We start from the raw sequence: 144,179 nt of genomic DNA on the forward strand, positions 1-144,179 counted from the left end.
AGATGATGCACTGAAGAACTGTCTCACTCAAGTTCCTCCTTGGGCATGTGTACATTATTCCTTATGCAACTAGAGCCAGGACACAGTCTTAAAGAATAGTTACAAGTGACTACACTGCGATAAAATATCATAGAATCATAGAACGGCTTGGGTTGAAAGGGATCTCAAGGATCATCAAGCTCCAACGCCCCTGACACATGCGGGGCAGCCCCCTCCACATTTAATACTAGACCAGGCTGCCCAGGATTCCATCCAACCTGGCAATGAGCACCTTCAGGGATGGGGCATCCACAACCCCTCTGGACTTAAATCACGCAGCTTAAATGTATTTGGTCACAGCAATTCTTCAGTAAGCATGAGAAAACTGCCTTCAAAATTAAATGCTTTGAAGATTTCCACTACTAGAAGCTCAACATTTGCCTATTCAAATGTACTTCAAGGTATTGTAAGACATTTTCCCCAGACTTTGTACATATATGTTATCACTGGCAACAGATGTTTTGTTGAAATTCTGTACAATACCCATTGAACAGCACAAATAAAAGAACAATTGGCCACAGGAGGCTAAACACTCAAGAAGAATACTCAAGGTTCCTCATTTAATTGAAACTTCGGAGCATAATTCAAAGCAGGCTTGAGTTATGTTAAAATGAAATGATCACCACACCATTTCCCCTAGAAAAACCAGCTGTCCCCCATTGCCCAGATCTGTGCAGTTGTGAGAGTACAGGCTAGTACAAGAGGGTTCAGCTCAACAAGGCTCCAAGGGAGATGGTGTGTCTGGATCTACAGCTCTGGGCAAGACACGTGGGTCCCTAAGCGTATGAGGAGAGCTAATATATACAAAAAAAGAGGTGCAGAAAATGAATAGAGATACTAAAAAGAACAAAACATTGGGTTAACTTACAAGAAAAAACACTGACAACAGCTTAAAATGTGTCCATCTCCAGGACAATACTAGTAGTATTCAACAAGGGTCTGGAAAGTTCCTCTGAAAGCAACTGTCTACAACTTCCTTCTCAACAAGCTGATTCCCCTCCCGTTGCACAGAACAGCATGAGCCTGACCATGTGTGTTACACTGGGGAAGGCAGTGTCTGCCATCTGGTTGTATGATGGCACAGCTCGTGGAGCCATGGCTGCTCAGGGGACAGATCTGCTCCACATCTGCAGTGTTCTCAGAGGTGTCAGCATTGATGGTAATGCCCCTGAGTTTGGAACTACACTGAGAAAGTGGCAGACGTTGGCTCTAATTCCCAGCTCTGTCTCCACAGGGTCAAATCATAGCATCATAGAAATGTTTTCATTGGAAAGGACCTTTAAAGGTCATCTAGTCCAACTCTCCTGCAATGAGAAGTGTTTTCTTCTACTTACTGCTCCCAGGGTGACGAATATACTTTACATTTGTATTATACTTAATGACTAATGAACAAAACATATACAATTCTGGGAGTGATGAGGTACATCAAGGCTCTTATCTACTTGGTTGTGTGGCTCAGATACAAATTAATTAAAATTCTTCTGGAAAGAGGAGAATAGCTGCACTTTTAGACCCCAGTAATGACCAAGCCTCAGACAGGCACCATTGTGCTGTCCATCATCAGTGGATGGCTGACAGTTCTTGAATAAAAGTTCAGCTGTGGGCATCTGAGGAACTTAAAAGTGAAAACTAAGATGTCATTAGAGAATAAAGAGGAGTTAGCAGCTGCCCGATGCCTTCAGGATTACAGCTATATTTGACAGCTACATTTCAGCTCAGGTAATTCAGAAGGGTCGGGGGGGAGGAAGGGAAGTGCTGAAATACTAAACTTAGACTGCTACTTTAAATAAAGTGGTTAGACTTGAACTGAAGCAGGAACTACTCGTCCACTGGATAACATGGGAGCCCAAGAACTGAATCCAGAGCACTCAGAAGCTCCTGCCCAAAGCTCCTATCAGAATTCTCAACAAATATGTATTTCTTCCTTCACTTCTTCCCAAACACAGGTTAATGGACTGTACTTTCCAGATCACGGCAGAGATGCACCACCAGCCTCAGTTCCTCTGAGTACAGCACAGCTCCATTCTTTGTCCAGTACTGCAAGTAACAGAGTGCATCACACAGAATAGAAGTGATTAGCAGCATAGCAGCTGCACACTCTTTCTGAAGACTTTCTTAAAACTATCAGTTGGCAGCTGTACCAACATACTGTGGAGACTGACATTCTCTGTATTAATGACAAGGTTATTTTTTCTCTTCCCTTTCTCACACCTATTAATATCACATTTGTACTACAAGCAACAGTTACTTCCTTAGCTTCCACTTAGAGAATAACGCTGAACAGAAGGATTTGGGCAAAGAGCAGAGGCAGCCAGCATTCCGAGCTCCCATCCCACCTCAACCCTCAGCTCCAGCACACGAATCCAACCCTCCTCCAACCTATCCCAAGTCACTCTCTGAATCACTTCGCTTTAAGAAAAAAAAAAAAAGAAAAAAAGAAAAAAACCCTAAAACTTGAAATCAAACGTTGCGAGCACTCCTCGCCTTTTCAGCACCACGAGGAGCGATAAAAGTTGGCAGAACTCGCACGAGGGGATGCGCTCAGCCGGAGGTACAGGGATCCCGGCGCTGCCTCCCGGCTGACCGCAGGAGCCCACCCGGTGCACGAGACCCCGCGCTACGACACGAGGGTTGCCCGGAGTCCGCTCCCCCTGCCGTTACCTCGATGTAAGGGACGATTTTGCAGGAGAAGTCCTCTAGGAGCCACTTCTTGGTAAGCTCCTGGAAGATGACCAGCGGCAGGCAGAAGAAGACGATGAGGAAGTCCCAGAAGGCCAGGTTGGCCAGCAGGGAGTTGGAGATGCTCCGCATGTAGTAGTTGTGGCAAACGATGCACATCACTGCCATGTTGCCCATGATGCCGATGCCGAAGATCACCACGGAGAGGCACATAACGGCGTAGGCACCGTACGACTCCTCGGTCAGCGGATAGAAGGGGTTCCGGAGCCGGGCTCGGCGCCCCGTACCGTTGCCGCGGCCCCCGGCGGCGCTCTCGCCGCGGGCAGAGCCGTTCAGCGGCAGCCACCGGGGGCCGCTCCCCGCCGCCGCCCCGACCCCACTCTCGCTGCTCCGCGCCCGCCGCCGCCCGGGCTCCGCCTCGGCCCCGCGTCCGGGCGCGGCGGCCGCGCGGCGGCCGGGGGGGGCGAGCGGCGTCGGGGTCGGCGCCGAGCGGGAGCGCTGCGGAGGCGCCGGCAGCGCGGAGCCGGCTGAGGCGAGCACGGAGCAGGCGGCCCAGGCGCCCAGCACCGGGCAAAGCAGGGCGAGGGGAGCGCGGAGCGGCCGCATGGCCGGGAGGCGGCGGGGCTCAGCCGCTGCCCTTGGGCTCGGCGGGACTAGCGGCGGGGGGCATGCCCGCACGCGGAGCCGAGCTTCTCACCGCCTCCCGGGGCAGAGCCCGAAAGTTGTGCCGCCGCCTCCGCCGCGCGGAGTTAATGTAGCTCGTGCGGAGCCGGGAGGACCCCCCCGGCGCTCCGCCCTTCCGCGGCAGCGCTGCCGCCCCGCCGCGTGCCGCCTATTTACATCCTCCCTCGGGCAGCGCGGCTGTCGGTGGGGAGAAGTCCCGCTTGAACCGCCGCCCCTACCCGGGTGACCGCGGCCACCGGCTCCTCCAGGAGAGAACAGGTTGCCGCGTGTTTGAGCGCTTTGCCAAACTCCGGCCGGCGGCGAGCACGGCGCTTGGGGTGGGCGCAGTCCCGGGACCGACCCCTGAGGGATGCTACCGACTCCGGCTGCAGCGAGAGGGCGGCGACCGCGGCGCCGCGCGGGAGTTGCGGGGCGCTGGGCGGCGGGGCTCTCCCGGCTCAACCCGCTGCCGCTCAGTCCGGCTCTGCCCAGCCCGGCTCGGCGCAGCGGCGGCCGGGGGCGCGCCGGGGAGGCGGGCGAGCAGCGCGGCGGCCTCGCAGTGCGCAAGCGCCGCCCGGCGGCGCGGTGGGAGCGCTCCGACTCCGGCCGTGGCCGCGGCGCCGCCCGGCGGGTCCGGCTCCGGTAGGTGAGGGAATCTGGCGAGATGGGGCCGAAAGCACCACCCTTGTGACTGGACACCGCCAGAGAGGCATCCCCGGATGGTGCTGAGGCCCACGAAGGCTGCTCTGTTTTTTTCTGGTGTTTTTTTTTTTTTTTTTTTTTTTTGTTTGTTTTCCCGTGTTGAGCGTTTTTTAACGTTTTTGTTTATTGGCTTTGTTCAGTCTGATAAACTTTACAGCTCTTCCTTCTTGCTTCCCTGATTTTTGTATTATCCAAGCGATTTTTTAGCTTAACAAAGTTGGATACACCACTTATTTCCCTGTAAGTAGCCTGAAGGACTCTGTCTCTCTTTTCCATCCTTAAGAGGCTCTACATAGCTCCTTCCCACCACCTTTAAAAGTTTTACATTCTTCTTATGAAGCACTTTGAGAAGTATTCTTGTTCCCCCTTGAGCTGAAGCTGTTATGTAAGCAGCTGGAGCTGTGCTTCATGGCTGTGCATCTGAGCTGTGGGCTCCTCTTGTAGGCAAGTATTGCGACCTTGTGCGCAAGGAGTGTGTTTGCAGGCTTTTTGTCTTAATGACCAACAAAGGAAAATGTCAGTCTGCAGTGACAGAAAATACATGCTGCACACACACAGAGCCAACCTGCCAGCTTAAATCAGGGACATATTGCTGCCGCTTTGTCACGGAGGGGCACAGGCAAGCTGTAGTGCCCAAAGGGTTCTTTGTATGGATTGTTTCTTATAGTTTATTTCACAGAATCGTTTGAGTTGGAAGGAATCCCTGAAGGTCATCTAGTCCAACCACTCTGCAATGAACAGGGACACTTACAGCTACATCAGATTGCTCGGAGTCCCCTCCAGCCTAACCTTGAATGTCTCAAAGGGCAGGGCACTCACCATCTCTCTGGGCAACTTGTTCCAGTGCCTCACCACCCTTATTTAAAAAAAAAAAAAAAAAAAACAAAAAACAAAAAAACAACACTTTCCTTATATCCAGTCTAAATCTCCCCTCTTTTAGTTTGAAATCATTTCCCTTTGTCCTGTCACAGCAGACCCAGTCTGTCCCCTCCTTTCTTACAGCCCCCCTATAGGTATCGAAAAGCCACTCTCAAATCCTCATGGAGCCTTCTGTTCTCCATGCTGAACATCCCCATCTCTTTCAGCCTGTCCTAGTAGGGGAGTGTTCCAGGTGACGTCGCACCAGCACAGAGCGGAGGGCAGGATCACTTCTCTCAACCTGCTGGCCAGTTTTCGACACAGCCGAGGATCCGGTTGCCTTTCTGGGCTGGACAAACACGAACCCACCCAAGTGGCAGAAGGGAAGCATTGCATCAAGGCATTCACTGGACTGACTTTGCCTTCAACAGAGTACCTGGGATCAGGTATTGCATGGAACATCTGACATATCTGATGCAAATAACTGTCTGAAGGTGTCCCTGAACACTGCCTACCCCAGAAGGACAAAAAAATTGACCTCAGAGTGGCTAAAAGGAGTGAATCCTGTCCCACTCTAACTGAGGAGCAGCGCCTTTCCATGGCTGTCACACAGAAAGCTCTCAGGACCCAGGCGCCGTCCTGCTCCTGACACCATTCTCACACATGGAGTTGGAATGTAACTGTGGGCAGCCTGAAATGTTTCTAAGCATGTGGAAACAGGTGTAGTAAGTTGGCACTACTGCACAGAATGCTCCTTAATATAAGTTATGCTATTATTCTTCCTTAGCAATGTGCCACTTCATGGACTTTAATAGCCAAGAAAATAAATAATATTTTTTATCTAACAAGAGTGTCTTTGAGTAGAAAAAGAGCAGGAAAATAAGGGAATGGTAAATATATTTTACCTTTTTATTCTTTTTTTTTTTTTTTTTTCTCCCGTTTGATTCTTTGGAGCTCAGCTGGTGTATAAAAGGAGTTAATGATGCTAATGAGCTTACATTTACTGTGCCTTTCTTCCTCAAGAGTCCCAAAGGGCATTACAAGCAGATATAATAAATTCACTGCTTGTTCTTAAAGGATACCGAGGAGTATTGCTCCTGGCTTTGTATGGAGAAGCAGACAGAAGTCAGCAGATGCACTGCCTTTCTGCGTATTCCTGGAAGAGCTATGCATCCTGAAGAAGAAGGTTAAGCAGCACTTGGTTTACATCAGTGGTCCTTTAATGGTGAGATAAGAACTGAGTCCTGCATCAGTATTCCAGTGTCAGCAGTCTGTCTGTTTATAACAGAGACAATTGATTTCTAAACACAAAAAAGGTCCCATAAATTATTGTTCTCTGCTTACAGTTTTGTCACATTTTTCTTACTAACTATTTGGATTGTTACAAAGAGCAGCAGTGGCCAAATATATATATATATATATATATATTCTGTTTTGTAGCTTGTGGCTATGCAGCCCTGCTTGGAACAGAGAAGCTTGTCTTATTTGTATGGAATGATGAAAGCCTTTCTGCACTTTTGCTTTGCTGAAACCTTTACATAAAAGGGTGTCAGAAGAATGATATTCCCCAGTGGTTTCCTATCTGATTGGGTCACAGTTCTGTGCAGATTTAGGACTGGCAGATGGCCTCTGCACCTCACTGCAATGACTTCATTCTGCTGTCTGCAGAGGTCTCCCTTCGTTGCCTCTGCACAGTTACCTTTGCTGTCAGAATGGCCCCCAGTTTACTACTGCTACCCTGTTCAGTGCTGAAAGTCAGCATCAGAAGCTTTAGCTTTCCCAATTTCTTTCATCTCAAACATTCAATTACAAATTTGCTGCAATCTGTATAATTTGTTTGTTTATCTGTGTTTTCATTTGTTTGTTTTGCATATGTCTTTATTCCTTCAGATCAGTTAGCTATTTCCTGCAGTGAGATCTTCCTTCAGGACAAAGCTCTGCTCTGGCATGTTGTGATGCCGCCTCCGGTTCCGTTAGCTTTCACAGCTCAGAGTGTGCGCCGCTGCTGAAGGAGCTGTGGAGCAGTGACAGCCCTCCCCACCAATTCATGCATCAGCCTGGAAACAGCCTTGAGAGCCACCAGCAGACAATTAGATTCATAGCACGTTGAAGGAAACAGCAACAGCTTTTTTTTTTTCTGTTAGATGGAGAAATGAAAACTAAAGTTTGAGATGTTTTTGCAGCCAAAGTTGGTTATAGGAAAACCAATAAACCAATAAATGTTCCTACATTAAAGAGAAAAAGAGCAGAATTTGAAAAGTTTCCAAGTCTACATTCTTCTTGTTGGTTTTCCATGACATTTTAACTATGATAAAGAAATCAATATGCTTTCAATGCTTCAGTGTGATTTTTTGTTTGACATCTCCTATAGCCATTAACAGAATACGTGATACTGCAGTACTCCCAGCCTGAGCACGTTGTGGTGCTGCACAGGAAGGGATGAGTGTTGCCTTTTCTTAGTCCTCCTCAGGGCTGCTATGCAACAGTTCATCAATGAAGAAGGAAAAGAGCAAATAATCCAAAATGATTTCTGTTCTTTTTTGGTTTTAAACTACAGTATGATTGGCTGCCTCACACTACACTCTCTTTCAATATTTAGGCAAATGCATTAGGACAAAATTTCTCCTTGCACTCATTAACTGATCTGTTGACACTGTCCTCTTACAGATCCCTGAGTTTTCATATGTTTCACCTGATTAGAAAAACATGAGTTCAGAGAGAACATCATTTCTGTGATCCAGTACTATTTCAGGCAGACCCAAATCCCCCAGTCATTGGAAAGCTTTTACTGTTGAACTTCGTTGCTTATATGGCTGAATCAGGCTCAGTAAATAAATGTTGGAAAGGTTGAAGATGAAATTCAAAAAGAAAATCAAAGTTTAATGATAAAAGTGGGAACTTTTTTGTAATTACTGTTGTGATTCTGCATTTATTGAGGTCCATTAGGAAAGCTTATGATGGCTCTTGAGTATAGATTGCTATTTCAGACTTGCTTCACATTTAAAATTATAATACTCTCCCTTTTAACCTTTCTCTCCCTCTGAAGCTTGAGTTCTGCTTTCAAAGGCAAGCGGTGGGTGCTCACATAGAACGAAGTGATTTGCTTTTAAGGTTATTCTTGTTTTGAAACATAATTTCCAGCAGCCCTTCTGTTACTATTAGCGATAGAAAGACAAGTGATCTATATCACATAGAAAACTAAAATGTGATTGATACTTGCATTACTGCTTTTCTGTTTTGTTTTATTCAAAAGGCAGAGCAATATATAGAATATCTAGCAACATTGATCGTTGGAGACAGAAGAAGTCAATATTTTTTTAAAGGTGAATTACTTGGAGAATAGATTACATTTATATAGCATGAACCTGGGAGAAAGGAGTAGCTATTAGTGAGAGACCATGGATAAAGCCATGGAGAAGGCAAAACCACGAGTCATGCCCATCCACATCAAATCATTCTATTTCAGGATCTCGTGTTTGGCATGAGATCCCTATTATCTGTGATCATCTTCACAAATTTCTATGTATAGTATAGTATTCAAACAGATAAAAGATCTCAGTAATCAGTGGTGCTAGAGGTAAGATATAAAGACTTCTTTTTTCATTGTCTGAAACTCTAATTTGGGAAAAGAATAAAACCTTTCCTATTTCACCTATTATACATGATTTTAATTACAGATGTTAAGAAACATAAAGGGGCAATGAAGGTCTTATGAATGCTTGTTAAACCTTTGCAGACTTTTCAAATGCTAGGTGGCATCAGCTTTCAACATCACTGATTTTCTACAATAGTCACCACAGTGATATTCTTTTGATCATTGCATTTCAGAAAATTCTTAGATGTTTTATATTTGTTTTGCAACATGATTTATACAAAATATTTTTTTCCTATTCTTTCTGATCTTTTTAGTTTTGTAGTATAGAAAAATAGCCATGGTGCTCCTCTTCTTTTTCATTTCCAAGTTTGAGTATTTCATCTGATTTGGATTGGCACATTGACACAAACTGGTGTTCAGGGCTTAAAGTCAATCCACATTTGTGACACAGATAATCGTCAGGAACATTGCTCCAGTCATTGCTTGCACTAGTTTATTATTTAATCAAAATCTGAAGTTCAAAGGAAATTAAAAATCATGAAGAGTGTGGGCTTGTAAGAACTGAATTAAGAATGAATTTGCTATGTGGGAAGCCATAGTAAATGTTTCAGAGCTGATATGGGAAACCCAATGGAAGACAGAAAACTCCATTATTCCCAGTGCTTGGAAACTCCAAGTAATGGCAATAGTTCATAGGTTCAAAAGGTTTTGGAAGCACTGTCATGCTTAGGATGGCCCTGAGTGCCTAATATACCTTCCCAACACCAGCCTAGATGGAGACGGCGGTGATCACCTCTTGCATTTCCCCATGAGGCAAAGAAGAGATGGCATGTTGTTATCAAGAGTTTGGTATCATTTTCTACATTTGATTACCATTTTTTCCTTGTCTCAGGTTGGCAGAGGCAATGAATGACATCTCAGAAGTTGGCTTTTAACAGCCAGTACAGCTCTAAAGCAAAATGAAGACAATGAGGGAAAGAGGGACAAGAGTCAAGAAGGCTTTCAGAAAAAAAGGAAAAAGAAAAGAAAAAAGAAAAAAAGTCATCAGTGAGGAAGTGGTAATTCTCTGGAGAGAATATAAGAAAAGAAGGACAGCCTAAAGAACAAAATGATGTGAGAGCCCCTAGGGGAGGTGTAGACACAGCTTCACGCCTTTTCAGCAGAGAGGAGAAAATCTGTTGCTAGACTTTTGTTATCTTTCAGTGTTGTAGTCTCCTTCACCTCACACCATGTGTGGCCCTTGGGCTTATTCTCTAGATTGAAATGCCAGAATGTATTTGCTTGTAAACACTTAAAGTCTTGTGTTGGCTCTGTGTGCTGAGGATTTTCTCCCTCCCTGTTCCTCATGAAATTACTGAACATGCTGCCTAAACATACATTCACTTTTGTGACTAATGAAGTGCACTCCAAACACTCATATGTATGCTGCTCTTCATTCCTATTGCTACGCCTGGGTCACTGTTTTGCCCATATGAGATATTTGTTTTTCTGTAGTGGGCTGTCCTTTCACTAATGAAGTAGACTTATGCTGTCTTCTCACTCTATTTTTTTTTCTTTTTTTTTTCTTTTTTTTTTTGAGTTAGACCCTGGTTTGTTTTCTGCCTGTTTTTCTGTTCAGTTTAGAGTTTCTCAACTGTAATTTCATCTACAGAACTCATTTACATGTTCTTTACCTTTCCTTCCAGCTTACTAATGAAGTTATTACAACAAGAAACAAGTTCATATCTTGCAGTAGACCAACTGCACACCTCCCAACAACACAGTGCAACCCACTGCCATTTCTCATCAGCCTGACTTTGTGATCCTTCAACCTGTTTTCAATTTACATGACAGTGCTTATGTCCAAAGCAATTTGAATTCATTTTGGGAGATTTAGTGAGACTGTATTAAATCCTTTATTAAAATCATGCTGTGTATCCTTCATCCAGGATTTCTGCAGTTCTATCAAAAAAGCAATCACGTTTCCTTGGCACGACATGTTCCTTATGAACCCATGCTGCTTATTGTTTATAGTTCCATTATCCTTTGAATGTTTAGTGAAGTGTTTTGTTGTTTTTTTTCTCTCCTTATTTTCTTTTTCCCCTCAGCACTTGTTCTGTTCTTTCTCAAAATAAAGTATGCTTGGAATTAGACTCCTTGTTTAGTAAACTACTCTACTTTTCTTTGTTGATGTTTGAGGCTATACTTACTATGCTATGTAACTTTTCAGAAATAATTTTTAAGGGCTTTGTATTTTCATGTGCACTCAGGGATGTCTTTAACTTGGGGTGTTTGGATGGATGCTGCTGTTTTCTTTATTTCTGCACTATGAATAGCAAATTTCTGCTGTTGACTTTCCATCAACCTTCTGCTTTCAATAAAGACAAATAATAAATAAACACATGTGGAAATTATGATTTTTGCTTGCCCTTCCCATATTAAAGTAGCTCTACTTTGAGACAACATTTACATTTATTTTATATGTTTTAACAATCCCCTTAGGTATCACAAACTTCTTCTTGGCTTTATTCTGAAAGCTGTTGAGCATTTTGACCTCGGTTTAACAAAATATACAAGAATATATTTACTTTTAATCACCAAAGTCATCAGCTTTTTTGGAAATCTTCATAGATTCAGGTTAAGCACAAGATTTTATGCTTTGCTCTTGCTCATACAAATCATCTTCTACAGTTCATCTTGTCTCTGAATACTAGCCCACTCTGTATATTTTGTTTGCTTTCTTCTTTACAAGTAAATACATTGCCTTGGGGAGAAGAGTAATTTAGAAATCTGTGATATCTCACACACATTCTCCCTTTTGTGTCCTCTTTGTTCTAAGTTAACCTCAGATCCAGTGTGTTACAGTTGGTGAGAATATTCCCAATCAGTGCAATTAATTTGGATCAGTCCCTTAGCTGTCAAATTTCATATCTTGTTTTAACTTCTGGGCCTCTTTTCTATTCCTTTCTCTTTCTCTCTCCCTCTCTTTTTCCTCCTCTCTCTCTTGTTTTATATCCTACAGCAAATTGATAGCTTCTGAAGGTTTGCAATTATTCGTACTAAAGAGCTACTAACTGCATCTCAGCAGCTCCAGTGTTACTTACAGTGCATTTTCATGTTATGCCCTTATGAGGGACAAATCTATTACCTCTTTTAGAGGTAATAGATTTGCTTGATTTTCTATATTTGCAAATTTTCTGTATGTGTTTCACTGGCGAAAATTCTCTCCTTCCTTAGCACTGACAGAATTCATCACCATCTCTTAAAAAGGACATGGTATTAAGTCTCTGGTAGCGTCAGAAGGTCACTGAGGAGAAGAGGCAGCCAGAGATGCCAGCTCTTTTGTCATTGGTCATATGATTCACAGATGTCCTGGGCCACACAAGGCTTCTGAGAGTGCTGGCAAGTACTGCTTGTTGTCATGATATCTTAGGCTATGCTTTTTTTCTACCTAAATTGCATCAGCATTATTTCTGCACCTCAGCCTGCAGCATGAGCTGGTATATTCTTCCCTTTAAATAGTCTGTGAATGCCCTACATGAAGCAAATGCCATCATTACTAGGATTTCTCTGTCAAATGGCGTATAATCAGAAGGTACTTGTTAGCTGTATCCACTAATAGATTGCAGATACTTTTTACAAGACACATATCTTGACACTGAGAGTGCTGTCGTTCCCTGCATCAGAAATGCCTTCCCTGGAGCAGTGGATAAATGACCAATACAATGTCCAGATCTTTGGCTGCAGCTGTTCTTTTCTAATAAGGCCAGAGGAGACACAGGGATGGAATAAAAGCAAACTATCTCTTATTTAGTTGATTCTAAAGCTTTTAAATACAGCTTTTTGGGTCAGGGCTGCTCACAGAGGCGTGCTGAGGAGTGGTGTCTGCAGCCCTTTCCTCCCCAGGGGCTCACAGACCCTTCCTCCATGGTGTTTGGCAAGCAACAATTTTCTTAATTCAGGAAAATCTCACTTGTTTTGTTTTATCTGCTTTTTAATGCATACTTCATAGCATAAAAGGATCGGGAGAAAAAGGCCAAGAATCTGGTTTGGTGGCTATAAAGAGCTTTAGAAATGCATTATTGAGCTCCTAAAGAACTTAATTCCATGGAACCATGAAGAATAGAGGAAGCGATACGTCTTGCAGAAGGAGTATATATTACTGGGGTGTTTAAAATTGCTTTAAAAATAATAAACCAAAATCCACTGGATAACCATGAATCCCTTCTTATATGACTACGAATGGAAAGAAAGCTGATGGCATTTATTTTTCTGTCTGATTTTACTTACAGGCTGTAAGTTAAGAATTATTTTAGTCTAGTTCATGAAAGAAATGTTATGTTTCAGTATGCTCATTTCTTGCTCTTAGCAGCCACTGTCAAACTGTGTTTCATGCGGATGTTGTCAATAAGGGTGAGGGAGAGCTGGCTGGCTGCAGAGTGAGACATATGAGTGTGCATACGTGCATCATTTAGCTTTACTGTGAGCAAAGATTTCTGCCATGCCCCCTCCAACACTGCAACAGCTACGGTTTCTGTGAAGAGTTTTAAGAACGTATTTAATGAATATTTTAGCCAGGCAAAGGCTGTGCTGTGATGTTTGCGAGGATCCTGATGCTATGCTTGCAGGGAAGGCACCAGCTTGTTAGTGATGGGGCTCCCGCCTTCGCTGAGGGCTTTGGATTAATGACTTCAGACAGACAGATGTGAGTCTCAGGCCGTGCGTGGGGGAAGGGCTTTCTCCTCAGAGAGCCATGCAGTGCTTCTGGTGATGGAACAGTGCAAAGGAAGGAAAGGAAGGCTGGCATGGCAAAACAAAGGACAGAATATAAATATTGCAGTTACTTTATGTGGGAAGTAATGCATGGCAGCTAGTTTGAGTCCATCCAAAACCCTGTGCTTTCTTTATGTTTGCTGTGTAAATCTTAAGCTAAAATAAGTTTCCAGCATATGCATGCAGCAATGTTACCAACGCATGGCTGTTAATGGAGCTGAGTTTCCCATGAGCAAATGCTATGGGAGAACTGATTTCTTTGGAGTAGAACTTTTTATTATAAAACACCAGATCTGTCATAGCAGATCCATCAAGATTATCCCCTGCACGGTAGCTTTCCTGCTATGTTATCAAAAATAAATAATATCAAGTAAAATCTAAACATCTTTATCAAGCACTTATAAATGAGGGATTCCCTTTGGGAGACAAGTTGCACTATGTACACTTTATCATAAAATATTCACATACTCTGTGACATCTGCATAGTACAAGATAGTATGATATTAAACAGCATTTGGAATGCAATTGCAAACATAGAAGAGCAAATAGAAATGTTACACAGTATTTCATACTGTGCTTATAAAATTATTAGGGGAACATAAAAGCTCATAACACTAACATCCTGAAATATAGTTATAGGCTTTTTTTGGGGTACAGACTGCATATTCCAATTCAATATCCATTACATTTGTATAATAATGCATATTGTAAATACACATATGCAAACATGCTGTTCCACACAAGCGCATGCTATGCCATAGATGATTTGGTAAGGTATATTCATCACATTTTCTATGTTGTTTTGTACATCAGTATTAAAACCAAGAAAGCAGAGATATATTTTCGCTCTAAATTCATAACTATTTGAATGGATAAACTGGAACAATGTGATGTAGAAGGAATTTTATTCTGGAAGACTGTTAGGATTAAGCTCTCTGGCTTTCTATTCAAAAGCGAAACTTTGAACAGTGGGTGGTGTTTGAGCACAGAGGCAAACAAGCATATTTCTCAGTGAGTAGTTCTTAAATATAGCCCAAGTAAAGCCTGGTGAAAGATTCAGAAATAGTAAGTAGCAGCTGAAGGAAAAAAAAAAAATTGCTGGATGGACATAATGTGTCACAATAGCCCGTCACATTGAGATAATGTACAGCTGCAATGACGTCAGCTGCCCTACCAAGAGTCCTGTGACAGGGCCTTAGAATAATGAAACTGAATACAAATAATAAAGGACTCCATTAGCACACACAGCATGGTGATAGACTAGAGACTTCTGAGCATCCTCTTGAGGCAGATAACCTTTGCTGAGAGCAAGGACCTTCTCAGGTTTTGGGGACTGATAACTGCTGATTCATTCAGATAGCAGTATCTTTCAAGATTTCCCTAAAAGCAAGCCCCTCATCTACAAGGCTGTAAAAGCACAGCTTTCTTCATCAGTGTAATGGTGGCATTCTGTGCTGTGTGTAGTAATGATCCCACTAAGAGACTTTGTATTTACAGCATGGGAAGTGGGAAAGGAAGAAAGCCCTGAAAGGTACCACATTTCAGATTCTTTTTCTCTGATTCTACACAATAACCCAGCAAAGCCAGTTATCTTCCCCCATTCTTAGACAGATAGAAATGGAAGGATATTTTGGGTAAGGCCTTGAGAGATACAGACTCCGAGAGACTTCTTTTAGTGTGCCCTCAAGGAAATGATTCAGCTGGCCACTCTTTAGTGCCCATTATTGACAAAAGAGGATCACTCTTACTGGTTTTATTGATTTGATATTTCTAGGCTTTTAGGGCTGTGACTGATTTGCAGCAAAGCACCTATAAAATGTTGAACGCACAATGTCCCCCTGGTGTTTGGGCCTGTGTGCACTGCCAAACTGCGAGTCGGACCACAGGAGAACAGCTTTAGAAACATCAGCAATTTCTTTTGGTTGATAAAATGAAATATTACTGGTTAGAAATACAGTTTATTTTGAAAAGACAATGAAAGCAAAACTAAACGTTTCTAGGGACAGCACAGGTAGAAGCATCTAAAATCAGTGCTGCCTTTAACTGTCATGGAGCTTTTCATTTTTCTAGAAATTGGCCAACTGGGATTAATTGCACCAGGCTGAATTTTTAGGCTGTTTCCTTAGAAAATGTCTGGGCAGAGTATTAAGCAATCAGTCTCTTGTTTTGACCATTACAAAGTGCTGACACCCATCTCCTTTGAAAGCTTTCTTGCTGAAGCTTGAAATACACTGAAGAAAAGCAAAGAAAGGTCCCTTTCTGTTGTTTCCCTGTGATGCTATTCCACCTGCTCTGTGTTTTACCTCTGCAGGATGCTTACTGCACATCCTGTTTTCACTACAACTACTCCAGCACTCTCACCAAGCCATACATAAGCCAGCACCACTGTTTGTGCTTTGAACCTGAGTGAATAGCACCAGAAAAGGAGAGAGTACAGGAGTTCAGCATGGAAACAGGAGTCAGGGGACTGAACAGAAGAGAACAGAAGAGAGGATGAAATTGAGGGAATGACAACTCATGAGTCAGGAGCAGAAGGACGTTGGATGGAAAACTGGAATTTAAAAAAAGAAAGAGGAGGTGGAGAAGACATGGATGGGTAGAAGAAGGCTGGGATGAGACTGGGCAAAAATCTCTAGAATCTGGAGAAGGGCTCAGGAATCCCAAATCTTGGCAGCCTTTTGCTGTCCAAAATCTTGCTCTTAAACATTCTGAAAGCAGTATAGAGGATAAAAGCCTTCTACTGCTGCTGTCCTTCAAAGCCAGAGAATTGTGCCAGGAGCACTGCTGTTTCCAGTCAAGGCTTTTTCAGGGGAATTCACCCTCTAAGCATTTTAGTCTCAGAAATACTGTTGATAATATTAAGAGAATTTATAAGTTGCATGCTCAGAAGATATTTGAATGAAGGCTACTTTCCCACTCTTAACCACCTCCAGCCTATGCATTATTGAGCTCCTTAATGGACTTACAGCAAAGCTAGCATTCCACATTTCTTGTGGAATTCCAACCTTGAGATTTGAAAAGACTCTTTTCAAACTGGTTGCACACTTAAATGTGTATTTCCAGAGTGAACTACTTCCCTAAATTATGACTGCCAATCCCTGGGTTTGCCCAGTTGTTTGTTCCACCAGTACATGTCTGATGATAGGTCGTTTCTGGAGGTCTGAGGAGGAATCTTGACCTTTCTAAAAGAAGTCCTACTTTGGACATGGGGTCAATTTACAGCGCTCACAGAGATTTGCTTTTGTGAAAATTCTGATCAGGAAATGCTGGGATCATATGTTTTCAGGATTGCTCAAATCAAACCTGTTCAAATGACTTTTCTTCTGCTTTCCAGACTTTCTCTGTGAGACAGAGCATGCAGAAGAGGAACCCCAAGGGAGCTGGAGAGTGAGTTCTGAGCCACCTGTCACAGTGAAGAAGAAAAATTGTCACAACATGCACGATATGGCACAGCACAAATGTGGAGTGCAGTACAGGGGTGCACACACCTATGCTGAACGGCCACGTGTTTAGGAGGAAGATGGGGTGGTGTAACTCATTACTTGTACATAAATACCAGTTGTAGCTCTGTACAGACACAGAATTATTGCAACAATGAATGTTGCCTTCTTTATCACAAAATCATAGAGTGGTTTGGGTTGGAAGGGACATTAAAGACCATCTAGTTTCAACCATGTCTATGGGAAGCCAGGTTTTTACTGCACAACAACAGGAAGGGTTCTTGTCTGAGCTATTATGGCCGTGAACACCTGCTGCAATCAACCCCCTAAAACAGCTGGCTGCTGCTGCAGAGCCCCACCTAAACCCAAAGGACCTCAGCAGTGCTGAGGGCCTAAACACGCTCTGAACAGGAGCAAGGGTGAGACTGGGGTTGGCTTCTTTTCCTACATAACTAGCAGTAGATCTAGAGGGAGTGGCTTCAAGTTGTGCCAGGGGAGATTCAGGTTAGCTGTTAGGAAAAATTTATTCTCTGAAAGAGTGGTCAGGCACTGGAATGGGCTGCCCAGGAAGGTGGTGGAGACACTGTCCCTGTAGGTGTTCAAGAAACTTTTAGATGGTGTACTGAGGAACATGATTTTTAGTGGGGAAATACTGGTGATACTTGTACAGTTGGACTAAATTGTCTTGGAAGTCTTTTCCAACCTTGGTGACTCTATGATTTGATGATTCTGTGATAAGGGCAGGACCTTGTGGCACAGTGGCAGGTCTGTGTTTGGAGTCCTCCCCTCACTCATGCACGCATTCAGACATAGACAAGGCTGCTTTGAGTATTCTGCCCTGATGTATCCTGTCAGGAAATTACACTGCGTATCTACTGGTAGCAACAGCAGAAATGCCCATTGCTGAATTTAGAACAGAACTGCAAATGCTCAGTTAGTAGCTTCCCCTCAAGGATTGGCAGTTCTGCTAACTCTGTGCCTGCCGGACAAAGGGAATACACACCAAGCCCTGCAAAATATAAAATCTTGTCCCTTCTTAATAAAATGCTTTTCCATCTTCTCCCTCTTTGCTGCTAAAGATCTTTTTGTTTTATCTCCATGATTGGTACTCATGGGAAGAGAGAGAAGAGTATTGACAGCAAGAAGAAGCAGGGGCCTGGCAGCAATGAGAGCTGTTTAAAAATCCTTATGCTGACATCCCCTGCAGCCCTTCCCTGGAACGATATGCAGGATAACATAATGAGGGCCTGCTGTTATTTTAGAGACTAGCCTGCTAAATGAGTGACCACCCTATCATTCTAATTCATTGTAGTGTCTGACTGCTCCTTTTTGATGTATTTCTATCCACATGTTCTAGAGTGCCCTTTATATCAGACTGACATAGACTAATAGCTTGGTAGACTATCAGAACAAGCAGACAACAACTGAGAAAATTATTGGGGCCTATTAATATGAGAATGCTAACTATTACACTAATTTTATATTCACAAAAGAGCCAGGGGGCAATAACACAGTACCTGCTTTTCACAAAGTGTTTCAGCTGATGTTATTACTGATTCAATTTGAATTCACACTTTTCAATGCACTTCTGATTTTTTACTTTTGTGATTGACAGCAAATTTCTGAAAATACATTTTATGATGCATCTTGGTGCCATCTGTGCAGAGTCTGCAGTAATTTGTTATCCTAGGGAGTAATTGTTGAGTTGGATGACCCGGCTCAGCCTGTCATTTAATTAACACATGTCCTAGTATTTCATATTTTAAAGGCAATGCTGACCACATACAAATATGAATGCTGCATTGCCCCTGTAGAAATATGTCTTTTATATTTCTGCAACTGGGACATTTTGTGTCACTCACAGGTGCTGGTACTTAGCTCAGTGTGACTGAGAGACTGAGACCCCAAGCTTTTAGTTTTTCTTGCTGGTTTCCTTTGCTGCATATAATCACAAGAAGTGTAGGAATGCCCGTTTTTATCCTGTTGCCCAAATATTTCTGAAATCTTCACATTCAGATCTTGTAAGGGGGAATTTCACAAAGCACTGTTGTCCTAAGCTGCTGTGGCCTGCTGAGTCCTGAAGAAAGACCTTCAGAAAACTATAATTTATTCTCCAATGAGGCAGGATAAAAGATGGCTATCTCCATTAGACATTTCTAAAATTGTCCAGCAAACATCTCCCAGTCTGTGTGGTAGCAACCTCAGAAAACACAGGGTTTTTACTTTACATTAAGTTGTCAAAGGAGCCTGTGCTGGATATCTTGAAGACAATGACTAAGCAAGGACACCAGTCCTGAAGCAATATAATATACCTGTAGAAAACTCTTTTCACCTCACACACATTTTAAAATGAGGCTACAGTAAGATGGAAGGAGATAACCTCTCTCTTAACAAGCAACCAAGGATGTTCAAAGGCTGCTGGAGTGTGCTCCCACTTGCTGATCTTGCAAACAAGTTTTTACTTGACAAGATTGAATAGAGAAGTAAATTTGAAGTCTGATGTAAATTAATATTGAAATGAGAAAGGGACATAACATGATCTTCTTTTTCCCTGGAATCACTGCAACAAATTCACAAGGGTTTTATAAATCGCACAACAGCTAAGTCAGGATAAAAGTGAGAGTTTTTAGCCATTTCTGCTGAGATGTCCTTTAAAAGACAAATTTTTTTTTCATGTGATACTTCTTCGTTTAAAAAAATACATTCACCTCATTGCAAGACTGATGAAATTTGAGTACCATTAGCATAGCAATCTCTGAACATCCTCTAAGGATGCTACTGTTATTACCACTGAAAACTCAGCAATCCTACTGTAGCAAGAATAAAAATTAAACTGATGAGCTGCAACTTAAGTATTTAACAATAAGATATCAACTGAAATAATCAAATATGCTGCTGTCTAGCGATTCATAGCTGTAACTAACAGAGAATGCAACAACAAGTATTAGAGAGATTAGCGAGAAGCATGCAGTGTGAATGCTGGGGAGGGCATAATGAGCAGCAGAAGAACTGAAGCAGCAAAGATAGATAATTACTGAAGGAGCAAGAGATTTTAGTGGCTCTGCAGATGACAGGCAGTAAAGCTTAGATGTCTGATCCAAACCCATTGAAGTTGATGACACTGTGGCAATAGCAGCCAAATTTTCTGTTATGTTCTAAAATATATTCTATATTTTAAGGTGCTTGCCCAGAAAGATGACTGTCCTCAGCCCAGTGCAGCTACTTCCTTCTTGTAGGCAAGGATGTAGAAGTTACAGGAACAAAGAAGAAAGAGGGGCTCCAGAATGGAGAGTGTAGGCACTCCCTTTGTGCATAACAGATTAGGGAAATAGGAAATTGAGGAAACCAAGAAAAAGCTGCCCACCTTCAGCTTCTAGCACAGAGTCACTCAGACATCTGTCCCCTGCTTACCTCTCCTCCTAGGGTGGTGGGTCATCTGGAAGTAAGAAGCAGCTGATAACCCAGGGAAGTTTTTCATGTTGTATTATCTAATCACTGAGAAGTAATCCTGAGCAGCCATGTGAAACCCTGACCTGTAGGAGCCTTCTGGGAACAAGCAGTGGTTGAGCAGATGCTGCCTGTCCCCTTAATAGCAGGAGGGAGTGCCTTTTGAGCTTTATTTGGAATAGAAATCTTACGGTGGGTCAGAATGGAAACTTGTTTGCGGTGGAACATATGAAGTGGTTTAGAAGCTGCGCCCCAAAATGGAGTGCTGCTCTTCTGGCAGTACAGGAACCCCTGGAACTACTAAGCTCTGCTGAACTCCTGGTGGAACCCATGGCCCTGAAGGCACCATTCTAAGAATAAAGTATTTGGTTTTGGTTTGAACTCAGTCCAGTACTTCTTCATTCTAAATAGGCCCTTCAGAGAGACAGAAAAATGAACAGAAACAAGAAAAGTATCTGGCTGATCAAACACTTGATCTGACACTTGATATAATTCTTCATTGCCTCCAGGCTATGTTCCTTATTTTCACCCAGGCAAATAACTGTGAGTTCAAGCTGGTGAAATTTAGCCAACATGATGGTTGCTTTTTGGTTTTGTTTTTGTTTTGCCATGATATTTAATTATTTTTCAATCTTCTGGAATCCCTAAACTGATGTGTTATTATGATTATTTATTAGATTGCTGTTATCGATTTTACTGACAGGAGGGAATAAACAGCTTCATATCACAATCAAACAGCAAGGGCCAAGATAACTGTATCAGATTGCCTTGAAGCTACTGAAGCTACTATCCTTCAGGCTGGAAAAACCACAACACAGAAGTAAAAGAGCTTGTTCATTTGTCATAAAACTGAGTGAATTGTTGCAAAATTGAATAGTAAATACTGTGCCAAGGATGGCACATAAATATCTTTTTTAAATTGCAAGTACTGATCATGAGTCTGTCTTATAAGAATATAACAACCTCAGAAGAATATAAAGCCTTTCAAATGTAAAGTTGCATCAAAAGTAGTTGTATACAAGTAATAAATAATATTAGCAGATGATCAGCATTAGGTTCCAATAAAGAAGCAAGGACAGCTATTTCTCTAGCCTGAACACTCTCTCTGTGTAATAATGAGCAGAATTCTTATATTTTTCTTCAACATCAATGTGTTCACTACAGACATAAATTGAGCTTTAAAGAGGATTTTACAGACAATTTATACTGTAGCTGTTTTTGCAGAAAAGGAGTCTGAACAGAAATAAAAAGTCTATTAACATCCATAAGTACAATTGCTCAAGAGTGAAAAAGGATAAAAAAGAGGAAGATGCCATTCAAAATAATGACAGTCACTGTAAAATTGTTCTTTCTGTGGTTTTCCATAACAGCCATCAGTTGATATGAAAGAGAATTGTATTCTTTATTACAATTATTTTGATCCATTTTGTTCCCATGTTGGCTTGTTGAGATAAACTGTGAGCTTCTGGCACTTACATCTCTCCCTTGGAAAAAAGGAGGAGAAAAAAAAAGATTAATTCAAATGTAAGAATTAAAACTAAGAATTTTAAAATGATGTGAGCATTGCAGAGAAAAAAAAATAAATAAACAAAAATTAAGGAAGTTACCTTCTAGCCCTGCCAGTTTCAGCAGTGTCTTCCTAATCTGAAATTCCTGAGGTTTGATAAACTTGAGTGACTTGCTCAATTTTTGGCTTGACCTTTTGCATGAAAAAGCAGGTAAGTGTCATTTACCAACATGTTACACTAATGAATACAATCTTGAGGAGGAAAGAGAAGGATGGGAGGGATGGTGCAAACCTAAGTATTTAATTTATATTCCCTTGCCTCCCATCTAGAGTGTTTAGTGCTTTCATAGTGTTTAGCCAATACAATCTATCCTATTGTGATTTTCAATTTAAGGTGCAAATGATTTACTGATACATCTAGTTGAAGTATGAATGTTTCTGCATGTTTCACTTGTGTGGTTTAGGCTGTACTGAAATCTCATCAGCCTGCAGTGTTATGCAGCATAAATGGAACTCGTGTGGAAATTTGAATTGGAAACTAAATGAGAGGAGGCAGAGATAATTTCAGCTGCCAGTGTCAGTATTTCCATCTATTTGTTTATATATTTACTATAGATATTTATCTGTGTCCCTATTTATTTTTAAGCATAATTGTCCCATGTTACGAACTAGTTTAAGGCTGCATGTGGATAAAACAGGAAGCCATTTGTGGCTGTGATATTCTTTCCCCTAGGTTCAACACAGGTGAACGGACTGATGGATACATTGCTCAGCCAGCACTGCCCAGTTTCAAACTCAATCAGAAGGCACATGCTGTCTGCCCTGCAAGAAACATCTGTAATTTTCCCAGGATCTTCTCCTACTGGTACTGCAGATTAAGTCTCTACCAATATATAGATTACTCCTTCACCAATTTGTGACTCTACTTCATATTTTAAGGATCCTTAGTACAGTTTCCCCATGGGAAATTCACCTTCTGGCAGGGCACAAGACTGCGATGAAATCTTTCACCAGATGCCAACAAATAGCCAGGATTTGATAGGATTTATTCTAACTTTGTATTTCGTTTTTATTGGTAGGAGAATATTGTGGCATTACCACCATAAAATGTATGCAGACATTTATCTAAAAACAGACTGAGACTGGAAGGTTCAGCTAAATAGTCCTGTCTCTCTCTATATAGATGAATCATAGAACTGTAGAATGGCATGAGTTGAAAAGGACCACAATGATCATTTAGTTTCAACCTCCTGCTGTGTGCAGGGTCGCCAACCAGCAGACCAGGCTGCCCAGAGCCACATCCAGCCTGGCCTTGGATGCCTCCAGGGATGGGGCATCCACAGCCTCCTTGGGCAACCTGTTCCAGTGTCACCACCCTGTGTGAAAAACTTCCTCCTTATATCTAAAATAAATCTCCCATCTCAATTTAAAACCATTCCTCCTCGGTGAAGTGGGGGTGTACAGATAGAGAGAGTGGTTGGAAAATGTTGTTCAGCTGAAAATCTGCAGGAAAGTGCACTTCTGTTCCGGTCATCTCTACCTGCTTTCACCTTGGAGGCAGAACAATACAGAATGTGTTTCGTAGGTATCTCTAGCTTACCCAGCATGGCTGCACATGCTGTGTAGTTCTCTTTAGCATACTGAATTAACTTTACACATAACATCCTAAAATACGTAGGGAATAGCTCCCTCCCCTGCAAAACAGAAGGTATTGCTGCAAGCCAGAGAGGAGCAATCTCACACCTATTTCTTAAGTGTTAAAGGGAAAAATCAGGGACCTTTTTAACTGAGCTACAGCAACAAACAGCACCTACTGACCTGTTTGTACAGTATTCCCCCTATTTAGAGTAATTATAGTCAGACATTCGGTTGTAACTTCATTTAAAAATATAATAGGAGTACTTAAGGTACTCAACAGAAACAGCTCATTAAGGAAATTCTTCCCTAAGAATAAAAAAATACTTTGCATCTCTTAGACTAATCTTTTCTGGTTGGAGGGCTGAGATGTTCTCCCAGTAAATGGAGATAAAAGAAACATCTGTTTCACAGTCAGCGTGCGGGGAGCATAATGGTATAAAAGTAAAAAGCTGCAAGAACTGCAGGTGCTCAGTCAGTGCATCCATCATGATGTCTTGCCTCAAAAAGTATTTGATGTCCAGTGCTTCAAGAATAGCATAAGATCAGCATACACAGAGAATAATCTTTTGCTAAGACACTCACTTTCTTCAAGATCAGCTCTTGTTGCCTGAGAACCGATTTTGATCAATTCTAAAACTACATGTGTTTACAAGAATGAAGCAGTTTAAAGGATTATGCACCCTCTGTAAGAAGTATGTCCTGCAGTCTTTTATAAGAAGCAACATAATTAATGGATTTACCAAAGATGAGAAAAAGTGTTTTAGAAACTATTTTCTGCTTGTATTTGCTCAACTCATGTTTGGAAATATCCAAGCTTCCCAGGTCCCCTGGGTACGACAGCAATGCAAATCATAAAAATGATGTGAGCATTAATTGAAGTCCTCCTCCTCCCCCAGTGCTAAGCTTATGATATGAAGCTACAAGAAACACTGAGGTGCATTTCAAATTCAAATAACATCTAGAATAATAAACTTATCTGTTTTTATCCAGTAGATTTATAATTACATTTTAATGCTCAGCTAAAGTTGCCAAGATAAACTCAGGCCAGAAGTTGAGAGGAAATTTTTATCGGAGGTTTGATTTGTGAGGTCCAGCTGATCTTTTTCTCTCTGCCTTACAAATCACAACATATTTCCACATTTTTTTTTTATTTAAATACATCTGAAATGGGACTGCAGCAGTTGTTAATAATGCACAGCATTAAGAGCCCATTTCTCTTCCCTTGTGCACTGATTACACTTCAGTAGCCCATAGCTACATTCTGGTCCCCAACAAGCTGTCTGGGATTGCCAAGAACCAGCTTGTAAGCCCTTACCTAAAACCATTCTGTTCCGTCCATATATTCTTCATCCAGTCTTGGTCTGTCATATCAAAGACCTTCCCAGAATTGGAATTCAAATGATAAGACTATAATCTTGAGTGTACTCCAGTGATATCTGGGGAAGTTTTGTCATTAACTTCAAATAACAGCAGAATTAAGATCCTGAGCAGACAGAGCAGAGCCAGAGTTCTCACTAGAGAACCTGAGAATCAAAATGCATCCCATCCCTTTGGGTAAAGTGGGAGTGGCAAGAGTGAGACACTTAGATTTAAAAACTGAACCAAAAGTTTACTTTTAAACTGCAGTTAAAAATTAGTATGACCCTATAAATTTTCCTGATTCTCTCTTATCTTGCCAGCCCACAGCTGTAGAATAGATTGTTAACCTTGCTATATAGTACTTACTGAAGAGTGCGTTATTTCTATTCCCTCTAAAATATTTCTTTTGATACTGAAAGGGTGATGGCAAAAGAGCATTTCTTTACCTTTAGAAATTTTAATGCATGTTCTCAAGTCGTCCTCCTCAGCTACGAAAATTGAAAGTGTATCTGCTTTATTGAAAAAACTCTTGAGGGGCAGGATGGCATCCAGAAGGACCTAGGCAGGCTTGCACAGAGAAACCAGGAGAAGAACCTCATGAGGTTCAACAAAACAAAGTCTTACACCTGAGTCACGTTAATCCCCTCTACTAATACAAGCTGGGGGATGCAAGGATGGAGCATAGCTCTGCTGGAAAGGATTCTGGGGGTACTGGTGGCTGGCAAGCAGGACACTAACCAGTGGTGTGCCCTTGCAGCCCAGAAAGCCAATTGTATCCTGGGCTACAACAAAAGCAGTGTGGCCAGCAGGGCGAGGGAGGTGATCCTGCCCTTATACTCTGTGCTGATGAGGATTCACCTGGAGTACTGTGTCCAGGTGTGGAATCCTCAGTACAGGAGAGATGTGGGCTTGCTGCAGCGCATCCAGAGAAGTGCCGCAAAAATGATCCAAGATATGGAACAACTCCCCTACAAGGACAGGATGAGAGAAATGTGGCTGTTCAGCCTGGAGAAGAGAAGGCTCTGGGAGACCTGAGAGCAATCTTTCAGTATCTAAAGGAGGGGGATGTAAGAAAGAAGGGGACAAACTCTTTAGCGGGGTCTGTTGTGATAGGACAAGGCGAAATGATTTCAAACCAAAAGAGGGGAGATTTAGACTGGTTATAAGGAAAGAGTTTTTTAATAAGATTGATGAGGCACTGGAACAGGTTGCCCAGAGAAGTGGTGGATGTCCTGCCCTTGGAGACATTCAAGGCCAGGTTGGATCGGTCTCTGAGCAACCTGATCTAGCTGTAGGTGTCCCTGTTCATTGCAGGGTGGTTGGACTAGATGACCTTTAAAGGTCTCTTCCAGCTCTGAGGATTCTATGATTGATAACGGTTGATTCACTTTATTTCCTTTATTTTCTGAAGAGAATCTTCACAGGGTTTAAACACATCATTCTCAACATATGCTTAATATAAATGAGCAATCCATTAGTATTAAAAGAGTAAATCCAGACATATGTTGTTTTAATAAGAAGGTATTAAATATGTCTGTCAAAAGGAATGTCAACCATTTTTCAGCATCTGATCTGCAATATATCAAGGCATGTTTATGTATAAATCATACTGCTAGGCTTCTTTCTTTTGACCTTGTTATATGGCACAAGAGAGCAGTAAATAGGAAATCTTCACACTTGCAAATAAGTTTATGAAAAAATTGATGAGGCAAAATGAGCCTTCTAAAGGAATCTGTAAAGAGATGAAGACAAGCTAACAGTTTTCATCTCTGTTGTTGTTTCCCTGAGTACTGGGCATGAGGCTGAGCATAGGGCATAAAGCACTTAGGTCTCCATCTGTCACTGAGGTTGTGTAACCTTTGCCAATATTTCTCTTTGCTCCTCGAAGAATCTTTCAGACAAAGGTACACCAGGACTTATGATCTGGCCACAAATTATCACTTCACTAAGAGAAATACATCTGTCAGAATTGCTAACACTGAAATATCGATGCACTTTTCATTCTTCCCTTTTCTGCTTTCATCCAGCAAATATTTTAAAACACAATTACTTTTTGGTGTCGGTGGTACTGTATTGATGGGTTGCACAATATATTTGTGGAGTCAACCACAACAAGGGGCATAGCCTTACTGAGACTGATTGTGCTGTCTTGGTTTCTTATAAATGATGGACTGGCCCATAGCTGAGGAAACTATGTAAATATATATAGCTTCCAGTGCTGCATATCTAATCTTTCAAATATACCCCTTTATCAAAGACAAAATAATGAGGATAGCTATTAAAACAAGAAGCCAAATCCATCTTATTAAGACAAAGGCAGGATTTACTAGGAAGATTGAAAAGATGGGTGGCCATTCAGGATATTAATGGCTGAATAAATACACTACAGTCCTGTAAAACAAAAAGAAAATTATATACTTTTGTATTACAAGACCCAGTAGTAAGACATAATGGAGTATGCTCAGACACCGTAATCAACATGAGCTGAAGGACTATTTTTTTCAGTCATCATAAATATACAGTGAGAATTGTGAACCTTAAACTTTTTCAGTTTTCCTCTAAATGTAACTGCAAGAGAGTTTCAAGACATTTATCTGTAAAGGTCTGATAATATATAGCCCTACTTCTTTCATCTTTTAAAAGCTGAGGAGGAGTGTAAGATAAAGCGGTGAAGAAAAATCTCCGTTGATGCACCTTAGTGGTTTAGGAATGCCCTGTACCAGAGCATTCATATTTACAATTAGTCAATTACAGACTGGAAGAAAGAACTGCTAAGCAATTAACCCTAGTCATAAATCCTACCAGGAGTAAGGTACAGGCAACCTTTTGGTAAAATCTAACCTTTTGCAGAATTAATAGCAATACAGGCCTACTTATTTCAGCTACACCAGGAATGTACTGACTGCATTGTTCACCAGTTGATCATCTATTTTGTTCATCATCTGTTGCTCTTTTCATCCTTAGTGGATCCACTGTGAAACTCACCTCTTACTTCATGCTGGGAAGGTGGTGCAACTAGTGGATTTTTCAATTCAGTGGAGTGAAATTCTAAAAGTTTAGCCAACAAAACACGTTTTGGTACTTCCTGCAGTGAGGTGATTGCAGGGGCATAGCACTTTTGGCTGCAAAGCAATCTTCAGTGCCTGTGGTCTTTGGAAATAAAAGAAGTCAAAATCAAATGGGACAGGTCCATCCCCTGATAAATCCTTGCTGGTGACATTGCAAAAACTGAGGACTGTTCTGGGAACAGAAGGACTGGTGGGCTTGTATCATGGCCACATACAATTAAAAGTTGCTGTGTTGTAGTTGTTTTGCTGATGGCAACAACCAGAACATCTCTAAATGTTTAAAGGAAATTGTGTTATAGATTTGCAGTCTTTACACTAGGAAGAGTTATGTGCAACATTAAGCTTAAATTGATTTTCAGTATTTGAGCACTAGCTTGGACAGTTGGCCTAATTAGTATCTGCAGTTATTTAAATAACATTTGTATTGAATGTCTGGGTTGTAACAGTTCCTCTATTTGTTTAGAATGATGTTTTGTTATGGAAACTCTTCCTACACTTTTGAGAGATGAAGTTACAGAGGAACTTCAAACATCCAACAAAATTTATGTTTGTTATTTAAGCTGTGGTAGTTTTGCCGTAAATCCATATACATAAAACCTTATACAGAAAGGGCTTAATGCTGTCATCATCCTCTGTTAATAAACCTGGTTTCTGTCTGTCTCTTCCTCCAGCTTTGCCCAAGAAAGCCTATTCTCTGGCCTGAGCATTACCCATCAGGAAATGCAACCCCCCTGCTGCCTAAACCATTACATCTTTCTGCATCCTCTGTATAGAAAGTACTTTGGGACAAAAAAACTGCTAAGCTGGGAGGGTTTGAATCTCTGTTCTATGTTCACCCAAGAAAACAGACCCACGGTATCTGGCACATATTAAAATAATTAGCCTAACCCAGTGAGTGTGTTTCCCAGTCTCGCACTCCACAGCCATTACTTACATTTAGGGGAAAAAGAGTGTGCGTGACTGTTATACGTTCACTTCCTTCCAGAGTGAGGAAAGAAAATGGACATAACTTAGTGTGTATGGCAGACTTCTCACTTAATTCTTCAGCTTCTGAGTACCTCTAGTTCCCACTGAGAGCACACGAAACACAGGAGTGAAAGCTCCTAATAAATACACATAAGAAATTATTCAGGTATGTTCAACAGAAGCAGTGACAGAGTTTGGGTAAAGGTACATCAGGCATTTTTGTACATTGTTGTGGTTATATTTATTTTCAGAATGTGTCGTACGTTTATATTTTTTTCTCCCCACTAAGCATTATGGAATTATAGTAGCAAAAAAGGATATAATTTCAGCTTCTGTGCTTTGAGTGATACTCCTCTAATTTGTAATTACTTAATTAAGGCCTGACACTGCTCAGCTATTCTTTACACTTACAGTGTTCGGCCATCTGGGCTTCACTAATAAATAAGTACTTTAATGGATGCATCACTTAATAAACTTTCAGTGAGAGAAGAGGGAAATTAAGTCAGTTCTCTCATTGTGAAAATATGCTGTGCCATCTAATTGTTCAGAAGCAGATGTCACTCAAATTCAATGAAGCTGTTTAATGACCTGCATGCTTATTACTAACTTGACTACAGGAATGGCACAATTAAAGTAAATACAATTTTTTGTAAGATTTTAGCTGCTCGTGTTTCTCATTTTTGACAGTTCCCAAAATATCCACTTCAGTCTGCAGGGCTTTTTTAATACAACAAATATGCATTTTCTTGTCTGAAATCAGGGCTTATGCAGATTATTAACAAACATGCTTTTCTTATTTTGACTTCCAAATATGAAGTTTTAATCTCATAAAGAACATGCCAAATTATTGAAATGTGAGGCAATCACCAGTGTTGATGGTTAGATAGAAAGAAGTTCCCCAAGCAAGATTTTGCTTGTTGATTTAGCACTTTTCATTAGAGACAGATTGGAAGAGATATTAAGGCTGCTTTTGTTTCTGAACAATTTCTTGTAATAGGCCAAGTTTTAGAATATGTGAATGAAATCTACCTCATGTATAAATTCCTCCAATTAATTCAGAAAAAAAGACATACAAGACATGCAATATGCTAAGCACTGATTACAGAAGTATTATTCAGCATTTCCTTTTTTGTAATGTGCTTCCTTCTTTCTGGTTTCCCTCATTCTCCTCACTTCTTTAATTAGCAAATTATTACTTAGCACTTATTGCTTACACAAAATTCATCGCGGATTATCTCTATTATAAATTTAATTTTGCAGTTTTCATGCACATACATGTGAGATGACTCATCCAATGTTCCCCAACAGAAATACAAAGGTGTATTGATTGGCTGTGGGTTATCCTGGCTATACAGTACTACAAACTTAAAGAAACTTTATGAGTGCTGTGCCTGCCATAACAACTTCTACATGATAAATGCTGCCATTCTGCATTACTTGACATCATGGAACTCACTGTCCTAGTTCTCTTCTGAACTCTGACATGAGAAGTAAGGTCGGTTATAGCTGGTCAAAACAAACGTTTCTAGGAGTGGCCTAGGCATAGCTGGCCTTGCATGGGGGAAGGAGAAGTACTAGATGGCCTTTTGAAATCCTGCTTTCTACTGGATTCAAAGCAACCACCTATTTATTATTAGCAAATGAAAATTTCTGGATGCACAGAAAATTCCAAATTGGTTATTTAAAAAGACACATTGCCTCCCTGATGAAAATGCTGTGGATGGGGTCTTCTTGCTAAGGAGAGGGAAGCCAACTCTTGAGACATTCACCTGAGGTAAAGACTCTTGATTTCCAGACACCATGATGGGAAGCAGGTAATCTGGGAGCCCTAGAGGCCCAGAGCTAACCGTAGGGTTGTGCAGCCTGAAAGAACAGACCCTGAATGCTGAGGCTCTTCAGCATCGGGTGTTTCAGCCAACTGTCAAGTGTCCAACTAAACACTGTCTGCATTCCGGCAGAAGGGTTTGAATGGAATAAGTTTCTGTAAAATACCGGTGTTTAAATATATTTGGCATTTTCCATTTTATTGAGCAATTTTTAGCTTGCTCTTGTCACATCATAGCCCATGTCTGTACTGGGTCAGTAGCACACAGCAGCACTTCTACGTTTCTACATCCCACTGGGGGAGTGGAGCTACCTGGTAGGCACTGTTCCAGTCCCTAATTGTTAGATGCATCTGGGTGCTTTGGAAAATATCCAAAGCTGTTCTTTGAATAAGGGTTTTGCCACATGGATTTTGAGGCCACAGCAATGGGTTTTGGAAGTGGCAGTAAACAGTCTAGACAGGAACTCACTCATCTGTTCTTTCCTACATTCAGAAGTTATCTATTGATGTTAGGATTTCAGCACATTTAGTTGCTTGTCCATCAGTGCAACAAGCAAGCACAGTGCAAGAAGAATATTTTCCTGTGTACTATCCTCCAAAGTTTAAATTCTTCCAGCTACAACCTCAATAAATAAGTAAATGAATCAGTAATAAAGAAAAGTAGTTGGTAAGCAAAAGCTGAGTGAATATTAAGAAGCGCAGGAACCTTTCCTTCAGTCTGCAGGGAGAAAATCTGAAATAGCAGTCCTGAGACATAAAAGCTACACTCAGCTATGACCAGTTAATGAGAGCAATTTCTGGTCATGCTCTTAAGTCATTAACTTCACTGTTGATCAAATCACACTAAAATGACAAATCATGCTGCCAAAATCTGCACAGAACACTGTGAATGGCAAATCTTTCTGGCAGGAAGTGGAGACAAATTTGATCTCTTTCTAGGAGCTCTGGAGAGAAAATTATAAGTATTTTTTCTCCTATAGTGACCTCTGGCTGGGTACAGATTTAATTGCCTTAATTGCTTAAGACCTTAAGACAGTGCTGTTACTAAAACAGATGGTTTCTCCCTATATCAGCACAGATCACTTCCATGTTTTTCCTCCTTTCCTCTCTCTAGTAAGCTTAGCTTTGAGCTGCACCAGGGAACTGATCAGCCAAATCATGCATCTTTTTTACTACTAAAATGAATGTGGGCTTGGGAATTTATGACCAGAATTGATCTTTTGGGTGGCCTTATGGATTACCTCGGGCATAAACGATTTATGAAATTACATCTTTAGAAATAATTGTATCTATGCATAGCCTGATAATGCTTATGTCCTTCAGTGGAGAAGTTAGAGAGGGCAGCAATTGTTTTTAGAATCCAGTGACGACAATTCAGGCTACCAGCAGTGATGCGTGAGAATTGGGCTCTAGCCTTTTGCCAATTAAATAAAACTCAAAGTTATTTTCCCTTTACTTTTATAATATCCTTACTTGTTTTCCATGATAGTTTGGTAACTGTCACTCTAAAAAGATTAAGATCATATTAATTAAAGCTTTTCTCTGTGTTCATATAAAATTTTGTTGTTAAGGCCAAATGTCTAATCAGCAATCAGCTGGAATATTTTGAAGAAAACAGTAAATCTTTATTACTAAATACAATAGTTGTAAGTCTTCATTCATTATGTAGAAAGACCCATACACAGTGCATCTGATTCACATGAGTTGTCCAACCTATTTGTAATCTAACTGCATTGAAACCACCACAATTACAGAAAGGATGAAAAAGGCCTGTTGAGTTTTAGGAAGGAGCAAGAGGACACTTTACTATATTTCCAAAGATAAAATGTTAAAGACGGTGATTATTCATTAGCATTCAAAGAAGGGCTGTGTAAATCTCGCTTCAAACTCTAAGATTGTTGGCATAAAGAAAACCTTTAGCTTGCTTGAAAATGAAGACCAGCACTCAAAACATTGGGCAAACTTTCAAAAATTGATTCCTGCCTGACACAGAGCACAATCAAAAAGTTGTAAAGATTCAAGTTCCTAGCTTCTTTTGCACTATTTTTGCACTTCTTTTGCACTTCTTTTGCTTTTTTGTATGCACTATAATCCCAGAAGGTCCAGGACCACCTTAAAGTTTTAAGTGAATCAGGATTTTGCAGGTAGTGAGTTTATGTCACATTTCTCTGTTAGGGATTAGGTGAAGGCCTCAGACAAATGCATTCATATTAGCCTATCGATTTAAAAGGAGATCACAAACAGCAGCTACTACCAATCCATTATTCATGATAGTCCAAATCAGTACTGAAATTCTTGAACACAGTAGTTGCTTGCATGAAACCAGTTCTGACAATGGCTTGATATGTACTATTCATCATGTTCAAAAATCTGGATCTTGGTCTTTCCTTAAGTGCAAATGTACAATTAACTGAATCAATGAATTGCATTAACACTGAAGATTCAAGTAGATATACATACTCATTTCTTTTAAAAGACTAGCAAAGAGATCTGTTGGTGATTTATCTTCAGAAGGTGAAGTGCTGAAGTTAAATAGTGTTAACTGTATTATACCAACTGACATCTGAATAGATTTAGCCCATAATAAGATGAAAGACACTATAAATTCTTGTTACACCTGATCCCATATCAGGAAAAGGAATAATGCTTTGGAGCTCTGAATGACAAGTTCTAACAAAGTCACAGTGCAAAAACATAGCCAGCTTTCTGGAAAGCAAGTTGAACAGCTCTTCCAAAAGTGCCTTTTAAAACATAGTCACTTTCTCAAGTGGGGGATAAGCAATATTTGAAACACTGACTACATATCTTTAGCAAAGCTAAGACAGGAAACCAAAATCTCTTGTGTTCTGTAGACTTGAAACAGAATGATTCCCCTTCAGGGAATATTAACATGATAAGCTGCTCTGTAGTTGCAATGCAAGTTTGTTAATTACACTGTTAACTTGATATCCCCTCTTTCACATCCCCTGCTTTCATGTGTTTCATTTCTGTTTCATCTGATCATATTGATACCCAATCTATGGTAAGAACTACCTCTATATAGCTGTCTGTGAGTAGCGTAGTACAAAGGATTCACAACTGGCTGTGGTCCCGGGCTTGGTTGCCTCAAAAGTAATGTTTTTTAGATATTTTCTGTCCATGGAGATCAAATAGAAAATACTTCAGATGTAATTCTAACAAGAAAACATGATTTTTCAGGCTGATAGGTAAATTACAATGAAATACATACTAATTGTGTAAAGTCAATTTTTAGAACTAATACTTACTTCCTTTCAGCTTGTGTGAGATTTTTTTTCCCTTCCTTTTCTGTGTATCTTCTCAGCTAATTTTGAAGTATGATCATAGTGAATTAAAGTGAGTGTTTATTTCAGATATTAGTAATTTCTTCAGTATGCATTCTGGATGATAATGCAGAAGAACTTCAGAAATTGTAATTGGGATAGTTTTTATGTCTCTTTTCTGTTGATCCAACTTTCAGTCATCTCCCTTAACTAGTACAGCTGTCTTTAAATTTGGTTTCCCTTTGAAAACGTCTTACTGCAACCTGAACAATGAGAATAAACAAGAAAAGCTTAAATATCTTTCAGATACTTGATGACGACATTCCCATTACAGAATGAAGAGTCAAAGGTTTGTGCTAGAATGTTTGTCAAGAAGATCTTAAATGAAAAGCATTTACTACAGAGTACCTGCAAGTAATGATAAAATCCATGTCCAAGCTATGGAAAATTTCCTAATGTCTTGTTTTGCACATTTATAAGTGAAACAACATTCAGTGAGTATCACTGTGATAGTACCACTAAACGAAGAAACGTGATAATCATTTAGAATCGTAGAACCATTAAGGTTGGAAAAGACCTCCAAAATCATCCAGTCCAACCGCACATCTACCACCAATATTTGCTCAGTCGTTTGAAGCCCTTCCAGTTGCATGTTGCTTAGTTGTAGATGAGTTAGTGGATAATAGTGCCATCCCTTGAAGTACAGCTGGGTAGAAGTGGCAACAGATTGTCTAATTTCTAAGGGTTTGATTTAGCTTTAAAATATCACTTTGGTTCTGAACTGTTCAAACCAGATGGGTTATTTGCACAATTAGGACTTAAATGTTAAGTTCTTCTCTTGATTAAAATGTCCAGGTCCTTTACTGCCAACTACAAGTTAAGTTACGTGCATCTATTACAGGGAAGAATGATGTGAGTATTTAATAATGTGTTTTTCAGACAGCTGAACAAAGTGTAGAACACTGCACATTTCTGTCCCACATAATTTCTGCTCTCAGTTTGAGAAATAAAGCCATTTATGGATCATGACCAAATGTATTTCTGTTTACCGAAACCATATTCTCATTAACGGCCTGGCTCAGCTCCATCACTGAACAGGCTAAGATTTTCGAATTAACAGCTTTCTAGCGTTATTTACTATACTGTCAATTTTCATGCTGTTCTCTTTAACTAAATCAGAATAACCAAGCCAGCAATAGCAAGATGTCAGTATCTTATCAGCCTGAGAGCTTGAATACTGCCAGAGGTACAGAAAGAAAATTGTGTCCATCAGCCTTTCGTACCCTTGGTCATTCTAAGGACATATAAATAGGCTTCACAGAGTGCCTGTGAGCTTGCTTCTCTGTCTACAGAGTTTAGACAGAGCACTGGTCCATGCCCAGGTGCTGGCAGAGGATGCAGGGGCATCTGTGAAGAGAGGCTGAGGCTGCCCTATGCCAGGCACAGCTGGATTTAGCCAGCTCCAATGGCCCTGCGACAAGGCACAGTTGGACCCCACAGTCCACAGTGCCCTGAAAAAAAAGTATTTAAGAAAAGGCAAAGTGTCTTAGAGATATGACATACAGAGAAGAAGGAGGAGGTGCTGCAGGCTCTGCAGCAGAGATTCCCCCGAAGCCTACAGACGATAGAGTTGGTGGATGTTTCCTGAAAGCATGGTGGCCAGCAGGCAGCCTGTGCTGGATTAGGCTTCTGAGAGGCACTGCAACTTGTGGAAAAGAGCCAACCTGGAGCAGGGGATCTGTATAGGAAGGACAAGCTGCAAAGATGTAGTTGACAGCTGCCAGCCAGCTGAGGTCAACTCACATCCTTATCTCCAAATTGGAGGGATGGGGAACCAAAGTGAGGTTTTTGTAGTTGTTTTTTTTTTAACTCTGAATTACTTGGCTTCTGGGTGCATTTCATTGCTTACCTTCTTTTGAAGGGATATAGACAGCAGGGGCAATGTAGATTGGTACTCCTAGTAGCACCAGTCACATGTCAGCATGCCACCCTCTCCTTCTTATCTTTAGTCACCTGATTTAGAGTCATGAAGAGTTATTTGCTTGGTCATTTTATCAAAGACACTTAGGACTTCGTGCATTCCATAGTGGTCCTCTTCCTAGTATCAGCGGGGAACTTCACCTACCAAAATTCCTTCCCATCCCAGGAATATACGACATATTTCCTATCATCTGTAGCAGTTTAGTTGTGCATTATTTTAGCTTGGTTGTTTGTTTTCAACTTAAAGAGTGCTAGCAAGGTTTTGTAATATGTTGTACCTGTGGAAGATCTACAGTATTTCTGGCTTAAATTCTGTGTTCATGACATGATTTAGTGGAGGGTTGTTAGAGTTAGGGTAGTATGGTTAGGTTGCGGTTGGACTCGATGATCTTTAAGGTCTTTTCCAAACTGAGCAATTCTTCTATGAGTCTATGATTCTAATTCTATACTGGGTGGACAACCTGATGGATAAACAATAGGTTCAAAGGCTGCAGACAGAGGGTGGTGAGTAATAGTTCTATTTCCAGGTGGAGGCGTCCCCCAGGAGTCTGTCTTAGAACCAGTGCTCTTTAAAGTCTTTATCAGTGACATTGATGATGGAATCAAGTGCACCCTCAGCAAGTTTGCTGACCACACCAAGCTGAGTGGTGTGGTTGACACGGTGGAAGGAAGGGATGCCATTCAGAGGGACCTCAATAGGCTAGAAAGGTGAGCCCGGGTGAACCCTAATGAGGTTCAAAATGGCAAAGTTTTGCACTTGGGCCGGAGGAATCCCAGGCATCCATACAGACTGGAAGGAGCGGTTCTTGAGAGCAGCCCTGTGGAGAAGGACCTGGCGGTTCTGGTGGATGAAAAACTGAACATGAGCCAGCAGTGTGCTCTTGCAGCTCAGAAAGCAAATGGTATCCTGGGCTGCATCAGAAGAGGGGTGGCCAGCAGCAACAGGGAGGTGATTGTCCCCCTCTACTCTGCTCTTGTGAGGCCCCATCTGGAGCACTGCATCCAGGTCTGGAGCCCAAAGTACGAGAAAGACAGGGAGCTGTTGGAGAGGGTCCAGAGGAGAGCCACAGAGATGATCAGGGGACTGGAGCACCTCCCCTATGAGGACAGGCTGAGGGAGCTGGGCTTGTTCAGCCTGGAGAAAAGAAGGCTGTGGGGTGACCTCACTGCAGCCTTTCGATACCTAAAGGGAGCCTAAAAACAGGAGAGTCAACTCTTTGAAAGGTAGATAACTGCAGGACAAGGGGAAATATTTTTAAGTTGAGGGAGGGGAGATTTAGGTTGGCTGTCGGGGGAAGTTCTTTACCCAGAGAGTGGTGAGGTGCTGGAACAGGCTGCCCAGAGAGGCTGTGGATGCCCCGTCCTTGGAGGTGTTCAAGGCCAGGTTGGATGGGGCCCTGGGCAGCCTGGTCTGGTATTAAACGTGGAGGTTGGTGGCCCTGCATGTGGCAGGGGGTTGGTGATTCATGACCCTTGAGGTCCCTTCCAACCCAATCCATTCTGTGATTCTGTGAAACCCCACAGCCAGACACAGAAATGGGCTTTTCACTCTTGTTCCACTGTGATATCAGCACAAAGATGCAGAAATTTGCATAGATGTAGATTTCGGTACTCTCAGCAAAGTTGAATAAACTTCTTTATTCCTGATTTGGTTTAAAAAAAATTCTCAGGTCTTCAGAGCAGGGAGGCTGTACCATCATGAAATTCACGCTGATAAAATCTCAGTCTCAATCAAATATTTACATTTGTTATTTTCACTGATGTCTCTCTTCTCCATTAGGCAAGAGTATCAGTCAAGATTTCGTACTGTTTTGAGGCACCTTGGCATTTTCTATCAGTCCTGTAGCTCTATGCCTTAAGCATATTACAGATCCGCCACTCCAACTACAAAAGTCTTGACAAGTTTCAATGCTTTTTCTTTAATTGAAAAAAGTAGCACTTGTAGTATGACAAGAGGACAGTGAGAAAACACTTGTTCTTTCAGGTAGGACCTTCTTTTCCTGTAGAAGACTGGAAGCGCAGCTTCATTCCTTGCTTGAGAGTAATTTGTGAACACAGTATGACTAAGTCATAACGTTGCTGGACTTGTCTGCAGTAACAATGCTGCATATATATTTCCCACTCCCTACTCTAGCCTGCCACAGAATATGGTGGCATACTGGCTAGGTTTATTGAAAATATAACAATTGACCCCATATGTTACAGCTCCTAATTCTCTACTGTCCTCTAAAAAAAAACAACAGTGACAATTGGCAATTGTTTTTCTCTACTCATAGATCATAATCAGAAATATCATTTTTTTAACCAAGAACTTTTTAAAAAAACAAAAACAAAAACCAAAACCTGAGGATAAAATAATTTTACTGCAGTACAAAACCTGAAAGTAAGCACAAATTGAAAAGGAGGAATTAAGGCGCTGCACCAGCTGGCGTTACATGTTTCGCAAATGCACATTTTGCAACACAGCAATTGTAGACTAGATTTTAATATGCTTCTGTTATTTTGATCATGACCAACTGTTCCTTTTTTTTTTTTTTTTTTTTTTTTTTAATATTCAACCTTCCTGAATGGGATTGAGGAAAAATAGGTGAGTTCTGGTGTGTCCTAATTGAATTACTCTGTTGGTAAGCACTCAAAGGCTATTGAGAGTGCACCAGTATACGTGGGAAGGCAGCAATCATGCACATCAACTCACTGTACAATATAGTCTTCCAGCTGCATCAATACAGATAGGGAAAACTGCATGGAGGAGCTGTTAATGAACATTGGTGGCATTTCTTATCACCTGAAGCGATCAGGATGGCTTCTTAGATCCGAAAGCAATCAGTCTCCAGGCAGCGCAGCTTCTGTGCTGACACAGATGGTTAAGACTTCAATTCCTGTAAAATACCTAGCTTACAGCCTTGTTGGATAGGCTAAACTGGAAAATCCAGAGGCTAGCTGGATTGGGAATCTACAAATACTGTCTGTCAGAAAAATGCCAGAAGAATGAAACATTTAAGAAAAACAAGTTAATTTTCACTGTGGAAGGAAGGGATGCCATTCAGAGGGACCTCAATAGGCTAGAAAGGTGGGCCTGGGGGAACCTGATGAGGTTCAACACGGCAAAGTGCAGAGTTTTGCACTTGGGCTGGAGGAATCCCAGGCATCCATACAGACTGGAAGGAACAGTCCTTAAGAGCAGCCCTGTGGAGAAGGACCTGGCAGTCCTGGTGGATGAAAAACTGAACATGAGCCAGCAGTGTGCTCTTGCAGCTCAGAAAGCAAATGGTATCCTGGGCTGCATCAGAAGAGGGGTGGCCAGCAGCAACAGGGAGGTGATTGTCCCCCTCTACTCTGCTCTTGTGAGGCCCCATCTGGAGTACTGCATCCAGGTCTGGAGCCCAAAGTACGAGAAAGACAGGGAGCTGTTGGAGAGGGTCCAGAGGAGGGCCACAAAGATGATCAGGGGACTGGAGCACCTCCCCTATGAGGACAGGCTGAGGGAGCTGGGCTTGTTCAGCCTGGAGAAAAGAAGGCTGTGGGATGACCTCACTGCAGCCTTTCAATACCTAAAGCGAGCCTAAAAACAGGAGAGTCAACTTTTTGAAAGGTAGATAACTGCAGGACAAGGGGAAATATTTTTAAGTTGAGGGAGGGGAGATTTAGGTTGGCTGTCGGGGGAAGTTCTTTACCCAGAGAGTGGTGAGGTGCTGGAACAGGCTGCCCAGAGAGGTTGTGGATGCCCCGTCCTTGGAGGTGTTCAAGGCCAGGTTGGATGGGGCCCTGGGCAGCCTGGTCTGGTATTAAACGTGGAGGTTGGTGGCCCTGCATGTGGCAGGAGGTTGGTGATTCATGACCCTTGAGGTCCCTTCCAACCCAATCCATTCTGTGATTCTGTGATTTCAAAAATAAATACACATTCAGTATACTGTCTCTTGTGGCCTTTCTGAGTATTTTCATTAATCTTTATGTCGTCGTGAATTTTTAGTTATTATTTGGTTTAAGTTTCAGAATAGAATTCTCTACCAAAGCAGAATTACAAAAAGCAGAATATATCACTGTCACACTTCCCTCTGCTTTAGTTTTCCTTGTGTCAGTTTCAATTGGAATTGATTTCCAATTCTGATTTGCACTGCTGCATGTGCTCTTGACAGTATTTGGTACAGCTCCATGCTTTCCTGACACGTATTAGCCAATGACCTCAATATGTAAAATGAGGCTATGAGTACCTTCACTACAGCCACTAAGAAATGAGCTAAGAATTCCCTGCCCCATCACATCAGATCAGCCATCTCTTTAACCAGATTGAAAAGTAGGCCAAAGGCATTCCCTTTTTTTTCCCAGGCCTTAGAGAAGCTAAATGAGCTTTGAAAACTATTGCTATTTTTACAATGCTGTAAGATTGCTGAAAAGATATATTTGTGAGGTATCATTTTGTGATGAAAAAAATGACTTGATGTGAGTAGTTCTAGTCGCTTGGATAAGTACAAGAATGTATCCTCAATAGAGGATATGGTATTTTTGCAAGATTTTTTTTCCACTATTCCATTTTTAATAGAAAAACAAACAGATCTCTCTCAGGTCAAATAGAAACAATTTTAAGGACATGGATCCAGAAGAATTGAACTAATTTGCAAACAAGTTAGTGAATTGGTAGTCTAGCTAATCACTTGCATACAGATTGAAATAATATTAAAGAAATTATAAATTACCAAATCACGTAGCTCATGGCAAGCAATAGGTTTGCATCAAAATTTTCAGGCTATGGTATCTGATTTTTTGGATATCTGGAGCACCTCCCTATGAGGACAGGCTGAGGCAGCTGGGCTTGTTCAGCCTGGACAAAAGAAGGCTGCAGGGTGACCTCACTGCAGCCTTTCAATACCTAAAGGGAGCCTAAAAACAGGAGGCGAATCAACTCTTTGAAAGGGTAGATAACAGCAGGACAAGGGGAAATGGTTTTAAGTTGAGGGAGGGGAGATTTAGGTCAGACATCAGGGGGAAATTCTTTACCCGGAGAGTGGTGAGGTGCTGGAACAGGCTGCCCAGAGAGGCTGTGGATGCCCCGTCCCCAGAGGTGTTCAAGGCCAGGTTGGATGGGGCCCCGGGCAGCCTGGTTTAGCATTAAACGTGGAGGTTGGTGGCCCTGCATGTGGCAGGGGGTTGGCGATTCACGATCCTTGAGGTCCCTTCCAACCCTGGCCATTCTGTGATTCTGTGATTTTTTTTTTTAGAAGTGCACTGTTAGATATTTAACAGGCACTTCTCATTCCGAACTGTCCTTCAAGGTTTAATGTGAAGCTTCTGACCTTTCCCGTGCTTTCAAACAAAGCTCTTCAATCTTTTTTTTTTTTTTTTTTTTTTACTGTTTTTTCCTGCAAAAAGAACCCAAGCAGCAGCACACTGCTAATAAATGAATTCACTGACCTTTAGGAGAAGATCATTTCACACCTTTCTCCTTAATTTTACCACTACTTGCTTTGCTGGTTGCCCACCTCAACAGAACAGCATAGAGCAGAAAAGTAATCAAACCAAATCATCTGACTTTAAGAAAACTGTAGCATTATGAGCAGTGAGACCTTACAGACAACACTAAATATGCAAGGGTACCTGAGCACAGCACAGTGGGTATCTAAAGAGTGACATGCCAATATGATCTTTGACCTCTCTTTAAATTGTGGATTTACATCAAACTCAATCACTGCTCCACTTTCTTACGGGATTTTTCACCTTTAACATAGTAAATGCTGACCGAGTATTTTTCAAGATGAAGTATCATATTAAAGCACAGTTATGCCATAATAGCATTAAACACTGCTGCTTCCCCAGTTAAAAACAACATTCCCTGGTAATACACATCCTGTGTGTGACTGATCATATTTGGTGCTTGAAACATTGGCTCAGAGGAGCTTTGAGTTGCTTAAGGAGTTATTTGTAGACAGAAGGAAGCAAAAGACCGTACTCAAATCTATTTGGTCAGCAGATTTCACTGTTCTGTTTTCTTGCTCTTTTAGTAAAAAAAAATTCTAGCAGCATTTCTAACTTGTCATCTAAGCTGTATCAGAAAAGAAAGGACACAATTATGTTACGGCACTGCTCTGATATACAAGAAATTCTCTGGCCCATCCATACCTTTTCTGGGAAAAAACAACAAAGTGACACAAAAAAAGCTACTAATTGTATTATGATCTTTATTATATTATTGTATTTATTATTGTATTATTATAACATAATTCTGCTCTACGTTTTTAAAGCAACTCAGACCTAGTGATCCTTTGTCGGGTGGATGTTTCTACAAGCCAAAGTACTTCCTTGGGTATTTAGTATGTAGGAAACTATCTGAGCAGGGTGTGCAGCAAAGAATCTCATCAAGCCTCTCTACCATCACTACATCTTGCCTTTGCTGCTGTTCTCTGAAAGTTTCCTCTCTCCTTTATTTTCTGTTGAATTTCCTTGTTTCCTATCTTTACACTCACTGTTCAGTACACTTGGAATAATACTTATTTGAAAATAATGCTTACTCGATTTTTCTTTCTTCTCCTTTGGAGAAAGTTTTCTGCAGTTGCTATGTCCCAGTTCATGCCAGTTTCACATACTTAATAATGAATAAATTCATTGCAATGTAAAACATCGTGGTATGAAGAGATAAGAACTCATCCTTTCTAAAACAAACTCTCTTCCTTCTGTTGCTTGTTAGACCCAGCTCCACTGTGTTTTCAATCCCACTTCCTGCTGCTCAGTAGCCAAAGGATTAGTATTAAGCAAAGCATTTCAAAGTCTTGTCTGTAAATCTCTGGATCCTGTAACAGCTAAAGCTGATGAGAAAGTTCAATCACCACTGAACAGCAGGTCACCCATCAGAAATGCCTTCTTGCATCTGCAATGTGTGTTATTATTGTACATTCTGACATTTTCTTTGGAAGCTTCAAGAGGGTTTTAGGCAACCAAGAGCTTAAATTCAAATGACTTTTGAAAGACTTCCAATCTTAATTGTTTAAACCACCTTAAAACAAGGACTTCAGGAGCCCAATCATACAGATATTCCCGAAAACACCATTCCTACATATATTTTGCTTTTTTTACCTGTTTCTTCTAGAAGACTCAAGTCCTCATTTTAATTACATTTTCACCATTTCAATGCACTCACCTGTGTAATTGGTAGGGTGGGGGAGGAACAGAGTTCATGTTCATTTTCAACTCTGCACTAATTCTGTTCTACATAATGATCTTTAGTATTGTAATATATATATATATTCATTACTAATTACAATTATTTCTACAGATCGTGTTTGGAAAGAGAATTAAATACGCATTCCAGTCCAACAAACTGTAAGCATTCATTTGAAGCAAGCCTACCGATAGCAAAGTTTTCGATATCTTAAGAACTAGAAACTGAAAGTCAAATACAAAACATCTCAGTATTTGAAAAAGATTTTATTAAATGTTTTAATAGTTACAATATTCACCAGCACAGAAGTGTCAGTTTTCTGGCAGGGATCTCAGACATCAGACGCAATGAAAAGACTTCATTATAAAAAACATACGCTGTCAATTCCTGCTGTCAGTTGGTAACAAAAATAAAATAAAATAACAAAAATATCTCCTTCCAATATTTTCATGCATTATATACAAGAAAAGTTACAAAAGATTGTCTTCAGTTTAAACCTCAACTTCTGGAGTCATTTGGATCCTGCCAGTGCCTCAGGTTTAATAATGCACATTTAGTAACACAATATTTTTTCTTATGCAGTTATTCACAGGTTCAGGCACTGCTTCACAAACCAGTATTGCTCTTCAGTAAACGGCCGGCTCCATTCTGAATTTCAGATTTTCCTTTAAAGGAAATATGCACTAATCACCTTCAGCAGTAGCTCCCCTTACACACTGATCAATAAAGTGCATGTTCCCCGGGGTTATGGCACAGAAATTCACTACAGTCTTTTAGAGTATCCGAAAATTATCAGAAGACATTTGGTGAAATTTTAAATTGACAAACTGCATAATTACTAACAAGCTCTGAAAAAAAATTAAAAAAGTGTTTTTATTCAAATAATTATCTGCTTACAAGTATTGTATCTTGCTTCTCATCTCCTTTAAAAAACAGTTGTAAATATTTTGAGATTTTTCTCAGATGGGAAGCACTTGATTTGACATGGATTTCTCATTAGTGGAGAAACTTGTCCTGAATTTCTCCTACGTACTTCTGAATGCAAAATAAAACCATCAAGTAATTTCTCCAGCAGTACTTTCAAGCCATGATATCACTAGATTAGTTTGGTATCTCTAAATTTAGTCAAACAATCTGATTATGTAAGATAGAAAAGACAGATCTTGGCAGTTTAATCTGACAGTAAATTTAACCTAGATATGAGAGCCTTTGGAAACACAAACCCAGGTAATAAACTCTGGTCCCCAACTGGGTCACTTTAAAAATCTTTATAGTTTACCGAATTTCAATATTCATTTTATAATTTTAAACTCTTACTTTCGTGACCTGACTTCAATTTTAGTGATAAACATCACACGGTCAGATTTGTAACTCCATCAAAATACTTGCAGAAAATAGTCTCAAAGTTTTCTGTAGAGCTTCTTCTCTCTATCTTTACCAACATCATTTATTTTAATACAGAAATGAACAAAGCAGCATAATTCTGAGTAAAATCATCAGTTTATAACCTCATCGCTGCCTTTCAGAAGGATAGCTGGGTATTAGATTTCTTCCATCAGCCTGAGCTGAGGAGCCTCCAGTGAAGCCTCTTCCAGTTACAGTGAGATCACATGACTGCATGTAAAAATGTAGAAAATACATTGAAACATAATTTCCATTCCTCTTAACAGAAACTAAAATGCCATATATACATAAATTTTTTTAGGTAGTCTGATACATAAAAAAATAATTGAATTCTTACTGGATTACTTCCTGTTAGTAACACATTTCTATACAACATCTTCAGCAACTGTAGTGTCAAAAATTTGGTAATAAACTTGATGTTTCATTCCATCTGCAATGTTATAGGACTTGATGAAGCATTCCAGCCATGGCAAGTCATCTACAAATCAAAACCAAATTACAATTTTAAGCTCATTTCTAATTTTTATAGGAGAGAATTACAACTAGAGCAGGATCTTAACTATGATACTTAAGCATATAAAATATTTAAAGAGAAGAAAAAATAATTACTCATTTGAAATTAAAATTCATAACTAGCATTCCAGTTCGTATCTCAAAATTTCATGCATCACCAGAAATGCTGATCAGCGACAAGCAGCCTCCCAGAGCACCTCCACCTTGAAAGCTCTTGATAACACTAGTTCTACAGCACTATAGCATTTATAAAGACTTTCTAAAACAAAATCTCAGTGATACTAAGATTAATGAAACTGGTCACAAAGGGAATCTTCTACACCCTTTACAAAAGGACCACTTTATTTAAAAAAAAAAGACTTTGGTGTGGTTGCCTTTGACACTCATGTACTTTGTGGGACCATGCTTCTGAGGTCAAAGCTGTGGCAGAGACTAGAGATACCTTGCATGGACGTGGCCTGGACACAGCTACTTTCTGTCACAACAAAACTACTACATAAAAACCTGCCTGGATCTAGACTGAAGTTTTCTGCTTAATTTCTAAGGGAGTTTCCTGCAGCAAGGGATGATCTAAATCAGAATGTGCACATGCAAACACAGAATCTCACTCACTGCACATGCCAGGCAATGAATCTCTTCCCTAACGTGCTGTGACACTCAGCACAGGGGTGTTCTGGCTCATTTCCATATGAACTGAAATGACAAGTTAGTGTCTGCCTTTACATGACTGTATTCACACATCACTGCATTCCACATGAGAATTCACTGAATCATTACTTTTTTTTTCTCAACAGGGACTTCTACTATTAGAGAAACGTATCAAAACAAATTGATTAGAACTCCCCTTATAGACACCAGCATTTCTCACTTCTGATTTTTACCCAAGCATAAGTTGAATTCTAAAACTTTGTATAAGTAATAGCAGACCAAAAGACCCTTTCCATTTTCATCTCCCTCTAAAACAACAGCAAACTGACCTAATTTTCTTCCTGGAGGAGAAAGTGTGTTCATGGTCATCTCCATCTTTTGCTGAAGAAAACTATTAGTTAAGATTTCAGAGGCAGGAATTTGGAAAAACTTTTCCTGGGAGAGAACAGAAGAGAGTGAGGTGTTGGAAGAAGGGTATGAAACTCATTAGCCCCTTTAAAGAAGTAAAAATCATCCAAATAGTTAGCGAAATAGAAAAAAATACTTCTAAGTCCAGATATAGGAAAAAACTATGGCAAAGGGCTGATACTGCAGGATGCATTTCTGCATGGAAAAGTAAACAATGGAACTAGGAGATGTTAGATAAACCTTTTCTTTAGATATTATTTACAGTAACATCACTGACAAACTCCAATTTTAGAATTTCCATGCCTGTTACCTAATTTTGTATCCCTCAGGGCTAATCACTTTAGAGCTTCACAAAGTGAACTCAAATTTTTGATGGCAATTTATCATATTTAAAAAAATTAAAATATTAAATAATTTATCCTTTGTGTAATTTTTGTATGAGACACTTAAGTGACCGTAAGTCAGCAGATAATCCAGTGGCAAAACTTACACAGGTAACTGCTTTTTCCCCTCCTTGAGTTCTTCTGACTATACAACTTCACAATGTTTTCCTACAAAACTCAAATAATGAGAAAAGAACTGACAACATTCCAATAAAAGCGTGACTGGAAGGTGGTGTAAAGTTGTACTTCAAAGTAGCCCAGCTTCTTCTGAGGCAATGCTGAAGGACTGAAGTTTAGGCTAGGAAGGCACAGCTTGTCCTTGAAGTTACCACCAGCAGAGATGCTAGCAGCTGTTATTTCAGAAGAAACTTGTTTCTTTTTCCTGCAGCTGAGCTGTAAACAGTATCTGATGAGACTCTTGGCTACTGTAAACTATAGATTTCTGGAATTCTAAATGCAGAGACAGTTTAAAATCTTTTCCTCCACCTCTCTTCTGCATTTTAGTTTCTTCATATAAAAGGAAAATGAACAGTAGAAAGATGACAAGCACTTTTCACTAGATACACGTACAAAACACTGTGTTTTAAGCAAGACAAAACAACTGCACAAAGAATGAGAAAATGTCTCATTTTCTTATATTATATATATTATATTACATATTATATTATATAAGCTGAGTTCTGTTTAGAAATGAGAAGAATGTACCAAACAAGAATCAGTAAGCAAGAAATTTATTCATCCTCATTATAATTACAGAATAGAAGCATTGTGCGTTAATGACTCATGCTAAGGTACTCACAGAAATTTTGGGCCAACAGAGAGGAACTCAGAACAAAAGTGAGAATGTTCAGAGCTTACAAAAACTCTGATACGGAAGAAAAAAACCCACCTCTGGTACTGATAAAAAACTTTTAGATGGAAGAAGATTAAATTAACCTTGTTTTTACAGCCTTCAGAAGGAAAACTTGTACAGCATTTAGTATCAGGCAAAGTATTATTTTTAAATGTCTCAATGGACTTAACTTGTTTCAGAGGAGATTGGAAGTAGATTAATTCTAGGGGAAGCAAAGTAATGGTATTAAAGTGCTTCTTGAATCAAACATATATTTGCATGACTATGGCTATAATATCAGGAAAGAAAGGTCTCTTGTAGTTCATGGTCATATAAAACAATCGGGAATTACTCCATGGACAACTTAGATTCTATCTGGAGTTGAAAAAAAAAAAAAGTAATGACATTCTGAACTGCATAAATCCTGAAATTCATTCAAGCAGCATTCAGGTTGTCAATAAAAGCAGAATTTATACAGAGAAAAGCATAAAAATCTACGGAGATACAAAATTATCAACAAGCTTCAGCTTTGTCTTTATGCTTTGATATTCTATACATTTTATTGAAAAATAATTAGATCTGCATCCTGAGCATCTTCACTGATGAGCAGCATTAATAACATTACAACACTTGCAATGGACACTATAAAATGCTGCAGGTAACACAGAATGAATACTTCTATACATACATTTGTTATTCTAGTAACAAATAAAATTCAAATCCACATTATCCATATAGCTTACCTTTACCTAGGGTTACTTACATAATCAAAAAGATATGCATTTAGTGCTCCTGTTCCATCAACTAGTGTGAACTTCATAACGAAAACATACTGGAGTGGTTCAATACCTAAAACTGAAGGAAAAGATGGATCTGCTTTATACAGTGAATATGCAAGATAAATCATAACAACTCACACAGACAATACCTCTCTTTCAGTGGTAACTTACTTTGAATATTCTAATTAAATCATAAATTAATAGGCCAAAAAAATAAAGGCTCTCAATGTCAAAGTGTGGTTTGTATTTTGAGAGTGCGTTGCAACTTGCTTAGAAACACTTTAACAGGTGAGACTGGAAAAACACAGGGTGATTTTAAGATACTCATCCTAGTAATAGAACAGCTAACCTTGGCTTAGATGTTAGATTCTACCTTTTGGTAGGATCCTCCTACTCCTCTTACCCATGCATGACGAAAGTCTTAAGTCAGCAATAACCAAGGCATTATGGATACACACTTAAGAATCAAGGCAAAATTGTTTCAGGACAGTATCATATCAGCTGACCTTGTGCTATTTCAGTTGGTTCCCATGATGGTTCTCGTTTTTCTGCTAGGGAACTTAGATTCTTGATACTCTTTGGAGTTGAACACTTCTTACATCTAGCATTTAAAACAAGAATAGTGAGACTAACCAAGCATTGCAACGTTTATACCAGAGACATTCTGCACAGAAAGAAATAACTCAGATTTCCTTAATCAGTGGCAGCTTAAACTTTCTGCTATTTTAAACAACTATTCTACTGGAAACAAGACTTAGGCCATATGAAAACCCTTAATGCTGCTTTTCAATCATTCCTGAATAGAAATAAACTTGCTAAGCATATATTCGTGTATCATCACTTGTTTAGCAATACAGACAACATCTTACTTTACAAAAGATGGAATGAATCTGAACTAGCGGCAGGCTCTAAAAGCACAATAGGGTTAGAAGAGAAATTTGGCTTTACCTATGTTCAAACATATTTAATACAAGTTTCCACAAAAGTAAAAAAGGTTTCCACAAAACTAATACCTCCTTATGTTACTATGTTGTCCTGTTGTTACTATGTTGTCCTGTACTCAGCACTACTGAGGTCGCACCTGGAGTACTGTGTCCAGTTTTGGGCCTCTCACTGCAAGAAAGACACTGAGGCTCTGGAACGCGTTCAAAGGAGGGCAACAAAGCTGGTGAGGGGTCTGGAACACAGGCCATATGAGGAGAGGCTGAAGGAGCTGGGAATGTTCAGCCTGGAGAAGAGGAGGCTCAGGGGAGACCTCATTGCTCTCTATAACTTCCTGAAGGGAGGTTGTAGTGAGCTGGGGGTCGGCCTCTTCTCTCGTGTCATTAGAGATAGGACCAGGGGGAATGGTTTCAAGCTACGGCAGGGGAGATTCAGGCTGGACACTAGGAAATATTACTTTTCAGAAAGGGTGGTCAGGCACTGGAATGGACTGCCCAGGGAGGTGGTGGAATCACCGACTCTGGAGGTGTTCAAGGAAAGGCTGGATGTTGTGTTGAGAGACATGGTTTAGTGGGAGCTGTTGGGAACAGGTGAACGGTTGGACTGGATGATCTTTTAGGTCTTTTCCAACCTTGGTGATTCTATGATTCTATGTTGGCCTGCAATGTTGGAGGTGCATGCTGGTGGTATGGCAGTAGAGGTTGAACCAGTATTCTGTTACATTTTGTTGCCGTGTGACAGATGGCAGAAGGGCAGTCTGACACAACAGCATTTGACAAAGAACCACGTATGAAGTGAAGGTGTCATTGAATTCTTCCAAGCAGAAAAAATTGCACCCACTGACATTCATTGATGTTTGCTTAAAGTTCTATGGGGACCAAACAGTATGTGTGAGCACAGTGAGGGGTGGGTGGTGACTTTCAATGGTGGCACCTTTGCTGGTGCAGATTTTCATGAGTGTGGCACGCAGGCTCTTGTTCATTGCTGGTAAAAATGTAAAACTAATGGTGGTGACTATGTTGAGAAGTACTGTCTTATTCAGGTTTCAAATAGTGTTATTGTTCTCTTTGTATCTGTTGTCATTTCCAAGGAAAGAGGAGGTACTACTTTCAGAGTGACCTACATATTGCTGAGTTTTCTGAATTATATGCCTGCTGCACAGTACTGGGCAAACATACTAGCTAGCACTCACTGAAAAGTAATACAGTATTAAAAGTTATGGCACAGTTACCAGACCTATATTTGTGTACCACATTGCACATTCTCTGAGAACTGTCGAATTCAGAAACCTGTTGAAGCTTTCCCTGTAGAGATCAGCACCTAAAAATTGACAACTTATTTTACACTATTGTGAATCTCAATAAATAACAATGGCAAAGAAATCTTACCCAACACTGGGAATTTAAAAGAGAGTAAGACTTAAGACTGAAATAATCCCCTGGGCCCTCTATTTTTATCTGTGTGGAAAAAAAGGCCACAGCTTACTGTTTCAAAGCAACGTATGCGTTTATGTTTTGATTTTTGTCTACCAAGAAAGACCAAAAAAATGCTATTTGTCTGTCTAGAAAATGGAAGATTTGGACATTCTGCGGTCAGTAGACTCATACACACGTTTCAGTCTCTGAAATTACTGCCCTAACCATGGACCACAGGCAAGATTGAAGCTGGGGTGCTGTGCACTTAAAGATACAAGACTTATAGTGTAATTGAGCAAGATCAAATCCATATGCAATTTAGCCAAAATGATGCTTTGATATTTGCTTTGCATCAAAGACTTCTTAGATAAGTTATCCCTTAAGCACTGCAGTTTGAATTACTGATCTTTATTACTGCAATTCTTATCAATAAATACTTTTAACCTACCCATAATATTTTATGTTTCCTTGTAAAAGAAAAGGAGCTGAAAGATCTAATAATTCAAGATCATCTTCCTTGGATTTCACAGGAATAACACATTTAAATCTTCTTGTAAGCTTCCAGATTTCTTTTAAGGTTCCACCTATTAAAAATGGAAAAATGTTTTCTTAAACTGTAACCAAAAGTAAATGGAAGAACTTGAATTTCTTGGCTGATTAGATGTTCTTCTGAGGACAACTGATGTTTATCACTAACTGTAATCAAGACTTTATGACAAGTAATTATGGCACTGGGTTGTAAAATATTTATGGTATATATCTCTTACTTGCATTGATGAGGTAATTATAGACGAAATAAGTAAAGGTGCATTATTACTACTGATGTAAAATGCCCAATATTATGGAGCCTCCAAAATGCATTTCTCATTACAAAAAAATACGTAAAACAAACAGATATTTGAAATTGCTTCTGAAAAGGTCTTCCAAGTCCAGTGACACAGTTCATACCTTTCATATACACCTGAACTCTCATCCCAGAGATTAATACATAAAATTCAGAGTAGTTTTAACCATGGCATTGCTAAGAGGCCTCCAGACTTGTTTTCTTTTTTAATATAAAGCTGCACCAACTGAATGTATTCAGACTCTTAAGAGATGAGTATAAAAGAGAATCAAGCAGGGGTTAGCAGCGATGTGAATCACACTGATTTCAGGTAGAAATACTAAGAATATGCAAGGAACATTAAACTACTGTTAACTGAAACACTTCATTCTTTATTTCAACTAATCTGCAGCAGTAGTTATTGATTTCCCTCATTCCCTTTGGAGGCCCACCTAAAAATTTTGTCTGTTATCCAACTGTTTGCTCAGCTGCAGCGAAATAAGTGCCAAGCTCGAGGTGAGAAGTTCTTGATAAAGATTATGGGAAGAAATAGAGTCTTGTATTGAACAAGAGCAATTTGCTTCTGTTTAACAAACACAAATAACCTTTATTATATCTGCCCATTAAGTGATATAATGTATTTGCCCTTTGAGCATGGTCAGTATCCAGAAAAGCATCACAAAGATTTCTAAGGAGACTGCAAAATCTTAACCTCCAAAAACTTAAAATATCACATGGACGTGGCATAGGAACAGTTCATAATCGATGTGTTGGGGAAAAATGAGTCCAAACACTCATTATGCTCCAACATGAAGCACTTAAATTTACAAAGATACTTGGCTGCTGGCATTTTAATATCTGAAAATGACTTACCATGTTATATCATTCTTTTATTTTGTTTTCATAAAGATACGGTTGTATTACATAGAAAAAAAATGCCAGTCTTGTACACATCAGATATAAGCCTGCTGTCAGAATTAGTCAAACATAAAACAGCAGGAAATAAAAGTAGGTTTGTCCTAAACCCTATGCAAAGGATCCTCTGACTCACACTTAGATATTCACCTCTATACTTGGACACAACTGAGGACTTTGTTCTGGAATCAGAATGGTACTATATGCATACATTTTTACTGTTCTTCTTCTACTCAAAACATTCCTTATTTGTACTGCTAAATTGCTTTGTCTAAAGATCAGTGGGTATTTCTCTTCCCTGAGGCAAACCTGATTTAAAAGCGAACAAAACAAAACCAGAATTACAAAAACATGCTGTAAGATGCCTTATTTGTCTGAAACAACACTGACATCCAGAGGCTGACAAAGTTAATTGTAGGCTTGTAGGTCTCCCAAACCTTTTTCTTGCAGCAGAAGTCTTCCATACCTTTTCCATATCAAGACTAAAAAAAAAAACGTTTAGACAACCCAAATCTGAACAGCAAATCAGTAAGCACAGATGGAAAATAACATATTAACATTTTAATTTTGGGAATTGTTTGGAACAGACAGAACCTGACCAACCTTATGAACATTCAAAAATTACTTTTTCCTGTGTGTACTACAAATTTCCTGGTCAGGTCTCCATTTGTTATAAAATGCCTTAATGATCACTGCTACTTATACTGAATACAACTTCAGCATATCTTAACTTTGTTTAGTTATTTGTAAACTCAGAGTGGGCACTGTCATAAAAAGTGATACATTTACAATTTCATCTTACCTTCTATCATAAGCAAGGTATTTTCAGGACGTTGAAGCATTTCATAATGCTTTACAAAATGAATAGTTACTTTCCTTCTGCTCTCGTCTTGTGTAGTCCACATTACAGACTCATACCAGGACATACTCTGTAATTCTGGGTTTGGGGCAGTAGCTTCACAGCCTTGCAAAATTAAGTCGAAGGCATCTCCATTTGGAACTTCTTGCCTAAAACCATTTCCAAAATTAGTAAGTAAATACTAACAACAATCTAGCAAAAAGGAAAGCAGACTTCTAAATAAATGGCACAATGTAGTCACAAAACTTAAAAGTACATGAAGGAATAGCAGTTTTGTTTTTATGTCAGTTAAGACATTTAAGGTTATATAGCAAATTATATAAAAATAACTTCCATTTTAACAAAGCTTCCATTTTTAACATAAGCTTACTTATGAGCAGAGGCAGCATGGCAGCATTGTTCATACATATGCAAATCCATGGAAAAACAAATGAGAAATTTAAGGGACTTCAGTTAGGCTGTTAAAAAAAAAAATCAAAACCCACACAAAATTGCATTCCACTGTACTGAAACTGAATGACCACTTACGCTTATATAACATTTAGTTATATGAACTTCCATGTTCCAGCCTATTTTGCTTTGTGTAGCTTAGAGAAAGAATGAAAAACTGCAGTTTAACTTCACATATGCACTGTAAATGGAAAATCTGCAACTCCATGTAACAGTTTCTTTCCCATCATGTGCAGATGCATCACCCATATATTTTGTTTCACCCAGAGAGAAATAAGACAAGAAATTCAAAAATTACTACTATTGCCAAAAACAGGCAAAGAGACAGCAGCTGGCACGGACAGAAAAAAAATACATTAGAATGTTTTCTCCTCAGACCTGCCTGACCTGTCTTAACCGTGGCATGGTCAATGACAGAAGAAGTTTGGGCTATTTCATAAAACATTGAAGGAAAGTAGGTAGCAAACTTCAGAGTAGAGTCAAAAAGAAAATAACGACAACTCCTGAAGTTTATGTTGATGATTTCTCTTTCAAATCCAGGAGCACCCCCTGCTTTCACCACTGAGGAGAATTATTCTTGTGCGTAAAACCCAAACTTTGAAATTCTTCTGCTATAACTGCAAAACTACCATACAAAAAGTCTTTTTAACTTTTATTTAACTTTTATTACATGAAAACAGTGCTGTTCACATGAACTCTTTCGATGTGTGTTTCTGGATTACTACTCTAAATGAGAAAACAATGGACCTAATATAATAGGTCATTACCCCTGATACACCCACTGAACTCCCCTCGTTTCTATGGTCTGTAGATTTCCTGCATAGGCAGGAATGGAATTATTTTTTGAATTAAATGATACACAAGAGTCATAATCTCTTTAGTGCAGATATACAAAGGTAACTAGTTCAATTTTTACCAGTATCAGAGGAAAGCAAATGCTACTCCTAGCTAAAAAAAAAAAAGGCAAGAAGGACTCATTGAACTAAACGGTCATCAATCTCACCTCAGTCTCTGGTAAGGTGACTCAGCAGCTAAATCTGGAAACCATTTCCAGGCATGTGAAGGACAACAAAATCATTAGAAGTAGTCAGAACAGATTTACCAAGGAGAAGTCGTGCTTCATCAACATGATAAGCTACTACAATGAAATGATCAGTCTAGTAGATGAAGGGAAAACAGCAGGTATTGGCCACCTGGACTTCAGTAAGGCTTTTAATACTATCACTCATAAAGATCCTCACAAACAAGTCACTGATGAATGGGCTGGATGGGCAGACAGCAAGGTTATTGAGAACTGGCTGAACAGCTAGGCCCAGAGAATGGCGATCAGTGGTGCAAAGGGTACAAAATCTATCTAGAGGCTAGAAATTGGCAAAGTATGCCAGGGGTCAATATGGAACACAGTCCTGTTCACATCTTCATTAATGATCTGGATGATGGGGTAGAGTGCACCCCTAGCAAATTTGCTGATGACTCAGAAGAGTGGCAGATATATCAGAGTTGTGCTGCCATCCAAAAGGACCTTAACAGGCTGGAAAAATTGACTAAGAGGAACCTTGTGAAATTCAAGAAGTGCTGCACTTTCTCAGAAAATAACTCCATACACGATACATTCTGGGGTCCAGCCAGCTGGAAAGCAGCTCTGCAGAAAAGAACCTGGGGGTCCTGGCTTAAACATGAGTCAGCAGTGTGCCCTTGCCACAAAGAATGCTGCTGGTGTACTGCTTTGTAAATTATCACTTGCAGGTTGAGGGATGTGATCCTTCCCCTCTACTCTGCACTGATGAAGTCACACCTGGAGTACTCTGTCCACTTCTCAGTTCCCCAGTACAGGAGAGACGTGGAGATACTGAAGAAAACCCAAGAAAGGGAAAACAAAAAAAAAACAAAAAAACAAAAAAACAAACAAAACAAACAAAAAAAAAAGGGACTGAAGTATTTCTCCTGTAAGGAAGGACTGAAGAGAGCTGGAGATGTTTATCCTGGAGAAGGTTAATGGGACATCTCATCAACATATATGAATACTCAAAAAGTTGAAGAGGACAGAATCAGGCTCTTTTCAGTTGTGCCCACCAGGACAAAGTGATGAGCATGAACTAAAACACAGGAGATTCTGTCTGAACATCAGGAAACACTTTACTGTGCAGGTAACTGAGAAATTGAACAGGCTGCCTAGAAAGATTGTGGAATATCCTTCCTTGGATATGCTCAAAAGCCACATGCACATAATCTGTGTGGCTTCAAGCTCCAGTGGGCTTGGACCAGATGACTTCAAGAAATCCTTTCCCGTTTCAATATTCTGTGATTCTGTGAACATTTTGGAATTTAGAAGGAAAACTTCAGCAGAAGTCTGAAAAACAAAAATACACGTCTCTGAAAGACTTTATGCAGAGTTGTATGCACCTCACTGCATAAAATGTTAAAGGTTCAAACTCTCACTGAATTTTGTTCAGTCAAGTTGCTGCTTAATATGCTAAGTATGCAAAAACAGACAAAGAACTTCTTCACCTTAGTACAATATATAAGAGGAAGGAGAGAGGAGCTCAAATCGTATTTTCTTCCCTGGTCTGTTAACTTACATATTCTTGAGTATTTTTACCTCATGCATATAGTTGAGAAAAGAGAAATCAAATTGCTAGAATATAATTGCAAGTAGTCCAATTATTGCAGCAGGATGGTAGTCTGAATAAGAAATATGCTAACTGAAGTCTTGCAAAACTTTCTGGTTTAAAATCTGTCCTCATTCTGTGGTAAAGAGAAGGCACTAATTTGTAGAAGTGAAACTTCAAATAAGAATGTGACAAGTAAAGAATACATAAAAAGTCAAGGAAAACTGTAAGATAAGTACATAGTCAACAAGGAACAAACAAATTCCTGTCAATTTTATAGGCTTATACAGAGTTAGCAATTATATCCAAAAAAGTGACAGAAATGGCAGAGACAGTAATTATTTTCCATTAATACTTGGCAATAAAGATCAGGTACTTGTGTACTGTGAAGACAATTAAGCACTTTTCACATTAGCAACCAAGATAATGCAGTAAGATCTGACAAGGAGAAATAGTTAAAGCAGCAGATGTCACTTTGCACCTAGAGCACCACGAGAAGGCTAGCAGGAGCATTTTGTTGTCTCAGCAATGTGCATCTAATAAAACTCAATTATACAAAAAATTTCAAATGGACAGGAGATGCTAAAACGCTATCACAAGAAAATTATTAACACCAGTAGCTATAAAACTGCTTTCTTAGAGCTTATGCAAGGCTAAGCCAGGCAAAAAAGTGATTCAGGATTCAGATGATCAAGAATAGCTCTACAAAGTATATTATTCAATATTTTAATCAAAATTGGGCTATGTCAACCAAACTTTCCCTCATTATTAGCAGAAACTTCTAGGTAAGATTATTTACAAAAGCATTATTTGTCATAATGAGAAACCACATCACCTGATAAAATGGGTAAGTAAACTGATTCAAGTTAGAAAAAAGACCAAAAAACTAAAGTGAATGGTACTGCTCTTATATTTCTGGATCAGGATATCTTCTCTGGAAGATTCACTTTAGTCAAACATATTTTATTAATTAATGCAGACCATAATTTGGAGACTATCACATCTTTTTGCATATCCTATTTTAAAACTGCACGACAGAAACAAGTACTTAATGCAGTGTTAGTACAGAAAAAACTTCACTGTCAAATCTGAAAATTAAGAAAAGTTGTTTTGAAAGCACTCAAAGGATTCTGCAAATGCACATCACCTGATGATTTCAAATTTTCTTATTACCAGTAAGTTTCAAATCTCTGCTTGAAATGAATTACATTTAAATGCAGCTTGTTTTACACAAAAAGAAAATGAAAATACACTGAAAATACAGACAACCTAAAACATATACAACAATTTCTAAATTACTTTTATTACCTAGGACACTTACAAAGTATTGCATTTGGAACAATGAAGTTTAACAGACTGATAAAGCTTCTGGGGTTTAAAAGATCTCAGCTTTGCTTTAATTCGATACTGTTGAGGAGCTCTGCTGTTCAGAACAGTTTTCAACATCGTGTTACTCATATCCTGATGATCTGTCAATACTGAGAAATAACAAAAAAAAACCATACGTACCTATTAAATAACATAACATTTGGAACATGAGGAATCATCAGCATGGATAAGCATTTTGCCTTAATTCCCTGCTTTTTTTTTCCTCAGCTGCAGCCTCAGTTTTATTAATACAACATGCTACTTCAGCCGTTAAGTAAAATCATAACAAGCTGTGGGATCATGGCGTACTTCACGGTGTAGAAATTCAACGCATAGAAAGAACCAAATGTAAACAAAATATATAAATATGCTTTATTCCTTTATAAATCAAAACAATTCATAAACCTATAAGATTCCAATCTTATAACTGTTCTTACTGTAGTAAGTAATGGAAATTACTTCAACAATTTTTTTTTTTTTTCTAGTGAGAATAAAGTTTACTTTGACAACAAAACGTTTCCTACCTGTAGCAGATAATTGCTGACATCTCTGTAACGGCGATTCAAGATCTGAAATCAAGAAGGAATTATTTTCCTTCTTTACATCTTTATCACGTAGACTCACAAAACCAGATAAACAGACAGGTGCACACACAAAACAAAAAGCTGAGCAAGGGAGAATGGAAATCCTAATAACATATGGAAATAATACATTATAGGAAAGCATGCAAGAGACAAATATTAGATGTCAAGAGCTATTATGCTTGTGGAGAAGTTAGTGCATATATTAAATAGCAACACCCATGAAAATAAAAATTTTCAGACTGTATACAGCGAATAGCTGCTAATAGTAATCATACTTCTGCAATCTTTCTGGACAAAAATATAGATATTACTCAAAAAAAAAAAAAAAAAAAGACAGATTGCCTAGTCCCTTCTTTGAACAGCCTCTATGACACATGCATGGAGCAGCAAATCTATGCAAAAATCTCTAAATATTTTATTGATGGCTAAGTAATGTAGGATTTTAAAAGCCAGCAACAAAGGCATAGACTATATTCTAGCTCTAGGGTTTAACTAATGTTTATTTTTAAGATTAAAATATCATTTAAAAAGTAAGACTGAATCTGGAGAACTGTCCCTGTGCTATTACTATTCCATTGTGTTGCACCTTGAAACTCTGCCCCTATCACAACTTTTCCATCCAATGGCTTTAGAAAGGATTCTCAGTTGCTAGCAGCTTAGTGGTGCTTTCAGCATGTGTTTTTGAGGAATCCTCCTTTAGAGTAAGGAAGTTATGACACTCCACTTTATGACCTTTATAGAGTACATTTAAGGACACTGTTTGTGTTTAATAATTCATTCACTTCCTCGCAGGAAAGTATTTCTTGTTATATGTGAAATGCTTCTGCTGCGAGATGGATACAGTTATGTCAACGTTCAGTTTAATAATCCAAAAGAATTCCCTAAAGTTTTGTCAAAGTAACAATCACACACTTATTTGGACCATATGTACCTTGACCATACTATTCTTATATATACATATCAAAGAAAAAAGAGTGAGTTTTTAATTGCTTTTACCTGTTTCAATGTCAAAAGCGTCACCTAATTCCAATGAAGACATGCTTTCCATATTCTGACTGTCTATCAGTTCCACACATTCTAAGAACCTAAAAATAAAGGGCAACACATTTTCATAGTCTTATGAGACTTTCACACACAGGTAGACGTATAAATTACACATAAATGAATCCCATGATTTATCAACACACAGGTAAAATGCCCAGACAAATTCTTCAACAGAGACAAAAAACTCAACTGAATCAGAAGCTGCAGGAAGAATGTATATTAATGATGCAGGCAACAGCCTCCTTTCCAAAGCACTGCTGGAATTTCAAACACAATACACTGCAAAAGAAATCCGTACTACTGGAAACAGAATTCCAGTAAATAAACAGAGATGTCAGTTACTTACCTTTTCTTCATGTACACATTCAGCTCAATAAAGCACGTATATGCACATGCTCAAAATATCAGTGATATAATTTGGATCACCATCTTCTAAAAATTATGTCACTATGAAACAGTGTATTATTGTGCCCTGGATTTATCATTATAGCACTATAAGACAAAATCTTAATTTTCCATTTGAAAAATTAGCCTTCACTTACTTACCCTCCCAAATATCTATTCTTCATCTTAACACTGCTAAAGTCATATTCTGTTCCAGAGTTCCCAGTTTCTTACATCCATTTACAATTCCGAACTGCATAGTTATAACTGTTGTCCAGAATCATGTAGGAAAAAATGTACAGCACTTACGTTTTCAGTTCCTCAACATCTGGGTTATTTTCTGGTAAGATTCCTATTCCTCGACCATAGCAAGTGCCACCATGAAGATGAAATTCTATATGCGATGATATATCTTCATTTTTAGCACTTGCCTGTTTTGTATGAATACTGTAAATTCTCAGAAAACTTCCGATCTTAAAGAGAAAACAAAGATTTATAACACAAAGTTAGCTACTTAATCTGAAAATTCATAAAGCTCTCTCTGTTTTTACAGAATCACAGAATAGCTGAGGTTGATAGGGATTTCTGGATGTTGTTTGGACCAAACTCATTGCTCAAAGCAGAGTTAACTCAAGCAGGTCACTTGAGGCCTTATCCAGTTGTACTTTGAATATTTTCAAACACAGAGAGTCCAGAAGCTCTCAGGCTGACCTGTGTAGTTTGCTCTCTCAGACAATGTGAACAGCAGCAAAGGCTCCATTCAGAACCAGTGTTCTTACAAAATCTGATTCTCAAACAGGAAGACAGACCAAGGAAGCCAATGTATTCCATTTCTAAGGGCATAATTTGTCTTCCATATTCACTGTTCAGCCTTCAAGCGACTGATGTGCTGTAATCTTCCCAGGTATGATGAACACTCAGCAATTCACCTCATGTCCATCATCATGCATGGCATACTGTTTAGGTAAACATACACATCCAGTTATATACATTTATCAACCATCTCTCACTTTCATGCTACAGGTAACAATTTTCAGTGTCAGAAAAAAAGGATGTGTGTTAGAAACTCAGTGATTCTGCCACTATCCCAAACTTTCTCAGCTTTACTGCTCAGGGACGTAGAGCACACACTTCCTGTTTTGCTTAGTCATTCTGTATTTTCTCTAAAAGTTGTGTCAAGTTACACAAAGGGACTTTCAGCTACCTTACACAAATACCTATTCAGAAAGAAATTAAGGAGTGGTGATCACTGAACATAACTTTGCAACTATGCTTTTACTTCTAAATTTCACTCCCTTTATCTCTTTCACCACCATCCCCCCTCCAAAAATCCCCAAACCAATGTTCTAGAGGTAGGTAATCGAGAAACTGAATGACATTGTTAATTTACCCTTGATGGGGTACAAAGGCCTTTGAAACAAATTTACTAGCACCTAAATAACTTTTTTAAACCATAATCAAAGATTCAGCTGATAGATGGCAAGTTATATTCAATAACCTGGATTTACTTTTGCTTTAAGTATCTTTTAAATAGCACTATATAAATGATAAATTATTTTAAATTGACTTCCATTAGCATTAATATTACAGCAGCCAGTCTGTTAAGTCTCATTTCAGCTTCAGCTCTCACTTTAGATACACTAACAGCCAGTGACAGAGTAACTTTAATCTGCAGAAAGTGAAGAAGTGTGCTTATTAGACTGAACTGGCTAGGTCTTACAGATTACATGTAGACATACATATGGATAAAATCAGACAGAGCAGCATATTGATTCTTGAATCCTCCTCTGTATGACAGAACAGCCTACGACTATATAATGTTGGTATCAAACTGCTTGTTTAAACAATAATTACATATGAAAAAGGTAGCATACTTTGAAATTCAGGCACCTGGGACATAAAAAATGCACTTGGCTTTTAGCATGGAGTTTTAATTGATGTGCACTAGTAAGGAGCTGCTCATTTTGTTCATTCAAAGCATCACGCTCATTTCACGCAACTCATTCTTTGTATATTCCACAACCACTTTAATACTGGTGACAGACTGGTAGCATCAGTGTTCCAGAAACAGGTTAGAAAGGAGGTATGCATGTCATCTCCCACTCAACGGGCAAAAAAAATCTTACAGTCACACTATAAAGCATCACATCATTGACCTTTTATCAAATGTTTCCTTTAAATATATGCTTAAAAAGCACCACATCTAGCTTATTTTGTTCTTCCTGTCTTAACCTCCACGTGAAATAATCCACTTTTCAGTTCTCCTCCCCAAATTAGAGTAGATGTGTAGATCTCCATAAGCTCACTCAAGAAACTTAAACACATAAACATTCTGCAGAGAAGCAGTGGACTTGGCATGCAATTGAAGCCACAGCTGAATTGCAGCCATTTTGCAGTAACTGAACCCATATCTAGCATTATGCTTGTTATAACAAAAGGGCTTTTGACTATGACTCAGTCACGCAACTGAATATCATTACATCATTTTAATTCATCCTGAAACAGAAACACTCCTTACAGTATCAACACAGTAATGTACACATCTATGGCAATATGCCAGAAAAATCCCCTGCATTTTTCAAACCCTCCTTTCCTTATTATTGCTCATCTCCAACAGAAACAAACAAGCATGCAAGGCCTGCTGATATCAGTAGGAAGGTTTCAACGTTTAGATGGTGTTTAAGAGACTGATTGGACATTGCATAAACAAAAATCAAAGGAACAGACAACATAAAACTAAACCAATGACTATGATAAATGCTTTTGGATAAAGAGCCTTAGTTCCTAGCTAAGTTCTACTTATAAAATAACCCTATGTCAAACTTTTTTTCTTTCAGAAAGCAATTTAAGGGCTACTCCAATAATAATGCCTCCTGTTTTACTACACTGGCTCACTATGTCAGAGGTAGATCTTGGTGGAATGGCGGTAGAGGACAAACCTTCCTGACAATATTCAGATACATGTTGTTGCCATATGACAGATGGCAGCAGAGGGACAGTATAACAAATGGTGTCTGACATGGCAGTGCATATGAAGCAAAGGTGTGTCACTGAATTCCTCCATATGGAAAAAAACTGCACCCACTGACATTGACACTTGCTGAATACTTATGGAGACCAAACAGTGGATGTGAGCACAATGAGGGGTGGATGGCTTCTTTCAGCAGTGGCAACAGTGACGGTGGGTCACCTCTGCTGGTGAAGATTTTTATGAGCGTGGCACACAGGCTCCTGTTCACTGCTGGTGAAAAATGCACAGCTACTGGCAGTGGCTACATTGAAAAATAGTGTTTTGTAGCTGAGTACTTGCTCTATCAAAACAGTGCTGTTGTGCTCCCTGTATCTGCCGTAGTTTCCATGGAAATAAAAAGCAGATATTACTTTTGCAGTGACCTGTGTAGAAGTCATCGGAAAAAAGGCTGCTATAATTGAAGATCTTTTTGTTTCAGAAGCACCTTATGAAAAAACTAAGTATTTAATGTTTAATTACATGCACAAACTTAAAACTTTACTTGTAGTGGAAGAGAGCCAAGAAATCAAAAACATAAAATGCTGGGTTTGCCTTCTCAAACTGCATGCTGAAATTAACGCAAAAAGCAATGTTTCAACACAACAACTAACTTCCCAAGATGCGTGATCACCACAGAAATATTACTTTTTTCCATCCACATTTTATTAAATCTCTTTTGAAGGCATTATTGTTATTTTATGTTTTAATATCACTCACAACTGTATTACAAAGATGCATTATAATCAGCACTGTCAAATACTGAAAAAAGTCAGGAAGGCATAAATGCAAACACAAAGTAACAGATCTGACTGTGCAAGACAGGCCTGCGTTTTCCATAAATTCCTTGGGGGGGCAGCATTGCTTACTCTTAGTAGCAGCGAGTAACTACCGAGCGTATTACAGCTAAAATATTACTGCATTTGTGTTCACTGAATGCCTGCAGATCACAGTATACACTGTATACTTGTCTGAGACAAATTATAACCTAAATTAAAGCAAAATCCATGATTTACAGAGTCATCACTAAAATCTAGTACAAAAGTACCGTAATTATTTGACCCGACAGCAATTCTATTTACAAACTACCTGCCTACTGCAGAGAAAATTTATTTCAAATAAAATTAAAACAGTAAGAAAAAAATCTGGCAGTATCATAAAATATAGCAGTAATGATATCCTACTTGCAGGACAATTCAAACATGACTACTCTTAAAAATAGGTATCAAAGCTAAAGAAAACTAAAAAACAAGTCCCGTACACAGTTCCCTGTAACTATTCAAGTTAAAAATATTTTTTAGCAAAGCAAATTCTCGCAATTTCTTCAAAACAAAGGGTTGCATTTACATTTAGCACTGGTGAATTTTGGAAAGTGATTTGTCACAGCAGCTAAATGTTGATGTTTTGTCACCAGTGTCTGTCTAGAGCTTGTCTTTATGCACAGGAATCACTTAAATTCATCTGTACTGATTTGGCTGTCAGGTGAGGTCCTGGATGACTGGAGGAAGGGTCACATCACTCCCATTTACAAGACAGGGAGCAAGGAGGATGCCGGGAACTATAGACTGGTGAGTCTCACCCCTGTGCCTGGGAAGATCATGGAACAGATCATTCTGGATGACATGCTTGATCACATGAGGAATGAACGTGTGATCCGAGACAGCCAGCATGGCTTCATCAGAGGAAGATCATGCCTGACCAATCTGATGGCCTTCTGTGATGGAGTGACGGCATTGGTGGACAAGGGAAAGGCGACCAATGTCATTTATCTGGACTTGAGCAAGGCCTCTGACATGGTCCCCCACCACATCCTCATCTCCAAATCAGAGGCAAGTGGATTTGATGGGTGGACCACTCGATGGATAAGAAACTGGTTGAAAGGCTGTAGACAGAGGGTGGTCATCAGTGGCTCTATGACCAGGTGAAGGCTGTCCCCCAGTGGTCTGTCTTCGAACCAGTGCTCTTTAATGTCTTTATCGGTGACATCAATGTGCACCCTCAGCAAGTTTGCTGATGACACCAAGCAGAGTGATGTGGTTGACATGGTGGAAAGAAGGGATGCCATTCAGAGGGACCTCGACAGGGCCCAGGTGAACATGATGAGGTTCAACACGGCAAAGTGCAGAGTTTTGCACTTGGGCCGGAGGAATCCCAGGCATCCATACAGACTGGAAGGAGCAGTTCTTGAGAGCAGTCCTGCAGAAAGGGACCTGAGGGTCTTGATAGATGAAAAAATTAACATGAGCCAGCAGTGTGCAAGAAGGCAAATGGTAGCCTGTGTTCCATCAGAAGAGGGGTAGCCAGCAGCGACAGGGAGGTGATTGTCCCCCTCTACTCTGCTCTTGTGAGGCCCTATCTGGAGTACTGCATCCAGGTCTGGAGCCCAAAGTACAAGAAAGACAGGGAGCTCTTGGAGAAGGTCCAGAGAAGGACCATGAACATGATCAGGGGACTGGAGCACCTCCCTTATGAAGACAGGCTGAAGGAGCTGGGCTTGTTCAGCCTGGAGAAAAGAAGGCTACGGGGTGACCTCACTGCAGCCTTTCAATACCTAAAGGGAGCCTAAAAACAGGAGAGTCAACTCTTTGAAAGGGTTGATAACAGCAGGACAAGGGGAAATGTTTTTAAGTTGAGGGAGGGGAGATTTAGGTTGGCTGTCGGGGGAATTTCTTTACCCAGAGAGTAGTGAGGTGCTGGAACAGGCTGCCCAGAGAGGTTGTGGATGCCCCGTCCTTGGAGGTGTTCAAGGCCAGGTTGGATGGGGCCCTGGGCAGCCTGGTCTGGTATTGAATGGGAGGTTGGTGGCCCTGCATGTGGCAGGGGGGTTGGAGATCCATGATCCTTGAGGTCCCTTCAAACTCTGGCCATTCTGTGATTCTGTGATTTTTAGATCACAGAATCCAAATATTTTATGGCAGATATTCAAGGTGATTTTTTTGTGATCATTTTATCCTATCAGCAGTTCAATTTCACTAATTGTGCACTACCTGCATGTGACAGGAAGCACATACACTGTAATGGGATGCGGTCCTTCACATCCAAGGAAAGGAATACCACAAATTTAAATCCATGAAAAAGACTGTGAAATTTCTGGATGAAATGGTCCTTAAAGGTCATCTGGCTCCAATCCCCATATCATGGGCAGGGTTGACACCCACTAAATCATGTATCTAATACTTAGCAAAATACCACCAATGGAGAAATGCGTGTCATCGATCTAATTTTTGAGTAGTATAGTGAAGTCTGCACGAATCCTAAGAACCTCTAGAAACACAGGAATAAAAGACAGAAGGATAACAAAGTAAGACCTATAGGGAGAAAGGGTACTTTGCAGAGCTAGCTGCAGGCTGGGGTTCCTTGAAAAATGGGAAAGCCTCAAGAACTCAGGGTGCACAGGAGAGGGAAATTCAAGAAAAAGCAGTGAACACCATTATCTCTGCTTAGCTGTAGCTCTGTTTATGTCTTTCTGTCCCCGGAAATAATCTATTCAGAGAGATAACACTTCTGAAAATTTTGTTTGTGTTTTGCTAAGGCAGAAAATGCTGAAAAGTCACAACTTTTATTACATGAAGGGAGGGCAGTAACAGGTGACAAAAAGTCCACGTACAGTATCAACTGCAGCATACCTTAAAAGAGACTTTAACAAATGATTGCTTTCTGACACTGTGCTCTAGGATTTACTATCAACTGACTATAATATATAAGCCAGTTTCTCTACACTGTGCATTGGTTATTTACAACGTTCTTGTCTGAGCATGTAACCTACAGATACAATTTTAATGTAAGAACAAATAATTCAGATTTATTGTGTTTTTTTCTGCCCTTCTGCAGACTGAAAAACTGCATAAAGTGTACTGTTCCTACATAAAACTTCATTTCAGAAGTGCAACTGTCATTGCAAATGGTACAACATGGGAGTGTAGCCTAGCAGCTCCTCAATGACATCCAATAAAAAGGCAATTCTACATTACATTCAGATGCAGAAGAGATGGCTCAAAAATTGAGCACTTTTATTGTTTCTGAAATAATAAACTGGCAAAAAATCAGTACGCAGTTTCGGTCCACATTATTCTTGTGCTCACACTCAGAAGGTGGACATAGATGAAGTAAATTCCCACCAGTTCAATAGTACACCAAAATGATTTTCTAAAAATCTTTGTATAACAAAACTTTGAAATAAAATACTATATGGGTAAAAGAAGAGTACTTTAGCTACACTTTCTTATAACACTATATGATTTTCGCAAGTATTTAAAAATATACCTTTTATTATATTAAATTTTATAAGCCACTTCAGCAATTTAGATTTTTCCATAAAATAAAATTGTGTAAATTGTAATCTGAACTCAGCAAATCTTTCTGAAGTTTAATTATAAGGGTATTATTATTTTTTTTTCTTCAATAACTCTACTAGGATAATCCACTAAAAAGTGGAAACGAACAAACAAAAACCCCCACAAAACACGAATATCTTAACACTTCTACAGTTTACATGAGTGAAAGTAACACTTCCTGTGTTTCTGTAGAGAAAAACAGCCTGTGCCACTCAGTAGGTCGTCAGGTTCCTGAACAGTTTCACATCAGAGCTTCAGCTCTGCACTATGCAGTGTCCAACAAAAGCACAGATACTTCACAGTTAAGAAAGAACAAGTAAGATTGAAAAAAAGCACAAGAGAGAATTAATGAAAAACTCACAATTTGCACGTAATCAACAGGAATTCCTAAATATACTGAATATATTCATTAAATATTAATTAAAATTCCTAACAGTAAATATTTTCCTTCTTCATTTTCATAGAATGGTTTAGGTTGGAAAGGGCCTTAAGGATCAACCTTCAACCTCCCACTATGAGCATTCTTAGACTCTGGCCTAAGAAATGTCTACCATGTACCTTTGTTTTGTGTCAAACACTACCTTAAAAACTATGCTTGAGTACAGAAGACAACCCATAAGATTGAAGACGTACTTTTGGCTAATTTGCTGCATTTAGAAGCAAGATGGCAGTATTGCTGAAGATCAAGTGCTTAATTACATTGTTGCTTTCTCTAACTGAGCAAAATCAACATTACTGACCCACTAAATGAAGACAGCACTGAAAGTTGCAGAAGTTTACAGAACAGATAAAATCTTTTATTCAGAATTACAGGCCTTAAGTGGAATAATAAATCCAATCCTTGTTTATATCATTTAAAAATAATTCTGCAGCACAGAATACATTTTCAGAATGCACTACGTACAGAGTATGTATGATATTACAATGTCTGGAGAGAACTGCTTAATTGGAAGAATTTCTTTCATGGCAATTTAGGGTAATGAGGCTGTTTTACACATGTTGAAGGAGTTCTGTATTCAAATAAAAGGTATAAGAAATACACTGAACAATGAAGAGCCACATTTGAGACTAATTAAGAACCGAACTGCACAGATACATTTTCTGAAGCAAGTTCCAGACAGAAAATAGACCACAAATTGAGAGCTGGAAACAATGAATTGTACAATTACCTTGAGTGATTTTGCCAGTTGTACGTGGTTGTCATAGACTAAAACATCCACTGTTAGATTTCGCAGATGATGAAGAAGAACTTTGTCTCCCTCCAGTTCTTTTGCTTCCACAGGTACCTTCCATGTTGGGTAGGGGCATTTTGAGCCATCCCATACCTGCAATCAAAACCAACTATTTCAATACTCAAAATATTAATGCATAGGAATTCATACATACTGGTGCAACAGCAAATAAGATACCAATGAGTTATGCTCTTCAGGGGAGGTGGAAACAGGGACAAGGAAGGGTGAAGACACCAAAGGTCAATTTTTAAAGGGTTTCTATCCCTTTCTGAATGTTTAACTGCTATGAATCAAAGGACACAAAGGAAAAGATCTAGGAAGCAGCAGAACAATGTACATGCGCACGGAGAACAACTCATGGCTGAAATGCTCATGCCAAATCAAGAGATAAAAGGGGAAATTATTTACAGTTAAAATAACCCATAACATCAAATTAATGTTCCCAAATAAGAGTGTAGGGTATTCTGAAGGACTCACATAATGAGCTTGCACATGCCCTCACAGATTGAAACAAACAAACAAAAAAAGGCCTGTTATGAAACATTTAAAAGCACCTTTGATTGAGATGCTGCCCCTTCCTGTAATTAGCCAAGCCTTTCCAGAACTGAGCTAGAGAAATACAGATTTAATGCTATAGGCATATGTTATGAAATTAGATGCTTAGTTTCCTACTGTTTTTCAAACTGGCTTTGCTTGAGATACATTGGTAGTTCCACACTTGTAAGATGGATCTTACAAACTGAAATAATGTGAATGTGCCCTGTCAGGTCAAAGCTTACAATGTCCTTTGCAAGAGGAGCTAATGGGGCTGATGTCAGGCCATATTTTGAAGAATTTCTAAGCCAATAAGCATTCTTTACAAGAAAAGAAAGTTCTTTGGAAAATTATGTGTTTTATGTGATTTTATTTATTTACTATTTTAAACTTGTACAAGTAAGAGCACAGCTACTTTGGGAGCTTATCAGATGCATTCTACTTGTAGATGAAAATACAGGAGCCAAGGCTTTCTACTAATTTTTCTGTATCTGCTAGTGCCATGGTTATGAACAGCTATCCTCATGCCTTCAATCTTACCAACAATAATCAAACTCTGAATAACAAACAACAAATAGTTTCATTACTAGTCATGAACAAACAGGAATTACGGAATAGTTAGTGATGATATGTGATCACCATGTTGCAAAATGCTGAAAAAGGGGAGGCACCATGAACCCTGCTTTCCTGACTCATTAAGGCCCTCCAACAGAATATACTGATTGTATGACATAACATAGGAAACTGACAGATAGAAGAATAGTTAATAAAACCCTATGAAATGGAAAAATGACAGCAGCACTTCCAGCGTGAAGACTCCTCTGATTTGAAATTAAATTTTTCAGAAATAATTAACTGCTGCTTCATTTCAATTTAAGCTTACCTTCATAAGACAAGCAACACAGCTTCATGTCATATCAGCTTAAGGAGCCACGCTCGCACAGAATAATTTATTGAGTGTAATATTAAAGGTTATGCTATGGGTGATGCACAGAAATCACCAAAATTCATCATAGTTCTGTTTGAAGCAATCACACTAGTTAACTTGAGCTCAGTGCTTAAAACTGTCATTATACTTCACTATATTATCAACCATGAAAATAACTGTGTCTTGCAATGACACAGTAAATGTACACCATTATTAAAAAACCCAAGAACAGAAAGTTAATAATATATGATATGTAATCATCAACCAAACTGAACTTGTGCTTTGATTTTTTGTTTAATGAATCAACAAAATAATCGGACCTCTGTCTACAATATTTATAAAAAGGCTTCTCTTACAGCTTTACCAACATTCTATATGTAAGGAAAGAATTTTGGCCTGCTTGCAATTAGCAACAGCACATCTATGTTAATCTATCAGTTTTTAGTTTGTTTGGTTCATTTTAATACAAATTTAAGTACTTAATATTTTAAAGTGCTAAAAAAAGGACAGAGGATTCAGTATGAGAAAAACTGATCTAGTGCTCGTGGATTTCATTAAGACTTCACTATTCTGACTCCACACAGCTGCACCCTGTGAAGTTCACCTCCTCGTTTTAAGTAGTTGACAAAACAGTCTTCAAAATTTACAACTCAGAAAAAAAGGGAAAACAAGTAATATTTACTTAAGAAAGTCCTTGTGCTTCTCTTTGCAAAGGGCCTTTTAATGCTGAACACACATTAATGAATGAGAATTAGGCTAGAAGGTTCTGAAATTTTACTACATGCCATTTGACAACCATTTTGTAAGAGACAGTTAAATGGAAATATTTGTAACAGTTGCACAACGTGATACAGGGTGACACTCAAGTTTTGCTTCTGTACAGCACACAGAAGAGTATTTCCTGCTTTACTAAGAGAACGATGCAACTTGCTGTTTCTAAAAAGATTGTATCAGTGAGCTTAATACAGAAGTACCATTAAATATTTTTATTTTCCATTTTATAACTTTGTCTTCAAAAAACATCTTCAATGCTTACAGTTTAACAATCAACTTAAAAAACTGAAAATAAATACAGAGCTGTTTCAGAATAACATCAAATTGATGCACAGGGAGGTAAACCAAGAAAAATAAGGAGAGCTAGTTTATATTTAGCTGATGCTAAGGATCACTCCTCAGAAAGTACTTTCCTGTTGTGTGGCATTTATATTCTGTGCTTTCATTAAGCAATGATCCCCCAAAGTGCTCATGTGTAACTTAAGAAGCTACGTAGAGCTCTAGAGAGTACCACGTACTGAATTACTTATATACTGTACATCTAGAAAAATAAGCAATAATTGCTACTGAGTAGAAAACAAGGTTACAATTCAAAACCAAAAATTATTTCTCAACTTTAAGAAATCTTACAATATTTACCTAGAAATGTTTGTAGTACTTACCATCCATACCAATGCCATCTTAAAAAACTTTCAAAATAAATGAATTAGAGAAAAAGAACTGAGATTCCTGTTTTGTCTCCACAGAAACAAAATAGTACAGAATCATACATTTCCTTAATCTGTACATATTAATCCACATAACAATATAAAAAATTACTTAAAGAAAATAAATCTACCTTCAGAAGAAAAGATGATCCATCCACTTTTGCCTTCCCTACCAGCTGACAAGTGAGATCGAAGAACATCATTGGCTTAACATCAGACAATTTTGCTTCTGGTCCAGAGACAGAAAGATTACTGGCTGCCCAAATACGTAATTCTTCTACTGTTTTCTGTTCTTCATCTATGAAGGTATACACTTTGCTAGAAGCTCGAGGAACTACTGGCGCTCCTACAGTTCCATCAAATGTCAAGGATGCAAATCCTGCACTGGTAATTCCTTGCATTTGTCCATTGTATTCCCTGATCTACAAGAAAACATGAAAAAAATGATTGTACTTCACTGAAGTATGCTTACGCTTCTGTTTTATCATATGCATCAATAATGGATCACTACTCATTTTCATTCCTGGTGCCAGCAGAAGAGACGAAGTAAGAAGAAAAAAGCAAATTAATGCTAACAAATAAGCAAAGCATGTAAGGAGGAATTTCTAACATCAAAAATTATTTCAAGAAGCAGACTAAGATCAGCATCAGTGTAGACTAATTCACTCACAAGTCTCAAAATCTTTTTAGCATCCAGAAATCTCAAACCTTGATTTTCTAACAGTTGCTTTGACCTATTCTCATAAAACTAAAATTAGCTGACTGAAATTGCATCCAGGTTTCTGAATGTCATTTGTGAGACAGGTTAGCTTAAGATACCTACAGACAAACCAGTACTCTAGCACCAAAAAAAATTATATTTTTGAATTGTTACTAATTTAATAAGTTATTGCTCAGAAATGTGCCAGACAATTGAGCCTGCACCTTCACTTTCTATCATATCCAGAGATTGATTTTGCTGTTAAAGTCTGAAAGTTGTCACTAATTCTATTCAAATAAAAAATGCACCCTGTTAGAGAAGTAAAACAAATTTTCACTATTTTCTTATATTTTTTAAATAGTTTTCTCACACCCAGTATAGTCATGACAGTCTAAACAAGTTTGGATAATATTGTACGTAGATTACATTTCCTTGTATTTTAATACTGTACTCCTAGTACACACATGGCTTCAGCTGCAAAGAACTAAACAAGCAATTTAAAGTAAGACAATAAATAATCTGTGTGCTCGTATGAATTAAGCTGTTTCAACATGTTTAAATATAACAACAAAATATCAGTTGAAATTTCTGTAGTAATTAAACACAAATTAAAGGAAACAATCAACAATACATTGCAAATTTCTTTTACCAGTTCAGAAAACATGATGTCCACAAGAACTGCATGTACAAAGAATACATACCTAAACCAGATTAAATAACTTCTGCTTTGGTTATCATTTGAAAACCAGCAGGTATTATGATACCATTTTAGAAATATTCTACAGAGAAAGTGGCCCAGTATATTTGAGAAAATTTGGATAAAGCAATAAATAACTACATTTTGGAAAAATCCTTAGGTATTTAAGACAGGATTGGTGACTTGATCCAATACAACTCAGAACAAAAATTTCAGAAAACATGTGAAATTCTAAGAACTTCTAATTTTGGAAGAAGACTATAATTGCCTAGAGTTAAAACATCTTGACATTATGTATTATAGGACATAAACTTGCTTTCCTCTGCTTTACAACTTGACAACTATGGTCAGAGCTGACTAGAAATGAAGACTGAGCATATAATTCTGCACTGGTCTCTCAGTACTTTCCATAGTGCACCAGGTAGTAAGAGAAGGAACCAATGTTAATGGGACAATCTTGACTAAAATGAAAGAGAGAATACAGAGACAAGAAAATCACTACGCAAGTGCAAAAGTGAGTGCTCCTGGAAATAATGGCAAACTGGTTTAGACCAGGGTTAGTAATATAATGGAACAAATGTTGCCTTAAGTATTACAGAGTTTACAGAAAGTGATGCTCAAGAACAGAGACAGAACTAGCAGGGATATTAGAAAGGATGTGTGATTGACTCTGCTGTATTTATGAAGGCAAGCTTCTTATGTCTGATAATCAGATTGCTAAGTATCGCTCCATTCTTGACAAGCAAACAGCCTTGAAACTCACTAGCAGAACATATCTTACTCTACTGAACTGACTGACCTACACAGATGGTATAGTCACATGTATCATGGCTATTAAGTGCTTTTGCTCAAAGGAGCACTGTGTTTATGTTGTGAATCTGAACAGCTGAATATGCACTTGATAGAGAGGGTTTTTTTTAATCGCTGTTTTCCTCCATCTAACTTTGAAGTTAGAACATTAAAACTGTAAACCATACACATTCCAAAGTCCTGGAATGACACAGTTGTTGTCTATTTAAGCACAATTCAGCTCATGATGCAATCATTTTATGATACCCATTCCACTACTCATATTTCTACAGAACATCTTCCTATGCAGTACATGACTGATAAGTCAGTGGTAACAAACAAGTGACGTGCAATGAAGAAGCTGTCATCTTTAAGACTCCAATTTCATTTGTTGCACTAATTTCAACCTAGGTACAGAAGTCAAAGCATGAAAAGATAATAGTAGCAATATAATGAAATAGGTCAGCGAGTAAAGATTTTTCATCTTTTTAATCACAATTATTACAGGTTGTGTTATGCTGGGAAAGTCAAGCAAGTAGAGTTTACAATGAGAGGTCATCTCATTATGTTAATCAATATTCACATTTCAAGAATTCAACTTGAGTTACAATTACACAGGGTCTGAGTAGTAGAAGTATACACTCACAACTGTATTAGATATCAAAGAATACAGTGTTTTGAAAATGCAAAGTGCTCAATAATGTTACACATCCTGGAAAAAAAAGTCAACAAAAAATGTCCAGTGACTAATAAATGACTGAAAGAGAACAAGCTGAACCAGATGTGTATTCAAAAGTGTATTCTGGTTTATTTCAATCTCATTGCTCTCCAATCCCCAAACACTGAAATAGAAATAAAACAGCAATTCACTTCACCAAGAGCATGGAAATAAATTCTTGTTCAAGAATCATTCGGAGATAATAAGGAATACGAAAGAAAGGTCGATGAGGAAATGAACAATTCTATCATCGTGGCAGGGTTTGTCTAATGCTAAGAATGCTGAACACAAGCCAAAACTCAAAGTCAAGTGAGGATAAAATCATACAGATTTAGCCAGTAGCAGCTGGATGACCATTCCCTCCATTTAGCAGCTCAAGTAGTAAGCATTAAGTCTAATTTATTAAGAGCATCCATATAGAAGAAGAAAAAAATGAAAGAAACTTGAAATACTTCCTTCTTTGCCAAAAAAATAAAGGGGAACTAGAAAGACTGCAGGCCTAGCTTTTATGGTAAGAGGCAAAAAAGATCCCCACACTGTCAGAACTGACTATGGTTGAAGGCCCAAATATGGGACTGTAATTCACTAAGCATTGTAATTCATGAAGCATCATCATTAGACATCATAAAAATGTATTTCAAGAAATATTAACAGAAATGTAATTTAAACTGGACTATCACTCAACCCAACTAACAAGACATTTAAAATATTAATTCTCTTAAATAAATACTGAGCAAATAAAACTATTCTCAATCCAGAGTAACACCAACAGAACCTCCTCCAGGACTTTGCTAACACCTCTGCTACTGTGAAGTAGCCCAGAGCAGCCATTTTTAAAATGCTTTTGCTATCAACATCAATTCCCTGGAAGTCTCTCAAAGCATTTCTGGAACATAGAAATGTGAATAAACACTGTAAAGAATATGTATATCTGTTCTCCCTGGTAAACATAGTTGTGACAGGCTAGAACCTCTGCTTTCCATTTGGTAAGCTATGAGAGGGTGAAAAGGCTGGAAAGCAAAATGTGAAGACAGTGAATGAGGAATTGCAGACATACTCAGAATTCTAATTAGTGTTTGTTGTTTTGTTCATGTTTTTATTGAGAACTGTGTTACACAGCGATCATAAATCCTGAACTGGCTATAGTTGAAAGTAAAGAAGAGGCCACCCTACTCCCACATCTCCAAACAGCTGTCAACAGGCTCCTACACCAGCTTTTTACCTGCTCAGAATGGAGAACAAAACTTGCAAAGTTACAGTTATCTCAAGATAGTCAAAACATGCCTGTCCAGAAAAATATAACTATTTAAACTAACTGTAGATCATTTTAAATTAGTAAGTAATTAGACATGCTGTTAAGCTTATGATCTGAAGGGATATGGATTGTGGGCAGCTGGAAGTGTTGGAGCTGGAAACCACCTAAACGAGCTCAGCAGTGACGAAAAAAGCTGTGCGTGGGGAACGTTAACAGAGTTTGGAACATTACTGAAATACTGACACAATCCTGAAGAATGATTAATCAGTTGAGAAGTATTTCAGCTCAACACCCAAAAAGCTGTTTCCAAATCAGGTGAATAAGGTTTTCTTGTTTTTGCTTTATCAGTAGTTGAGCTGAAACACTGTTAGATTTGCATAACAGAGATGCATACATAACACCTCCATGAAAGTGGACTTCTTAGCCTGTACTTCACATCTCAAAAATAATCCATTATTTACCTACTGCCCATGCAATTTTTCAGTTCTTTTAAGCGTTACTCTCTCCTTTTTTTTGTGCGCACACACACACACACACACACACACACACACACACATATATATACACACACATATAAAACACAGTTTTACTTCAGACACAAGAAACATATTTTTACCTCCACTGAGTTTCAGAAACTAGTATGTTTGTAATGCTTATCCTACAGGATTCAGAGAGAATTTGAAATTAAGCATTAGATTTTCCTCGCTGAAAAATCTATGAACTTCCAAGACTGACCACACATATGGTACTGATAAGCAACACAAGCATCAAAACCTCATTACAGCTTAATTCTACTTGAATTATACACAAAGAAGCCTTCAAAGAAGCTTTATACTAAGCAGGAACAGGTTAGCTAGCTTCTGTCTCTAGGTATTTAGAATATGCACGAACAAATGAGTCTCAAAACAGAAGACGTCATTCAGGAGTTGACATAATCATCTATAGAACACTGGATTTTTTGGTTGTTGCTGTTCTAAGAATTTGATGGTTTTGTTTTGGCTCACACCTAAACCACACTCATTTTATCAACAGACTGTTTTATCCTCTACCTTCAAACTTGAATTTCAAGATACGAACAACTATATTCTTCCTACAGTTCTTTCACTGCAAAAAAAACAAAAACAACCAACCAACCAACAACCACAACACATTAAAAACAGAACAAAATACCCAATACCTACCTTTACTCTATGAAACCTAACAATATCTCCATTTTTGTAAATTTTTGGTAGAGAATCTAGATTTCCATTGAAAAGAGTGCATGTTAACTTCACGTTCGATTGGTCCACCAGTGTTACGACTGAACAATAATCTGTAAAATATGAAAGTGTTTGAATGAATAATAGACATTACATAAGCTACTGGTATACAGACGTTATAGATGGAGTGAACAATGATACGGACAAATCTTTTCTGCAGTCGTCACTGCAATTCTCCCAAAGTTAAAGCAGCAGAACAACTGGCAAATGGCCAACCATGCAAATAATTAACACAGGTAACTGAAAACAAAATGTGTGGTCAAGCACAGGTCTGTGAGCCAGGAACACACAAAACATTTTCCCCAGTACTTGACAGGTGTGCTATTTTTTTAAACTTCCAATGATTTTCTTTATAGTATGAGGATGTGTGTCCACTATCCAATTCTTTTCGAAGACTTGTTTTCACTATTTTCTGAAGATGCAGTGAGTTCAACAAGTTCTAAAAGCAAATTATAAAAGTTATCTAGCATTAATTGTGCCCCAAATATGCAAACAAGGTATTTTCTGCAAGGACACAGTCACAAGGTAATTAATAGAAAGTACAGTAAGAACGTGGAACCTGCCCTTTTAAGGGTAAACATTCATAACAGAATTTTATTTTTATTTATGACCCACAAAATCAAATTCAAAGCAAAACAAACAGGACAGAACAAAACAGTCCAGTACAGGACAGTATTTACAGACAACATAAAACAAAACTCTATTTGCCATTTCACACTAAAGAAGAACATCTATTCTTCTGTGCCATATATGAAGTCACTGAGCATGCAGTTGCTCTTTCTTGGTATGGTAGCTGGTTAACTTTCCTCATAACTTTTCAAACACCCAGTATTAACTCAGCTATATGTTCAGAACCTCAAACATTTGCAAATCTTATCCTAATTAGTTTTAATCAAGAAGATGGAGTACTTTTCCTTTGGTTATTTATTATGCTGGCTTTTACTGAAACTTACACTTCAGAGCTAAATTACAACTTTTTAAGCAGATAAAAATTGTAGAATGTTGCATCCTAACTTATTATTTTTAACTATACATTAAGGTACACAATATTTTGGCTTTAATAAAGCTAGTAAAGATCCTCCAGCAAGAAGTACACTTTTTAGGCATTAAATTAACAGTAATAAATAATTGATAGTTTAAAACTTCTGAAGTTGGAACTCTAAAGTTTGAACTGAAAGGAGATTGGAGACTACAAAGAGAGAGAACTACAGTGAAGATGAGCTTGGGAAAACAAATCTTCCCTAAGAGTTTAAATGTCTGTCTTCTCTGTTTCTCAATATCTGAAGCAGTAATTAAACATTTATGTAAACTGCTAATGAATTAAATTTCCCCATCTCTCTCTCTCTCAAAAAAAAAAAAAAAAAAAAAAAAGAAAAAAATATGAGAACTGAACAAAGATGCTGTAAGCATTAAAACAAAGCAGATAAAATCCCCATTATTTTTAATAAAGATACAAACATAAATAAATTGTTCTAGGCAGCTTTGAAAAAGAGAAAACTATCAGTCTACTGAAACTAACAGATTAGTGTAATGCAAAAAAACTACAGGAATGCAATCAAAAGTGGATGATCGTCATGAGTAAATTCACAGTGAAAAATTCCCCAAACTTGAAGACAACAGATATGTTACAGTGAATTAGAATGCATGCTTGTTTGTGTACTTACTGTGCTTTCAAAAGAAATACTCCACTGTATCCAGCAAATACATCCCTAAATTTTACTATCGTGTAAACTTAAAAGTTCAAATTCTCTATTGATCAGAATGATTGTTCAAAGAACAAAAATCACTGAAGGCTTACTAAGATGAAAAACAAAACTAATTTTCCTCCAGAAACAAAAATTGATGTACTTCCATAAAATGGATGCTTCTCTTCCTCTCAAATATTTTCTCACACTGATAAATTCTGATCTGTTGCACGAAGAGGTTGCTAAGCATCATTCTTTTGCACACTCCCACAAAAGACACAAGGTCAATACTATGTATCATCTAATCCAATATTCTGTGCTAGGATAAGCAGATATGAATAAAGTATAGCCAGTGGCTGATATGAAACTGCAAGTATTTACTACTGTAATCCAAATACTGATTGTTTTATTTCTCTGGGTTAAGTTGAACAGGTCAGATGCACAGAGACAAGGGCAAAATCAGCTATAAAGAAGAAAAATTTATGGTTCACTGATTTACAATTCTGTACAGATACACGATAGCACATTACAGTGCATTGATATAATTCAACCATGAATCCAAAGTGAAATATCAAGCCCACAGCACACTAAAATTGTTGCTACTGTTTGAAGCTGTGATTATACAACCCAGTCAGTTTCATATACCTGCAGCTGCCTATTTAAGAGGGGGGGGGGAGGAAGTGAACACATTTCCTCCATTTTCTTTGCAACTAGCACACCCTGAAGATCAGTATCCTTCCTACTCTAAATAGTATAAAATACTGCACTTGAAACAATCAGAGAAGACCTTCTACATAATATAGGTTCTCTGTTTTTGTGACTGTAGTCTTTCATTCTCAAGAAAGACCTCAAAACATCAATTCTACAATAAATCTAACTAATTTTCTTCAAGAACAAAGCATAAGGACTGATTTTCTTTTAAAGAAATCCTGAACTAGAAAGTTCTTTTTGAAGGTGAACAAAGAAAAAGTCATCTGTCCCTCCTTTTCCATACGGAATGTGAAAATTACTTTCTGCTTTCCAAAGGAGTATGAGAGTTCAGTGATTGAATTTACTTCTCTGTACAAATGGTAAGTTAAACTCTAGATAGAACTGATGAATTTAAATAATAAGATAGTGTCCTAGTGTAGATGAAACAACATCATAAATGTAATTGCTCAAACTTCTGATTATTTCACAACATACTTCCCAATAAAGAAAAACTCAGTTACCAAACTATCAAAAAGTAAGTTTACACACTGGGGACAATTTTCTTCTCTTATAGGAAATTTCACCACTGGTAATTTACTTATAACACTTCAGTTTAAAAATGCGACACCTAAGTGAAGTGAAGAGTGTGAAGAGCATGAATGCCTTCTCCAGCCACAGATTCACAAATCCCTCAAGCAGAGGCACAGCCCCTCCATCTGCACTGCACCCCTTCTTGGATCTCAGGCTCACCTTGCAGCTTTTGTACACAAAGGAGTGGGAGTGTGAATAAGCTGAGAATTGAAAGATTTAAGAAAAATAAGAGGATACAAACTGCAGCCTTCAGCTGCAAGGCTCAGCCAGACAGGTATACTGACCAGCTCTGTTTTACATGCGGCCCTTTTGCACTCTTTTTTACCCATCTCTTCCACATTCCTCCTGCTCCCACTTCCCCTTGCATACACACTTGAGTTTACAGAGCTCTGCAGTTTCTGCATCCTCCCAGTCCAGGATCCCCATTTCACAACATGATCAGCTACAAGTTATGTTAGAAGCAGTGCCTGTAGCTCCTCAGTCTGCCAGTCAGTGACTGAAGTTTGTTTCTTGAGATTGTCTCCCAGCCAAGATGACCTCCATCAGATAACCCTGCTGGCATAAAAAAATCTCACATTCTAATCAGCTCTCACAAATTAGTGTGGCTAACCACACTTGGTTCACTGCCTCCCTGCCTTATTGTACTTACTGTCTCACAAAAGGGCCATGGACCAGATACCTTTCAAAAAGCAGGCAAAATAAATCTAAAGCTCAGCACATTTATATACTACAAAAGATTGCTTTAACCTTTTAAAATGCTTTAACTTGTTTGATGTCCCCATATTTGGAGATACTCAAAAACTATCCAGACATGGTCCTGGGCAAGCAGCTTTAGGTGGCCCTGTGTGTTGCATAAGATGACCTGTGGAGATCTCTTCTCACCACAGCTGTTTTGTGATGGCTGAAGATTTCTGTTAAGCATTAAAGGGAATGTTGAATTTAGTTAATTGCTTCAATGTGATGAATTGCTAATTGGCTTGGAGTTTTATTACACACACACCAAAAAATCTCGTGTTTCTAGAGTTGTTTGACGTCCTTAATGAAAAAAAAAAACACAGATGCATAAAATCTAAGCTGTTAAAAAACTTACTGATTGTTACTTGCATATTATATCACATCCAGATCAAGAACATTTTAAATAGCAAAGGTTTTAAATTGTTTTGAAAGTAAATCCAAAATACTGATAACTGTTTACTGGCTGAATTTCCCTAACAAAATGAATAATGAAATCATTCTTAACAGCACAAATGAATTTAAAGTTTCAACAGTTTAGGATCTGCAGGCCAAAACCAGTTTTTTTAATGAACAAAACGATTATGGAATGAGTCTCCTAGCTATTAAAAAGTACAACTGAATTTTTAAGAAAGTCTGAAATAAAAGACAGTCACCTGAAATTGTCCTGATGCGTAAAATAGTAAGAACTATATAAGCTTACTGTTTCACAGATCTGTAGTCTTGCAAAATCAAAAAGTTAAAAGTGAACAGAGAAGGAAAGCGAGGGAACAATCATTATGGCAGCATGAACAGTGCAACAGTGCAACAATTCAAGTTCTTGCTTTGAGTCATAACTATTATATTCTACAATATCTGCTTCCAGTAAAAGACAAGGACTTCAGAGTTGCATTGTGCCTGCAAACACCCAGAGCAAAATTTAAATTCTGGACTTCTAAATAAGCAAGTTCTGTACTGTTCAGTTCAGAGAAGTTATCAGCTGGTCAGCTGAAGCAACACCTTAGCTCAAGCAGTATAAAAACATATTACAGGCATAGTACAGTCATCTGAATGGTAGAAAATTATCAAGTTTCAATACTATACTGACTCAGCAAAAGGATTGGTCTTACAATAGCAGCACTCCAAACTGCATCTTTTCTCTTTTTTTCTCTTTTCTTTTTCAATATACTTATTGAAAGTAATTATTTGGAGGTTAACAGCATGTGATGGACAACCAGGAATGGACAGTTAACCTACAAGGACACTTGTAACACCTCAGGATTGGCACTTCTTAAAATAACTAGGAGAGAGAAGCCACTTAAATGGGAAGCATAGAGTGAATTGTCTGCCTTACATGCTCCCCATATTCTTTTAGACTAACTCCTTAAGGCTCTTTCAAAACACCAAATTAATAGTTAAAGTAATTTTACAAGATGAAGTCTTTCATTTCACCTTGTTAAATAAAACAAAGAGAACAAAACACAATCATGTAGTGAAACAGCGCTTATAAAAAAAGTTTAGTAAACAAAAGGAATTCATTATTATTACAAGGACTATCTGAAAATCAGTAAAATTCCAAGTCAACATCAATAGAAAGTTACACTAACAATATGGAGGGTGCTAACCTTCAAGCTTCTGAGCTCTAAATTAAAATAGCATAAAACATGAATGTGTTGTCTGTGTAATTTTAACGGTCACTGAAAAGCCAAAGTTTCCTCAACTGCTACGGCAACTCAAGCTTGCTCTCTGCATTACAGATTTTGTTTTATAAAATGCATTAGCATTTGTACTCCTCTTTGGACTATTACAGTAGTCATTAGCATGCTCAGAAAGACAGCACTCTGCACAGAGTAGCAATACCAGAAAAAAAAAAAAAGCAGTTTCACTTACAGTCATAAAAAAAAAAAAAAAAGAACTGCAGCAAAAGCTCTGTAAATGTAAAAAGGCAATTCAGTACTTATTGATTAAATGCATTTATTTTGGTTTTATTTAGGACTTCAGCAGTCCATAACAAATATGCTCGTAAAATCAATTTTAAAGGTAGGAAGCGTTGATTAAATTATGAATCCCCTCTTGGTCAACTGCATATATATTCACAAACTTCTAAGTTTACAAAATCGACTGTCCTGGATCAATAACTTCTTCCCACAAAAATGATAAAAAGGCTGCTGGTAAGGAAAGACTTCAAAGATTACCTTCTGCTTCTTATATTGCAATACTAAAAAAAGATTTTTCTGTAGCAAGCTATTCTCTCTTCAAAAATACACTAATCATGAATAAAGTTTTCCAGTGTTACTGAGAACAGTCTAAAACTGAACAGCTGAACCAGCGAAGTTACTAAATATGTGCAACAAAATAGGGAAAGCAAAACAACCTGAGAACATACATATATTATGCACTTATCTATTTCCAATATACGCACAGAAACACACTGATACTGCTGAAGTCCAAACTAAATAATCCAATGAAAGATGCTTTAATGCAGCTTATTCATAACGTGGTGCTGCACTTAAGAGGTACTCAAACTTTCAGTAACAATGAGATGCATCTGGCTAAACGGATGCTTTAATTATAAAATGACAAGAGTAAATTGGGTACCACTTGCTTTCAGTGGGAACAGGAAGTAAAGCTTCAGCTTTAAGCTCTAATACACGTACGGAGAAACGTATCTAGGGGAATATCCATATAGTGAATAAAGATCCAGATGGATGAAGCAAGAGTGGCTCTACCACCCACACTTCCAGCAGGGACAAGCTTAAAGCTATATGATTCCATTAACACTGTGTCAGAAATAGAAGGTATTAGTGCAGGACTGTGACAGACCTAATGTGACTACAGAATTTTCTGACAAGAGCTATTTCATGCCTTGGCAACTCAGAGCAATCATCAAAGCATTCTATACCTTCTCAAGCAGAGCCCTGGATCATGCAAAAATTGAAATATTTAACTGAGAACATTTTTACACAAAAACCAAAATCAATTAAAAGTGTTTTAGAGATTTTCAAGATGAAGTATGAAATGAATCACAACTGCAACAGTAAGAAAACTCACAGTGAGAAAAGCACTTTACAAAACTCTACAGAAGAATCTTCAAGAATGAAGTCACCCATTTCCAGATGTATCAAGTTTGTAAAATCTTAGGAGGATCTGAAATTATCCATGAATAACATGAAAATTTAGTGATTTTAAAAAACAACGTCTTAATATAATCTACTTTTCCCTCATATTAGTTAACTACCTTTAAAAAGAATAAAAAAACTCTGTATGTAAACACAACAAATATTTGAAAAAAAATGTTAAGACCTGTGCTGAAGTGAAGTGCTGTATTATGGTTCACTGAAGGTGATGAAAACAAACAACTGGGTATAACAAACATTTCTGTTCTGTTTTTTGGGGGAGTTTCTTGAGTGAAAGCACGGAACACAACACTTAGATGTTCTATTACTATGCCATAAGAAGTACTTACAAAATACGCTGACAGACTTAAATGTAACCAGATTTTTTCTATATGCAATATACTTCATTCATATACTGGAGTTATTTCATCTCTCAGCCCTTGTTTCTTTTTAAAAATGACATTAAATTACTCAAATTATTTTTTCCTTTACTCTCTCCTTAACCTTTTTTTTTTTTTTTTTAATCTTTAAGCAGTATATTAGAGCATAATTAATGTTAAAATGCTGCCTTAGGTTTCAATTAGTTTTTTTCTTCTCCCTCCCATCCTCCTTCTTTAAAATAAAGTTACAGAAAGAGCATGAGCACACAAAAAATCACATTTGTCAAAAAATAAATGTATATATACATATACGTATACATACATACATATATAGATATGTATGTTCATATATAGATACATATACACACACACACAAAATAGAAAAGAAGTACTTTCAAGCTGAACAAGAACATTTACTTTTTTAATGGGCTGATATAGAGTACCTTCCACATCAGTACTTTGAAAACACCCATACTTTTCAATTAGTCTAATGGAACATGCAATTCCATAGTGGAACTTCAGTGTTGTCACTGAATGTCACATCATGAAGTAAATCTTCAGTGGAACAAACTGCCACACGCCTTCCATTGATAACTGAACTAAGTTTTCCTCTTGTCAAAACGTGCAAGGTATTTGCTCTGTTCCATAAAAATAAGACTGACAGCCTTCTTGTATTTCTCCCACCTACCAGCAGTTGATGGAGTTTCTGCTATTGCATGGCGGAACGCTTCAGTTGCCTGTTGTCTTGAACTACTAATGGAGCAAGTCTTGAAAGGTCCACAGGTTGCTTTGATGTGAAGGCTACTTGCAGACTATAACATGAACCAGCACCTCCTGGCAAGCTGGCACATACTGCTCCTGGACAAATAACTTCCCCCAGCACCACACACACTTTCCATTTATTGGTGCACACAGACTTGTAGCTATGAAACCTAAAAGAATCTTGCAAGTGTGTTCTCCCCACAATAATTTGTCTCAAAATGAAGTCCAAGTATGCATATACAATAAATCGTATAATGTGATATTCTTTGCCTGGGAAGGCAGTAGCTTGAATTTATCACTTGAATTTATTATCTTTCATCTGCCTTAGAGAGCTATAGTTGCAAAGAACAGCATCAGGTAATGTCTTACAAAGTCAATTTTAAACAATTTTTCAGCTCTGCATGTTTTTAAACAAACTGATAGAGCTTGTTTTACAGAGGCACTGATTTACAATTATTTTGTCTGTCAATCACTAAGAGGTACTAGAAACCAAGGCTGGCCTTTCTGTTGGTTTGGTGAGGTTTTAACAATTATTTCAACAACTAAATTATAAAAAGAATTAGAATGCTTAAGAGAAGAGGGAAGGTAACCTGCCACTGCCAGCACTGTAAAGAAAACATTTTTCACAATCAGAAAAAATTAAGATGTATATAACATTGTTTCTCAGAAAAGACAACTCACTGCTCAAATAGCTGAATTTAATCAGTCTTTGGGCAGGGGGTTCTGTAACAGCAGGCCGCATTCATCGACCATTCAGAAAATGAGAACTGCCTACAGATCAGTAAATCTAAAAAAGTAATTACTAAATTAAAATGAATACTAAGATGTCTAGACATAGTGCAGATTAAACAGATATTCCTGGTTGTTTTTCTAGATATGTAAAAAAGTTCCACAGGTTTGCATTACAAAACCATCATACTGCCACCCAAAATTGACAGATTACTCTCCAAATGCCTTCCTCCTTTCTCTAATATGCCCCCATATAAGATGTGCTGAAAAAGAAAAGAGTAACTGGAAGATTTTGTTTTTCCTCACAGGTAATGCAAGGGAAGATTTTAGAAATGATCAAATAGCAAAATGTTAAACTGTTTATTTCTTACCATACAAATCAAAAACTGACTTTCATCTGAAACATTTGCAGTGTATAATTTCCTTTAATAAGTTTTGTGTATAAATTAGTATATAAAAATACATAATCATTTTTATTTATTTTCAAGAGGATAAAAATACATGCACTGTATTTGCTACAAAACAGATGGACCATCACTTGTCCCATTCCTAAATGAACATCTATTTTTAAATTCTAATGCTTGAAATTCAGTTACCTATGTTCTTCAGATTCGCTTTTTGTTTCACAGTTGAGAAATAACACTGCCTCACCAACATTTCTTAAGAGTACAGGGAATGGTTTTCTAGGAGCAAATTTTGTCATCTGCCTGATAAATATTTACTTCACTTGCTATCTGCACCAGTCTGCCTACACTGGCTCAGATATCCATCACTTATTCTATGTTATCTGATGTTATCTGAGAACCACTGCCAAAGGATCACCAGACTTCTGTGATCAATTGTAACAGAAATAACTATGAATTTAGTTCTGTGAAAAGAGATGTTAAATTTTTTTGAAAGTAGTACATACCTGTTCCTTTGCTTATATAAGGAGGCTTGAAGAATTTCACAATGCCGTACAAATTCACTACAGTCCCATCTTTCAAGCAGTTCAAAGGAGTATACACGTATTTTGGTGCAACAGACTAGAAAGGCATGGTAAAATTAGGGGACAGAAGAAAAAAAATTATGCAAATGTTCATCTAGAATTCTGTGCTTTTAACACCATTCAGACTCAGATATGTTTTTAATTTTCTTAATAACTAAAAGCTACCTATTCTTTTCCTAGCTTATTCACTTACGATTTTCTAAATGCTATTCAGAATTTTATTCATTCATTCACATACAAAAAAAGCAAACCTCATTCCATTTCTTCTGTGAAACATTTCTTACAACCAACTAGTCAGCCAGTAGGTGCAAGTAAGACACAAAAGTGAAGACAGAAGAATAAGAAGATGAAAGTCATCATAATAATCTCTTTTGTTTGTTTGTGTTTTTTTACAGGCTGGTATTAACACATCCATCCAAATGGCTTTTTAAAGCCACAAATTATTTTTAAATTAATATGGGCAGCACTGCTGCACAGAATAACCACTTTGGGCATCTTACTTCTCACAGTTATATGTAAGTTTATACTGTAATAGCACACCTGCCAGAGGATTAAAAGAAATCAAGGACTAATTTCTACTATCTAAGGACAACTCTCTTCTTAACTTAAGATTACAGTACATGAATCTCTTAACACAAGTTCTCCCAAACTGACTGAAAACTGCATTTTACTGATTGAATTGTGGAAAAAAATAAAACTCTCAGGTAATTAATACAAAGTCAAGCTACGTTATCTTCAGTACTAAATCTTTAACCTGATGATAAAGAACAATTAAATATCATCTATCAAATTTTAGGCCTTTAAAGTACTACCTCCTGTAGAATTGTAATTTAGATAGGTAAAGGCTTTTTCCTAGCAGAAACCTAAAAAAATATTAAAACACAAAGTCTGATTTTAATCAAAGGAAGATTAACCTTTTTTTTTTTAAAAAAAAAAAACAACCTCCTTTGGTATGGAAGTTACTTTATTTATTCATATTTCCTAAGCCAATGTGTAGCTTATTTTGAGAACCAGACAGAAACTGTGGCAGAAATACTACTTTCTCATATTTCATCCTCTTTTCAAGGCATGCCATTTGTAGAAATAAAAGCTAAACAATGACTGCCAGAATAGGACCATGGATGTAAAACAGGAAAGAAAAAGAATTCTACATATTCTTATTTACATGCAGTTCACCTTATATTAAAAATATCTTGAATTTTTAAAAAATTCCCCTCTTAAAAAATATCCTAAATATAAACTCACTGCAGATGTAGTTTCTGAAAAAGGAGTTATGCTTGGCTGTGTACAAATCTGAGGAGAAAAAAAAACAAACACAAACTTAACTGATTACAAAAATGAAGGCAGCACAAATATTGTAACATTTCATACAGCTGCAGCAATAAACACCTTTGCTACTGGAATCACTTCTGACACCTCTGAATCTAATAAACTTTATTCTACACAATAAACAATATCTGTTCTGATTACACTCAGACAAAAGCAACTTTAAACAACAGTTTCTGAAGCAGAAACTCCTCTCCCACCCTTTACCTTATATGCATTATTCTCTTCCATTATGTGCAAGAGCAGTTCAGAAAGTTCTAAGGAGCTATCTCTAACTAATGTCAAATTCCTGCGCTCAGCAGGTAGAAATTTACCTTGAAGATCAAGATAATTTGGATCTGGCAACACTTTGCATCACTTCTATATCGTATACTTTGACACAGACACTGTGCTCTCGTTTGTCATCTACTACAAAATGTTATTCACTGCTATGGACTGTTCTGCACAGAGTATTACCATGAAGGATTTTCAGGCACACAATCATCATCCAGACCCTAGAGAGTCTTGGGCAGAAAGGATAACACACATTCTCATCCATCAGAGATAAATACAAATGTTTCATCCACATACACTACTTTGACAAAATGGATGGAAGAATGTATTACATAACTGTAGGCACACACACAAATGTGTCCAGATCATTTCCTCATGGTTATGCTGTAATAATCTGCAGCACTTCAAATTCCAATAGATTTTTTGTCTATTGTAAAGCATAATTTTAATGATGGTATTTGGAAAAAAGAGGTTAAAAAAAAATCTAAGCACCCACTTACATAAATGGCTGATCCAGCTTCTTCAGACACCTGCAGGTGACAAGCATGTCTACCATCTTCTCTTGCTGTAGGAGATTCTGTCACCTTAAATCCAGAAACCACAAAGGTGTCCTACGGAGACAGGTGATAAACAGATGAGTGCTGTGCATGACATTATGTCTAAAAGAGGATTTAATGCCAAATTTCACTCTCAAGTCTGAAGACATTCAGTTAAAAAAAGAATTCCAAACATTGCCTTTAATTTCCTTTACGTAGCAATTTTACCCTAATTCTAATTCAAAGAGAATCATTACTCTTCAAATATACTGAACATTGACTCTTTCCTGCATAAAATTAACTAAGCCAAAAAAAGCAGTCACACAACCAATTAATATTGAGAAAGCATTCCTTCTTAGTGGTTGTTTGTTAGTGTATTACAGCCTCACTTCAAAGACAGTCTTCTCATAGATACTTTCAATTTAATTGGATCAATATCCTCCAATTTATTCCTCAGGTGTCCAACAGTTAAGTAAATGACTAAATTTTGGGTCGCAAAACAGATGCTACAAACTTCTGTGATGTCCCTCTTCTGGCACAAGAGGCAAATCCATTTGCTGCTGCATGCTCACTTTTGGTACAAAATTCCTCACACATCACAAAGCAAAGAAGAAAAAGAATTACTTAAGCAGAAAAAGATCTAAGTTCCTGCAGAAGATCACCTTTTAGTAGCAACCTTACAAAAAAAATACATAAATAAAAGAGAGAAGACAGATGAAGGAAAACACATTTAGGAGATAGACATGTTAAGAAATGTATTTCTGACCAAAAGAAATACAATGCTAGGAACTACGATACAAAACAAAGCTCCTTTAGAGTCAAATGCTTTCTTGTCAGAACAATACAGCAGACTTGTTCCAACATACCTGCTCTTGCAAAACCTTCCACACACATACAAACACACCTGAGAACTACCATACTAGTCTTGGTGTCTTTTTAATCCAAGCTTCTACCAAAAGCACTTTCTGAAGTTTTTTATGAATTACTTTTGTTCATGTTTTTATTTGATTACAACATATATATATATTATATGCACTGCAACATATACATGATTAAAGCTACAGTTTGTTTAATATTGCATGACAGTAGTTCCTTTAGTTATGTCAGCAATCTGATAACGCTGCCCTCAATAATAAAGGGCCCCATATCTTTTTTTTTTTTAAAAAAAAGAAGGCTGTTACCTTGGGTTTTATCAATATAATCATTACAGTAAAAAACAAACAAACAAACAAACAAACAAAAACACCCTGCAAAAAAGATTTCTTGATCAGACAGTTTGATACACAAAACTAGTGCCACTGTTATTTCCAACTAGTGCCATATATAGGAATAAAATGCGTATTTTGACTACAAGATAGGTGACTGCAAGTCACCTAAGTGCAAGATGTACTCAGAACTAAATAGATTAAAACAGGTGAAAACAATTACATGGATTAATATTCTCTGCACATGAAACACACAATCCAGCTACTGTACATTAAAGTTGTTTCATTCTTTTCATATACAGACAGAAGCAATATACAGAAACACACACTTCAAGAAAATTAAGGGTTTTTTGTTTTGTGGTTTTTTTTTTTTTCAGAACACAAGTTCAGCACATCTTTCCTTTCTCTGTTACTGATGCTCTTTCATGGTGTTCTTTCAACACTGCAATTAACCTTCATGCATTATTCCTGTTTCAGCATTTTGTTAGATTACAGGAGGCATAAGGCTCTGGGACTTGGCTGCTGAGTCAGGATTGGAGCTCTGCAGAGCTGCCTTGACTTGTTCTCCTTTGTCAGGAGGAACTTTAGTATTACATAGACTCAAGTGTGTACACAGGTTGATAATAAATTGAGGATTTTTCATGTGAACAATAATAGATCATTGGTGGTTACTACCACTTGAAGGGTTGCTAAGAGTTGTTGTTTCCTATAGCACTCTCTGGGACCCATCTTTCTACCCTCTCATTGCTGCTCAGGGCCTTTTACGTGTGTTTTAATCAGGACAATAAAAATAGTCAGTTCCTCGTATTTAAAAATTCTGCATCCTGTATATTTAGCAAATTAATTCAAAGACCTCCCAACCAGGAATTACTGCCAAAATTCTTGGAATGCAGGAATCTGTATAAAGACTGACAGTTGTTATCTCACATACAAATCTAAGATTTGCAAAAGAAAGATTTTTCTGTCCCAAACTGACTGCTGATCTTCAAGGTATGTTTCTTCTGCACATGTGGGAGAACTGTTAGGTCAGAGCCTTAACTGGTCGTTAAGTACCTGGTGAAGGAGTGTGGCTGGCCCAGATAGCACAGGCAAATTGTTTGTATCTGTGCTCCCCATGTGACCAGAAGGCATGGACACAGGCAGAGCCACCCTAGGCTCAACATGATGGCTAGACACTGAAAAGAGAACATCTCAGATCAAGGCTGCTTGGGAAGGAGCGCTGCATGGCCAGAGGTCCCTTTTACCAGTTGGGTGAATTCAATTCTTCTTTCCCTATATGATTATTGGCCTACCTGCAAATACTTTGCCTGGTATTGCCAAGAACCTGTCAGAAACAATTTTGCTTCCTCATAAGCAGAACAGCATGGCATGAGACAAACATCAAAACCAGGCTTTGATTCATAGCAGAATCTCCTGTACAACTTAACACCCTCTGACCTGCACAGATTACCATCCAGACTGATGACCCTCTGTATCGTTTCCCCAGGTTCACACATATGGCTCAAATTAGCTGTGCATCAATTTCAAGGTCAAATTAATAGGCTCTCCTCTCTGCTGAAATTTCTGCCTTTTCAAATCAACTGAATTCCAAGCATACTTGACCACACTGGAGAGTAGGAAAATGTTCCTTATTGAAAATGTAGCTAGGCACTGGAACAGTCTCTCCGGGGAAGTGATCACAACACCAAGCCAATTGGAGTTCCAGATGCATTCGCACAATCATCTCAGGAAATATGGTTTGAGTTCTGGGTGATGCTGTATGGAACCAAGAGTTGGATTTGATGATCCCTGTGGGCTCCTTCTAACTCAAGATATTCTGTGGTTCTATTATATGAGCTGAAAAGCTTTGATAAAATTTTAACTTAATCGTTCCTATTTCCATGGTTGAGAAAGCCTTAAATTGTTGCTCATAAAAATATTTCTATGAACCTGAAAACAAAAACCAGTTTTCTTTACTAAATAACTTTCCATCTTCAATATGAATTTCTACCATAAATAATAAAGCACTAACATGAGCCCATAGCATACAGTATACTTCAGGTTGATATCAGGCTATCTGTCAGCAAACTGACAGGCAATCTAATCAAAATTGTTAAGTTGAGGTAATTGTTTTCAGCTTGCAACACACTCTCATCAAACTCAGACTGATTTGCCAATGTCCTTTACCCCGGAACTATAAAACCAAGCTTTCTTTTCTAATGAAGTAAGATGCTAGCAATATACACAATAAAAAAAGCCTGTGCATGTAGCTTCAAATTATAAAAAAGAAAAGTTTTAGTGTAACTTAAACCTTAAATCAATTAAAATTTAAAATCTTACAAAAGTATGGCAAGACATCTGACTTAGAAGCATAAATGGACAGCTTCTCTTTCATCCATATTCTCAATCCTTTTCTTGCTACGTAAAGGAAACACCACTGACAGACAAAAAGAACTGCTCTATTTCAGTATTACTGTCAAAAAGTTTACATAAACAAATACTTTTTTCAAGTTTATAATTATAAATATGAACAGACTGAATAAACTATTTCTAATGTTGATAATAGCTATATGAAGACAAAATAAAAACATCTCTGGAAAACAGTCCATAACATAAGAAAAAGTGAATATATTTTACCCCATTACGTGTAAGTTTTGCACAATCCTCTGCCATTTTTCCATATATTAGAACATTGAGGCTGTTAATCCTTGAGCATGTGTCATCTAGGAAAAAAAAATGTATCCAATTATCATTCCTTCTTTAAAACAGCAATGGGAAAAGGCTTCCAAAATAAACACATCTACAGAACATAACATTTTTCATTCCAATTAATTTACAAACAGAAAATTACATAAATAGCTGTGCAATTGGGTTTATGTGCTAACTATAGGTAGATCAACAATCTGGATGGTGGCCAGCATGGTGAGAGAGGTGAAGAAAGAAGGCTCTTGGGGAGACGACACTGTGGTCTTCCAGTACTTGAAGGAAATTTATCAGCTGGAGGAAAACCAACCCTTTACATGGACAGATAACAATGGGACAGGAGGGAATTGTTTTCAACTCAGACAGGTGAGATTTAGATATTATGAGGAAATCATTTTACTCAGAGAGCTGTGAGGCATTGGCATAGGTTGCCCAGACAAGTTATGGGTATCCCATCCCTGGAAGTGTTCAAGGCCAGGACAGATGTGGCCCTGGGCAGCCTGACCATAGCAGAAGGGGTGGAGCGGGATGAGCTTTAAGGTTCCTTCCAAACCAAGTCACTGCATGGTTCTATCAAGTAAGTAGTCTTTCAGATAGACTGAAACAGACATCAAGTTATTTTAGAAGGTTATTCTAGCTGTTATCATTTCAGAAATAACACTAATGATTTAGATGTGTGAACTTATTTTTGAGACTGTGCAGAATATATGAAAACTCTTAACCTTCCTGAAAAGCCTTGTGAAATTAGCACGACTTGAGAAGTTTTGTTGCCGTCCTCAGTAACCCCAAAGCCAGAAGATAAACGACTTTGTTCTCATCAACTTCATTCACCTTTGGTAACACTAATCACAAGCAGCATTTTCATGTAGGATTTGAACTCCTCAGCCTACAGTTGGGTCACAGACACAGAATTTATATATTCCAAAAGGCTCATAAGGAGCAAGTGATGATTCCCTAACAGAAAGAAGAAGCTGAGAAAGAAGTTCAAGGAAATGGCAAGCTCCTCAAAACCATCTCAAAATCCCTTTCTGAACTGGTTAGTTTAAAGCAATGCAACACATGTACTGCAAATTAGCATACTGATCTATATCAAATGTGTACTGAAATAGCATACACTGGGTAACTGTTGACTCTGAATTTTTCTTAGACCTTCTCTATGATAAGTAATTCAAAAATATGCTGTACTCATAACTAATGAATTTTCTGAAAAGTATTTTAAAAGATTCTGTAACAAGAACTCAACCGTAAATCCAAATAACATATAGCCTATATGGAAAAGTTTAAAATAATCTATTTTTTATGGAGAATGAACATGTTTCAAGTATAAAACTTTTACTGAATACTAAACAAAGCAATTAGTAGTGGTGGAACAGTATAATGTACAAAAAAAAAAAAAAAAGGTTGAGAAGTCTAGCAAAAATAAAAGTGTATTTAGATGGAGTACCTTGAAGAACAATCTTGAAAAAGTCTGTACCATCTCCAAGTTTTGTTAGTGGGTAGGAAAGAATAACTATTCCCTAAAAAGTAAGAACAAAATTAAATACATATATATAAATATATGAACTGGGACCATACAATCAAACTATTGGTTACCGATGCACTGATAACAAATGAAATGTCTATAAGCTTAAAAACAAAAAAAAAGAGAACATATCTTTCTTTGTTTTAATTGGTGAAACATGCACAAGCCAGCATAAATGAGCTTCTAGAGATTTAAAGGAAGCACTATGAATGAAATAGCACAAGTTTAAATCACTTAGATGCTATGGCCTGGATAGTAAACAGAAATTGTAGCTATGGTATACCTTTTTACTGCTTACATCGTTAACACAACAGTTACACTTTTTGCACAAAGGCTAAAAAGTTGCTAAAATAAATAGAACATTCAAAACCTTACATCAAATTATTGTCAAAGGATTACAACATAAATATTCAAATGAAATCACAGTCAAGAGATAAAAGACACAGAGATAAACAATATCCTGTAATATAAAAAATAGTTGGGATGACAAAGAACGCATCACAAAACTTGGAAACTCAGCAATATATTGATTTATCAATAACACTAATGCTCTAAAAGATGCAAATTTATGTATGTGTGTGTGTATTCAATCATTACAGTGAATTTCCAACTTGCATTGAAGCAAACTGTAGCAATTTTTGTTAACTTTCCTTTGGAACAAATGTGTTGGTTTTCATTTTGCTTTTCAGAAACATGGCACCTCATCAATAAAGTTTCATCTTCAACGGAAACAAAGATGTCAGCCAAACGTATTTCTACACAGTATGGTAGATAAAGCACTATATCTACCTCAAATATAAAATCACAGAGATTGGTTCAATGAAGAAAAATACAGAAATTTGAAAACTGAGTCTATGAACATCTAAGAGAACTATAAAACAAGACAGCAAATAAAATAAGAAGGTTCTTGTAAGGAGACAACAGATGCAATCACCAGTAACTGCACAAAGGCAACACTAAGACAACAGTCAGGTAAATCACTGTGATTTTATAATGCACGTATTCTGTGGGAAACATTATTTAAATGTTAGTAAACACCTCTTAAACCACATTAAGATAAAATATACAGCAGTGAATTGCTATTGCAGAGGCTTTTCAGAGTAACGTTAACACTATAGTAACAAATTAACTAAGGAAGAATCCAAATAAAATTCAACATAGCTTATTTGACTATTTTCTATAAAGAATTAAAATTCACAAGTTCTCCATTTCCAACCCAAAGCATACAAGTTTTACTACACTAAAACAAACAAAGCACCCTATGTTGAATTAATTTAATATTTACCATATTGCTTTATTGCTTCTTAGACAGCAGGAATAACTTAAGACCAAAATAAAGGTCAAAGATCTATGACTACGTGTCTTGAGCAGTTAAGCTCCTGCTTTTCACAAGGAAAACTGTTACATTTTGTAGAGGGACTGCAGTATCAAATATTTATTTTAGCAATCAGCATCCGCAGAATAATGTTTTGAGATCTGTGTATGAATACTTAAAGACAGGTTTTTCACTCATTCTCAAAATCACAACTTTGGAATTGCAATTACTAGGTACAATTGTTCTTGCTGCCATTATTTGTCTTGAACTATATTCACCAGTAAAAGAAATTCCACAGATTTTTTTCTTGTAATGAAATCTGCAATAAAACCAAATTATTTCAGGAACACGATGTTCTTTTAGTAAAGAACACTCAATCCACTAAAAAACAGCATACATTTATGAGAAAGGGACTCTGCTTTTTGGCCATTTTTACTTTCCACTTTTTTCCTCCTACATTCCACTATCTTCAAATGATTTCTCAGATTCTGGTACCCCATTCTTATGTGGAACTGCCTGCCCCCATCAGTTTTCTTTGTATCCTGAACACCTACTTTCTAATCCTTTTCCCAGCACAAATGCCACCCACTGCTTTCTTAATTCACCTAAAACCCCTGGGCTCCAAACTTATCTAAAATTTGCCCTGGAAAAACCTGCTCAAATTCAATCCTCCCCCACAAATCTTGCACTGTACATTAAAACTCAACAAACTTCTTCCAAATCCCTCCTCATTCCATATGCCACTAGACTCATCCTCACACTGCTTATGTGCTATGCCTCTAGTGAATCTGTCTCCCTCCTTGCCACAGCCTAGTTCCTCAGTCTGGTCCAAAAGCCGACCTGGCAGCTGTAGCAGTGCTGTAGGGACATGACAGCACATTCTCAACTTTTGGTTCAGCTGCCAGGGTAAAGTCCAGAGGACAGAAAGTTAACAGGAGGTGGCATCAGGTTCAGTCAGGGCACAGCTCAACTGAGGAGGTAAGGACTTTTTTGTACTGTTTTCCCATAAATTCAAATTAAACTCCATATTCTTCAGAAAGATTTTTTGAAACTCTGGAGTAGCATGCTGTGCCATCACTAAGATAACCTGCAATCAGTGCATTCTCACACTTGCTTCAAGCTTGGCTTGTGGAACTGGAATCTCCAACACATTTAATGGTGTATTAGCACAAGCTTTATCAGTCCTGCAGTTGGTCTGTTTTTATGCCAAGCCATTTCAGTCACCTACTAATCCATGCAGCATGAAGTTTTTTTCAAGCAAAATTCTGAGAAAGATTCTGTGCACTTCCAGCAATTACAATATCACATGTATGCTTAGTCTGTTAATAATCATTCTGCTTACCTATTGGAAACATTTATTTTGGCAGAATCGTTTTCTAATTCAACTTCTGCCCACTTGAGTATTTCCTCTGCAAACAAGAATCCCTGTCAGTGTCCAACCATTCTTGCAGAAAGAACTTTTAAAAGTAAGAAAGCCTATATGCCCTGCAGGTGAACGAAGACAGAAAACTATATCCTGAGGAATAAAAACCCTGCTTACAAGCAGCACTCTTCATTGATAATTCCATTTGTCCCCTTACAAGACCCAACGGAGACTGGATCACTCTTATTTATGTCATCAAATCACCTCCTATCACACGCTGCTGCGCTTCCAAAAAAGGCAGTTTTGCTCCTTTCTGATTTATCTAATCGCAGTACTGCTGGCATCTCTTTGACACCATAATGAATCAGTCTAGAGAACAAAAATAGGTGAAAACTACCCTCTCACTGTTAATATGATTAGCCTTGTGCAATTTTTTTCCCTGAACTGACTCAACACAGAGTCAGAAAAGCACTAGGGCTGGACCTGGGAATACACAGGTGGGGAAGCAAGATGTTCTTTTTGCATACAAACTGGTTCAGTTTATGTTTCTAAAATATTTGGGCCATTTTCTTTACGATGCAAGCCGCCTAAGGTTTTTTCCAGAATTTGTTTTCATTGTGGTCAGAAGGTAAGCTTGGGATAATGTTGACTTTCTGCCTTGTAAGTACCAAAGATAATAAACAGGATTTTCAGTAGCATATATGCAAAAAATTAAACAGGTTGAAAAAGAAAACCCTCAAGAACTGATGCTGCATTTTACATAGTATATTTGTTTTAGGAATGAAAATATTACTTCTGCACTTCACTACGACTGTACTTTGAATCTGAAATATATTTGGGACTCCTAGAGAAATATAGTGCACAACTGATAATAAATAACAAAACTATTAGCACTGTGGTGCAGGTAATTGCCACAGAGACATCTTTACTTAAAAATGGATACTGAATTGCTTCATACAAGCAAGGAAAACTGTGTTAAAGGTCGTAACAGAGAAACATGATCTATAAGGAGCATAGTAGTGCTTACTGCTATTTAAATATACATATTTACACCCTCCCTAAAGCCCTCAATTTTTAGCAGTCTTCTGTATACTACTGTAATTAGGTAAGAGGAAGAACTGCAAACCAATCAAGTCAATAGCAACAATGCAATGAAGTTCAACACTGCCGACAAAAAAGATATGCAACAGATGAACAGAAACAGCACCAGTAAGTCAACAACATAGCTGAAACGTGGGGACTCTTCACAAATTAGGCAGGAGCTATCTCAAAGCAAACCAAAATTTTTTTGTTAGTAAATTACCTGGAAATATTTGTTGGTATGGTCAAGTCCTATTTGCAAATGTTTTAATTCCTCCCTCTGCAAGTGGCTTGGAAGCTGAGTCTCAAGTTTTCCTTTAATGATCTTTAGCAATTGAACAGGCATAGCTGATATCTAAACGACAAGAAACAGACTCCTGATGTTACCCAAATACATCAAATTAAGAGTTACTATTAGTTGCAGCATACTCAAAAGGGGAAACCTATTTTCTAAAGGGAGAGCTTTATTAAATGACTAAAAAACTTCAGACGGATCAGTCTCAGTATTAAATACATCAGGAAGAGACAGTAACATTTGCTACACATCTGATAACATTTGACAGACCTCCATGACTATTTTGAAAACATTCCATTGTGTTGAAAATGGCAACAAAATATTATTTTACTCATGATTAATAGCAGCTGGTGAATATAAAGGATAAAGAGTATGAATACTTTATATACAAAATACATGCTAGAAAGCAAGCAGGGACTTTGAATGGAAAAAGCAGAATCATGTTGCCACGAAAAGCAGACATAAAGCTCAAGCTCAATCACAGTATTTCAGCAATTTAGAGAAGAGGGTGCACAAGTGACAAATTATGTTTGTACTGCTCTGTTTTTCAGAACATTTTGTGCTTTAGGAAAGATTTCAACTCTGCAAAACTAAAAACAGCTAAGTTACTGCATGTTAACTGACTAGGCTTACCACACACTACAGAAAGCAAAGACCACCAGAAGGCTGTAAAAGGTCCTTACAATAATGGGAAGCTGTTAGTGAGAATCAGTCACATAGCAGATCCCTGCACTGAGGACTTGCATTCATGATGCTGCCCAAGACACAGATAGGCCGCCTCACCTGGCACTGATCTCAAGATGCAATGCAGTAATCCCTAGAATTAACTGCAGCAGCCGTCATCGAACCCCAGAACCACAAAAGCAATTTAGAAAAAACTAACAGCCACTTGTACTCAGTCAGTAACAAAGCCACAGTGCCATGCATCCTACCTGCTCACAACATACATTAGGTCAGCAAGTTGTTGGTTTTTTTTTTTTTTTTTTTCCTCTGTAACTTCCACCTCAGCATGCACAAGACAAGAAAACTCCAAAAAAAAACCAAAACCAAAAACAAAAAACTTTTCAGTTGGAAGTATCTACTTATGTCTGTTTACAAGGGTGAACAGTGATAGGACAAGGGGGAATGGTTTTAAACTGAGACAAGGGAGGTTTAGGTTAGATATCATGAGGAAGTTTTTCACACAGAGGGTGGTGATGCACTGGAACAGGCTGCCCAAGGAGGTTGTGGATGCCCCATCCCTGCAGGCATTCAAGGCCAGGCTGGATGTGGCTCTGGGCAGCCTGGTCTGCTGGTTGGTGACCATGCACATAGCAGTTGAAACTAGATGATCTTTGAGGTCCTTTTCAACCCAGGCCATTCCATGATTCTACTTCGTACTACATCCTAGCAGGATGACAATTTATTTCATCTGATCTATTTCATCTAGAAACAGTGAACTTCAGAGTTAATCAGTAACATTACTTTTCATTCAGCAGCACTATAATGAGCTAGGAAGATGTACAACATAATGAATTAACACGTCTTAAATTTCTTGCAGTTACAGTACGTGAGCAATTACGGAGATGTTTGTTTTGCCCAGAGATGTGTAACAGCAAGATGCATTTTGTTACAGTTCAAAGATGGCTGTTAAATCAAAACAAAGAAAGAAATTCGGGTTCAAAAAACACCTTCAAATTTTGCAGCCCCTTTGCTTTCTTTTGAGACAAAAGATTTTGCCATTTATGTCAATTGGACAAATATTCTGCAAGCCTCTCTATGATTAGAAAGGAAAATTTATGAAAAGGAGCCATATGTCAGTTGATGCAGTGGAACGCAGCCATATTATTTCCACTACTTACTTCATGTTTACTCCTACAATTTAGGTAATTTATGTAAATAATATACAAGTTGAAAACAAAGGTGGTTTGTGGTGTTCTTTTTTTTTTTTTAAATCTTAAGTTTCCATACATGTAAAAATAAGTTCATGTATTTTAAATAATAATCACTGACGCTCTCAGGTTTTTGTTCTCTGCAATTAAAACATAAAGACATTAATGTGGATGTGTGCACATGTATATGCACATGTATATGCTGTAGTTCTAAGACCCACAGAAATACATTTTCGAGATCAAATTGATACAGCACGGGCATCCCAAATCTAGATGCAGATGACTGTAGTGCTCTCCTCAGTGTTAACAGCAGCTCAGTGAAAATAAGTCTGCTAGGTGTCTCTTGTTCTCAAAAGGCTAACTGCGTAGCACTGACAAACATCCCTTCAAATCTGAGTCTGCTGCTGTAGAATTCTCTAAGTGGCATTGCAGAATTACTCATCAGGCTGTGATAGGTAGGAAGCATCACGGGGCACTCCTCAAACAGCAGAAAAAGTGGATGGGTTCAAAACACACACAGCAGAAAGAAAAAGGCAGTGAACTAAAAACCTCCATTGCCTTCCAAAAGCTAAAAGTGACAAACATACAGATCAGCCTCTGTAAAGGCTTAATAAGTTTAGCCATCAAAGAATTATGTAAATGATTTCATCTTGCATGTGAATTCAGGAGAGAGAAAAAGAGATCATTCACCACTTGCTTACTAAGTGAAATGTAACTTTGAAGACAGCTATGGGCTGAACTTTCCACATTCTGCTCTACCCCTTAACTGTCTTTCTACCTAATTTTACCTGATTTTCTAACTTTTATATTTCTGACAGTAGAACAGTCTACTATAATCCAATAGTTCTATCTTAATTGTCTAGGGAATATTAACATATGTTCCAAAAGCATATAAAACACCTAAACCACAGTACACTGGAGAACAACTGCCTAGTAGAAAAAGCTTTAAACAAAGGTTAACCTTCAACAAAAATAAGCAGCAATTTTAGAATTTGTTCTTTTGGATGCATTGAGACATGTCCCACCAAGATAATGCAATCATAGGATGTCTCCATCTCGAGGTTCAGAAAGAAAACAGTATGCTACAATAAAATACTAAGCTTTAATAAAGAAGGACTCCACCTCATTCCTTTTCTCTTGCAGCTTAACTTTAACAATCTCAGACCTCATTTAGGAAGCTAAGAAGCTGTCTCGGGTGCAGGCACAAGAAAAGCTGTCAGGCTCACAGTCCTTTCATCAATTCATACAGAAGGCAAAAGAACTAGCTTTCCATTTTACTTGCAACACACCTCAGAAACAAGCTTTGAGAGCCTGGTAACTTTAGTGTTAAAGTATATAACCAAAAGCCTAAGCACTTACAGAATCAAGCAGTAGCTTAGATGTGGTTTAAAGACTGTAATTTTTGAACTGAATACTGCAAGACAGGGTGTTAGGCAGAGCCTGAGCATTGAAGTCCTTTTGTGAAAGTCATATTCTTTTTTTTTTTCCCCCCCTCCAGGCTTTTTAAACTTTTGTTAAAACTAAAAGAAAAAGATCTTAAATGTGTTTGGGGAAACAAACAAACAAACAACAAAAAAACAAACAAAAAAAAAAAAAAACCCACACCAGAACTTGAACTCTCAGATTAGCTCTATAATCCTTTAAGGCACACTGCAAATCATTAAGACAACACAAGCTGCAGTGGCAAATGCATTTAACACCACACAGTCACAAACAAAACTGATGTGAACAATATCACAGCATGAATGAGAGAATAACAACAGAAAAGCAAGCAATATTTTTCTTACTAAGAAACATGCAAGAAGAAATGTACAGAAATGTAAAGAAGTATAAATTTGTTCTTATCATCATAAGATTAATCACTACTTCTGATCTTCCTCCACGTATCTCTAAGAAACACAAAACAGCAAATCTTACACTTCAGCTAGCATAGTAAGGGGGTAAAAATTTTCTACAATATTTTCAACACAGAAAACTGCAGGTTGCAAGCTTGCAGGCACACAAAAACACTCTCGTGTACTGCTGATGTTAAATTAAATATACCAACATGCTGTAACAGTCTAGAGGGCATTCTTGCAGTTGAAAACACACCAGCCATGACAGATAGGTCAAGTCAGCCTCCTGTTAGAATCACTTCACATACATTCTGGATATACAGGTTGCTGAATTCTTTTGGAAAATGCTTTTTAACAATCTCTAGGATGCTATGAAGATCAACTGAATTTTTACAATCATAGCAAATTATAAATAACTCAGTTTACTAGTAATGGAATTATCACTCATAAGACTTCGTACCTCTGAGTAGATACAAGGAACCAGTAATATAAAGAAAATAACATAAAGACAATCACAATTAATGTCCTACTTTTTTTCCCCACTCCAGATCAAGGGAAACAAGCATTTAGTCAAAAATATGACAAAGAGATTACAAAGGAAGAACTGCATGCTGCATTTATTTGTTGAATGTGTCCATCACTTTTGTCTTCCATGTCCAGTTCTCTGAAACATACAATTCTGTTATTATCTTCAGAAGGGGAGTCAAAAGACATTTCAAAACAAACGAAAAAACAAGAGCTCATAATACAATCCTAAGAGATGTAAGACAACCTTCACTACTTACTGCTTATACCAAAATAGTCAGAATATGAAATACATACTACAGACAATAGAAGTACCTTGCAGACCCTTGCAAGTGTGATAATGCAACTGCTCTTAATCATGAAAAGAACAACACTGGAAAATAAGTCCATTGATACTCTTCATCCTGACCCTAGAATTAAGTTCAAGCGGGAGGAAACCGAAGTTGCATCCATTTTATTCTAACAGTACATTAATCCAGGACAGATTATCCAGCATGGGATAAAAAAGAATTATATTTCTAACTGGATTACACAGACCCATCCAACCTATTAGCTTTTGTTCAAGTCAAAGGTGTGCATACACTATGGGTCCTACTTTTAGGCATTACTGCAACTAATAGATTGTTCTTCTGTACTCTCTTTCCAGAAATGAGATTAGCTCTGAAGCAGAAAAATAAAGAAATCTCAAGAAGCAATAGATAAACTGGAAAGATTACTTTTTTTCTCTGTAACAAGAAACATTTCACTGAAAATACCATAAAGAGGATTAATGTCATTTTGGGACAAGCTATAGCAGTTTAAGGCACAAGGAACTTCCTTATCTATCAAAGCAGATGCTACTTGCAGAGATGTGCTTTAAGTCACTCTCCAAATCAGAGAATAAATGCATTATTTTGTGGACTCAGAGGAAATCTCACCAAAATGCCATGAAGAATGACATAACAGCCAAGAACATTAGCATGTAACTGATGGGGGGAGCCAAAACGGTATATTTCTGAAGCCCCTACAAACACACAAAGGTCTCAGCACAATATCTGGGATCACTCTGCAAGATCTAAAACAAGTCTGAAGAATGCAATGGTCCACCTTTAACACAAACGTGTATGTTGAGACAGTAATGTATTATAGTTTCTGTTCAGTTTTCTCATAAAAACCATTAAACAAACAGAAGTCCTACAACCTGGATCAATCCTCCCATCATCGACAGGAGCAATCTTTTGTTCTACTGCAGTTTTAATAAAACCAAGAGGACATCTTAAGAAGAAAGACCTAGTCTGGAAGTTTCTTTCCCCTCATGTTGTAACCTGAGGAAAAAACATGACATCGTCTAACTAAACAAAAGGAAAAGCCAAGAGAGCAGCATGACACCCCACTCCCTTGGCTGCTGGGCTTTAGCATGTGCTGGCACAAGCCTTCAGGGGCACATGAACAGCAGTAAGTTCAGCCCATTTTTGCTCTAACAGAGCTGACTACTATCATACAATTAGAATTCTTACAGATTAATACAAACTCATTTATTCATTTCAACTTGTAATCTACTAATTGTACAGCTTAACAGGCCAAATCTATGCATTTCTGGTGGAAAATGTTCTGTTACTGCCATTATCAGCAGCACTTCAGCCCTGAGAAGCAGCAGAACTACATTTCTTGTGAAGGCAGAGAGAGGAAGCTCAGTGCACGAACTGTGAGGACTACCATTAAGCCAACAACTGCCAGAAAGCACAACGTTTAAAACCAATGGCCTGGGTGCGTTACTTTAGTATGAGAACTACAAGGTTATTAGCACTGATGATGTAAACGTTTTTCTTCTGAGCACTCAGAGCCAAACTAGCTTAAACAGGATTAGGAGAAAAGAAATAATAGCATATATATGGATACTTCTAACCGTTATAACACTGTATCTGTCACAGCGTGGACTCGGTCTCCATAGAGAACGGCTGCGGGGCAGTTCAAGCAGAAGAGAAGTGCATGGGCTCACGCTGAAAGCAGAACCTAGTCCGGGCAGCACAGGGCAGCTGCACTCCTCCCCTCAGCCCTCGGTGAGGACACAAATCCGCGTCCCGCCGCTACCTGCTCGAGAGGGCGGCAAGGAACGGGCCGCCGCCGCACCGCCTTCCCACTTCCGCCCGCTGCCCACAGCGAGGATCCGCGCATGCGTACTGCCCGTGCCGATGGGTAGTAAGAGCATGCGCTGTGAGCAGGCAGGAAAGCGCTGCCCTCAACCGCGGCCCGAGAGGGGGCGGGCAGCGCGGGAAGGCCGGCGGGGCGGTCTTGGGTGGGCGGGAGGAAAGGGAAAAGTGGCGGCGTGGGGCGGTGTTCGCTTTTCAGTAGCTTCTGGTTTCTGTAGTCCTGGGAGGTTGGCTCTGATTTCATTTTTTTTGCTTCTTCTCGCCAGAAAATCCCGCAGGAAATGATTTTCTCCTTTTCCTACCTGTGCTGTTCTTCCACTGCAATTCCCTCTCTATGCTTTTTTGGAGTTCATTTAGTTAAGTTGCTGCTGCCCTGTCCTTGGAACATTCAGTGTCAGGCTGGAGGAGGCTCTGCACAGCATCATGTAGCTGTGTCCAGGTGTTTCTATTCATTGCCAGGGAGTAGGACTAGATAAACTTTGAAGATTGCTTCCAACTCAGACAATAGCAGCCTGCTGGCTGCTTCAAAATTTACAGGGTTTTTGAGCATTAAGATAGACATTAACAGCATATGAAGAGTTATTGTAATTGGTTTAAAGTTTGGAACCTGACCCAAAGCTGTTGAAAGTCATTGTTAGTTTTTCCATTGTTTTCAAAGCTTTCCTATCCACTGAATCATTAGAGATACTGAAAATTAGACTTTTGTTTGCTGTTGTTAAATTTGAAACTTTCTTCTTTTCTAAATTGAATACACTCATTAAATATTCTTGCTTAGTGTTCTTAGGTAATTTGCTTAGCAATAGGATTTTATTTTCTAGTGAGCCATCCAACAACTTTCTGTAGAAATGAGAAATAATGGGTACTTGTAGCTGTTTTTCATTAAATTTCATTACATGAAATACTCCTTAGCTTTAAGAATGTGAAAAGACTGTATTTTACCCTAACACCTCACCTGTCTGACCAGCTGCAGAGGTTAGTACTTTCTTCACTGATGCATAAAGGCTTATTTCTCTCTAAGTTGACCTGCTAGTGTGATGCATGTCTTGGGAATAGGATAATGAAAGGAATCCCCAACATTTTTGACATAATGATCTTTTCTTTCATTTCAAACGCAGGAATAAAACCAAGAATATCTGTTCAACAGAATAAACAAAAAAAAATATGCAGTGTTCATACATAGAAGATAGTTAAAATGAATATGGTACTACTGAAGTATTTGGGTTTTTTTTAAACTTCATATCAGAGAAGTCTTTTCATGTCATTTTTTGTGTGTGAGTTTTGGTAAGTCTGCTTCAGGTGTATAAAATGGCAGATAGGAAACTAGGCTTATATTTTCAAGGAAGTCATTAAAGAACTTATTTAAGGGTCCAATTGTGTGAGCGCAGATAAATAGAATTATTTCTGCAAGAGCCATTCAAGTGTTACCTGCAAAATAATTGTTTCTTGCTCTGTTATTTTCATTAACTGATGCAATGGCTTTCCTCTGATATGTGCTAAAGCCTGAGAATTATTATTATCATTTTTCTTTATGAACCAGTTTATTTTGAAAATATTCTCTTTCAGGAATGAATGTCTAACTTTGGTTATTATCACAGGCATCACTGTCCTCGCTGTGGAATTCTATGAAGTAGAATCCTTCAGCGTTTAACAACCTAATAGAGAACAAAAAAGCCAGTCTCCACTCCACTAGATTAACAAAATACACTAAGACCTCTAGAACTGGAATTAATCTATAATGCAGTGAGACACGTTGAAATGAAAAAGTCCCGTGCTTTTAACCTCTTTAACTTAAGTGTTTTAAGAAAAACTAAAGAGGACTTTATCTGTGGTGACTGACTGACCTCCTTACTTTAAAATATTTTTATAAATATGCTTGTCTTCAATCTTCCAATTATTTAATCAGTGTATTTTGTTAGGCTAAGAGAAACAAAACAGCATTTTCCAAAACATGGTACACACTATATATAAAAATACATACATATATATATATATATATACAAAATATTGAAGTATACTTTTGGGGGTTTGACCTTAGATGAAATGAATAAGCGTCCATCAACAACTGAATAAAGAGGAAAGACTTCTAATCTTTAAGATAACACCAGATAAAACAGCTTAGTGATGATGCACTCATCTTTACTTCTAGTGCTTGCTTAAGAGTGTTTGTGAGTTCATCCATTACTGGCCAGTTTTTTAAGTGAATCCTCAATAGTGTGATCCTCATTTTCTAATGTGGACTCGGTGGGACTTAAATCCACCTGAAATTTTGCAAGAGTGAGGATTCTTCAGCTGCATTAAGAGCTCATTTAGTAAACTACTCAGCTTTAACTGAGAGCTAACAGGCTCAATTTTCATAATGCTGTCAAAACAGACATTCAGAACCTCCAGAATTATAAGAATATACCTGTATGATCTGACATCTTTGGCGACAAAGATGTTGCTGTGGTGTCCAAAATTCAGCACACCTAGGAAGCATGGTAATCTGAAGAAAAGCTCTCAAAAAATGTCATGTACTGAAGATGTTGATTCCTTGTTGTAATACAAAAGCATTTGGACAAATTCAAGAAAATTATTTAAAAAAATACTATGCATTCAAGAGCGACAAGCAAAACATAATACACTTAAGCAAAAATAATCGGCTGCATAAACATTTAGAGATAAAGGGCCAGCTAAATGGCAACCCATTTACAGAAAAAAAGGACTGATTCACAGCTGAATGTGAGTCAGCCGTGTCATTCTGTTCTGAAGAAGAATAAATGACATATACAACCTGTAAGATACATAAAGTAACCTTCCTGTCCAAGGCCTCTCACAAGCTGAAGTAATGTGTTCAATTTCTGTCATAAAACTTCAAGAAAAACATAGGTCAGTTGGAGAAAGTTGAAAGGATCCCAGTGAGAATGATGAGAGGCTTAGAAAACCTGACCTCCGAAGATGGATGGAGAGACCTGGGGTTATTTAGTTTGAAGTCAAGGGCATTTTTTCTCATGTGGAGTTATGTAGGATACAACAAAAATGCAACTAAAGAAGAAATAATTGTTTCTCTTTATCCAAGGTATATAAAAAAGGAAGTTAATGAGCTTAAATTCCAAAATGATTATTCACATTAGGTAGACTTTCTGACGAAAAATAAAGTGTTGAGGTGTGGAATAATTTTCCCCAAATTTGCATTGATGTGTGGATTTTTTTGTACCAGATTAATAGATTTAGTTTGACTAGCTGATCTGTCTCAGAGTAGATGGATGGGTAAGTTATCCTCTTAAGGTCACTTCAGCTCATTTTTTGATGATCAACTCATTTTTTTATGATTCTTTAAGATTTTATATAAAACATTTATCTAATTCAAGTTTATTCACTTGCTAAAGCTGTGTTTTTCTCAGATAGCATTATTCAAAGCTGTTTGCCTGAACCCAAACAGACCAGTAGTCAGGAACCAGTCAGGGAGTCTTTTCCTGTGCAGACCATGAAATAGATATTTAGAATATGCCGCTTTTTGTGGCTTAGCATTTGTTCATTGCGTCTGTTTGAATGTGGTTAATAAATGCTTAGAAACTATCATTTAGTTTAATTTTACAACATCTTCTATCATTGTTCATTGTCACATTTTCATGCCACATCAATTCTTTGTTCTTTCTTTTTTGTGTATTGACGGTGCCTTTCAGTTTTGTGCCTTGAATGTTCTAGTGTTATTGGCTTAACTGTCATCTTTCATATATCTCAGGAAGAAATGCTGTGCTTTTAAAATAGTTTTTATTAATTTATTTGATAATTCGATTAGTAGTATAAAGCAATAAACATTGTTAGCAATGTTTTCTGATACATCATAATTTCACCAGTACTGACTAAATTTAGGTGTTCAGCCAAACATCTCATTATTTTGAAAAATTGCAGTTGGATGCTGAATTTGCAACGAGTATGAACAAGGCTTCCTGATTCTGATTTCAGTGTCTTTAAGAAAGCAGTCAAGCCTACCTAAAGATGCAAAAAAGAACACCAAATTTGGAGCTTGCAACACTTGCCAACACAGTCTTCTCTTAGAGAAGATAAATTTGTTTGCATATTATTATTAATGTTGATATCACTTACAGCTGTAGAGATGGTGTTCAGAGGGATCTAGGCATACTTTAAGAAAACAGGACATTTCTTCAGGCTCACTCAAGTAGTCACGTTTTTCTTAACCACGGTGAATATGAGGATTTATTTGCTATTTTAATATGAATATTTTTTCTGTGATTCTGTTCACAGAACATCATAATTGATCAAACACACCACGTCTAAATATGTCTTATCAAATGTCAGACTATTTCTAAAATACTTAGAACAGTGAGGATTGTGTGAGTTTTTGCTACTCTGACTTATATCGATAGATTCTTCAGTGGAAGTTAATTTCATTTTAAGGGTAGGGACTGGTGAAGAGGTCAGGAACAATAGAAAAAAAAATAGCTACTGGAAAGATTGGGGTGAGGTGGCCCTGGCTGGCAACCAAGCACCCACCTTGCCTCATTCATTCTCCTCACCCTCAACTAACTAGGGAGCAAATAGAAAGAATGGGAGTGAGATCCAATCCCTCCTTTTCCCACTGAGAACATGTCATGGCATAGACGTTTCCCACTGAGAACATGTCATGGCATAGACGTTTCTGTTCATCACCCGTTCCTTTCTGCTCTTTTCTTCTACTGTGCTGTGGGTCTCCTGGGTGTCACAGCCCTTCAGCAACATCTCCACCACCTTTGCCCCTCTCACCTTTGTGTTAGAAATGGTGTTTTCTTTCTGTTTCCATCTCTATTCCCTAATTATCCCCCTGTTCTCTCCTCCGTTAGCCAGCATTTTCTTTTCTTTCTTAAATACGCATTCACAGAGGTGCCAACAGGTTCACTGATGGGAAATCCACTTCAGCCTGTGGATTTTAATTTAAATAAATATTGTATGAGATATGTACTTTATTGGTCTGATCTAGCTTATATTCAACAGTCATTGCTGTGTACTAGAAAAGATAATTTATCATTTCTTTTGACATGCAATTCTAAATCTCTCTCCGAGTGGACAAATTTGATTATTATCTTTATTACAGTAGAAAATGAGAACAAAAACCACATTGTACTGAAGAGATTACCTGATATTCAACAGACATTGCTATGTAATAGAAAAAAATAATTTATCATTTCTTTTGACATTCTGCTCTAAATATCTCTGAGTGGACAAATTTGATTATTATTCATTATTTTTATTACAGTAGAAAATAAGAACTAAAACTAAATTACAGTAAAGGGAGTAACACCTACTGACAGTTCTTTCAGCCAGAAGACAAAAGAAAAACATTGGGAGAGGAAAAAGGGCAGTGAGGTAATGTGGTCAGCCTGATGAGACATAACTTTAAAAGAGCAGCAAATTGAACAATGGCAGCATCACCGGTCAAATTTCTAAGTGAGTTATCTGTGCATTTTCCTGTTAGTCTGACACAAACTAGTCTCCACGTATGAGAAAAAGTCAGGAGGGAAAAAAAGCCAGAAGACATGAACCGTGGTGGACAAGATTGAAAAAAAAAAGTATAGGTCATTAACTTCATTGGAGCAATATCCAATAACCATTTCAGAGGATTCAAATACCCTGCAGCTAGTGTATTTGGTTAAATGATATTGGAAATCACAAAATGAGATCATTTCAGGAAAAGAATGCAATAGTGATTAAGGATAATTACTTTGTAAATGTCTTTAAACACTGAAAATACCATCCCTGCCTATTACTTCTGCCTTTTAACTCACCTAGCCTTCTTCATTGAAGTTTCATGAAACTCTTGGTATCTGAGAAGGAACAGAAGAAGTCAAGAGTTTCTGTAATCTGAGGGTCAGTGTTTTGGCCTCTATGGAGAAGGTTTTCTGCAGAGTTCTTAGGGCATGGGTACTGTGGAAGATGCAGAGATGAAAATCACGAAGATCCAGGCAAGACAGTAGTAATACAGTGATGATTTGGTAGGGTTAGGGTTAGACACTGATGAATTGGTAGTCTGTTTACTACCATCATTCTACTCATAACATAATAATAACTGAAATATAAATTGATTTCCGCACATAGTGTACTTGCAAAAGAACGTATCACACACTGCTTGGAATGTTAAAAGTCTTCATTTCTTATATGTCAGAAAACATTTTTTAGGAAATGTTTAATTTAACAGTACCACTTAAGATGATAACCTATGATAGAGCACAGCTTCCACCAATATCAATGGGTGTTGCTTATTATTACCTGAGAACTGATTCAGGACCTCTATACAAAGTGAGATATCAGAAATTAGTGGATATTTATGGAATCATAAGCAGTCCTGATATGAATTATTTAGCTGTCACAGGCGTGTCTGTGTAGAAGTCCAAACAAAAGTAATATGAAAAAATGAAATGGAAAGTGAGGTAGAAAGTGAATATGATGAGAAAAAGTTGACTATGAGAAACGCTAAAAGAGACATTTAACATTTTCTTCGCAAGCAAGATGTTTAAAAAATACAAATACAATATTCCTCAGAGCATAGATGATTAAGAACTTCAAGAAAGAGGAGACTAACAATTACGTCTTAGGTTTATTGATTTCTTAAGCAGAAGAGTCCCCCCATAGAATTTATTATTTTATAAGGCTCTCATAAAAACCCAAAAGATATTAAGTAAGGGTGCATCTTGTGAGATGTCAGAGCTCATCAGATGAGGCCATGATTCTAATTAACATAATACCTTTCCTTTAAATCAATGGAAAAATAATGATACTCTTTAATACTGTTGGAAAAATGTTCATCATTTTTCATCAGGATTTTAAAGTGCAGGAGATGTAACATGCGCAATAAAGCCTGCCATATACGCACATGCTTGTCTGTGTCCTAACTTCGTATTTTTTTCAAGCGGAGGTGGAAAGGAAGGAAAGATCACACTTGTAAACTATTCATTCCCAGGGAGATTTCTAATGAAGGTTAGCAATACTTAACTGTTCTTATTTGTCTCCAGAAATGTTGAATATTGAATTTGAACTTAGAAACTTAAATTATGAATTTAGATGTTGATCTCAGTTCTGAACAGCTTATACTGCTGCTGTGCAGAAAGTTGGCCAAAATACTTCCTGAGAAATTTCCTGGAAAAGGAAGCCCTGTTGACATACAGCTGATATGTCCTGGTCTGATGTTTCTCTCTGAGAGTTCAATCCCTCTGAATAAAAACAGTCACTGAAAGGGAGGACAGCTAAAGCCCACTTGGAACTGTACCTGGCAAGGGACATGAGAGGCAACAAGAAGGACCTCTGGATGTATCAGCAGCAGAAGGAAGACTAAGGAAAATGCATGTTGCTGGGGTGACAAAAGGCACGATGACAAAAAACATAGTGATAGCAGACTAGAGATGGCTGAGTTAGTCAGTGCCCCCTTTGACTGTCTTTATTGGTAAGAGGAATTCCAGGTGGTAAGACCAATGGGAGGAACTAAGACTTGTCTTTAGTTAAAGAGTACTGTTGAATACCTGCTGTGGTAGATGAACCTGTGAATGTTGAAGTAGGATGAAGATGGAGCAAATCCTCCTGGGTACCTTTTCCAAACATATAAAAGACAAAAAGGTTGTAGAGAATAGTCAGCATGCATTTCTGAAGTGGGAAATCATACTTAACCAATATGATAACCCTTTACAATGGGGTGACAAGCTTGCTTGTGGAGACTTGACTTTAGTTTATCTTGACTTTATTAGGGTTATCAACTCTATTTCTTATATATTCAGAGACAATTGACAGCTGGAATAAAGACTGGCTGAGCAGCTGGTCTAATCAGCTGGTGTAATCAGCAGGACAAAATCGTGTGGGAGGACAGATAGAGATGTAGGAGTTAATCATGGGTCCAGTGCAATGTAACATCTTCCTTAACGGCCAGGATAACAGCACAGAGTGTATCCCTCAGTAAGTTTGAATACGATAAAAAACTGGGAGAAGTGGTTGTGTGTTGTCTCTCCTTCAGAGGGATTTTGACAGACTAGGGAAATGGTCCAACAAGAACCCAAGAGATGAGTGAACTCATGAAAGTAATCACCTGTGTGTCTCACCATTGGTTGTGAAAGGAGTCTGCATACTTTGGGCTCAAAATTTACATTTTGTGAATGTGCATCTTTGAAATGGTCAGCCTGTAGAGTTCTAGTACATAAAATCAATCTGACAGGAAGAATGATTTCTCTCTGATGACATCTGGTTCTCAAGAAATAGAATACAGAGCTGAAATGACATGTTTCCTCACCATTGTCACTGTCTCACTCCTGTGTGGTGCTACCCAATGCTTGTCCAGCCAATATCTTGACAGCTTGTCAAATGTCTCCTTGGAAATGGATTTCACATGATTTATTTCATGAAGAAATCTGTCTTTATGTTCCAATTCAAGCCTGAAAAATTTGTCAGTTTCTTCCGTCTCTTCACAGTTCATGAAGTCAACATTTCTGTGCAGGAAACAATTCTGAGAGACCTGCAAGGAAACTTCCAGAGTTGGCTTAAAATGTGACTAATTCAGAAATAGTGCAAGCTATTTTTAAATCTCAATGAAAGAAAGGAATCTGGAAGGTAACAGGAAGGCTTCATTAAAAATTATCTAACAACCGTTGCCATGCAGCAGACTTACCTCAGAAAATCTCGCTGATCTAGGAAAAAAAAAAACAAAACAGTGCTTCAACAAACTTTCCTTGAGGATGTGTTTGGTCCATATCTGTAAGTTCTTGGCATGTGTGTTCAAAAAATGAGGAGAATACAGCCTTTAACTTCAAGCACTTCAGCAGGCAATAAAAACAAACCCACTTATTTTGCTGACTGGATAAACAATTTCAGTCCTGCATTACTCAAATATTTTTATCCTTTTGAAGTTGTGATGCAAAGAAGTTTTCAACTTAACAGTTTTCATTATTTTTATTTCCCTCTTGCAGAGAAGAACAGGATATTAAACTATTGGAATATAAACAGCAGTAAATAAAAAAAAAAGGTAGGTTTTCTCTCCTGCTTTCTATTTATATATGATTTGTGGGTTTTGGTTTTTTTTTTCAAATTGATTTTGTCAATGTTTTAACAGTTGCCAAAAGCTGTAAGAAACAAAATTATCTAAAAAGAGTGAAAAAGAAAAATAAAAATTTAAACACATATAACACGTCTGAATCTATGGAGTTCCAAGGTAGAATTAAGTCTCACTGTGATCATTAAACGTCATCAAATGAGATAACCTATATTGACAGTGCATTGCGTTGCATGATATGATGCAGAAATTTGGAGGAATGCCAACTTTTTTTTTTCACCGTTTTCTGTATTGATTTGGTGGTATCTTGCATGGAGTGATTAGATCAGTTTTTTGAGAACTGCATTGGCTTTTTTGACCAACAACAGCGGGCTGTTTACAGAGACAAAGCAAACTTGTTTAGCAGAGCAGCGAACACGGTGTTGCTTCAGAGGACTGTAAGTGATCTTTTAGTGCTGACCAAATCAGCAGGACTCTTTTTCAGCTGTAAGCAGAAGTATGAGCTTGAGACTGCTCTCTGTGGGCAGAGATGTGCAATTGATATTCACAAAGTCACAAAAGTCCTTGAAGGATTTATGACACAAACAGGACTAGAAATGTGTTTTTCAATCTTTTATAGAATTGCTTTTGCCTCATAGCCTTGGCACTAACCTGCATGCTTGGTTCTGCTGTGCCTGTTATGTGTCAGAGAGGGTAATAACAAAATCCTTTTGTTCTTGCTACATGCATACAAACATTACTGGAGGTAGTTTGATTTATGCTACTACACCAGACATTTCTCTGTCAGCAAAGAGAACTACCAAATTTGACAAATTGAACCACTCTTCTCAAAACACTTTTCAGGAAATCAATTTGACTGTTTCACCTGGCAGGCTTGTAAATTCCCAAACCCTGATGTTGTTTGAGATGAAAAATGCTGCATAATATAAGGATGATTTTTTTTTACTTTCTTTGCATCCCAGATACTTGTTCCAGCTTGCAATTTGTGAAGTAGATTGTTCACAAAGCCTTCAATGATTTCCTGTATGTGAGTACACTGTTCACTCTGCTCATCATCTGAAAACAGCTACAGGAAATGATCATTGCTAGTTTTTGCCAACAAGAACCATAACATTCTCCTTTCTATTTTCTGTTACTAAAAAGAAGTATGAAAAATCCAACTTATTTTATCTGAACATAGTATTACTAGTTCTGGGTTATAGGAGATCAGAGGGATTTTTACAGAGATCAGGTAAAAACTAAGGGAAGATGAGAACTTGAGAATTATGCTAGTAAATTAAATCTACTGAGAATATTTCTGGATCCTGCCACCAGCTGATACAGAAAAACCTGCTCCTAATCACTGTTATCCTGGGGAAATACAGTGGCTGCATGAAAACTAGCTGTTGGAAACCTTCACTGGAATTTTCTAACTCCAGTAACACACCCAGGAAGTCTTTGGATGAGTTACAGATGGCACATGACAAAATCTTGCAGAAAACCCCCAAAAACCTTGCCGGCACAGGCAGTTAAGTTCCACAACTCAGGAAAAGCACTACATGTTGCACAAAGAGCCAGCAGTGTGTGATATATTTACAAGGGCTGCTCCAAAATTAATGTCTCTTATAGCATCATTTTGGCACATGAAATGAGGTGGTTGGTGGTGGTATGGCAGTAGAGGTTGCGCCTTCCTGCCATTATTCCATTACTTTGTTACTGTGTGAGAGATGGCAGCAGAAGGGCAGTCTGACAAAATAATGTCTGACATGAAAGTGCATATAAGCAAAGGTGTTGTCACTGAATTCTTCCATGCAGAAAAAATTGCACCCTCTGAACCCTCTGAACAATGTGATCTAGCTGTAGGTGTCCCAGGTTGCTGCTGGGGAGTTGGACTAGATGACCTTTAATGGTCCCTTCCAATTCAAATGATTACATGATTCTATATATGATATTATATAATATAATGCAATATGTGTATATATATATATATATATATACATAAATTGTATAATCAATGTATATATAACGCATACCATTTTGTTTCTCTCTTCCAGTGGAATTATCCAAGAAAAAGAATTATCCCCTTAGAGATTTTACTGCAGGCTTAAAAAATATAATTTATGGATTCCAATGCTGTAAAAATGTTATTTCCCTCGAAGGAAACCATCATAATTTTATTAAGTATCTGAGGTAGGTTATTACAAGCCCTTCTGACTAGCCTTGTGTTTTCTTCTTCTTGTCCTAGGTCAAATTTCCCTCCTCAAAAGTATTGGCAGGTGCTCACAAAGTTATGAATCCAGCTCACAACATTCAGAGTGGCAGCTGGCAATTCAAATAGAAGAAACCAGCATTTTTTCTTGGGATGTTTACTTTTTATAAAGCTCCTTATAACTGTATTAAAAAATAATCAGACATTACACAAGACTAATGAGTAGCTGTGTTAGCCCAAACTATTTCCCTTGAAAAATGCTTAAAGGTAAATTTATGTTTCAATGATCCTAGAAAGCCAGAGGCCAGTTTAGTTTCTCTTATGATTAAGACTAGTATCCAAATTTGCACAGCAATCTATTACTCCAGCGCTCAAACTGTTTTGCCAATACTAATGCTGCTTCTAGTGACCTTTCACTGTTGGTGGTGGTGATGTAGCCATGGAAGTTTAAATATAAAATAAATATAATATAAACACAGAGTGGCAATAGTTGAACTAACTAGTAGAATTGGAGGAAAGTGAATGCTTCTAAATGTTAATCCATTATGGGGCAACTCTTAGCATACCTCTGCCCCAGACTAGAGAAAAGTTGGAGAAGGACAAAGAGAGTGAAGCAAAATTGATGAACAAACTAATCTCGCTTGGTAGCTTGTTCTGCCTTGAATTTTTGTCAGCTGAAGAGTCCTTCTACCACAGTTATTTGCAACACCTCATTGCTATCTGGATATCAAATGGAGCTGTTAATCCTTGTCAGAACATTCATTTAACTTGTTTGATAAACACCATTAAGAGTTAATCAGTGATGCTTCTGAGGACACGGCACTTATGCACCCCTGCCCACTGGATGTGACACTATTTACTTATCAACTGTGTAATGTTCTACCCTTTTGCATTCACAGATTCAATGAAGAATAAGAATTGATCACTTACTTGTTTGTTTATTTTTCGTAGCTTGCTACTGCCAGTCATATAATTAATCATTTCTTTTTAAAATTCAGTAGGAAAGTTTTATTCTTAGACGCAAATGCTGGCACTTGAACATCCTGACTACAGGGTATGCAAAGAAGTAGCCTGTAGTACTCTTCCAAAAGGCAAACAAAAAACAAACAAATGGAAAAACAGTGATGGCAAAAAACACCAATACTTCAAATGCTAAGCTTATGAATTGAATAATGGAATCGAAAGCAAGAGTCTAGAATTGGTGAACGGAATATCTCTTTTGATCTGTATTTCTAGGTTTTTATTCTTTCTAAATTTAACTAACTCTAATCATGGATGAAATGACCAGGATGGTATGTGTTTGTGTACATTATATCTTTCCAGAAAATAGCTGGCATTGTAATCCAAGTACTATTTTTTACAATACCAAGATCAATACTGAAAATGGGAGAAGTAATAAGCACTTTCCCATAAAGTCAGAACATCATCTACCAAATAATAAATAGGCTGAACCATTGCTGTGTTTTCTGGAATGCTACTTATCCACAACCTATTTAATTATTCCTTTGGTTTTATGGGTCTATCTACAGTCATTTACTTTTCCTTCACAGTCTGTTACCCAGGGTAATTCTAACTTTAATGAGACTGGGATGTTTTGCTACAGAAGTAGGGGGACAAGTTAGAGGCCCTGCTGAGAACATTTTCCTCCTAGCAGTGAAAATATCTTCTGCTGAGGCTCCTGGCTCCTGAGCTCCTATGTGGAATAGCTGACAAGACCCTGAGGACATTGAGAGACCTTAGTACCACACCTGGGTCCCCCAACCACCCAGCCTGTCCGCTGCCATGAACCCCATGAACCTAAATCCTGGACCCCTTGTCCTCATCACTGCTACACTGTACAGCTCCTATTTTCATTACTCTCCCTGCCATTCCTGAGCTGTTGAATTGATTTTCTGGATGGTTGCTATGCCTGATTTGTTTCCTGTGGTTTGTCTGCTTAACTGGACCCTCACTGGACATCTTTACTATGCTCACCCTGCTCAGATACCACGGGCCTGTGTGCCGATGGAGACTGTGATGCCTTTGCTTAGCTAACCTCACCTCAGCTTCCCCTCCTTGTGAAGTAGATTGCCCATTTCTGCTCCACAGCAGTAGTTTTGATAAGGAATGGGGTTTGTCTTGTGATCTTTTGTTAATCCAGTGTTTGTTTCCTTCTTGTAAAGCTAAATCCAACAGGACACATGGTCTGCAGCATTGTGGGAGATCTACTTCTATCCCCAGAGCAGCTGGGTCCCTGGTGCACAGATCAACCACATCATCAAGGCTGATTTGGACTGGAATGCCACTCAAATCCCACTTCTGTGATTTCATTTTAAGATGAAAGCCTTAAAAAAAAAAGCTGAAATCTATTCCAATGGCCTTCTACTCCTGTGATTTGTCATTACAAAACTATTTAGCCTAATTTTAAATGACTTAAAAAAAATGGCATATATATGAAGTTAGCACCCACTAATTTCAGTAATAAATCCCTGTTGTTTCAAAGGAAGCATAGCCTAGAGTTTTTTATGCTTTTAAAGACTTCATCTGCACTAGCAGTCATGTAATGTTAGCTTAAATGATCAACCAGATGGCAGTGGAAGCAGAGAGGCTTTAAACAGAGCTTTCTGAATAATCTGCCCTGAGTCTAAAGGAGAACTTTAATTTGGTTGGAATAAGTGTGAGCTTGTATGAGTACATGTATTTTTTAACCAAGCTGTCTATGTAACACAATTTATGTAGCACGAGAAGGTAAAAAGGAGCTCAGTGTGAAGGCAAAGCATAGAGTCATTCAGCAGAGCTATTTTTAAAAGACAAAAGGGTAAAGATAGTGAAAGGAGCAAACAGACTTTAAGACAGGTGTTTTATTGAATTTCTTGTTGACAAGCAAGAACAAAGATGTAAATATTGCACATTGTCCTTTTGCTTCAATTCTTTTTTTGTTTTTCTGCCCTTTCTGTTTAAAACACTTCGGCATCAGTTTCATCACAGCATCAGCCTAGTTTGCTATTAGCTTAAATGTACTCCTCTGAGACAATAATCTGAAAAGTTCTATAGAAAATCAGTGATCCCAGACAGAATGTATGAGATAAGAATTAATCATAAATAATAATTATAACTCGGAAGTAGAAGCTCTCCTCAACTAGGAGCTTGAAATGTTGCATGATGCTAATATTGTTTGATTGCTGCTTTATTTCTTAACTACCTCTGAAAAAACGGGCAAATCTTTCTTGCTGTCAGGAAACTCTCACCATAACCATATTGCACATACGGGCCCACTTCACACAAAGCATGAGAATATACAATTTGCATTTTAAACTACCTGCTTTAACCATTTTATTATAGACTATGTCTATTAAACCTTAAAATGTTGCTTTTTGGAAATACCGTAGTAAAAGTTAGAAAGAAAATATGTACAACCTTCCAGCATATGGCTCATGAGGGCTAGCTAATGTTTTAAATGTTTATTAGATATATATTTTTATGACTTCATTTAATTTGTATTATATTTTAGAACATTATCAGTAATGCTGTCAGTCATTTTTATACAAGTAAATTCTATAAGTTTTGTTTTCCGTATTATGGTGTGTTGTTTTTGTGTTTTGTTTTTTTTTTTTTTTAATTTAATCCTGGTCCTTTTTTATGAGTTTCAGTAATTGGCCTAAAATTTTCAGTCCCATTTTTCACATGGAACTTATTAAAACAAGGTTGTATAAAATTGTTGGTTTTATTTTCTGTTTGTTTTCTTTTTTTTTCTTGATAGTGATAAAAGCTCTGACTCCTATGACACTGACTGAAAGCAACTTGAAAAATCTTATAATTGAAGACCTTTTCTTCTTTCTTTTGCTGTTGGAAGGGAATGAATAAACAAAAAAATGCACAACAATTTAACTTTCTGAGGAACAGAAAGTATATTCAAAAAAGCAAAACATCTCAGTTTTGCCTTACTCTAATTTCAGTTTCCCTGTTTCTGTTATCTGTTGAATGTCCATCCCATTCCACCTCATCCCAGTGTCATGGAAATGAGAAACACCAGTGAGAAGGAATAGATAGTTTATATTATTTTTGTTGTATGTCTTATTAACCAAGCATAGAATCACCAAAATTGGAAAAGACCTCCAAAGATCACTCAGTCCAGCTGCCCATCTATCACCAATATCTCCCACTAAACCACATCCCTCAGTACATGTAAACATTCCTTGAACACCTCCAGGGACAGTGACTCCGCCACCACCCTGGACAGCCTGTCTCAGTGCCTGACCACTCTTTCGGACAAGAATTTTTTTCCTAACATCCAACATGAATTTCCCCTGATGCAACTAGAGGCCATTCCAGCTAGTCTCACTGCTAGTTACATGGAAGAGGCCAACCGTCCACCACTCCACAACTTCTCTTCAGGTAGTTGCAGAGAGCAATAAGATCTGACCTGTGCTTCCTCATCTCCAAACAAAATAATCCCGGTTCCTGCAGCCACTCTTTATAAGGCCTGTGCTCCAGACTCCTCATCAGCTTCATTGCCCTTACAGATGGAAGGTCACCTCCCTGTTCCTGCAGGCAGCACTACTTCTCATACAAGCCAGATTGCCTTTGGCCTTCTCAGCCACCTGGGCACGCTGCTGGCTGATGTTCAGACAACTGTCAGTGAACATGCTCAGGTTCGTTTCATCTTCCAGCCTCTCTGCCCCAGGTCTGTACCACTGCCTGGGGTTGTGACCAAAGTGTAGGACCCAGCACTTGGTGTTATTGAAATTAATCTCACTGGCCTCATCTCAGCAATCCAGCCTGTCTAGATCCCTCTGTAGGGTCTTTCCATCCCTCAGGCAGATCAACACTTCTTTCCAGCTTTTTGTCAGCTGCAAACTTATTGAAGGTGCACTCAATTCCCTCATCCAGGTCATTAATAAAGATATTAAACAGAATAGGACCCAATATTCACCCCACAGGAACATCACTCATGACCAGCCGACAGCTGGATTTAACTCCATTCACCACCACTCTCTGGGCTTGGCCCTCCGTCCAGTTTTTGATCCAGCAAAGAGTGTGTCTGTCCAATCCATGGGCTGACAGCTTCTCCAGGAGAATACTGTGGGAGACAGTGTCAACGGCTTTGTTGAAGTCTAGGTAGACTACATCAACAACCATTCCCTCATCTGCCAGGATATATCACCCTATTTGGCTACCTGAGTAGAGGATAAATATCAACAAAGTGGAAAGGATCCAGTGGAGGGCCACTGAGGTGCTTTTGGGACTTTAGCATATAATTCAGATATAGAGACTGCAAAGCTGAATTTGTTTAGGCTAAGGATGAAATGAGGAAGGTTGAGCTAGACTCTTCTTGGAGATGCACAGTGAAAAGCAGAAAAAGGTGATCAGGAGTTGTCAGCATTGTTGCCTTTGCTTTGGCAACCTCTGATTAATGTCCCGTCGTGAAGTGCTCAGACAGCCCCGGCCAAATCACATGCTTTATGACACCAATGTGGTGAGCGGCAAATGGCGTTTATTGCAAGCAACACACTCTTCTTATAGTTGTCCCTTATTTTACAGTGCTACCAATCACCCGTGTTACGGTTATCTGTGCCCAATAGACGTGTGGCATGTCTTGTCTTGCCATGTCTCATCATGGTTTTCTTATGAGTCAAGGAGCCCCCGCAGAGGCTGATGACTGTTACAGCCCCACTTTCACGTATTAGCTGACCATGCAAGGGGCCCACGCAGATTACGCCTGGTTACGCCTGGTGACCTTGACAGCCCCCGCTTTACGTATTTCGTTGACTACATCTCTAACTTGCGTATTTTGTTAACTACACAGCATGGATGTACAAAAGAGAAATCATGCTTTACCAACCTGATAGTCTTTTACAATACTTTAACTTTAGTAAGGCTTTTGACACAGTCTTCCATAACATCCTCTCAGATTAGATGCCAAAATATAGGTTAGATAAGCTGACAGTGAGCTGGACTGAAGACTGGCTAAGCAACTGGCCCAGAGAATTGTGAACACTGGTGTAAAAATCACTTGTTGAATATCTCATGATTCAATCCTGGGAAGTTATCCTGCATGTTAACTTCTTCATTAGTGATCTGGACAGTGGACAAAGTATACTGTCAGCAAGTTTAATATGATACAAGCTAATATGATACAGCGGGAAGAGTGGTTGATATGCCAGACAGTAGTACTGCCAGTAAGGGGGACTTTCCGATCTACTAAGCACTAGTAAAGCCAAAGGTGGAGTATGATGTCCAGTTCTGGAATCCCCAGTATAAGAGAAGGAAATATTGGAACAAGTCCCTTATAAGGCCAAGAAGATGACTAAAGGATCTCTTACATGTGAAGAGGCGGAGAGAGCTGGGACTGTTCAGCCTGGAGAAGTCTCAGGGGAATCATGTCAATGTTTGTAAAAACCTAATAGAAGAGAAGGAAAAGATGGAGCCATGCTGTTTTCTGTTGTGCTCACAGGTAGGATAAGAAGCAACAGGCACAAATAGCTTTTTGCAAACAAATTTTTCCTTGCAGATGTGGGATACTATCCCACAGTACCCTAAAGAGAAAAGAAGAGTAGACCTTGTGGTGGCAGGTTCATCCAACAGTCCATTGATCACCAGAGATCTCTGTGGTGACAAGGCATGCTTGAGGTTAAGCCAGAAACTCAAGTCAACAAGGCCAGGCTTAACAACATATAAAGCACACATACCTACATTATAGCTCGATCAGAGATGAAAAGCAAGAACCTTACGTCACGTGCAGTTTAGGGTCCAATGTGCATAGTGTGCATGATCAGAAAAACCATATAAAGCTTCTCACTGCTCTTTATCACAGTTTGTCTTCACAGAAGTCTGAACCAGGATGTTATAGCTGTGCCACATCATAGCTGACTGACACATGCAGCAAATCCTTGGCAAAGAGATTACATAGAATGTGATTTAAGAGTGGTCAGGGCAATTGAACCTTGTTGGTGCACTTAGGTAGCTGCCTGGAGGAAGAGAACGGACTAGATGATATCTAAAGTTCCTTCTGAACCTGAATTATGATTACATTATTGGTGAGTCAAGTCCTCCTTCTTCAAGTAGATTTGTTTATTTTTGTTGGAGTAAGTGCGTTCACAGTCTGTCTTTGCTGAGGACAGTTTAATTGCTGGGAGATCAGAACGTAGAGAATAATGAGACTTTTCTGAATGGTAAATTCTCTTAGATTCTGGGAAGAATTTCAAGTCTAGCAAATATGCCTAATAGATGATACACCTGAAAGGATCAAATGTAATCCATTTGCTACTATATTCAACAGAAGATAAACTAGAAGTAAATAATTTCTGATGAGGAATTGATTGACCAATTAAAAACCTGTAGTGGCATAAACAACCTAGCTTACACTGGCAGTGTTTCATCATCTGATTTTATGAAAAACTTCCCTACTGCCTACTGCCTAAATGTATTTTGGCAAAACTGAAACACATTATTCCTATCCACTACAGAAGCTATGAACAATTTACTTCCTTTCTCAACAGTTTTATATATTTAAAGACCGCAAGCAATCCTATTTCTTCAGGCTTTACCTCATATGGCATGTTTCTATATATTCTCATTATTCTCAGCTTATCTTTTCATTTGGTCTGCATCTTTCTTGGAGAACAATACTCAGATCAGAACATCTCACTATGGCTGAATTTATACCATAACTGAACAAAATTCACTGGCTTGGTTTGCGTATTTTGGAAGTCATGCTTCTGTTTACTTGAAAAAGAGATGTTAGAACTTGTCAGTGAGGTAGAAGAAGCTTTTTAAAAATACATTCCTACTAATGGAACTGCAGAAAGCCATTCACTCAAGTTGAAGAGGTGTTCAAGTGGTAAAAGTGGGAGCTTCCTAAAATAGGTATGTTTTTCATTTCTTGCTTTCTCGTACATGGATATGTACAGAGGCCACTCAATTCCATTGTATTTGGAGTTGGAATTCATCATATTCTCTTTGGGTACATTTATGATTGAGATGTTCAAAGCACATATCCCGCACCATCAAAGGGAAAAGCAGTAATATTTGATCCAGTTTATTTTAAGATAAGAACTCTACCATGATACATACCACAATCCAGTGTGCAGGCTGTGTGCCCTCCCAGTTTCTTATGTACCACAGCCTCTTTACTGGAAAGGAAGCAGGAGAAGCTGGAGAGTCCTTGACTATAAGCATTGCTCATCTGGTACTAAAACACATCAGTGTGTTATCAGCTTTGCTTTTCTCCTAAATCCAAAAGACAGCACCATTCCAGTCATTATGAAAATTGTCCTCTTTTATGTGGCAATGGTGGGACCTCACATCTGGTACTGTATCTAGTACTAAGTTCAGCTTTGGTCCCCTCAATAACAAAAAAAATATGGAGTTGGGCTGAAGTGTGTGCATAGAAGAGCAATGAAGCTGAGGCAGGCATTAAAAAACAATGATTATGAGGAAAGGCTGGATGAACTGGAGCTGCTTAGTCTGGAAAAAAAGGAGAAATCTCCAAAAGGAGGTTTCCTCGCTCTCTACAGTTACTTGAAAAGAAGTTGCAGTGAGGAGGGTGTTGGTCACTTTTCTTGAGTGGGAAATGATGCAACACAATGAAACTAAGCCAGCAGCGTGCGCTTGCAGGCTGGAAAGCCAGTGGCATCCTGGGTTCCATCAGAAGAAGGGTGGCCAGCAGGGCAAGGGTTGTCTCCCTCTATTCTGCTCCCATGAGGCCCCAGCTGGAGTACTGCATCCAAGTCTGGGGCAACAAACACAGGAAATCATAGAATGGTTTGGGCTGGAAGGGACCTTTACGATCATTTAGTTCCAACCTAAATGATTCTCTGATACTGTGACTCGTAGGTCATTTAGAAACAGTGTTGCTGTGCTATTACTAAATGCCATTTAGTTTGAATAATGTAAGTGAGGATTATTGCTGATCTCACTAGCTTCTCCATCACATCTACATTCAGAAGATGTTTATATGTATTGATTAGTTTTCTAAGATATTTATATGTATTGATTAGTTTTCTACTGACGCTTTAGTATTTTTATGCATCCAAAAAAGAGTTAAGCTCCCTTTAAATTTATATATTTCATAACATTACTTAGTCTTAAGACTTTTCCATACAATATAAATAAGTAGTCCTAGGAAGATGAAACAGAGTTCTGCTATAAATCCTTTTCTCCTGGTGTTAGAAACATGTAGATAATTAGTGAAACCTGTCTTTTTATTGGACAAGAAGACATGTTCTGAAATGGCAGACAGTTTTTCTGTTCAGAATACTATGTCCGTCATTGCAATTCCAAAATGAAGAGGTTTATCATCAATAACTTGCAGAATAGATGCTGATGGCTTGCCAGCTTTCTGCCCTTCTTACTAGTTTTGTCAATACATTTCCTACCAAGTCAATTAACAATTATCTCCAAACAGCATAAAGTCAGAGGAGTTAATTTTCTCCCTTGCATTCAGCAACATGTTCCTTATCGCCTAGTACAATAGGAAGACATACAAACTTAAAGAATGGGTTGTCAATAAAGTACTGTCCCCTTATACTAGCTACAGTTTGTAAGATACCAAGTTTCTGAAAACTCATTTTGCATGGAGATCTTTTTTAAAAATATAATATAATTTCTATCTTTTTAATTTAGTCCTCTTCAGTAACTGCTGCATTTCATCACTTACCTCAGAAATCAGATGCCTTAGGGCTTGACTTTATCATGCACTAATAAAATGAAGAGAAACAGACCTTTAAAAATAATTGCCAAAATAGAGTCTGTCAGCAAGCATTAGACTCAGCTGTAGCACTGGCTTGAAAAGGTTATTTTCCTTTGGAATGCATTAAACATTTATTAGATTCACCTCAGGTAAACATGCAGTTGTTTACATATTGGCAAATTTGTATAGACACACTTGTAAAGAAATTTAGAAGGGAACACCACATTCATAAGTGTATACCTTCCTTATCTCTGGTTTGAAAACTAATGAAAGAATTGCATCAGCAATTGGCCAGGGGTAAAAAGCTCAGGGTTTTTTTGAGATCTTGGCCCATTTTCTTAATCTGTCTTTGACTTTTCAAATCAAATGTACTACCATTCGTTTGATTTATTCTGTCTTGCTTCTGCCTCTAACACTTCTCCTCCACAAGCAGTGCAGCTAAGCTTAGGGAAACAAGTGAGAGTAGATGATCTAAACCCAAAAGAAATGTTGGTGCTATGATAAAAAGAGTTTTGTGAAAGTGAAGGTCTTAACAACCGATGTCTTTTAAACCTTGCTGAGGATGGATGAGATTCAGATGGCCTTCTTTGGCAACACAAAACTTTATTATTTGGTGGAATATAGTCATGCTGCTGGAACATACAACACAAGTATTAAGAAAGTTTATTCCCCATGAATAGTCACTTAATTTGAAGTCATCATTTTGGACTCAGTCTCATCTTTATGCATAGATGCAGTCTAGTCTGGGGAAAACAAGTGCCTACCTCTGGAATGTCCAGATTAACAGTCAGCAGAGAGGCTCAGAGCAAAACAAATCCTCCTCCACCCCACTCCCCCTCCCCTCCCCTCCCCTCCCCTCCCCACCCCCCCAAAAAAAAAAAAGTTAACAAGACAGAACTGAACACCAAAATGCTGCATAAAAAAGCACTGGCTCCAGTCTGAGTTCTCAGGATTATTTCAATCTTATGCCTAATAAAAACGAATGAATAATCATTGGATTTCAGACAGGTCTCTGTATTTAGAGCTGATTCTGGATCTTGATACAGAGTCCTCGATTCTGTTTTCCAGCACTTGACTCAGTTTTATTAGCTCTATCACTTCTCCCTGTAGCATTATTTGCTTAGTGTTTCCTCAGCACTTTTATTTCTTGCTATCTTTAATAATAGATATCTTTCAGAAACTATGCTTTATTATTCTTGCCTGTCCACCGCTTGTAAAATATATATTTTTATGTTCTACAGATGTAATTCAGATCCTTCTGTTTTGTTCCTCTCAACACTGCACAAGCTTTCTTAGCTTTTTACTGCCCACACCAAATTTTCCAAGTATATTAGGATATCTTCTGTGAATGACTGTTTCTACACTATGCTTTTTTTCCTGTAGCTCTACCAGTTTTCCTCCTCTGTAAGTCTTTCTCTTCACTGTGTCTTCGACTGCCTAGTTTTCCATCTCCTTTGTATTCAAATCAGGAAGTGACACTATATGATTTTTTATGAATTTGTTCTCTAATTTAGTAGCAGAAAGCTTACCTTGTCTTTGTGTTTTCCCAGATCACAGAATAGGATTTTAAGTCAAGTTCTGTGGGATTTTAGTTTGTTAAACTGATTTACATTATGCATTGATAATTTTGGCAAATTAATATTTTGGGATGTACTCAGAGCAAAACAGTATGCATATATGCATTCATACATGCAGTCTTTAGTGTGGTGTGTCTGCTCCTTGCATATGGAGCAGGAAATAAAAGGGAAATAGCTGATTGAAAAAACTGCTTTCAGCTTCAACTGTGCATGATGTTGTCGGTCTGTATGCCATCTAGTATGCTCCCATTATCCCAAGACAACACATAAACATTTACTGTGTGTTCTTTTTCTACGAGAAGGAAGAATAAATGAAAATGGTGCATGCCAGTTTTGCAGTATATAGTATTATATTGCTTTGACATGTCGCAGATGAACTAAATGGAAATTGCACTTCTGTAGCTCAAGGGAGATGCAATTTCATAACATAGGAAGCACCTCTTGACAGCACTGGGCTTGAAATATGCATGACCATTCTTTTGAGAGTCTTCAGGCTTCTCAAATGAACATAATGACTATGTTAGCAGGTATATCAGGTTAAAAAAAATGTTTTACAGCTCTTGGCAAAGTCTCTTACAGTAGAAGGTCTTTTACACATAGTGTGAAAGTAGGCACAGAAAGGGCTTACATATACAATAACACTCTTATGAGCATTTTTTGCATCTTCAGAACATTAGGGGAAAGAAAAAAATTCTCTCCTTCCAAAATGCCATCCTAGGCCTTTGAAAAGCTAAGCTCTTGTTCTTCTTCCCCAGTACTGACAGAGCAATGCTATGCACTAAAGGTAAACTGGATTTCCAGGTTTGTGATCATGAATCAGAAAACTTGATCTTAACTTCAGCACCAACAACTGCAAATATTATGTAGATCAGGCAAAGAAAGTAATATCTAGCATACATAGCCTACTGGGTATAAAAAGAAAACATAATAGAAAAAGGAATTATTCATAGCCTGTGTCATCATCTTTGCAGAGCTGTGTCGACTGGTATATTTGTGCCAATAACATGACAAACATTTCACATTTTGTAGGTAAGGAGCAGGTTTGAGACGTGGCTGTCACGTACAAAATAAGCACTGTATTCTGCTGCCTTCCTTTCTGACAGCACATCTCCTGATGACAGCACAAATGATTTGATAGAGGGGCTGGTGTAAAAATAGCATCACGATGTCTCTGGTTTTGGAAAACACCATCTGAGATAATTTCAAAAAATCTTTTGGCTTACAAATTCCATCTTTAATCTCCGAGTATAAATGTAAATATATGTCTCAGATAGTATTAGTTGCACGTAAGAGGATATTCTTTATAAAACCAGGTTAGAGAAAATGTAAGAAGCTTGTTCTGTATTTGGCAGTAAGAACAAAGTACCTTTCACTACCACTGCATGCTGCTTGCATACAGAAATCCGTAACACTTAAAGATGTCTGTAGATTGTCTTCACAGCCAGAAATTACTGCACGTTATTTGGAGGATTTAGTGGCAGCGTGAAGAAGATTAATGTACAACCAACAGATTTGTGTTACACTTTGAACTCCTACAAATACTAAGGTGAAAACCTTAAGGAGAAATTTAGGAGTTTAATTTTGCCCTGTTTACATTTCCAGAAGCAAGTATTTTAGCCTTTGTCCATAATGCCTACATAAAAAGAACTCCCAATAAGTTAATAAGGTCCACTTTTAACAACAAAATATCTCACCTACTGTATCGGGCCTATGCAGCAAGGTCTTGATAGCCGGGGGCTTCAGCAGTGACCTGTGCAAGCAGAGCCCCGCAGTGTCCCGTGTCAGAGCAGGGCTGCTCCAGCAGGGCAGCACAGCTGCCAGAAAACAACCACAGCACAGCTGGGAGAGAGGGGTGAGAAACGAGAGAGCAGCGGCACCGAGCTTAGGGGACGAGGAGGGCAGGAGGTGCTGCAGCTCCATGCAGCCCAGGACAGGCGCACAGAGCCGGGCATCGCGCCGAGCAGATCCCCGCATGCAGCCCCGGAGGGGCCCGCGGTGCGGCAGTGGATGCGGCCTGAAGGGGTACGGCAGTGCTAGGAGAGCTGCAGCCTGTAGGAAGCCCGCACAGGACCAGCTCGGGAAGGCCGGAATCTCGTGGGAGAGATCACGCAAGGACAGGGAGTGAGGATGAAGGAGCAGCGGAGACAAAGCATTGGGACAGACCGCAGCCTCCGTTCCTCGTTCTCCTGTGCTGCTCAAGGGCAGGCTGTAGAAGGTGGAAGGGGTGAAGGTGTTTTAGTTCGCTTTTAGTTATCCCCGCGTTAGTCTTTTAGTTATAGGCAATGCATTACATTAATCTTCCCATGCTGGGTCTTTTTTACCTGTGTCAGTAACTGGTGAGTGATCTCCCTGTCCTCATTTCAGCCCTCAATCCCTTTTTCATTCTGTTTGCTCCCCCTCTTTGAGTAGGTGGAATGAGCAGGCAGCTGCCCATTGGTATGAAAACATCTCCTCTACTCTCCTTCAAGGATTCAGATGTTGTTCACTGAAACACAGGTTACGTTATAAGAATCCAGAAGAGTAAAGTTTACAGATCTTCTCTAAGCACAAAGCAGTGGCCAGTGTTCACAGGGGACTCCAGACTTCCAATACAGCTGCTTGCATGAAACTTGCTACTTCCTTGAAAAACATCGAAAATGCTGATTTAAAACATGGCATTCATTTCTCATACAGATTTGTACATGTGAATTTTGTGGATAACTATTTGCTATTAGAATGGAAAATGCTATGAAGATAATTTCATTGACAGCTTAATAGGATATGTCTCATCTGACCTCAGTTACCTGAAAATTACATGTCTAGATGCTTGTCTAGATGGCTCTTAGAGTGGGTCATAATAGCCAAAAATAGGTCTCCAATACGGATTCTCTCTGGCCATGCTCATTTCTTTCCACAAGTTAGAGAACAATGACAAGCCCAGACTAGGCATCTAGTTAAGTGAAATAAATCCTGCTATTAAATGAGTGAAACTCACATTAGGTCAATTTAAAGGGGAAGATGAAATTTCAACTTAGTCAACTGACCTCCTTCCTCCAATTACTTTGGATATATATATTGTCCTGAGATATTTGTTCACATAACCACTTATTGAAATAATTTTAAGAATGTGTATTTAATGATCACTGAAAATGAAATTCAGTTCTTCTATTGAATAAAAAATCGGACCCACAACTTCTTTGAACTGAAACTGCTCAACAATGAAGTTACATAACTTCTTTCTGCACTAGTGCATGTTGATTAGCATATTCCCACTCACTACTATCATGTGATGAGATCTAGTTCCATTAACTTAAAAGCAGATAATGTTTTAGCCATGGAGGCCGTTTTGTTATCTCCACTTTCCATCACAGACAAAAGAAGCCTGTCAAAATATACCTTAATAATGTCAAATTATATTCAGTCCTTTCTCGGCAAGAAGCAGCAGCAGAAAGAGCAACAGTGCTTTAAAAGATGAGAACTGAAAAGATATCCTGAATAATAATTCGCAACATGGTTTCAAGACCTTGGTCCTCTGTCTCCCTTATATCCAGAAGAAGATGAAGATGGAAAGCTGAAGGATCTGATTGCCTCTCATTGATTCCTCAGCGTGTACCTGTAGAGTTCCCGGGGTTATTAAGATCAAAGTGTGGGACCCAGCAGTTGATGTCATTGAACTTCATCCCATTGGCCTCATCCTAGCAATCCAGCCTATCCAGATTCATCTGTAGGTCTTTCCATCCCCCAGACAGACCAATACTTCCTCCCTGCTTTTTTTGTCCTCTGCAAACTGTTTGAGGGTGCACTCAATCCCCTCATCTAGGTTGTCAATAAAGATGTTAAACAGGAATGACTCCAGGGAACACCACTCATGACCAGCTGACAGCTTTAACTCCATTCACCACCACTCTCTGGGCTTGGCCAACCATCCAGTTCTTTATCCAGCAAAGAGTGTATCTGTCCAATCCATGGGCTGACAGCTTCTCCAGGGGAATACTGTGGGAGACAGTGTCAAAAGCTTTTTTGAATCCTACGTAGACTGTGTTAATTGTGATTACATCAGCATTGTATCCATTTATCTACATTTGCTACCATTTCCCTTTAACTGAAATATTTTCAATTAATTTATATGTATTTATAATACACACTTGCTGTGCAAAGAGCTCCATTATTCAAAATAATAACATTGAGTAGGATTGGCTAATCACATATGATGTACCACTGAATATTATCAGTTGTTGAAATAAGAAGTCTCTCATCCTATTACAGATGTTATACTAAGTCAGGCAGTGGCCTTTTCTATGAAATAAGAATATGTATGCCTCATCAGGTGGAGAAAAGGATAAATCAAAGAGATAGCAAGAATGGAAGAGTGCTCAGTAGTCCTGCTCTCCCATGGAGAGACCATGCAAATAATTTTCTGTTGCCCTCCAAATCTGTTCTTTGGGTTTGTAACAAATATGAAGTAACTCAGCATGTAGAAAAGCTGTTAAAAATTAATAAACCTGGTACATGTCACCCAGAAATCGTATTACAGGTTATGAAGCTGAGCCATTTGGAGACATTGATCCATCTGTATTTGCAGAATCAGTTCTGCAGCATTGCTCTAATTCTCTTTGTTTGCTTGGTTGGTTGATTGGTTGTTTGGTCTATCTATCTATCTATCTATTATAAATCTACCATTTATTTATTTATTTTGGATTGTATTTCTAGGCCATGTTTTTTCATCCTCTTCTGCCTCTGCTGTGATGTGTCAAAATCCAGACGCTATATACTAATTGTTCTGATTATGACATTAAAAATCAAACTGCTGACTCCTTTGCTGCAGAGGGGTCAACTCTGTAATCTCTGGTGGGTGAAGGGTACATGAAAGGTTTGAATATAATGCCGTATTTATTCCATATGTGTCACAGTCTTTCTTCATAATTAAATCCATTGGGCATTCCTTTGTAAAAATTACTTACAGCTAATTTTTATTATACACTTTTAGAACAAAAAGTAACAATGGTGGATTTCCTTTGATTGACAGAGGATGAACTTTAGAAAAAAAATATGGTGCTAATACCTTCCCTTCCCTTCTCTTCCTGATTTTTTTAAGTGGAATATCTGCATCCTCGTTAAAACACCGTCCCACAGAGTTGCTGATGTTTGCACATAATAATAAGTTGGAAGCAGCCCTGTGGACAAATGTCAGAATGGAAGGAAAATGGACTGTAAGTGTAAAACAGTACAAGAAATACAAGATAACATAGTGGACTGGTTTTGCTGTTGTTTTAAACTGATGTATTTAATTATAGAAACACAAGCACATATATGGATACCCCATAACTGAGATTCATACTGAAGAGAGAACTTTCAAATTTATTTATGTTTAAAGTAACACCTAAAACTTTTGAACAGAGGAAAGAGAGCTAAGAGCAGCATTTCTGGGAGTGATCTATACTCTGCCCTGCAGCTTTCTTCATATGATCCACTTTCTTTCATTCAACAACTGTACAGTGACTTTGTTCCTACTTCATCTTTCATTATGACACTGGAGAAACTATTTGTAAAACCAGTTGTTTGAAATAGTGAGTGTATTCAGCATAAAACATAGCAGGGAGCAGAGAGGATATAGCCTGGTTTCTAGTTGTACTTTAGTTACGGACTTCAGTGGGCACTGGAGTCAGCATAACCTGACTGAAGATCAGAGTCTTTGCTTGAAGGTTTTCATTGGGTGTGTATCTATTGAAGAGAGATCATCTGCTCAGTGGTTATATTTTGTTCTACAGGATGCTGTAATTTTGTAGCAGTTCTTTTACTTCTTGATGTCAAGTAAGTGGAATCATGTTGAATGCTCATCTTGTGTAACAGAGCAGTGTTTGAACTCTTACTGTGATTCCTCTGACAATCAACTGTCCCAGTAGCCTGTCGTACACATTGAAGAAGAATCTGGCTAATAACTGACCTAGCAACTTAACCAATGTTTGGCAGTGTGGGAATCTGAATTCCTCTGTCCTGTTTCGTATTCCAGCGGAGGAAAAAGAAAATAAAATAAGTCATGTACTGTTCGTATTACTGAAATGACAGGCATGGAATGGAACTGTGTAACCATTATTCTGTTGTTTTCTTTTAGTTAACCTATTACATTTGAAATATATATATATATATGCTTGCATGTATACACATATTTCATACTGAGGAGAGTCAGAAAGGATGTTGAGAAAGGTCAGTATAACTCAATTCCAATAAGCTAATTTTAAGAAGAAAACAGAAGTGAACAAATGTACACATAAACACGCTGCTGAATTTCATCCTTTTCTGGGCATAGTGATATGGTTGCATGGTATAAGCTGACCTTTATGTTTCTCCTTCCTGCAGTAAATCTGCCTTTGATATGGCACCTACACATGTAAATGTAAAGAAAGATCAGCTTAATCTTCTGTTCTGTTCACACAAATCCATGATTTCTCTGTCTTCTGGGTTACCCTTACCAACGGGTCATATAGAAAAGAAAAAAAGAGGGGAAAAAAAAAAAAAAAAAAAGGATATTGAGAAGGTGGGAAGGTTCTGTGAATATGCCACTGGCACTGTATAGCTGTATAGGCATGTATGCACTGGGCTTTGCATCACTGCCTTAAGGCCCAGGACATGATCACTTGTCTAAACTACTTTTGGAAAATGGCCCTTGGTAGCTAATAAGTTAGGTAGGTTTGCTAAGGAGACTTTCCCAAATGAAACGAATCCCTTGCCCTCAATATCTGATAAAATGAGTTCAGTAAGTGAATTCTATCTATCAACTGTAGAATAGAATACTGTATGATGTATCACAGCTGAATGAAAATGCTATAGCATGGATTTGATTATGTATTTCTCTATCAGATGGAAAAATAATAAACTGAAGAACCTCTCAGGATTAGAAATGGGAATGGGATTATTAAAGAGAAATGAATTTCACTTTGGTAGAATAAATGTAACTTAAATCATGACCATGTTTGCTGATGGCATTTATCGTGCAAAGAAAACACACAGCTCGGACGCATGACCACTTCTTGCTTAACTTTGTTATTACTTCCCAATGCTGATTTGCTTCTTCATAAGGATACTTTTTTTCTCAAATTACTTCAGATTGCAGTAGCGTGCTGCAGCCTGACAACAATGAAATCAGAGAGACGTAGCCAAGTGAAACTGTTAGAGGTTTATTTCATCATTACCCCATACTTCCTGTATCTTTTTCTAGCGGTTCATCACTCTGAAATGGAACAAATATTTTTTTTTGCTGGTTGAGTTGTTTTTCCTTGCAAGGAGATAATTTTATAAAAGAAGAGCTTTTGAGAGAAAAAAAAAAAAAAAAAAAAAAAAAAAAGGAAGATGTTTGAAGTCATCAATCCTATATTTTAATCTGATATTTCAATTCATTCTTTTTGTAACACTTACATTAATATTTTGAAAATAATTCTTTTGGTTTGAGAGACGGAGATTCCCAGCCCGGCACAGTTCAGTACTTTATTTCTTACCCCAATCTTCTGCCTTATTTCCATCAAAACTGAAAGATTCTTTGAAGGCTAACTTTGGCTGGGTAGTAAAGCCACATAGATGCAAAAGCATATTGAAGATTGACCTGGCTGTATCAATAGACCAAAAGTTGTATGAAATCTGTGGCCAAAAATTATAAATTAATTAATTCTGGGGCAAGAGAATAAGAAGCACACATCTTTCAGGGCCCATCCCTGCCTCCAGGGAGGTGGCCAATGCCCAGGGACCATCCTTTGCTACATCCTCTGCTCCTGGCTGGGAATACTGAGGGCAGAACTCAGCAGATAGACCCCATCTCACCACAAAATGGGCCATAGCAGCAAGATCCTGCCTTGTACGCCTGAGAGATGGAAGTGAGAATAAAATATAATATTACTTAGATAAACATAAAGAGGTCTGGGGCTATTTTTTTTTTTTTTTTTTTTTTTTTAATGAAGCAAGGAGCTCATGCATGCTTGTGATGCACCACAAGGATTTGAAGGAGCCTGATCTATCAGTGGGTCACTGGGTATTTTGCTTGAAACTGCAGGCACCTCTGATACTGAACAGTGGGAGTCAGAAAGCACGAGATTCAGTACGAATAATCTAATTCAAGGGTAAGTGCAGGGAAAAAATGTCATTTTTTAGTCTAAGAAAGAGAAGGCTCAGGAGGGACATGATCACAATCTGTAAATATCATCAAAGTAACAATAATATGAATTAATTGAATCACACTGTGTCAGAAGGTGGCATGACAATAAGCAATAGCCTGAAGCTAAGAAAGAAAAAGCTAAGTTAGATGATAAGAAACCATCCATAATAGCCAGAGCAATTGGACAGTGTGAGCAATTACTGAGGGTGGCAGTCCTCCAACACCAGGAGGTATCTTTGAGAAAGGTTACCTGATGCTTCTGATAAAGAAGTGCAGCAGAACCAGTGACAGACCAGTTCAGCAATTCCATTTTTTTGTGACTAAACTTTGAGATAATGACTTGGCGTGTACAGATCTGTATAATTAGAAGAACTGATTACAGGCATTGATTTTGAGAAACCAGTATCCTCTTTACCTGCTATAATTGAAGTCAACTTTCATGTAGGACAAGAATCTAGGATAGTTTTTTTGAATGTTTTAGGGGAAAAATGTCTTCATATTAAGATTTCTGGCTGAAAATTTTTGGAGATGAGTAGTCATTTTTTTTAATAAGTCATGGATTGGGCTGTTAAATAATAACAGGTGACAGCTGTACTAACAAATATCTGCATTCTGTTTCTGATTATGTGAGACATTAAGCTAAAGATCATAATTGCCTAGGATAATTATGGTGCCCCAATATGGCAAGTTATGGGAACAAACTGATTTTTTAATAAAGTTTATGACCGTTCATGATTCTGGAGCTATATAAAAGACACCTGCTGCTGGTGGAGCTGGAAGGGCATGAAGTACAACTGTGTATGCTTCTAAGAAATAGCAGTTAAGGACTTGATGGATATGGAAAAAAAAGAAAAAAAAAAGAAAAGTCTACATACAGACCAGCTAAAGATTTCTACAATGTGAGGATATCTGTAGTTTTTATAGTGCCACCGTTGCCAAAATTACACCTCAGTGACTTAGCTTCTCCCCATGTGGGGTGTTTGAGAGATATAAAGCATTATTTTGTTTGGATAATAATGCATGTTATTCTGACAGTCCTCATAAAGTATATTTTTTCTTCATGAAGTGAAAAGATATCCTTTTTTCTTGCTTTCCTTCTCTCTCCCCTTATTCTTTCTCCAGCAGCTTGGTAGAAATCTTGAGAAGCCATCACTTCTGTGGCCTAGGATGCCTGAAGCTGGAGCAATGTTAAAGTTCTAGATCCAAAATCTAATCTTGGATTTCCTTTTGGTTTATTTGAGTTAATTTATGATTGTCTTTTGTGAGTCCCAGTTGCAGAGATGTTTCATATGCAGAACAACCACAATAAGCAATACAAACACCTATCTCTAGTTATGGAGTTCCAGCAGTCCATCTGTACACTCCATAATACAAGGTTTCTATCAAAGATCGATTTTAATCTTGCTAGCAGTTTATGGGAACTGAATGTGTGCTCTAAAGATGACTGAATCTTCTATGTGGAAGATAGCAGTTCTGGAGTGTTAACCTGTGTTTTGGGTTGGTCTGATATATAGATATTTTGCTCTGATCATTGAACTGACTGATCTAGATGATTAAAAAAAAAAAAAAAAAAGCTAGAATGGTAAAAACTTATTTCTTTTGCAGTTCTTTTCATTATTAGGAGTACTGCATTATGATTCTTGGGATGGCTGAAGGGTTTTTTTCCTTCAATCAATGATCCCAGAGAGCTTTTCAAGCAAAAATTAGGTGTTACAAATCCACGGAGAAGTAGGTAAGTAGGATTTATTCACCCACCACAGGAATACAGCTATATTCAGAGTGGCTTAGAGAAGCTAAGAGCAGGCAGTAGAGTGATGTGCAATTTTGCTTTAAATTAATATCAAGTGGCAGTCACCAGAGGAACTAGACAGTATGAGAACGGAAATCAGACCACTGTGGAATGAATAAAGGCATCTATATTTGAAAAGTGTAGGTAGACAGACTGGAAGCTCCAGTAACTTCCAACTAACTACAAATCAGAGAATCACAGAATGTCCCAGGTTGGAAGGGATGAAGGATCATGAATCTCCCCATTTAATACTAGACCAGGCTGCCCAGGGCCCCATCCAACCTGGCCTTGAACTCCTCCAGGGATGGTGCATCCACAACCTCTCTGAGCAGCCCATTCAAGCATCACTATAATCCCTTTCCTATTCTGGCTCCTTTTTTATCTCAAAAGCTTGGTTGTTTAGCAGTACATTTTTGCAATAAATAACATTCACTAAATACAAGCAGGATTTCTCCAATACTCAGCCTTTCTAGAGTTTTGTCATTTAATATGATCCTATTTAACCTGTGACATTTTAAAGGCTCATCATACAATCTGATAAGCATGCAATATCAAACAGCACCGTTAGCAGAAGGGTATAGAATAGAGGGTGCCTAAAAACTATTCCAGAGTTCAACAAATGTGATTAGTGTCCTAAATAGGTACTTTAAATGGACAGAAGATCAGTGCAAGATTTGGTTCACCATTGAATGAAGATTGGCAGCATTTTATATGAAGAGAAGTTCAACAAAGGCTGGATGAATATGTTAAATGTGAACAGACTGGAATATTTATGAATCATATAGGAAGAACAGGAGACTGGAGAGACACGCAGAAGGGAAGTCTCTATGCTGTTTGGTTGTGCACTTGTGGATGAGGAGACCATAGAAAATACTAGGGCCAGAATTTAGGGCCAGAATTTAACCCTGTTACATTTTCATGTATTACAAACATAGGAAATCAGAAGCCAGATTCACGCTCAAATGGGCTGGTGGCAGTAGAAGGCAGCCTGTGGATCCTGCAAGGATAAGAGGTGTTACAAAGAAGAACAATACACATAGTGCTAGGAAACAACTGACCCAGAGCTTCTGAGGATATTTCATACCATTAGGGAGGCCAGTGCAGCAAAGAATCAAAAATGCTCTTGATTAAAACATCCCTCAAATAGCTTCTTTTCAGAGCTAGAACTGAAAACTAATATTTCATCAGAGGAACGCTGGAGTTTGCTTCTCCCATAGTCTAAGTCTTGGGAGGTAGGTTGTACTGATTGCCTTATCTTCTTTTTATAGACAAAGATCATGTTTGAGTATTTCAGTCTCTCTTTTACTATGTCTTGGCTTGACTGTTGCTTTCGAACTCAAGAGAAGAGGCTCTGGGAATGCTGGCAAGTTCTGAAACAAGTATGCAAACACATCATGCACAAAAGCCAGAGTAAATGATTTTTGTATGATTATTTCCAAGAGTATCTTCATTCAAAATAGAATTTAAAAAAAAAAAAAAAAGAAAGAAAGAAACACTAGAACAGGTAATAAGGATATAACAGTGAAAGGGAAGGCCATCAAATTTGTTTTCTACATCCAGCTAAGTAAATGACAAACACTTTCACTGCATTTATTGCCTTTTCAGCATCTTCTTTGTACTGAAATGGCTTTATCTGAGAAACGGTTGCTCATCATGAGCTGATTTATCAGAAGAGCGTTGTTGTAAAATAGCCTTTTCAATGATGCAGTGGTAATTTAAGGAGGAAAAAATAAAAAATAAAAACCCAAAGTAACCATTATGAAGTCAGCAGATCAAGGCCTACTCTTAACTCACAAAGCTAATAAGAACTTTATATAAAGTTAGCATAGGCTAATATACAGATGAGAATGGTGGTCCATTCTTTGACTTATAATAACCATGACACATTTTTCTTATCAGGCACTACAAAAAGCTGTGTTATCTTAAATTGATTATTCTAGTCAAAAGCCTAGTGGTGAAGAAAAAATTGTGTATGATTCCCTACATTTAAAGTTAATATGAAAGTAAAGTTTTATTATCATTTTGGCCTTAGTACTACAAGGAAATATGCCAGCTGCAGAAGTTTCACTGTGGGATTAACAACTTCAGTTGTGAATATATTTTTTAATGGATCTTTTTCCAACAAATTCAATCACTAACCTGACTTAGGTTATATATAAATATATATGTCAAATATATGCCATGTAGCATGTTATACTTATCAGACACTTATTTTTTCTTGTTTCTGAGGGAGCTGCAAAATGTGTTAGAAAATCAATATACACATTTGGTTTTGATTTCACTTGCAGTCAAATCAACTGGACATTCTCTTCTGGCATAGAGTGTTGGTAATTGGGCTTCTAATTACCTTTGTGGTACTCAGCTAACATGGAGATTAGTGCTACAAGGTGGTCTCCTCATTTGACTCAAATACTGTAGCTTCTTCTTAAAGTGTGAAGGAGTTTAGCATGGAAACTGAGCAAGCAGAGGAAGTAAGTCCTCTTTTGCTGTCTGCTGCATAGCCTTGTTAATAAAACAGTATTGGAAGCTAACTCTTTTTTGCTTTTATCTAAATTAACTCATAACACAGTATATCGCTCCTCACACATAAAAGAAAAACTTTGATTTCTAATCTTTAATTGAATTGATCTTTAAAAAGATCCAGAGGTTTCCTTTTGGCAGCCTCGGTAAAGCCAGCTCTAATTTCCTAGATGATTATTGGAGAAAACAAAGCTCTTCTAAGGTATTACCCAACATTTCACAGTGTTTCAGAGCTCTAATATTACATGCATGGTTAGAGTGCCATGTGGGGATCCACATCACTATTTATTTTCCCTAGAAATTTATATGAATGCTTCCATGTAACAATAATTTACTGTGGCTGGTCACCCACATGTATAACCATAGTTGTTCTCATTTTGAACTTTTTTTTAAATTTAATTCTGTTAATCTTCTGCAGCTCTGAGGGGTAAGTATGGATGTAATTGGTGCAAAAAAAAACCAGTCCTATATTGTTGGGATGAGTAGTGCTTTATGAGTTAAAATAGATTGGATTATCAAAGAGCAGAAAATGTCTGCATGTTTTTAGGTGTAACCTTGTCAGTAATAGAGTAAGGACATTCATATTTAAGAGATGCTTGGGATGCCTATAATTATATTTTGATTTTCCTGCAAAAGTCTTGTCTTAGCACCAAGAGATGATTAGCAGCTTGCTTCTCACACCGTGATCTCTGAGGTCTGTGAGGTGAGGGTACCAGCTATGTTCCCATTGAATGATGTCCAGATTTTAAAAGCAACACCCCGTGGGCTTGAAATCTTTCACTAAAGCAGAGGTCAATAGGTGGACAGCAGTACTGTTCTTTACTATACCTCCTGTGTACAAACATTGGTAGGAGGCAATTATGCCATTATAAATAAGCAGTATCTCTTTCCTTGAATTGTTTGGTATTTAAAATGAAAAAGGCCTGTCAAAGCTCTGCAGGACAGCATCAGATCTCTTCTGCTGATCATAATTTAGAGACCAAAAGTAGAGTTATTCCTCTGCAAGAAATCACCAGCACTTCATTTTCTGATTGTACTTCTAATAAATGTATTTATTGAGTTAATCATTTACTGACTATAACCTAATTTCTTCTATGCCACTGTCAAAAATAGAACAAATTGGTGGGCTGGCCCTGAGTACCTGCTAGCCAGAGAATGCAAGATGATGCTACAGATGGCCAGCTTGCTGATGGATGTAATTTATCTTTTTCAGTTTAGTTTCTTTATTTTCTAGCACAGAACTCCTCCATGTGAACATATTTTGCCTCCTTGCCAAACTTGTGGCCACTTCCAGTTACACATCTACTGACATATTAATATTTTCACTTGGCATCAACCTTATGTTTATTTTGTTCAGATCTGCAGCATTTTATTTGCAGCATCTGTGCATTTTTAATCAATTTATCATCAGTATATAACTCCTCTTTTTGGAAGATAGGAGAAAACAGCTAAATTGAATTAAATTATATTATACATGAATAATAGGGTTAGTCCTTTGTAAGTCTTCTCTGCTTACTGAAAATAATAAACTTCTCCCCTTCATTCTTCCTTTTCAACTGATCTTTGTCAGTTGTTTTTCAAACAGGTTCACTCTCTTCAGAGTGCAAAGGAAGGAACATTAGAGCAATGCAGTTGCTCTTGTAATGCTCTTGGCTGTTAATTTATAATTACTTTTATTATTTTTCATCCTAGTTTTCTTCTCTTTGTTATTTCCTGGTGGGTTTTTTTTTTTTCTTTTTCATATCCTATGTAGATAGTTATATCAAAGATACTATTATTTCATCACCTTCAATATATAATTTCTTGATACGCTCTGAAATAAATCCCTGGAGTGTCTATGATTAATTTGTTTTTATTATGCTGCTTCAGTACTACAGAGGAAACAAATATTATGGAGAAGAGATGCTGAGTCTCAGTAGGTGGCCCTGCTATATTGTTTCTGAAGTATGCAGGAGTGCATATGATTCTAGGCTTGGTACTGATTTTCGAGGACTATGCACGACAAAGTTTTTTTGGCTGGGATGATTTTCTTACAGCAGGTTTTACACATTGTATGATTTATCTGAAAGGATTCTATTTGCCTATCTGCTGCAAGGATTTTTCCCTTTACAGTTTTTTCCATTATTTTTACCATATTCTTGTCCTCTTCCAGCTTCCTCCTGAATACTGATATCTCTAAATATCGTCTTTGCAACACCTTGGAAAAGAAGGTGGAACATGACAATACAAAACCTCAGAAAAGAAATATAAAACTGCTATCATTTTGGAAAGGTCTTGGCGAATGGGAGAGGCGCTTGAAGACTGGAGCATAGCCATTCTCACTCTAAACTTCAAAAAGAACAAGAAGGAGGATCCAGGAAATTACAAGCCAGTCAGCCTCATCTCCATCCCTGGAAAGGTGATGGAATAACTTGTTTTACCACCTCTGTGATACCCTCTCCATACAATAGGAAGAAAAGAAGGTTGTCAGGAGTAGTCAGTATGGATTCAAAAAGGGGAAATCATACTTGACCAACCTGGTAGCCTTCTATGATGTCATCACTGGCTGGGTAGATGGAGAGGAGTGGGTGCTGTCTACCTTGACATTAGCAAAGTTTTTGACACCGTTTCCCACTATGTCCTTGTTATGAAACTTAGAAAGTATGGGATAGATGAGTGGATGGTGAGGTAGAGTGAAAAATGCACATAGCATTTTTTAGGTTTGCCATAAGATGTCATCTTTCCAGATTTTTAGCTACTTGTATACTGAATTACCTCACTCTTCCGACTGTATAAACAACTGCATGATTGAAGTTTCATGTAGGTTTATTTATTGCAATCCATTCTTTAAATTACTATTAATCTAGAGCAGCCCACTCTAGGCCTAGGTGGCTCCATAGTAGAATGACTGTAGTCAAAGCGCAAGAGAGAATTTCTATGTCGAGGTCAGTGTAAACAGGCTAGAAGACAGCAAACAGACCCCTCTGAAGATGAACTTCAAATAAGAAATTGTGACCAGATTTCAAAGGGTCTGCCCCATAGTTATAGACCCATGCTGACATCTTTGATATGGTTCCTGCAGTCTTGCTTTTCCACTGAAGTAGTGATTTGTTCTGGCTTGTTTTTAAGCAGACCTCTCTCCAGAGAAAGAAGGTCGTTATCACCATTTATCAGGGGGACAAACTAAAGTAGGGAAAATTCAATACAGTACTCTGATCACACAACAGAGACAAGAATGGTATCTAGATTTCCTAAAGGTGATCTTTCTTGAATGCCTTATACACTCTCGGGTGAAGGTTTTATTAGAACACTATGTCTTTTCTTCATTACATTGATATTATCCAGATGATTATGTACTTAGCTGATATTCAGTTTTCAGACCTTCATAACTTCAGGAAACAAAAACAAATTTATTTTGGAGATGAACACGTCCAATATCTATCAGAAATACTCCTATATAATATCACTTTTCTTTAAACATACTTGTCTGAAAGACTTCAAAAGCATAAAAGAATGAATATCTTTCCCTCTATTCAGCAAACTTTTCTCAAGTTTATTATTGGATGAAAAGAGAATAATTTTTTCAATACAACTTGTGAAAAGAACGGATAACTAGATGATAGAAAATTCTGAAATGAATAAGTTGCAACTTCAATAGTGTTTTCTACTTCTTTCTACTATGCCGTAGACCCAGTGTTTCTGGAAATGGGCTTAAGCAAAGAACCAGAAAGAAATAATGGATAAGAATAAGTGGGGATTTCTGAAGGCAGCTGCATTCCCAAACAAAATTGAGGTCAGAATTTCATTACGTCTGATTTCTCAAATTTTCTAAGTAAACTCAGGATGATGAGATCTCCTTCAGTCTTCACATAGCTTTTCATGAATATTATATCTTATATAGTCACAAAAACACTACGGATTATAATAATGACAAGTATATACTTGATAATTCAAAAGAGACTGTATTTTTAGGCAGTTTGCTATGATCATCCGTTCATACTTTAGTAATAACATACCTTATTTTGCATGGGTGCTGTGTGTCTGGTCATGAGACATCTTCAGAAAAAGCATGGGGCTTCAGATGCTGTTCTTTGCATGGACTTTTTACTATCATTGTAAGGACAATTACTTCTCAGCAGCAGCAATGAGCGCACTTTTTAGCAGACCCAACGCAGTTCTGGCAAACCTACTTTAAACCTTCATTACTAGCGTATGGGTCTACAAGTGTAACCATACTGAAATTAGAAATAGTGAGATATTTCAAATGCAGTGCTTACTGAAAGACCCTGCTACTTAGATTTTAAAAATCTTCCCTTGAATTCCAGCCTAGGTTTTTTATGACCAGTTTATCTTTGAGAAATTAATGTCTAACTATGCTTTTACAGGTGTCAAAAGAAAAGGCTATTTTTTAAGTGAAAACTCAAGAATTTTAAGCACAGCCTCAGATGGAAAATTAGTTTAAGAAAAATACAAACAGGAAAATATGATGTATTACATTGATTACCTTTAGTTACCATCTGATTTGTTTTTTAATATTATTAGAGGGCAAAATAATAGTTATTTCACTTAAGCAATCGTTTCATACTGTTTTTCAGTATAGACAATGGACAGTTAATTACTAATGATGGAGTGCCTATAAAGCAAAATTACATTCTTGTTTCCTCACTTGTGTTTGCATTTTCCTTCAAAAAGGAATACTCTAGATGTATTTCAAGATTTAAAATATTTAACCTTTATTTTGCAAGCCATGACATAGGAATCAGTGATTCAAAAATCTCTGGACAACTGATTTTGCAGCCAGATCTCTCCTTTTTCAGCTGATCTCTTCTAACATGGGGCTAAACACAAAAATGGAAATTGGTATCTTAATGTTTATTTCTGTTATTATTCATGGGAAGAATTTCAGTATTGCATACCTCAAACATTTTAATGTCCTGAAGTTTTTATTATTCTAAGCATGCTGAAGAAGAGCAATGAATCCCCTAAGTTGCTTTCTCCTGTGTTCTTTTATTCTGTAATATCAAGCAGATGTAACATCAAGTAGACGCACCATCACTGGCAGAACATGAGAGAAAAGTCTGGCATTCAGCTTACTTTGCTCTAATGTCCTTAACCAAAGGAAAAAAAAAAAAAAAAAAAAAAGCAAGTCTAAACCCTTTAGTAATAAAATTGAGAATGAGAAATGTCCTAAAAATGATAAAATGCAGGATGCCTTCTTTCTTCTTTACCATTAACTATTTCAAATATAGAACCCCTGTGAAGGCAGGCAGGTAACATATGGAGGAATGTATTTCTCAAGTTTCTCTCCATTGATTTTTTTCTATCCATTATGAAAACTGGAACTAAATGCTCAATGCTTTTAAATTTTTATTTATTTACTTACAGAAGAAGCAAAACTATGAGTCTGACCTGATACAAAGGGAGATAGCAAGTTATCTTTCTGTGATTTTGTTACTGTCAGCTTATGCATTTAATTCC

At 38.0% G+C, this 144,179-nt stretch overlaps 2 protein-coding genes and 1 long non-coding RNA gene across 7 annotated transcripts in view; 1 reads left to right on the top strand and 2 right to left on the bottom strand.

The window, feature by feature from the left end:
* GPR37 (G protein-coupled receptor 37) overlaps positions 1–3,894 on the bottom strand; it is a 14,369-nt gene extending 10,475 nt beyond the window's left edge. The window contains exon 1 of the mRNA XM_052667796.1: positions 2,701–3,894. Within this exon, the coding sequence (XP_052523756.1) occupies positions 2,701–3,324 (624 nt within the window). The 5' untranslated portion in view covers positions 3,325–3,894. The remainder of the gene's footprint in view (positions 1–2,700) is intronic.
* A 72-nt stretch (positions 3,895–3,966) lies between these two features.
* Positions 3,967–10,870, top strand: LOC128073223 (uncharacterized). The gene is made up of 3 exons (XR_008202652.1): positions 3,967–4,323; positions 5,169–6,166; positions 6,832–10,870. It is a non-coding gene; the product is annotated as an uncharacterized LOC128073223 (long non-coding RNA).
* Positions 10,871–43,200: 32,330 nt separating this feature from the next.
* Positions 43,201–103,911, bottom strand: POT1 (protection of telomeres 1). Of its 5 annotated transcripts, XM_052667767.1 has the most exons (21): positions 103,609–103,878; positions 101,411–101,559; positions 97,421–97,552; positions 93,362–93,434; positions 91,852–91,937; positions 87,995–88,105; positions 87,141–87,188; positions 85,818–85,932; positions 76,166–76,296; positions 70,957–71,247; positions 67,820–67,975; positions 59,619–59,782; positions 58,878–58,966; positions 57,822–57,866; positions 57,251–57,407; positions 52,814–53,019; positions 50,722–50,857; positions 48,423–48,517; positions 47,901–47,992; positions 45,844–45,949; positions 43,201–44,831 (listed from the first exon to the last, which is right to left on the bottom strand). In XM_052667767.1, the coding sequence occupies exons 2-21, from the start codon at positions 101,459–101,461 to the stop codon at positions 44,719–44,721; spliced, it is 2,397 nt and encodes a 798-aa protein (XP_052523727.1). In that variant the 5' UTR covers positions 101,462–101,559; positions 103,609–103,878; the 3' UTR covers positions 43,201–44,718. The 5 variants fall into 5 exon arrangements, with proteins under 5 accessions (XP_052523727.1, XP_052523730.1, XP_052523726.1 ...); XM_052667770.1 differs by lacking the exon at positions 101,411–101,559 and having other exon boundaries at positions 103,798–103,911; XM_052667766.1 differs by lacking the exon at positions 101,411–101,559 and having other exon boundaries at positions 103,794–103,909.
* Positions 103,912–144,179: the final 40,268 nt, after the last annotated feature.

This window comes from Tympanuchus pallidicinctus, unplaced genomic scaffold, assembly GCF_026119805.1.
Source record: "Tympanuchus pallidicinctus isolate F22 unplaced genomic scaffold, pur_lepc_1.0 scaffold8, whole genome shotgun sequence".
Taxonomy (NCBI): domain Eukaryota; kingdom Metazoa; phylum Chordata; class Aves; order Galliformes; family Phasianidae; genus Tympanuchus; species Tympanuchus pallidicinctus.

Coding starts and splice junctions, on each gene's coding strand:
- POT1 (XM_052667770.1), bottom strand. CDS start 103,911: ATGCTCTTACTACCCATCGGCACGGGCAGTACGCATGCGCGGATCCTC. Junction 88,106..91,851: donor CAAAACTTACACGTAATGGG/GTAAAATATATT, acceptor CTGTCTCCGTAG/GACACCTTTGTGGTTTCTGG. Junction 48,518..50,721: donor GGAAACATAAAATATTATGG/GTAGGTTAAAAG, acceptor TTTAAATGCTAG/ATGTAAGAAGTGTTCAACTC.